The sequence below is a fragment of the Coregonus lavaretus genome (genome assembly GCF_964263955.1).
Source record: "Coregonus lavaretus genome assembly, chromosome: 3".
Taxonomy (NCBI): Eukaryota; Metazoa; Chordata; class Actinopteri; order Salmoniformes; family Salmonidae; genus Coregonus; species Coregonus lavaretus.
The window spans coordinates 69357940-69502118 of record NC_139990.1 but is presented as its reverse complement, the minus strand read 5'-3'; the positions used below and the strand labels follow the sequence as shown (position 1 = coordinate 69502118).

The following is a 144179-nucleotide window of genomic DNA, read 5'->3' as shown; positions in this document are numbered from 1 at the left end:
GTTATCACCATGTTTGTGAGCGGGAGAGATAAACTGTCTTGAAATAGTTCCTAGAGGAACATGGTAGAAAAAGGGTAGTATTCCAGGAAGTAGCAGTCTTACCACAGGAACAGTGATTGGCTGCTTGGCCATCCCTCCATACGTCACCATCGACCCTCCAACTCTGAAAAGGTAGGGGGAGAGAAACTATTTACTTGATCAGATTACAAATCCACTTGAATCTCTGAACATCAAGCTTTTGCAACAAAGAAGGTTCAGTTCAGTCACCGGAATACTCACTGTAAGTGACGGAGGAGTTCTGTTGCACTCTTGCCCCCAACTCCGTTCAATGCCAGCTTAGGCCTTGGACAGGTCTAGAAGGAAATTAAATAGTGAATTTACATCCAAGGAAAGATCATTATCACATTTAGGCCTTCAGAGCAGTGTTGAAATCTACAGACCTTGAAAAGTTCCTTCATTTCATGCCGCCTCAGGGTCTCCTCTTTGATCACATGACTGGCGCCCATGGCCTTCAGCCTATCAGTAAGCTGTGTGAGATCTGGCCTGTGAAAAGGGACACACGAGTACATGCAGTTATTCAATACAGGGGCCTTCTTGAATACGCAACCTTGCTTAATATAGTCACTGATTTCTAAGGAAGTTTCTATAGCAGTCTCTCTCACATCACTTTATTAGGGCAGTAGGCTATATTATGATAGTGTGTTACTTACAACAACCCTGTTCTAGAACAAGACTCAAAGTGCTGTTTTCATTATATCACAGATTCCCAGCCGATAACCCAGTGTTATCATTAGGGCTGGAATCCTCCCCCTAAATTGTTTTACTTCAGCTGCTGAAAGGTCAAATTCTTAATCAGTCACTCATTCACAGATGTTCTCTTTTTGAAATGTAGCTTAGTGCAGTATGCATTGGTTGTATTCATTTGGCACCAAACCGAAGAAGTCAGACTGAAACAGGGAGGGAGTCGAGGGACTACCGCTAATTTTCGTTTTCTGTTGCAAAACATTTTCAGTCACGTGACCTAATGAATACGAAACTGGCAATTGGATGTACCTGTCTCTGACCACATTGATGGTTTGGATCCCCCTTGCAGCAGCGATCTGTATGACAGCCTGACCCACACCACTGTTGGCTGCATTCTGGATCACTGTGTCACCTGGAATGAACTCACATACAAAGAGCAGTGCAATCAACCTATTATACAGTGTAGTGTGATGAAGGAAGGTTAGGTTCTGTATAAAAAGACTGAAGCTCACTTGTACCCTTTTAACACTATTGGGCCAACCTGAACCTACTTTGCTGGCTCTGACATTTTACTTTCACATGTTCCTTTCCAGCAACTTACGTGGATGCATAACAAGGCCAGAATCTTATAGCACTGCTCGGCTTAGCGCAGTAGTGTGAAAAAGGTATTGGAGTGAAAAAGGTATTGGATAAGGGTATAATGGACAAAAATGGGTAACAGCTAGCTTAGATTCTACTTGTTGAAATGGTGAACTTAGCACACCTGGTTTCAGCTCCTCAAAGTCGGAGAGCATCCTAAAGGCAGTGCAGGGGTTAACCCCCAGTGTGGCTGCAGAGAACAGGGGGATGTCATTGGGCAGCGAGATCACATCGTCTTCAGCTAACACCGCTGCTGTCCTCCACGTCCCTGCTCAGACAGAGAGAAAAGGACAGGGTCGTGTTCATTAGGCACCAAATAGAAGAAAACGGACTGAAACAGGGAGGGACCACCTAAACTTGTCCAAGTACCTTTTTTTGTTTTCCGTTGCAAAATGTTTTGCTACGGTGTGCCCCGCCCTAATGAATAAGGCCCTGGGGCCTAATTTATAAACATTGCGTAGGCACAAAATATGTCCCAAAACATAAGTGCGCCTGTTCACGCAAAAGCTGGCATTTATAAAAACTGAACTTCACGTGAGAATATGCTTATCCTCCTGCAAACCTTAGACCATGCGTACGCACAGTTTCTAGTGGTTGAAGTATTGCATTGCAAGAAAGCATAGTAGGCTAGTAGTAGCAGCCTTGTGCAAATGCGTAATATATGATGACACTCTTATTCATAACAAAAAAAACAGGTAGGCCTAGCTAAATATAAAACAAGATGCAGTCATTTGCGGTTAGCGAGAAGAGCGTAAACCAAATGTATCTTTGCATGCTAAAATAAATTAGAAATGGGCATATACTGTATATCCTATTATTTATTTAATTTCCATGATCATTGCAGAATAAATTCCTCACCTACTCTGACTGTGATGGTTTCATAGGCTTCTCGCAAAATAGCCTATAGGCATTCAACAAGTTAGGATAGACTACCATTTGTCCCATCATTTAATTGGACCCACTTCACAGTAGTAAATACTTAAGCTATTTAAAGTAGCCTATTTTGCTCCATGCGATCCAATCCGAAGTGCAGTTTAACGGTAGAACAGACGGTTCACCTTTTCTATTGATGTTTGTAGGCTACGTCTGAGTACTGTAATGCGAGATTTATTGCGTAGACATTATTTCATTTATAAACATAATACATACACTATACACTACCAGTAAAAAGTTTTATAACAGCTACTCATTGAAGTTTTTTTCTTTTGACTATTTTCTACATTTTACATTTACATTTTAGTCATTTAGCAGACGCTCTTATCCAGAGCGACTTACATTGTAGAATAATAGTGAAGATATCAAAACTATGAAATAACACATATGGAATCATGTAGTAACCAAAAATGTGTTAAACAAATCAAAATATATTTTATATTTGAGATTCTTCAAATAGCCACCCTTTGCCTTGATGACAGCTTTGCACACTCTTGGCATTCTCTCAACCAGCTTCATGACCTGGAATGGATTACAATTAACAGTTGTGCCTTCTTAAAAGTTAATTTGTGGAATTTCTTTCCTTCTTAATGCGTTTGAGCCAATCAGTTGTGTTGTGACAAGGTAGAGGGGTATACAGAAGACAGCCCTATTTGGTAAAAGACCAAGTCCATATTATGGCAAGAACAGCTCAGTTAAGCAAAGAGAAACGACAGTCAATCATTACTTGAAGACATGAAGGTCAGTCAATCCGGAAAATGTCAAGAACTTTGAAAGTTTCTATAGTGCAGTCACGAAAACTATCAAGCGCTATGATGAAACTGGTTCTCATGAGGACCGCCACAGGAATGGAAGACCCAGAGTTACCTCTGCTGCAGAGGATAAGTTCATTAGAGTTACCAGCCTCAGAAATTGCAGCCCAAATAAATGCTTCACAGAGTTCAAGTAACAGACACAGCTCAACATCAACTGTTCAGAGGAGACTGTGTGAATCAGGCCTTCATGGTCGAATTGCTGCAAAGAAACCACTACTAAAGGACAACAATACGGAGAAGAGACTTGCCAAGAATACGAGCAATGGACATTACACCGGTGGAAAAGTGTCCTTTGGTCTGGAGTCCAAATTTGAGATTTTTGGTTCCAACCGCCGTGTCTTTGTGAGACGCGATGTGGGTGAACGGATGATCTCCGCATGTGTATTTCCCACCGTAAAGCATGGAGGAGGTGGTGTTATGGTGTGGGGGTGCTTTGCTGGTGACACTGTCTGTGATTTATTTAGAATTCAAAAGGCACCCTTAACCAGCATGGCTACCACAGCATTCTGCAGCGATACACCATCCCATCTGGTTTGGGCTTAGTGGGACTATCATTGGTTTTTCAACAGGACAATGACCCAACACACATCCAGGCTGTGTAAGGGCTATTTTACCAAGAAGGAGTGATGGAGTGCTGCATCAGATTACCTGGCATCCACAATCCCCCGACCTCAAGATGGTTTGGGATGAGTCGGACCGCAGAGTGAAGAAAAAGCAGCCAAGAAGTGCTCAGCATATGTGGGAACTCCTTCAAGACTGTTGGAAAAACATTCCAGGTGAAGCTGGTTGAGAGAATGCCAAGAGTGTGCAAAGCTGTCATCAAGGCAAAGGGTGGCTATTTGAAGAATCTCAAATATAAAATATATTTGGATTTGTTTAACACTTTTTTGGTTACTACATGATTCCATATGTGTTATTTAATAGTTTTGATGTCTTCACTCTTATTCTATAATGTAGAAAATTGTAAAAAAAAAAAGAAAAACCCTTGAATGAGTAGGTGTTCTAAAACTTTTGACCGGTAGTGTATATACAGAAGTATGTGGACACCCCTTCAAATTAGTGGATTCTGCTATTTCAGCGACACCCACTGCTGACAGGTGTATAACATCGAGCACACAGCCATGCACTCTCCATAGACAAACATTGGCAGTAGAATGGCCTTACTGAAGAGCTCAGTGACTTTCAACGTTGCACCGTCATAGGATGTCACCTTTCCAACAAGTCAGTTCATCAAATTTCTGCCCTGCTAGAGCTGCCCCTGTCAACTGTAAATGCTGTTATTGTGAAGTGGAAACACCTAGGAACAACAACGGCTCAGCCGCGAATTGGTAGGCCACACAAGCTCACAGAACGAGACTGCCGAGTGCTGTAGCGCGTAGAAATCATCTGTCCTCGGTTGCAACACTCACTACCAAGTTCCAAACTGCCTCTGGAAGCAACATCAGCACAAGAACTGTTCGTTGGGAGCTTCACGAAATGGGGTTCCATGGCCGAGCAGCCGCACACAAGCCTAAGATCACCATGCAAAATGCCAAGCGTTGGCTGGAGTGGTGTAAAGCTCACTGCCATTGGACTCTGGAGCATTGGAAACACGTTCTCTGGAGTGATGAATCACGCTTCACCATCTGGCAGTCCGACGGACGAATCTGGGTTTGGCGGATGCCAGGAGAAAGCTACCTGCCTAAATGCATAGTGCTAACTGTAAAGTTTGGTGGAGGAGGAATAATGGTCTGGGGCTGTTTTTCATGGTTCGGGCTAGGGCCCTTAGTTCCAGTGAAGAGAAATCTTAACGCTACAGCTTACAATGACATTCTAGACGATTCTGTGCTTCCAACTTTGTGGCAACAGTTTGGGGAAGGCCCTTTCCTGTTTCAGCATGACAATGCCCCGTGCACAAAGCGAGCTCCATACAGAAATGGTATGTCGAGATCGGTGTGAAAGAACTCGACTGGCCTAACTTCAACCCCATCGAACACCTTTGGGATGAATTGGAACGCTGACTGTTATAGCAGCAAAAAGGGGGACCAATTCCATATTAATGCCCATGATTTTGGAATGAGATGTTCGACGAGCAGGTGTCCACATACTTTTGGTCATGTAGCGTATATCATAACCATTGCAGAATAAATTCCTCACCTTTTCTGGCCAGGATGAGTTTATATTCCCATAGTCGCAATACACAAAATTACCATGCACATCTCTCATTTAATTGGGACTATTAGTTAGGCTATTATAATTTAAATGTTTTGCTCTATGCATCCGACAGGGTGCGCAGTTGATAACATACAGTAGAATTTAACAGGTGAACAGACAGTTTATCTTTTGCATTGAAGTGTGTAGGCTACCACTGTAAGTAGGCCTACTGTAGTTTCATTTTTTCCCAAGTAAACAATGTTGTTTCAGAATTCACGGGCAGCGCAGCATATTTAGGTTCGGGAAAAAGTGAATGCAGGTCTACAACAATTTGCAATTGTTTTTGTCTTTCATAAACGGTCAGATACCACAAATGTCACTGCAAAAGAAAACATTCTGCCAACACCTCCAAAGACATTTGATCAAGTTCACCATTGCTATTTCCTTTAGATACTGTCTTGGCCTAATTCCAATACTTCCAAACTATACAGCAAATAAGGGCGTTCTGAGAAGACTGCACAAGTACAAAAATATTGAGATTTAGAAACTTGGCGCACGCCATACATACGCATGTTTCCGTTATAAATCAGACCCATCCTGAAACTGTGCGCGCATGAACGAGCATTAAAACTCTGCCTGAAAAACGCCCATCAGTAACCTTTTATGGTGACAATAATGCCCTTATTTGCTGTATACTTTGGAAGTATTCGAATTAGGCCAATGCATTTTTCTAAAGGAAATAGCAATAGCGAACTTGATCAAATGTCTTTTTAGGTGATGGCAGAATGTTACATTTTGCAGTGACATTTACTGTAGGCCTAGGCTATCTGACAGACAAAAGGTTTATGAAAGACAAAACAATTGCAAATTGCTGTGGACCTGTAAACAGACGTTTGAATTTAATAGAGCTTAATGTTTTGCATTGACTTTCTCTAACCTATGCTGCACTGCCCGAATTCTGAAACATGGTGTGCTTACAGTGGTAGCCATACACAATTTAATGCAAAAGATAAACTGTCCGTTCACCTGTTCAACTCTACTGTACGTTATAAACCAGATTCCTTTCTGATGCATAGAGCAAAATACTTGATTCTAAAAGGCCCAATTGAATGAGAGATGCGCATGATAATGGTGTTGTAGGCTATGGCTACTTCGGGAATATGAACTCATCATGGCCAGAAAAGGTGAAGAATTTATTCTGCAATGGTTATGAAAAATTGATTATGTTTATGAATGCAATATTGTCTACTCAAGAAATGTGAAATTACAGTATTCAGATGTAAGCTGGTGGAACAGACAACTGTCTGTTCCACCGTTCATAAACTGTGCTCCGGATCGGATGGCATAGAGCAAAATAATTAAATTAGCTTATCTATTTTACTACTGTGAAGTGGGTCCAATTAAATTAGAGATTTATCGAATGGTATCCTTGTTGTAGGCCTATGCTACCTCGTAAGTATAAAACCATCACAGAAAAGGTGAGGAATTTATTATGCAATGATCATGGAAATGAAATAAATAATAGCCTTGGAAATAGATGCCTATTTTGAATTATTTTAAAATGCAAAGAAACAAAATAGATTTTCTTCTCTTCTCACTAACAGCAAATGATTGCATCTTGTTATTAACCTGTTTATTGTTATGAATTAGCCTGCTCATCATATCCCCCATTTGCACAAAATTCTTATCTTCTTGCAACGCAATACTTCAACCACTAGAAACTGTGCGTACACATTGTCTAAAGTTTGCAGAAAGGTGAGCACATTTTCATGTCAAGTTCAGGTTATATAAATGGCAACTTTTGCATGAAAACTGGCGCATGCTTTGGGGTCTATTTAGTACATATGCACGGTTTATAAATGAGGCCCCTGGTTTCTAAAGCATGAAGGGCCATTGAAAGGGCTTGAATGTAAACCTAGACAGATATTTCAGCCCAGTAGTATCTCATGAGCATTAACTCACCTAATCCAGCATCTCTTGGGATCACCCAGTCCCCTGGTTTGAGTGCTTTCACCTGGCTGCCCACTTCCAGGACCTGGGCCACCCCCTCGTTTCCTCCTACTGCTGGAAGGTCAGGTAGGATGGCATAGGTACCTGCAGGACCAAATACGGACATTGGCTTTGGATATAAAACAACTATAGTTAGGATAAATTTGAACTCAATCCAGTTCATTCATGAGAGGAACTCAACAATAAATTAAATTGTGTGTGTTGTTTTTTCTTTCTTTCCTTTTTTTTTTTTTTTTACCTTGGATCATGTTTATGTCAGAAGGGTTGACGGGGGCTGCCAGCAATTTTACAAGGACACTCTTCGCACCAACAGAGGGAAGCGCCATGTTCTCCAACCTGTAAAGCACACAAGACACATTTGAAGCCTCTGGATTCTCTCCTCAGATACTTCTGCAACTATGACTGCACGTCACGGCAGCATTGCATTTACATCCAGACTAAATGGGTCGCAGTACTAACATTCTTACTGAACAACTTGAGCAGGGTCCCCGTGGTTTCTGTACAGTAGGGCCGTACAACCATTGATTGAAGATTCAGTTGAATACATACAAATACTACCCCTCGCGCTTGATAGTTGTTGTTGTTGAGTATTGGATCCACTGGTGAAGGTTCTGCATACTGTATGCCTCCTCACCTCGGTTCTTTTGCATAATAACCATGCGATACGTGACACCTTTCTTTTAAAACATAAACACGTAAACCCGGCCATCTTGGATTAAGTAGGGTTTCCACCACTTCCGATTTCGCCAGACGAAGTTCCGCCCCCCATTCATTTTCAACGTGAGCACGCGGAGCAATGCGCAGGGGATTGTGGGAAGGTGAGCGGTGCGAACCCTGCTAGCCGAGTGATAGAAAAAGTTAAGCTCTGCTCTACTTTATGCAAATTGCACGCTGCCACAGCTGCCATTAACCGATCAGGTGAGAAGCAGATGTTTGCTTGAAAATATTCTGTTCATTAAACATAGTTTCGCCTGTTATTAGTTCAGGGCAAGCACAACCAAAAAGGAAAGCAAATCATAGCTGTGTCTGGATTTCCAATTCTATATGATTTTGCTTTGCTTTGCTAGAATACAGAGAGATTTGCACAACAATGTTTGCTTGTCCTGCTAGCTAGTGTCGTAGTAAATATTAAAATGTTATAGCTTGGTCTGACTAAAATCTTGTGCATGACCCATTTTAATGTTAGGAGCTTGTTTTCAATCAATGCTGTTCCTATGCAAGAACAATGGACAGAGCCAATATCTTCTCAAGGACAACTCCCACGCCACAGGCCACAATCTGGTTGCTCCCCACGAGACTTTCCTTTGAGAACATACACACATTCACACACACATCTCCATGCATACGCACACTCATCCTCATGCCTCACGAGTTACGCACACACACACACTGCACTTTTTTCTACTGGTCGGGTGCCTAGGGCAGAGGACTCTGCCGTGCACAAAATGGGGCTTCTACTCTGGACAGAGCAGACCCGCCTCCTACGCCTCCGGAACCAATCAAGGGACTAGAAGAAGGACCCCTTCCTTTGTGTTGCATTGTATAAAGTAATGCTGAAAACTCTGTTTTTGATCCCTTTTCAACTGTCTCGATAAGAGGCAACTGAATGGGTCCATGCATGTAGCTTGAGCAGTACCAGCTATCTCTGTTGTTTAATAAACTGCCTTTTGCTTAAACATATTCCTCTCCGTCTAGCGTCGTTGGTTCTGTACTTCCTCTCCTGTATGGTTTCACCAACACTAGCTATTAACATCAAGCAACCTAAATTGTTACTGCTCTAATTACGTTGGTAACCAGTTTATAATAACAATAAGGCAACTAGGGGGTGCCTTAAGCAATAAGGCAGAAGGGGTGTGGTATATGGCCAATATACCACGACTAAGGGCTGTGTCCTAGCACTCCACGCTGTGTCATGCATAAGAACAGCCCTTAGCCGTGATATATTGGCCATATACCACACCCCCTCGGCCTTATTGCTTAAGGCACCCCCTAGTTTTGTCACACCTGGACTACTGTTCAGTCGTGTGGTCAGGTGCCACAAAAAAGGACTTAGGAAAATTGCAATTGGCTCAGAACAGGGCAGCACGGCTGGCCCTTGGATGTACACAGAGAGCTAATAAATAATATGCATGTCGATCTCTCCTGGCTCAAAGTGGAGGAGAGATTGACTTAATCACTACTTGTGTTTATGAGAGGTGTTGACATGTTGGGTGCACCGAGCTGTCTGTTTGAGCTACTGGCGCACAGCTCGCTCCCCTATGCATACCCCACAAGACATGCCACCAGAGGTTTCTTCACAGTCCCCAAGTCCAGAACAGACTATGGGAGGCGCACAGTACTACATAGAGCCATGACTACATGGAACTCTATTCCACATCAAGTAACTGATGCAAGTAGTAAAATTAGATTTAAAAAACAGATAAAAAAACACCTTATGGAACAGCGGGGACTGTGAAGCAACACAAACATAGGCGCAGACACATGCATACACACACACGATAACATACGCACTATACACACACGTACACATGGATTTTTGTACTGTAGATATGTGGTAGTGGTGGAGTAGGGGCCTGAGGGCACACAGTGTGTTGTGAAATATGTGAATGTATTGTAATGTTTTTAAAATTGTATGAACTGCCTTAATTTTGCTGGACCCCAGGAAGAGTAGCTGCTGCCTTGGCAACAGCTAATGGGGATCCATAATAAATACAAATACAGATATACCACACCCCCTCGGCCTTATTGCTTAAGTAGACTACCCCTGGCAGATGAATGCGGAACTGTTTTCGACCATTCAATGCAAATAATCAGTGGCTAGAAAAAAACCTTTATTGTTAAGAATGTGTAAACAACATATAACATACATATTGTTGCATTGGGAGAAAAAATGACAACAGGAAACACATTGAGTATTGACAGATGTTTATTATTAACTAGTAGGAAATTGTATCTTCACAAATCAGTAAACTGTTAGTCACAGAGTTTTTGGAATGCATGCTTCACACCATTTAACACATTGAGGAAGTGAAAAACAAATCCAACCAATCAACCCAGTACCCTGAGATACCAGAGCATAAGATTATATGGTTCAAGAGCCAAAGGTTTATGGCAGTAAACATTGATACATTCCTCAGTATAATAAATGCACATTATTTGGAAATGACAGGCAACATCCCCCATAGATACCACACCACTTCATCAAATGGCCTATGATCACAAATGATGGAATAGCACAAAAAGCATAAACATGACACAAGGGTCACTTGTTTATGCAGTAGCCTATATGTTTTTCTGTGGTTTCCATGTAACCCTGAGCACATAATAATATACTCAGTCCTTTGCCTTTAAAGATACATCTAACCCATCTAACAACCAACAATCAAATCACAAGTGACAACAACACATCAATGGGGAGTCAAAATAGGTTGAGGTAAAACAGTTTTTCTCAAACACACATGGTTCAAAAACAACTTTTGCTGTGCCATACAAGATACTAATTTAGCTAATATAGTTATTGAGGCACAACATAGCTTTGTTTCCATTCTATCCATTCAGTTTGGCACTTGCATTGCTTAATTCTACTAGTCCAGAACAGTGAAACAGTGTTATGATCAAAGCAATGACCTCATATTGAGTCAGAAATGAGTCATATTATACTTTTCATCAGTTCCCAGTGGAGAATTTGAGAAGTCGAGAGTGATACATTGTGAAACAACTGATGTAATTTAATCATCAGAGGGCTTACTAACCAGAGATGAGCAAAATACACGTGGGTGTTTCTCTTTTTTAATGGGGAGGATATAGGTCATTCATACTGCAACATTTTCTAAACCCAGCAAGTACAAATGTTCATTTAAAAAGCACATAACTTGAATTTATTAGACACAGATGTTCTATGAGCGCTATAGGCCCACATGACTGAATCAATGGACATTTGCTTTCGCCACGTTTCTTTACGTGACAAAATCCTGAGTTAAAACACGTACCACTTACTTAAACTTGTACGACTTGGAAAATAATATATCCCACCACCCAATAACAACAATCTGGGTATGAAGCAACCATGACACATTCTATTAGTCACAAGCATTAATAGTCTGAAATACCATGTTTTAGCCATGTATTGAGACGAGACAACCCCAATGTGTATAATACTACTAGCCCCAATCCCTTAATAAGGTAACAATATTCTCCTAAACACCCCATCAATAACAATTATAAAGGGAAAAATACAATAATAGAGGAATATTATAGGCCTATCATGGCATATAATTATGTAGGGCAAAATAATAGAGAACATCAGCAGATGTGGTATTAGATGTTGACAAAGTATAAGTATATACTTATATATACAATATTGTGTGTAATAACACCTCATATAGTCTCACATGTCAAAACTAGTTTTAAGGACACGCTATGAATTTGTTTTATTCTTCATGATTAACTGGCATTTTAAAGCATTATTGTTCGGATTAGAGAAAATAGAGTTTTTCTGTTATGCCAAGACATTAAAAACTGGTCCTCTACCATGTTATTGTCACGCGCTTTGATTTGGCACCAGAACACTTCCTTGTCTTTCACTGCACACATACAACTGTTACAGACAAACATTGCACCCCAATCCCATCCCTCCCCAACCCTCCTCCAACATTGCACCCCAATCCCATCCCTCCCCAACCCTCCTCCATCGCCCCTTCCAAGCCTTCGCAAAAATCTGAAGTATTCCCTGAGTTTTCAGATTTGTGATTCCTGAGAGACAAGCCTGAGTGGAGGTTATATATACGTTTCGTTCACCACCTACATACAACAGCATCTTGTTAATCAAAATATAAAAATATGGAACACATATTCATAAGATTAAACTGAATAGAATACAATAATGCATCTCATACATGATTAGTGCAGAGTGACGTTTGCATTGGTTTTGGCATAGATAAAAAGTGAAGACACACAACGTTGCCGGAACGCTAATTGTGTGGAGCAGTAAATCATACAAGGCAAAGTAAAGAGAACAAAATAATGAATTAAAGGGTCATTATAAAATTGAAAATTTGTCCGATGTTTTTAGACCACTAAAGTAGTCTTATGTCAAGATGAATCCACATCCTATGCCATCGGTGGTGTAGATCCAGCTATATGCCTCAACCCCAAATGAATGGAAAAGATAAGCACTGCAATTCCATTTTTGATTATGGCATAGCTGGATACAAAACTAGCCTGGGACATGGACTTATCCCCACAGAAGACCCCTTTGAGGTATTTAAACATTTGACAAACTTTGATTTGGGGTATTACATCCCTTTAAACTCAAATAGCATTGAACAAGATAAAGGCAGACATGAGTGGCTAAGAGATCTGATGTCTAGTATGTGATGGGAAACCCATCACAGTTAACCTGGTCCTAGATCTGTTTTTGTTTGCCGTAACAATGACCATAGGAGTTGGCAAGACAGCACAAACAGAGCTGGGACCAGGCTATAATGGAGTGACCTAAACCTGAATATGAGGAGAAGCTGCAATTTAGATACAAATAAATAACAACGACTATTTTAAAAAGGCTTCATAATAATTCTAAATATATATTAATTGGATGTTAGCGGTCTGTCTTTCAGCGTCTCCTGTAAAATGGGAGTAAAAGGCTGATTGGCTTAGCTAGTTCTACATGCACCTCCATGCAGGGCTGGGTCGTATTCATTAGTGCACACCGTAGCAAAAACGATTCGCAACGAACGATAACAACCGTTTCTTATTGGACAAATTCTGGTAGTCCCTCCCTGTTTCAGTCCGTTTGGTGCCTTGTGAATACGACTGTGGTGTTCCTTTATAGCCCTCACAAGAAGCTTGGAGGCAATGTCTTAAATAGGTACCTAGTAATTGACGACACTGATTAAAAAACGCGTTGCTCCCGCTTTTACTCTTGAAAAAAAGGGTTCTCAAAAGGGATCTTTGTAGTGGGATAGGTTTCTACATGAAGCCTTTTTCACTCGAAGAACTCTTATGGTTCTAAGCAGCACCTTTTTTTCTAAGACAGTAGACAACGCCTGATGCTGCTGCTGCTTCGACTGTCAAGTATAAACAGGACATGTATGATTATGTAGATTCCTGAATCAACCTCAATAATCCATTAAAATATTGTATCTGATTTCTATGTAGACATGATCAATTACTTATATTTGATACATTTCACAGGTACTTGGTGTAATTACTGGAGTCAGTGATTAAATTCCAAATACTGATGTATGTAGTCTAAGCAGAGGATGATCAAGTTGATTATACAGATGTAAAATCTTAATTCAAGGCAGTTTGCTACAGCAGGAAAATAATCCTACAGCAACAGGAAATTTGAATTATTATGTGGATTATAATTAATGGCCATTTTTTTATAAGGGTTGATACATTTTTCTTTAGGGCAAATAAAGTCTGACATTTAAAGTGGAAATTACAAACTTTAGAAGCCCTTTTAAACGTTGAATACACTACAAGTTGCATTTTCTGCTGTGCAGGAAAATTCTCAGCAACAGAAGAGTGATCAAATTAAGATTCTACATTTGTAGGGTTCTAGTGTAGGGTTGTAATGTAGCAGCAGATCAGACATGTACCACGAGGGAGACTGAGCACCTAAGAGAGACAGCATTGTGCCCGCCCAACATAAAGAGATGACGCAACAATAAGAACCGGAAGCTGGCCATAGAAGCCATACTTTTTGGTTTGACATTCATTTGTCCCCAGGACATCTGGATGGTCACTTGCAATATTGGCAGCCGCCAATACATTACCTATAGCTATTATCCAATACCCCGTCCCGTTGGTTCGTATGTACCCAGCCATTACCACCCATGAGACTAACATTCATTGCAGAGGTGTAGTGTCACAACTCTGTCTTTGTCGGATATAGTGGGGTGTAACAATCAGGAAAGTCAAGAGGTTGTAAGGCAGAAAAAGTGTTTAGCTATCTACTTGACACTGTGATTTTAAGCTTCCTGGTGAGTTTAGTTTAGTAGCATGCCAGTGTGAGTGGCATGGTTTCTCATGATCTGCTCTGTAAAAAATAAACAACTTTCTATTCTATAAAGACATCAAAATAATATGTGATGTGCCATAACTTATTACAAGTTTAAACCCCTCAATAGCGGTTCCATACATTTTTACAAATATTTCCTGAGTGCTATAATAATACAGCTGTATTTGTGAGTGTTACATCCCAAAAAATTAACTTCAGTAACATTCTTTCTTCATGATCGTTTTGTTTACAAAAACCTGAGGTAGTTCCATAAGCATCTTATACAGTTGAAAGGAAACTTAGCGGCTATCTTTCCAGTAAAGCAGTTTGATTGGTTTCTGTGCTTCCCCCGGCTTCCTTCCTGCGTCTCCTCGTTCAATCGGAGCTCACGGGGGGCTGGAGTGAGTGGCCGTGTTCCTCCTCGTCCCCTTTCAAGGAGGAGGGCTTTCCCTGAGAACCTGGTGAGGACTGCTGTGCTTTGATTGGGCAGTTGGCGACCATGTGGGCAATGCTCTGGCAGAAATGGCACTTCTTGGGCTGGGGCGGCAACTTGCACTCCTTGGCATGGTGGTCCAGGCCGCCGCAGTTGTAGCACCTAAAAAAACAAGACAAAGTGCATGTTTGAGATTGAAGACACTGCACAGAATCACTGATCTACAAATCACCTTGCATCTCAAATAACTACTCATTATGTGATGAAGATTAGCGATTCTGCACCCCCCCTTGCTCAAACTGATCCCCTCAACCACGCTGATAAACGTAGGGGGTGCTGATTTAGGATCAGCTTTGCTTTTCTATTACAATGAATAAGATTGTATGGAGAGTGAGGACCTGATCCTTCAGATGTAGGATCTTAATTTGATCACCCTGTTGCAGGAGAACTTTCCTGCAATGCAAAAAAAACTTTTAGTGTATTTGAGGTTTAAAAAGGCTTCTGAAGTTTGTCATTTCCACTTTGAAATTTCAGACTTTTTTCCCTTAAGAAAAAAGTATATCAACCCCTACAAAAATGTCCAGTATTTGTAATCCACATAATAATTTACATTTCTTATTGCTTGCAGGATTATTTTCCTGCTTTAGCCAACTGGCTCAAATTAAGATCCTACATTTGATAGGAGAGTTGGGCCAGTAACCGAAAGGTTGGTGGATCGAATCCCGAGCCGACAAGGTAAAAATCAGTCTGCCCCTGAGCAAGGCAGTTAACCCCCAACAACAACTGCTCCCCGGGCACCGATGACGTGGATATCGATTAAGGCAGCCCCCCCCCCGGACCTTTCTGATTCAGAGGGGTTGAGTTAAATGCGTTAGACACATTTCAGTTGAATGCATTCAGTTGTACAACTGACTAGGTATCCCCCTTTCCCTTTCGCAACATATGGTCCCTGATCTTGTATTGAGTGAGATGCGCTGTCACCTGCAATCCACAAGAGGGCAGCATATACCAGTTAGAACTCTGGCCAGTTCCATGCAGTGGCCTATGACAATCCTTTTTATGAGAACAGGGTTAAAAGTGGGTTAAAAAGTGCAAATGATCTTTGTTCTACACCATGTGCACATGCAACTTGAACATAACAGCATGCAACTCTTTTCTACAGGATGTACACTATTTATAAAAGCACGTTCTCTCTGTATGTTTCAGTAGGCTATTTGTTACTTTGAATGGCCTCCCATTTACAAATTAACCACCCTTTTCATTCTTTGTCCACAGTACTTTGCTGAAAATAGGTATTTTTTAGCTACATCAATTATATTCCTTCTCCATAGAACGTACACAGAGTATCACAGTCCATGCAGAAGGGTTAGGGTCAATGGTAGCCATAAGAGTAGCCTTCCTTTGATAGCTTTGGTTTAAACAGGACCTATAGAATAGCCACGCGTCCAAGGGCGGCTGACAGATGGGCAGTGGCAGTGGGGCTGTCACCGCTGCTGTGCCACTGAGGAGCTATTGAGGACCCCCTTCCCCCAATGATGCAGATGAGGCTTGGTCAGGGGAGACTCAGGGAGGCTCCAGAGGGGTCAGTTGATTCTTTGTACCACTGGCCGTTGGGTTGGTGTCAAGGTCTACCAGCACAGAAGCTCTGGCCTGGCCCAACTGTCTCAACATCGATCAGGGAGCGCGTGCAGGAAAAGGGAAGTGGTCCTTTGTCTTAAAAGCCGCAGCAATGATCTCCTAACTCTGACCCCTGTGGTCCTCTCTAACCTCCGCAACTCCAACCCCCTACATTTGAGTCATGCACGGTTGCCATGGTTACAGTGACCTCTAACCTCCTCCCGGGCTCCTGCATATGTTATCAATTAAATGGGCAGGTTTTTTTTCCCCCTCCCTGCATCATATATACCTACAAAAGGCGTCAGCATGCTTCAGTTCGGCTGGCAACTAGCCGCAGTCTGCTTGGCGAACCGAACATGTGTGCTCGCATACTCCCTTGAAATACCTCAGCTTAAAAAAAAACAAAAAAAACAGCAATAGTACTGTTAGTCCATTTCGAGACGCTGTAGCCAGTACACTTCCTCATAATAGTCAGAATTAATCTAAGATAAACGCAATATTCTCAATGTAGAAATTTGCATGAAAACGAGTCGTCTCTCGTTGAATGACAACAAAGGCTTTACTGATGAATCCTTACTGTTGACCAATCACCGACGAAGGGGCGTAGACTTCGGGTACAGACTTCGGCTTGCCTCAAGAAAACATTTTGTGTGCCCAAAAAAAACCTTATCGAAGTCCAAAATAAACAAACATTTCACAAAATGTCGTCATAATATATGCACAAACTCTTCCGAACTGTTTTGGCTCGGAAGCATGCGGACGCTTTAAGGTGGTCCAAGAAATGTGGGTTGAGAATCAGAAAAGAAACAGTGGCTGACTATGGCCATATTTTAAGAAATATGGAGAGTCCAGATAACACTGGTGAAAAGAGTGCCAGGGCCCTCTGTTTCTAATCCCATGCAAACACCGCCACCAAATAAAGAATATTGAATATGCCATTGACAAAAATCCTTTATAATCATAAACCTATGTAATGACTAATCTTCAAGACATACTATAAAACACTTTCTCTTATTCTCCATTGAAAATGTTGGAGTTGGCCCCATATGATTCCTCTTACCAGTGAATCGTGCGCCACAGGCCTCCCAGGACTCTTTGAGGCCATAACGATCTCCATTCTCACCCTGACTACACTCTGGGCCTAATCACAACTGACAGGAGGCCGTTGATACCCCTCTCTAACCCATCACAATATCCACAACGGACAAAGGACCCACAATGTTGGCCCTCCTCTCACTTTTACTTTACTTTACGGAGATAAAAAGTGAAGGGATTTGTGCATTTGAAAAGGAATGCATTATGCAAGTAGTGGGGTATGGAACCTTTTTCATGCAAAAGGATTCTTCAGAACCTTCTCAATGGACAAAAGGCTTCTAGTAGGTTCTTTATGGGTAAAAAGGTTCTACCTAGAACCATTAAGGGTTATTTTACAGGGACAAGCCCAAATAACTTATTTTTTTAGATTTGTTATTATAACTAACATGAGTAATATTTCAACATCAAACACACCTAGAATTAAATATTTCACTAGTTCTACATTGTAATGACAGGATAATTATAATCCACATCTAAAGTGATTCAGAAACATTCATGTTACCAGTTCAGGTTACCACCACAAAAACACATTTTGTGGAAGAGGTTTGGAAAAGGTTTTCGAAGAGAGAACCACTGGGTGTGAATCCACAAGGGACGGCCAGAATTAAACAGCTATTGATCCAGGTCACACGCCAAGCCTGCCTGTGTGACCCTAACCACGGCCAGGGGTGGGGGTCAAGGAAAAGACGAAGAGGACAGAACAAAACTGAAACACCATTTTGCATCATATCTAAAATGGATGGACCATTGCAGATGTGAGACCCAACCACAATAAATAAAACGCTTTGGCCCACCATCTTTTGAGTATGCGAGACCCCTACTATGGTATACATAGATGTGGTATGTGTGTGAGATATGTACACTGTTGCTTACAGTGAGGGAAAAAAGTATTTGATCCCTTGCTGATTTTGTACGTTTGCCCACTGACAAATAAATTATCAGTCTATAATTTTAATGGTAGGTTTATTTGAACAGTGAGAGACAGAAAAATGCATGTCAAAAATGTTATAAATTGATTTGCATTTTAATGAGGCAAATAAGTATTTGACCCCCTCTCAATCAGAAAGATTTCTGGCTCCCAGGTGTCTTTTATACAGGTAACGAGCTGAGATTAGAAGCACACTCTTAAAGGGAGTGCTCCTAATCTCAGTTTGTTACCTGTATAAAAGACACATGTCAACAGAAGCAATCAATCAATCAGATTCCAAACTCTCCACCATGGCCAAGACCAAAGAGCACTCCAAGGATGTCAGGGACAAGATTGTAGACCTACACAAGGCTGGAACGGGCTACAAGACCATCACCAAGCAGCTTGGTGACAAGGTGACAACAGTTGGTGCAATTATTCGCAAATGGAAGAAACACCAAATAACTGTCAATCTCCCTCGGCCTGGGGCTCCATGCAAGATCTCACCTCGTGGAGTTGCAATGATCATGAGAACGGTGAGGAATCAGTCCAGAACTACACGGGAGGATCTTGTCATTGACCTCAAGGCAGCTGGGACCATAGTCACCAAGAAAACAATTGGTAACACATTACGCCGTGAAGGACTGAAATCCTGCAGCGCCCGCAAGGTCCCCCTGCTCAAGAAAGCACATATACAGGCCCGTCTGAAGTTTGCCAATGAACATCTGAATGATTCAGAGGAGAACTGGGTGAAAGTGTTGTGGTCAGATGAGACCAAAATCGACCTCTTTGGCATCAACTCAACTCGCCGTGTTTGGAGGAGGAGGAATTCTGCCTATGACCCCAAGAACACCATCCCCACCGTCAAACATGGAGGTGGAAACATTATGCTTTGGGGGTGTTTTTCTGCTAACGGGACAGGACAACTTCACCGCATCAAAGGGACGATGGACGGGACCGTCAAATCTTGGGTGAGAACCTCCTTCCCTCAGCCAGGGCATTGAAAATGGGTTGTGGATGGGTATTCCAGCATGACAATGACCCAAAACACACGGCCAAGGCAACAAAGGAGTGGCTCAAGAAGAAGCACATTAAGGTCCTGGAGTGGCCTAGCCAGTCTCCAGACCTTAATCCCATAGAAAATCTGTGGAGGGAGCTGAAGGTTCGAGTTGCCAAATGTCAACCTCGAAACCTTAATGACTTGGAGAAGATCTGCAAAGAGGAGTGGGACAAAATCCCTCCTGAGATGTGTGTAAACCTGGTGGCCAACTACAAGAAATGTCTGACATCTGTGATTGCCAACAAGGGTTTTGCCACCAAGTACTAAGTCATGTTTTGCAGAGGGGTCAAATACTTATTTCCCTCATTAAAATGCAAATCAATTTATAACATTTCTGACATGCGTTTTTCTGGATTTTGTTGTTGTTATTCTGTCTCTCACTGTTCAAATAAACCTACCATTAAAATTATAGACCGATCATGTCTTTGTCAGTGGGCAAACATACAAAATCAGCAGGGGATCAAATACTTTTTTCCCTCACTGTATCTGATAAGGCATTTTCTGTCCATTTTCATTTTGTGAACGACCTCTTTTTCACTTAACACCAGTGTTCAAATATAGTTTGAAGGGATTTGGAATGTTTGCGGGAATGAGTTTCTGTTTCAGTGTGTACATTTGAGTGTATACGTTGTCCCCATTTGATGTACAAACAGAGAGTGCATGCAAGGCAGGCACTCACCTATCTCCTTTGGAGCGGCGTTTCTGGACGCCCTTGCCTTTGGGTCTCCTCTCACTGCCCACACAATGTGTGCCCTCTGGCCCAGTGACTCTCTGGGACTCCAGGCCTTTGGCTGACTTCTTGAACGTGAACTCGACCGCCTCGCCCTCCTTCAGGCTGCGGAAGCCCTCCATGTGCAGCTTACTCTGGATGGTAGAGAAAGACAGGATAAATAAATATCAGAATACTGTTAGCAGTTTGACCTTCATTCCTGTGCCCCTTTCCAAATTCATCTCAGAGTAGGAGTGCTCATCTAGTATCAGATCCCCCTATCCATATAATCCTTTATTAGCACTCCTACTTTGAGACTCTTGTGAATATAGCCCTGTAACATTTTAAAGGTCATATCAAATATCACATTTTGAACGTAGAGAGGGACTTTCCAAGGGGCTTGGAGGATTGTTCAGTCGTTACACATCCTTACGAACACATCTTAAGAACTCAAGTCTTGCTGCATGATATGCTCCAAATCAATGATGACGCAATCACAAAAACCTTACAACATCAGCTAACAAATCAACTAATAATCAGCCAAGGGAGACGCTGAGCAGTGACCCCTGTGAACACCATGCTATCTTCAAACTTTTCTGACAGAGATAGGAGCTATCTGGCATTTGTCCTAAGTCTCCTGACTGCTGATCATTCTGTCTCACCTCATAAATAAACAACTACAAAGCCTCTTGTTGTCAGACTGACTATTTGTCCTCCCTCCCTAGTCTGCATTGGTCTGTTGCCCAACACTGGCCACAGTGGCCTATGAGTCTCTTGTGTTTGAGTGGTAAACCTGATGTGATAACCTTTACCCATCCCCCTCTGCCAAAGGACCGGCATTCCGCACTACTACGTCCCCTGCCCCCAACCTCTCTTCCCAAACACATCACAAAGAACCACTAACACACTGACCACCACTGCAGGATTCTTGCTTGGAGGGATAGCGTTGGGGGTGGGGTGGGGGGGGGGGGACATTCCTTGGACGGTTGTTTGGCAGAGAGACACGCAGATAAGTTGAGAATGAACACATTCTCACTCCAAATGATAGGTACCTGCATGCTTTGATTTAATAATTGATTGATTGTTTTACTAAAATGTGATACATTTTGTATGGAATCAGTATAAACTCAAAGCCTGAAAGCATTCAACAGCTCAAGAGGCGATCTGTATTGATAGCATTGGTAGGGACACAATCAATACCATGGTCATAAGATTAACACTAAAGACTATGCTAACATCAAACCAGGTTTGTGAAAACAAAAATTAGTGTTTCTTATTGGACAAATCTACATAGTCCCATTCTGTTTAATTGGTGGCAAATGATTACGACCCAGTACTTTAGCTATACTACAGACCCTTTTTCAGATCCCATTCTGCTGCCTTCACCTCAGTTGACCCAGGTAGCGCTGTTCAGCAGAGAGAAGTTCAGCCATGAGATAAAACAGCCTTGGAGAAGGGGAAAAGGAGGGAGGAAGGGATGAAGAAATGGAGGGAGTAAAACAGCCTGGGTAAAACAAGAACCCTCCAAAAGAGCTTTTGGATTGGTGGTATGGTATATCTGCAAACAGGCAGCAGATATCGTTGATTTTGATATGATTAGCAATGGAACCTGATGTTTCCTATCAGAAGTTTCAACTAACCTTTGAGAATTTCACCATTAGAGGGTGATCAATATTGTGCTGTAAACAGAATTCCACAATTCTTTCTCTCATGCTCAGGTCAGTGTCAGGACAAGACTGATGGCTATGCCACCTCATTGAGGTGTTTCCTAGGCACCAAGTGCCATTTGTCTATGTTCCTGGACCCAATTTAGGAGCGGAAAGACATCAGCCATGCTCTCCACAAAGGATTTCCTCTCCAGAACTGTCAATGGCTGCCATTGTCAGGCTGGGACGATCTTATATTATTTGAGTCAATCTTAAGGATATATTTAAAAGACTAGGGGGTGGATTCCCAGACCCAGATTGAGCCTAGTCCTAGATCTAAAACTGCTCAATGGAGAAATTGAAAATGCTTTTTAGTCCAGGACTAGGATTAATCTGTGAATGGGAAACTGCCACTAGCTGATTTATCCTTATTTGACAGCCTTCTCTGCATATTGCTTCAAGTATCAACAACAGCGTGTGTGTAACTGTGCAGTTGCTTCGAGGGGAAGGTTTATACAGTTACAATTAGGCTAGCTGGAAAATACAAGCATAAAAAATGATGTGCCATAGATTGTATTTTAACCAGGACACTAAATCAGATACAAGCTACAAAGAACTGCATCTATTGTGTAATGAAAACTAGCAATGCAATAGCATCTGTAGGAGGAAAATTACAGTAAAGTGAAGCGTTCCTTAATACTCTAATGGTCACTGATGAGCATCTGCTGTGAAGTTACAAGCAGATCTGGGACACACGATAGGTCATCCATAACTCCATTTAGGTGACAGAAGTGGCCCCTTGAAAAGCTGCTCCATTGTGTGTTAGCCCCAGTGACCGTTAACCCACTTCTCACACGTGTGACCTCCCCCGCTGCACAGAAGTGGGTAGGTCCATCCATACCCACCCCCAACACAGAGAACATACCATGTGGAAAGAGAAAGGAGACTCCTAGTATGGCCTTAAACCCTACCAACCTGGTGAAGTGCATTGGAGGGCGATATGAAGCTCTACTTCAGCTTGAAGAAAACAGTGTGGGGTAGATGAATGAAGACATACGAGGAGAGAGAGAAAGAGGACAATGGGAGAGGATTGCTGCTAGGACAAAGAGGGGCTGAGGGGCTCGGTCATGGGCAAGAGGAGCGTGCTTCATTGGGATGCGTGGTCCTATTGTTCACCAGCAGGCCCCGGGAATTCATGTTCTCCCTGACATGCGGCGACTCATTTCGGGGCCAAAGCCCCATTGCCATAATGCACCGTAGTCATAACGCCCATCCGTCCATCATGGATGAATATTGGACACACATGATCTCGTCTTCCTAACAACGGCTAGCAGGGTTGGGGTCACTTCCATTTCAATTCAAGAAGTAAACTGTAATTCCAATTCCGACTTTTTCAAGCATTGAGGGAAATTGGAATTCCAGTTTGCTTCCTGAATTGAAATTAAATGTCATTTACCCGAATCCTGATGGCTAGGGAAGGAAATCAGTGGAGAAGTCACTATTTAAGATGTCAAAGGAGAGGGACAGGGTTCGAGGAATGAGGAGGACATTGTCCCAGTTACATTGTTAACAGATATTGTTCACTTATTCAAACATATGCTTTATAAGGCTTGGAATCTATAGTGGTGGCACTAGAAGAGGGATGTCTACATTCTGGGAAGAATAAAATAAGTATTTAGTCATACAGATTACTTATTGAGAAATAGATTAATATTAAAGAAAGGTTTTCAGGAAGAAATCATTAATTTGGGGCGTAATTGTAGTCCTGGCCATTTCAACAGATCAAAAGTTCAAATAGCTCAAATAAATGGTCTAAAAAGCAGCGGTTCTGAAAATTAGGAAAGAGTTATAATGAAATGTAATGGCTCAGATACACCGATAGCGTTTGCTGGCCGAGAGTACGTGCACTGATTTTACATGTAGAATCAGGTGGAAAATGTTGTCAGTCAAGAGGTCTACAGCTGGTGGTTCCTAAAACACTGCGTGCTAAACGATCGGCAGACAATAGCTAGATTCACATTCGGTGCAATGTGTGCGAGCCTTAAGGGCTCTACACAGTCTAAACAAACAGAACTGACAGAGAAGTGTTTGCGTCGCGTTCCAAAAATGTGGCCGCACAAATGTACATAGAACTACAGTATGTAGAGAGCCACACAAACAGACCTAAGTCGGCTACGTTTGGATAGACTGTGTAGACCCCTTTTAAGGAGTGTTTCATCTTGGCTATCTTAACACATCAAATTAGTTTAAAAAAGCGTATTTCTCTCAAATTTTGTGCACAAAATTGGTAACATCCTTGTTAGTGAGCATTTCTCCTTTCGCCAAGATAATCCATCCACCTGACAGGTGTGGCGTATCAAGAAGCAGATTAAACAGCATGATCATTACACAGGTGTACCTTATGCTGGGGACAATAAAAGGCCACTCTAAAAGGTGCAGTTTTGTCACACAACTCAATACAATGCCACAGATGTCTCAAGTTTTGAGGGAGCGTGCAATTGGCATGCTGACTGCAGGAATGTCCACCAGAGCTGTTGCTAGAGAATTTAATGTTAATTTCTCTACCATAAGCCGCCTCCAATGTCGATTTAGAGAATCTGGCAGTACGTTCAACCCGCCTTCACGTGTAACCACGCCAGCCCAGGACCTCCACATCCGGCTTCTTCACCTGCGGGATTGTCTGAGACCAGCCACCTGGACAGCTGATGAAACTGTGGGATTGCACAACTGAAGAATGTCTGCAGAAAATGTCAGAAATTGTCTCAGGGAAGCTTATCTCCGTGCTCGTCATCCTCACCAGGGTCTTGACCTGACTGCAGTTCGGCGTCATAACTGACTTCAGTGGGCAAATGCTCACCTTCCATGGCCACTGGCACACTGGAGAAGTATGCTCTTCACGGATGAATCCCAGTTTCAACAGCACCGGGCAGATGGCAGACAGCGTGTATGGCGTTGTGTGGGCGAGCGGTTTGCTGATGTCAGCGTTGTGAACAGAGTGCCCCATGAAGGCGGTGGGATTATGGTAAACCTCAAATCGCTCTCCCTCCTTCACCATTAACATAGACTTGGCAGAGAGAAGACAGGAGCATGGAGGCTTTAATCACTTTATTACAGGAACCTGAAGTGAATGAGCAGCTAAAGTGGACTTCTCTCAATGAGATGCTAAACCTTTATCTTCTCAGCCAGTAGTGGAAGGATCTCACTCACGTGGAAGCTAGGAGGGAAAAGGATGCTCCCCCTTCACTATTGGCAAGGATGGGTTAACCTGGGTAGTTTCCCAATTCACTCTTGTGCCCTGGACACCATGAGGATGAAAAGACACTGGTCGTGTTCGAGAGCTTCAAATTTGTGATGCATAGTGGGTAAATTGCGTCTCACTGATCTACAAATAATAATGAGTAGTTATTTATGATGCAAAGTGATTGTTGATTAAACAGTCAGCAGTTGCCTGCAATGTCGAACAAGCCCATTGCCTCATAGGTAGGCCTGTGGTCTTCACTTGGAATGAATTACCATGCGATTAACTTTCAAGTGTCAAGACAAAAATACTGTTACAAGGGAAGTTCAGTATTTTAGATGGCTCCTCACCTTCAAAGTAGCATATGGACCAAGAGAAACTGTAATCTATGGTACGGTTTTCTTTTAAAAAACACAACAAACTTCAGATAACTTCAGCCATCGCTAGCAAAACTTCAATGTAAGGGAATGAGGCAGGCATTACCTGTGTACAAAAGTGGCTAAGTCACCTTTAAAGCTGCACTTTGCAGAAATTGCTCTGCCAATTCCTGGTTGCTAAAATTTGAATAGTTTGCCTAATTTCAGTTTATGTGACAAAACAAACACGTACAGTGCATTCAGAAAGTATTCAGACCCCTTGACTTTTTCCACATTTTGTTACGTTACAGCCTAATTCTAAAATTGATTAAAATGTTTTTTCCCCTCATCAATCTACACACAATACCCCATAATGATAAAGTAAAAACAGGTTTTTATAAATTTTTGCAAATTTATATATATAAAAAAAAACGTTTATATCACATTTACATAAGTATTCAGACCCTTTACTCAGTACTTTATTGAAGCACCTTTGGAAGCGATTACAGCCTCGAGTCTTCTTGGGTATGACACTACAAGCTTGGCACACCTGTATTTGGGGAGTTTCTCCCATTCTTCTCTGCAGATCCTCTCAAGCGCTGTCAGGTTGGATGGGGAACGTCGCTGCAAAGCTATTTTCAGGTCTCTCCAGAGCCGTTTGATCGGGTTCAAGTCCGGGCTCTGGCTGGGCCACTCAAGGACATTCAGAGACTTGTCCCGAAGCCACTCATGCATTGTGTTGGCTGTGTGCTTAGGGTCGTTGTCCTGATGGAAGGTGAAGCTTCGCCCCAGTCTGAGGTCCTGAGCGATTTGGAGCAGGTTTTCATCAAGGATCTCTCTGTACTTTGCTTCGTTCATCTTTCCCTCAATCCTGACTAGTCTCCCAGCCCCTGCCACTGAAAAATATCCCCACAGCATGATGCTGCCACCACCATGCTTCACCGTAGGGATGGTACCAGGTTTCCTCCAGACATGACACTTGAGATTCAGGCCAAAGAGTTCAATCTTGGTTTCATCAGACCAGAAAATCTTGTTTCTCATGATCTGAGTCATTTAGGTGCCTTTTGGCAAACTCCAAGCGGGCTGTCATGTGCCTTTTACTGAGGAGTGGCTTCCGTCTGGCCACTCTACCATAAAGGTCTGATTGGTGGAGTGCTGCAGAGATGGTTGTCCTTCTGGACGGTTCTCCCATCTCCACAAAGGAACTCTGGAGCTCTGTCAGAGTGACCATTGGGTTTTTGGTCACCTACCTGACCAAGACCCTTCTCCCCCGATTGCTCAGTTTGGCTGGGCGGCCAGCTCTAGGAAGAGTCTTGGTGGTTCCAAACTTCTTCCATTTAAGAATGATGGATAATGGAGGCCACTGTGTTATTGGGGACCTTCACTGCTGCATAAATGTTTTGGTACCCTTACCCAGATCTGTGCCTCAACACAATCCTGTCTCGGAGCTCTACAGACAATTATTTCGACCTCATGGCTTGGTTTTTGCTCAGACATGCATGGTCAACTGTGGGACCTTATATAGACAGGTGTGTGTCTTTCCAAATCATGTCCAATCAATTGAATTGACCACAGGTGGACTCCAATCAAGTTGTAGAAACATCTCAAGGATGATCAATGGAAACAGGATACACCTGAGCTCAATTTCGAGTATCATAGCAAAGGGTCTGAATACTTATGTAAATAAGGTATTTCTGTTTTGCAAACATTTCTAAAACCTGTTTTTCGCTTTGTCATTATGGGGTATTGTGTGTAGATTGATGAGGAAAAAGATGATCCATTTTAGAATAAGGCTGTAACGTAACAAAATGTGGAAAAAGTCAAGGGGTCTGAATACTTTCCGAATGCACTGTAGAGTGTAGAGAATCATTGTACCATCTTAACCGCTGTGAAATATATTTTCCATAACCAAAAATATTGTATTTTCAGCTGTTCGAAGCTGGTGTACAAAACTGAACGCAAAAACAAAACTTAAGAACGGGAAGCACAGAAATAGCGCACATAGAACAGATCTACTGCTTCTTAGACTTGCTTTCAATGAGAATGACAGATCTTTAACTCACATTTCTATGTGAATTTGGTCAGGTCACCCAAAAAGTGACATATTGCAGCTTTAAGTAACGTTAAACCCAGCCGTGTAAGGCACTGGTGTGCCCAGGCCCACCCACTGGGGAGCCAGGCACACCAAATCAGATTGACCAAATATCTCTACTTGGCAGTGTTCCAAACGGGACATTATTTGTCTTTTTACCTAAACATGCAAACACCATCAGATTTAGTTCATAGCAAGCAGTGCAGTAGAATGACATTCAGATGAACTAGAATGACATTCACTCTCATGGGTTGGGTGACCAAACATATGTAACTGAAAGCCACACACCCAATAAGCCACAAATATGAACGAATTGAGGCATATGTCACTGTGCTACTATGGCTATATGCACTATGCCACTGCCTACTTCATTTGTTCATTTAGCAAACAAGACAGCTCATAATACAGTGCCATTATATTATTTTCATACTAATACAATTGCTCAGAGAAAGAGTTATATTTTTCTCTCTCAAAAAGGTAGAGGTCAGAATTACCCCTGAATGAATCGTGAATAATGATGAGTGAGAAAGTTACAGAGGGTCAAAGATCATAACATTTACATTTTAGTCATTTAGCAGACGCTCTTATCCAGAGCGACTTACAGGAGCAATTAGGGTTAAGTGCCTTGCTCAAGGGCACATCGACAGATTTTTCACCTAGTCGGCTCGGGGATTAGAACCAGCGACCTTTCGGTTACTGGCACAACGCTCTTAACCACTAAGCTACCTGCCGCCCCATAACCCCAAGACATGCTAACCTCTCACCATTACCAATAACAGGGGAGGTTAGCATGTCTTGGGGGTATGATCTTTGACCCTCAGTAACTTTCACGATTCATTCAGGATTATCCATAAACATTGTAGCATCCACATTAATGTATAAGTGTTTACAAACGTATTATATTCTTGTTTTCAATTTACAATGTAAATGACACAATACATTATTTACCATTTCTTTCTATTGGGCACAAAATAATCTGAAACACAACCAAAACGAACTGCAAATGCAAACAACAAGTTTGTAGAGTCACACGCTTGATGTAGTCATTGAGTGCTAGGGATATGGGACCAAATATTAATATTTTGACTACTTTATTTATGAGAATCTTTAGGGGTGTCAAACCCAAAATGTGTTTACTTGTTAAACAAAATCTATTTCTCTGAGCAATTGTATTAGTATAAAATAATATAATTTCCCTTCTTTTTGCATACAATATAGCTCAGTATTTGAATGATATATTTTATAGAGTCATTATTGCTCATCTTTATCAAGGTTGTCCATGATTTTGGACCCCACTGTACATGACCACGAGGTCACATGGAAAGCCAGCAACACGTGTTCATTTGAGAAGGAAAACTGCCTGAAGATGTTATTCTGTGTCAAGTTGTAGTGGGCCACCATTCACCACATATTTGGTGTGAGAAGTAGACGGTAAGTCAGTTCATTTTAAAACTAAGGCGCCCCTCTTACCTGATGGACGAACACATCGACCGGAGCCTCGAGCGGGACCTCGTCTCGGTTGGTCATGGACAAGAACCCAAAGCCCATGCGCACGTTGAACCATTTACATACGCCGACACCGTGGAAAGATTCAGAGTCCTCCTCGGTACTCGGTACTTCATCCTTTTCGGTCTTGCAGACTCCTGTAATTTCGAACAATATGTTAAACAATGTTCGTTTTACTATTTACCAGAACGCGATGAAAGGAGTGTGCGCATAAAATTGCCATTCAGCTTCGTTCGTTCCTTGTTTTCCCTCACGCATTCATAACCCTTAGGTAGAAAACGCGGGGAAATCGTTGCAAAACCGATCGATATGTTACGATTTGATTTATCAAATCACCCAAACCAATCTGATCAATAACCAATAATATCCATAGCCCTAAATATAGACCTATCTACAAATCCTTTAAATACATAAACAACAATTTTGTATGGGTCCATATTGACAATTATCTATAGTTCTAACTATGGCTAGAATTATTTGTTATTCTTATATTTCAATCTATCATACCTAGGGCCAATATATTTCACACGCATAGAGTATATATTAAATGTACTAGTATGTGAAGAAACAACACAGGCCTAAACGAAACGAATTACGAAACCTAGTATTTCACTAAATTGTTGGCCCATGTTGAACTGAGTTATATGGGCCTCTTGTTAGCTGCGTTTGTGCGACAGAAACAAGTGATGTTGTGAAAATAAAACCATTAATTTGCATTTACAAGACTACATAAGAAAATTCGTATACAAATAGAAAAATATACATTTACATTTATCAAGTGGTTAGCCTTTTGCGAACAACATAAAGCATGTTTTGGTATTGACTAGGCTATTTAAAAAGGTAAATAGTCCATACTGTACACAATTGTAAATTCGTAGGCTGATATTAATTCTGTATCTCTTTAGAGAGAGCGAGAGCCTACACTAAACACAATATATCGTCAGATTTTTACTCAACCTGGGAATTCCTGGTTAGAAACAGAACCCATCTTGCCAATTCACGCCTTGAGTCAAAAGAAGCACCCAAGTTAATGTAGTCTATCGTTTTCCCCTTTCGAGCAGCGAAATGCTCACGGTTTCCCACTTTCATGCCAAATGCGCTGAAAAGCAAAAGCTCAACTTCGTGGGGAAAGTGGGAGGGCGAAATAAACAAAAGGGTCTGGCAACTTATTGCCCCAAACAATGAGGGGTGGGGGTCACAGGGAAGAATTTGTATAAGAATTACCCAAGATCTAAAAGACAATGCAAGGAAACCCAGCCCCCTAAACCTCTTCATCTATGGCCATCAGAGAGACTCCTTGGCTTTAAAACATCAAACCAAATAACCAATCAAAGTGTTTTAGTCCAAATTATTGGCCTACCTTCTGCCATGTTCAGTCCCGCTTGTCTTTAGCCTATATCAGTCCCTTTTCCCCCAGTGTTTTGGCCTGGACGTCTCGGGCCCCGCTCCGCGTTGGTTCACGTCTTTATTCCTCCCCTGGTCAGTTTTCACTCTTGGTCAATATAGAAATGACCAGCGAGCATCTTCTTCCTACCACCAACCAACCCCCCACCCTCTCGGTCATGTCCACGTGATTCCCAATTAGCCTACATGATTAATTGCACGTTCCTGATGGTGGAGGGCCCCAAATATGTCGAGTGACCAATCACAATTCAGAGAGACCACCGCACAGTTGCTTATTCAGAGAGACCACGGCACACCGCACCACTGCTTATCACCACGCTAGCCCGAGCCCCCACCACCTCCATCTCTCTCTGTCCTTAGTGCGTATTTAGTGGCCATCGACCACACACAGCCTAATAAAATACAACGCAAATGGTCAGAGGCAACTGCAAACCCATCAGACAACATTCCATTCGAACATGGCCCATATATGGGAGATGTTGAATTACAAATGTTTAAATCAAATGTGTGCGTAATTTATGTTGAATAAATATCCCGTAAATAATAGAGCATATAATAGGCTATTCTAAACAACTCCATGTTTTAAGTAGGCCTATTTCTCTTTCGAAATTGGGTGACGAAATTAGGTGTAAAGTGATTGGGTTAATATTGATTACTCACTTTGCTGCTGTCGCAATGTTGCTGACGGATGGAAAAAGTTGGTTTGGTGAGGTAAGTAAACCAGTTGTGGTTCGTTTGAGGTGAAGCATGGAAGGGGGAAGGGACTGGATGGCCACTTTGGCCAGGAAGAGGTTTGGCTCGGTCACCATCAAATCACTGCATTTTTATGTAATCAGTGGGTTTTGACTCAATTAATAGCCAAATCTTCAGCAGGAAATTCGAAGAGTAGCCTGAAGAAATAAAACGGCAACGACGCAAACGAAACTATTGTCTTTAGTATACAGCTCTTCTGGAATTGTTGCATGAAAAGACAGGCCTATCTGGTCCAACGAATTCCCAGATCGATGATGATTGATCACATAATGTTAAGTTGTTGTTGACTGTTGTCCTTGTAGAATGATTAATGAAGAAAAAAGAAACCAAATAATATCCCTTATTTAACGCTCCCATAGACCTTGCTCTGAGGTGGTATAGGCCTAGCAGTTATATAATAATATAGTAAAAATGCAATAATACAATCATCATTATTTGTATTACTATTATATATCTGCCCATGATTTAATTAATATACCAATGATATTAACGAAAATGACATAATACTTGACTAAAATGATTAAGTTATGCTGTTAAGATAGCTCACTTTTTTTGCAATCGTGTTAAAATTCTACTGCCAAAGTTTTCCTATGGAGATTGCATGGCTGTGTTCTCGATTTTATTCACCTGTCAGCATCGGGTGTGGCTGAAATAGCCGAATCCACTAATTTGAAGGGGTGTCCACATACAGTGTATCTATAAATAGGACACTGTATGGCATTACATCTACATCAAGAGTATGAAAACATAGTTGCATTATTGTGTATTTTATATATCAACTGAAGTTGAAAAGGTAGTATGCCGATTTGAGTCTCAACCATGCACTTTCCACCAAATAAACATATGCACGTTTTTAGCACATGGACATAGATTGATGAGCAAATCTTAACAAACAGGCTACAACGATTTTGCAGAACCATCAGGCATTTACAAATTTAGTTTGGAATAAATGGGAAAGATTGGTTATTAGAGATGAGTAGGCTACTTTCAGAACCATGGACAGCAGCGTTATTGGGCTAAAGGTAGCCCATAAGCTTTACGGATAAAATATGGTATGGATTCAAATTCGGATTGAATATAGCAAAGATGCATTTCAGCACCACAGACAGCGGTGTTCTTGGGCTCAAGGTATAGGCCAGTTGGTTATTTGAATCACCTGTGTAGTGCTAGGGCAAAAAACAAAACGGGGAACAGGACGGGTTTGGGTAACCCTGGTGTAGGCTACTGACAAAGCCTAACGTACACATATACAGGCCTACCAAGGCATAGTTAAAAAAGAGGAAAAGATCCATTCACATTTCTCCCATTGAAATGCCCCGGTATAAAGGAGAGTGAAGATTTCGTCCTTGAGTTGGTTGAGACTTTTTAGACTTCAGCATACTATGCTGGATGTTCATGCTAATGACGCACAGAGTGAGACAAATATAATCTACCACTAGAGGCCAGTGTAGTTCTTCCACAATACAGATAAGGTTTTCCATCTGGAATTGTTGAAATAATATGGTAATTGCACACAATACACGTTGGTTATACACTAGGCCGCCACCCACCATTAAAACGAAAACAGTGTGTAGGTTGACTTTCCAAAATGATCAGATGCACTGGGAGGGAATACCCTACCATTATGCTTGATGAGATTCAGTCTGGGATGATCAAAACCTGAAGACTGAAATAATGCCATGCAGTTGGTATTACACTCAGTAATCTCAAAACCAAATCAAATCAAATTGTATTGGTCGCATACACATATTTAGCAGATGTTATGGCGGGTGTAGCGAAATGCTTGTGTTCTAATCTGGTCCTTTGTAGCTCAGCTGGTAGAGCACGGCGCTTGTAACGCCAAGGTAGTGGGTTCAATCCCCGGGACCACCCATACACAAACAATTTATGCACGCATGACTGTAAATCGCTTTGGATAAAAGCGTCTGCTAAATGGCATATTATATTATTATTATTATAAGTAAAACGCTCCCACGAGAGATTACACTCTTAGGTGCTATCTAAAACATAAAAGGGTTATTCGGCTGGCCCCATAGGACAACCCTTTGAATAACCTTTTTTGGTTTCAGGTAGAACCCTTTTGGGTTCCATGTAAAAAAAAAAAAAACTTTCCACAGAGGGTTCTACATGGAACCGTAGCTTACTTAATAAACAGTCTTGTAAAAATGTTCTACAGTTGGCTTTATGCAATAGGATACAGTAGTCCTAAATCTGCTTTTTTACAATATGAATACACAAATAGTTCAGGAAAGTCAAGTTGTGATGATGCGTTTGAAGTTTTGCAAAACAACGAACAAAAGCAAACAAACAAGCATCAGTCCCTATGAGTTATGCACAGCTCTTGTTTCCTATGCCTACTATTATGTGCCCTTATTTGACACCTGACGTACTGACGCTGACCGCTGCGCTTCGGTTCACCCGTTGTAGGTAGACTTAACGGCCGCTGATGAGGATGTTGAAACGATGTGACAGACACCCTCGAGCTTTTTCCCTTTCACGAAGGTTAGAAATATGCCAATGAACTAATGAGTTCATACTGTGTGTGTGAGTGAGATCTTATTAAAACCCTAGAGTCTAATTAGCATAATACAAAATCCACATAAAAATTAGTCCGTTTAAAATAGAGATATCCGTTTTTTTGCATTGGATACGTCTCAATCCACCACGTTCGTCAAAGTCGCACTTCCGCATCTGTGGTGAAAGGTGACAGAGCTAGAGCGTTGTTTGTCAGACCATGAGACATCCCGAAAAATTGGTCCTCTCACAAAATCGTCTGTAGCTTCAGAACGGTTTGGTTTACAAACTATGCCCACAGGCCTCACAAGACTGATCTGAAGGTCCCCCCTACCATTTGAAAAAAATGAATGGAAGTATATATGGAGACTGTTTAGTGCCAAAAAATAAAGGGTTAAATACATGTAAAGAAAAAAAAAATGTTTTTCCTGATCTTTCAGATATAGGACAGACACTTCAGAACAAACTTCCTTTAGATTTTTTGGGGCGATTATCTGTCGTTTCATGTAGTGCATCTGTTATTCAATGCTTTTGTATGGGCTAATAGCAGTAAGGCCAAAAACTAATTTTGCATCAAATAATTTTTTGTAGGCCTATATATTTTTTTTCATACTTCAAGGGGTCTTAAAATTCAAAATCAAATAGCTCAATGGTCCTTGGTATGACATTCTTTACAAATTCCATATAGCTTAGTAGACCTGCAACTTTGCAACCCTGGCCTTATGTTGTATGTAACTTACAGTCTATTGTCATCATCAATAAGACTCCAATATCCTACTTTGTATAGGTACATGCATAGCCTATAGTTGCCATCCATCAGTCCCCTTGCACCAAACATAATGGAAAATAAATCTCGGTATAATACCCTGCCTGCAAAAGCTCCGCCTCCATGTAGCAAAACATTGACGGTAAAAAGCAGCCATCGCTGATGGCGAATTGTTACCATGGACAGCGACCACGGAGCGTGCACGTCCAGGATCTTGTTGCATTGAATTTAGAACGTTTTCGTTGGTGTTACTAGGTGGGTTTACTTGCGAGCCTAACGTAAAGCATTGGGTAGGAGATACATTGAGCCAGCAGCGAAAAGCGAAATAGCGTAGCAGCGAAAAGCTAAATAGTGTAACAGGGTGACGACAATTCAGCCATCAGGAGCCGACATCTGACCGTAACCTATAAACGATAGAAAGATATCAGAGAGATTTGATCGCTTGACATGGAGGCTATTCTTAACTCGAAATGTGGATATTTTCTCCAAGAGCTCATATAATCAGATGGTGGTATAGCCTTCATCATTGCAATTGGGGAACACTAATCAAAATGTGCCATGCATTCTTATTTCACATTCTCAAGGTAAAGTGCGCACCTTAAGACAATGATATTCTGTAAACTGATTTAATTGAGCAAGTTAACACCGCATGAGAACCTGACGAAGGAAAACATTATTTCACATCACTGAGATCTAAATGCAATGCCAGATTCCACTGCGTCATGCAACGCGACCATTAGGCTTCATCCGCAATCATGTAGGCTAATAGTTAGGCTATTAATCATAAAGTTATAAATGTTCTGCGTCCCGACAGCGACTGCATTTATGAATAGTCTATATGAATGCCTGCATTGTAGACTTTTCTAGGGTGAAGTAGGTGAACTTGTTAGATAGGCTAACTGTTACAGTATACTGCCAATAGGCTCAACGACTTTTGGAGAAAAGTCTTATGCACACCGCCGGCTCCGTGACTTCAGCCGACCACCCACCCCGGTTCACTCCAGCAGGAATCGCCTCTGCGAGACAATCGTTCCGCAATGGCCAGGCTGCGGAAGAAAGCGTGCATAGCTCTGTTCTTATTTACACTCTTCCTTTTCGGAACCATGATGGGTTTGAGAACTCTGAAGCCCAGCGATGGGTTCTCGGACCTGGCCCCGGGGTTGGGCCTCCTGCCGATGATTGGAGGAAGGATGGACCGGCGCTCGGTGTCCCAAGACGCCGTCTCCTCCCCGGGGCAGGTGCGCGCCAAAGTAGTTTTATCAAACTCTGGACCTGAAGGAACCATATTTTACGACGTCCACATATTTTACAGCGTGTGGTACGGGAACCCGTTGATGGATGGGAAATACATGCACTGGGACCATGTCCTTGTGCCACATTGGGACCCCAAAATCGCCGCCAGTTACCCGAAAGGGAGGCATATGCCGCCGGAGGACATCGGCTCCAGTTTCTATCCTGAGCTCGGTCCTTACAGCTCGAGAGATCCGGATGTATTGGAGTCACACATGGAGCAGATTGGAGCCGCTGCAGCAGGTAGAGTGCAAAGGTGCAGTGGTTATTCTATACTGAAACATACAAACAAGTTTTAACATTCGTATTAGTTTTGCTTCTGCAGTACCTGTCAAGTTAACTTTAACGTTTTAACATTTTGTTCTACTTTGAGCACAGCTGCTTCTATTGCACGTTGCCGGCTTATTTCAGCACCAATGCAGTGGACAGCTCGGCACGCTCACCTAAAACCACCAGCAGCCTTTTCTCACAGTAGTTTTAGAACGGTGTTTGTCTTGACATCCACTTCCAAGCAATCTTGAACGTTAACAATTGAACACTTGAATAATATGTATTTACTGCTTATCTGTATTTCACTTATATCGATCATACAAAGTTGAAAGTCAGAAGTAGGCCTAGCGGGCGAATAGCAAGTCCCCTTTTTACTCTGAAAAGCTATTGAAAATCCTTGGTCAGTAGGAGTCCTTAAGTCTTATCAGTAAGTGGCCATGACTGTCCACTGCAAAGGTCAGCGCTGAAATAAGTAGCCTATGTTTTAAACGAAAAAAGTAAGCTACTTTTATTGACCAAAATGGGAGTGATGATGCCTTAGAGTTGGGTGTGAAAACAAGTGTTGAAAAACTATTGATGAGACAGCCAATCGAGCCATGCTAATGTTGTCTGCCTGCGGCTGAATTGGTTATTGTACACAATCCAGAAAATGATCGTCCCTTCCCCTTTCTTTCGCCTCCCTTCCACCTAAACCGAACGCTGTGACAGATAGAACAAGGAAAGGCCAACTGAATGTGCTTAGTTAAAAAGAGTCCATCTAATTAAAGCCACTGGCACAAAGACCCACCAAAAATTCCAAATAGCATCCTGCTCGCAGTGGTGACTGATACCACTCCGCGAGGAGCCCATTAATAAAATGAATAGTGCGGCCATAACTTTTTAATACACGCAGCCATGGCTTTTTAGAAATTGTAATAAAATATTCCACACAGCTTGTGACCAAAGTGGACGTGACTTGATCAATTAGCTGCATGCATACTGTGTGTGCCAGTGGCCTGCTGTGCTGGCTGCTTGACAGAAACAGTATTTGATATTCCCCTCTATCAGGGTGTGGACAAGAATTCCTCATGCGTGTACTGAAAGATACTCACTCTTACGATTAACCCTCCCGTTGTCCTAGGGTCAAAATGACCCGCCACTGTGTTGAACCAACTTTATTTAATTTTTATATTTTTTGGATCATTTGTGAGAAGGAGGCAGTGAGACTTTCAGTATCACTGCCTCCTTCTCTCACTGCCTCTTTCTGTATCACTGCCTCCTTCTCACAAATGATCCAAAAAATATAAAAATTAAATAAAGTTGGTTCAACACAGTGGCGGGTCATTTTGACCCTAGGACAACGGGAGGGTTAAAACAGAGTGTCTAAAGATTCACTGCATGTAGGAAGGCAAATGCATGTTTCATGAGTCAGATATGAGGCATCACTTATACTGTCTAAAGAGACAGTAGAATGGTTGTCTGTTGGAATAAGGGAGACAGACAGCACGAGCAATGTGCAATGCAAGCAATGTATTCCAAATGAGCCATAGCCCTATACATCTGGCAGAATATATAGCCTATATGCTAAAGTTAGTCATTCAAGTCAGTGGAACTCTTGAGAGATGTTGGCCCATAGAGATCCTATTGTAGGCCTACAACTGGCAGCGATCACATCAATAAGTCCTTCAAGCCAATCTGGAACCCTTAGGCAACAATCACATATATCAGTGTCAACATCACACTGACCAATAAGACTTAAAAGGATGTAACAGAGAGATCATGAGGTTCAGAATTGGGTATCAGAGATGTGTCATTGAAATAGAATGACTAGATTGGACAATCCCATTGAAGTCAATATTCTGTGATAGGTGGACCAGCAGCCATATTGAGTGTATTGTAAAATTGCCATGCTATGAGGGGCTTTTCCCTTTCTAGTCATTTTATTTCCCCATTCTAGTAATTGTATTTCTATGTGTGTGGTATAGCCAACCTGAAAGGTCCTGTGTGGAGACTGAGAGAGACTTCTCCTGTGTGGTCTAGGGGTGCTGGTGCTGTCTTGGTATCCTCCGGGCCTGGCCGATGACAACGGGGAGCCCACAGAGGACCTGGTGCCGGCCGTCCTGGACGCTGCTCACAGACACAACCTCAAGGTAAGGAACAGACAGACAGAGAGACAAACAGACAGACAGACAGACACTTTGCTTTGGGATCAGTGTTTGGGATTCATGAGCTCTGGATAAGAATGTTTGCTTTGGTAAGGAATCTTCCAAAGAACAAAGTTACACAACCAACTGGTAAACAGATCCTAATACTGTACAATAGTATTGTGATACACAACAGTATACCATTACTTCAAAAAAGTTGATAGCCAAGTGTGACATGACTTTGAGCAGGCAGCGGGGAAGGATGAGGACATTTCTAACTAAGAGGACATAACAAAGCTGCCGGCAGGAACTGTTGTTTATGGGACTGGATGAGCAGGGAAACACATCGGGGAACTACATGACCTATTGCCAATTAGGTCGGAAAATGCCATCCCAGAGATAACGACTGCATCGACGTTGACTCGTCGAATCCCCTCTGCCTGCTGTCACGGACTGCATTGAAGCTTATGAAACTTTTAGAGGGCCCCTTCTTCGTAATTCGATACCTGTAACATCAGATGGTAGATGCACATTAGATGCAGAGACGTAGTAGCTATTCAAGATGTTCAAAGGAAAAAAGATACTCCACGTGAGCTGTACTGGCTTGATCCGGCAGCATCTTGGATGACATAACCGATGTATAAAAACAGCCACACAGCCATTTGAGTGGTGTATCCATTCACCATGAGTGGTTAGAAGTCTGTGAGTATGTGTCTAAGACGCTTTAAGGCAGTTTGAGTGGTGTACGTTACGTGTGCTGAATTCCGGCTCCTAGCACTTTGGGTGGTGTATCCAGGGGTGCATTTTTCAAACACCTGAAACAGCATTTTCCTGCGATTTAGAGCAATAATCATTATGCCTAATTCTATGTAAAAATGATGTATATTTTTCTACATGGGTTATCTAAGCATACCTCTTTATGTGTGTGCCCCCTCCGCAAAATACCGCTGACAGATCTTTTTTTAAAATAAATAATTATGATAAAGATAAATACAATTAAATTGAGTAATTCATTTAACGTTAAAAAAATTAAAAACAGGACAAATGTGAGGGGGCACGTGCCCTTGTGGCCCCTATGGGCATGACAACTCTGGGTGTGTATCTGTGTGTCAGTAGACAGCTGTGCAGCAGGATGACTTGCATTTGTGTGTGTGTTTGTTTTAAAGGTCCAATGCAGCCGTTTTTATCTCAATAAAATCAACGTACTGTGATTGTTTTCAATTAAAATGGTCACAAAAAAACAAAAATAGCTTCTTAGCAAAGAGCAATTTCTCAAGCAAGAATATTGCTAGGACTGTCTAGGAGTGGTCTGAGTAGGGAGGGGAAAACCGTAAACTAGCTGTTATTGGCAGAGAGGTTTGGAACTCTTTCTTATTGGTCTATTAACTAATTTACCGCCTGGTGATGTCACCAGGCAGGCCAAAACTCTATTCTACCGCAACAGGCTGAAATTTCAGGGAGTTTTTTCAAACAGGTCTTACACTAAAATGGCATTATCATGATTTTCACAATTTCACAATATTATTCCAACCATATAGTATTGAAATATATATAAAACACAGGAAAATCACGTTTTGACTGCACTGGGCCTTTAAAGACTGCTCGGGGGAATTGCAAGCCTCGTGCCTGTGTGAATGAATGCGGACCTAGTGCAGTGTGACAAGAGAGGCAGGCTTGTGCTAGAGCCCCTTTCTCCAGCTGCGTTGCATCAATAATACACACGCTGTGTTTGCGCAACACATGGTCGCATTAAAGACAATTGAGAGCGGATTAGTTTTTGTGTTTGCATGAGAATTTCTGCTACATAAAAAGCATGCAAATAATGCAGGCCGATATTCAAAATTAATATTTATAGTAGAAAATAAATGTCTGTTGTGAACATTATTCCATAATCCAGTCCGTGTATTTGTACAGAAATATTCCAGTTCCATGTTTTACACGGGACCGATAGTTGTGCTAGGAAGCCTTGTGAATATAATAATAATATGCCATTTAGCAGACGCTTTTATCCAAAGCGACTTACCGTCACGTGTGCATACATTTTTTGTGTGTGGTCCCGGGGATCGAACCCACTACCTTGGCGTTACAAGCGCCGTGCTCTACCAGCTGAGCTACAGAGGACCACATGAATAACCATGTACTGCCAGCGTACTCTAAGTAAAGTTCAGCTAAACTATATCAAATGCCCCGACCTCAGTTCTTATAAACGTAAGTAATCCAACAAAAAGAGGGACGTTACAGAACAGAGGTTATAGTGAATACTGGAGGATTCAGAATTGCCTATATTCTTTCCACAAAAAAATGGCAGTTGTACTGATAAGAGAGAACAGTAAAAAAAAAAGAAAGCCAAAGTAGGGAAAGATAACTTTAACAAACAACAATAAAGTGGTCCCCCGCCACATTTTTGTAAACAGCTAAGGGATGGGGCCTACATACACTATATGTATATATGTATGTGGACACCCCTTCAAATTAGTGGATTTGGCTATTTCAGCCACACCCATTGTTGACAGGTGTATAACATCAAGCACACAACCATGCAATCTCCATTGACAAACATTGGCAGTAGAATGGCCTGTACTGAAGAGCTCAGTGACTTTCAACGTAGCACCATCATAGGATGCCACCTTTCCAATAAATCAGTTAGTCAAATTTCTGCCCTGCTAGAGCTGCCCCGGTCAACTGTAAGTGCTGTTATTGTGAAGTGGAAACAACTAAGAGCAACAAAGGCTCAACCGCGAAGTGGTAGGCCACACAAGCTCACGGAATGGGACCGCCGAGTGCTGAAGCACATAGCGCGTAAAACTAGTCTGTCCTCGGTTGCAACACTCACTACCGAGTTCCAAACTGCCTCTGGAAGCAACCTCACCACAAGAACTGTTCGTCGGGAGCTTCATGAAATGTGTTTCCATGGCCGAGCAGCCGCACACAAGCCTAAGATCACCATGCGCAATGCCATGCGTCGGCTGGAGTGGTGTAAAGCTCACCGCCATTGGACTCTGGAGCAGTGGAAACGAGTTCTCTGGAGTGATGATCACGCTTCACCATCTGGAAGTTCGATGGACAAATCTGGGTTTGGTGGATGCCAGGAGAACGCTACCTGCCCGAATGCATAGCCCGAATGCATAGTGCCAACTGTAAAGTTTGGTGGAGGAGGAATAATGGTCTGGGGCTGTTCTTCATGGTTCGGGCTAGGCCCCTTAGTTCCAGTAAAGGGAAATCTTAACGCTACATACAGCATACATTGACATTCTAGACGATTCTGTGCTTCCAACTTTGTGGCAACAGTTTGGGGAAGGCCCTTTCCTGTTTCATCATGACAATGCCCCCGTGCACAAAGCGAGGTCCATACAGAAATGGTTTGTCGAGATCGGTGTGGAAGAACTTGACTGGCCTGCACAGAGCCCTGACCTCAACCCCATCGAACACCTTTGGGATGAATTGGAATGCCGACTGCGAGCCAGGCCTAATCACCCAACATCAGTGCCCAACCTCACTAATGCTCTTGTGGCTGAAGCAAGTCCCCGCAGCAATGTTCCATCATCTAGTGGAAAGCCTTCCCAGAAGAGTGGAGACTGTTATAGGAGCAAAGGGGTGACGAGCAAGTGTCCACATACTTTTCGTCATGTAGTGTATCATTATTTTAAAAGTCCAAAAAAGGATGTACCAATCCCAGATTGCTCCTTTAATAACCTTGTCATAGAATATGTAGAGTGGTACACTGCAGCAGTATCCTGTTCAAGTGCCCACTTGCTCCTGACCACATTCTCCCACTCCCACTGCACATAAGGACATCTATTGTTGGAGTGCCTTTAGTGCATAATCTTCACAAATTGCTGACCGTAGAAAAATAAGTATTGGGTCTTTAATAATTTTGAGCTATGATGCAAAAAAAAAGAAGTTATAATGCAAACGAGGCCCTCATTACAATCTCCCTGGTATTTTCTGCATAGACAAGGCAAATTAAAGTGTATATTTGTGCCTCCTCTTTCACACCAATATGTAAGACGGGGTATTAGCAGTAGAATGCATTATCGCTCTGGGTTGAATCCTAACATAAGATCCATGGGCATAACTTGTCCCATTGTTATCAATGCATGACGTATGCAAAAGCATGTTAAGCATATGGACTTCGTGTTAGGCCCTTTATTCTCAGTGGCAGCATCCCACCATGCATTTCACTTCATCATGGGGCTCTTTGACATGCATGTACATTATAATGTACTCGTTCTGAGGGATCCTTAGGAGCAAAAGTGAGCAATAATTTATTTGAGGTCCCAATGTGTGGAGACCCTTCAAAGGAAATGTGAATGCAGTACATGAAAGATAAATTATGCTATCTTTCATGGACACAAACAATGTTGTCAAAGAAAGACTAGAAGAGAAAGTATTTAGGGGGCACCAGCGTGAAGTGTCTGTGACTGTTGCAGGTGAACATCTGACATGGTACCTGCTCAGTCAGTCCATCTTTCTGTTTTCCAGTCTTGTTATCCCTGTCCTGTCAGATCTGTCGTGACGGAACTTCTCTTTACAGTCTGAGCTGGGGTGATCACAATGAGTGAAGGCTACAGAGCCTTCATAACTTGCCGCTTGACAGAGCAATCTAAGGAGCTCTGTGTGTGACGTGGTCTGAATAAAAGCAGACAGTCCTGAGACTGACATGCTGAATCTTCACAGTCTGAAAAAGCCTTAGAAACACAGGCCAGAACGGGTCTAGACTAGTCTACCAGGGTTGGGGTCGTTTGTGGTGACGAGGGGTGACGAGGGGTGTTGTACAAAACAATGTAATCAGCGATTGGATTGTCTCAAACCAGAGTATCAAACCCACGTGTGTTCTAGCTCTGGCCCAACCCATCAGTTTCTGGACCAATCAGATGGCCATGAATGTGTTCACATTCAGTGAAGGGTCGAGGAGGTACTAGGATCCAGACTCATTGTGGAAAAGAAACTAACCTCTGTGGCGTGGCGTGGCTTGGCGTAGCGTTTGGCCAGAGCAAGGAGTCTGGGTAGCCAGGCAATACTACTATGGCACTGACTTAGACTCCCATATCTGGGACCTTACACTAGATGACACTGCAGAAAATATATTGTTTTGTTTATATAAGAATAGCATTGGAAAAAGCCCCTAAATCAAGTCTGGGCACCCACACATCTTTTGTATTATGTATGTACAGTTGTAATTTAAGAGCAGAGCCTCTTGTGGTTGAAGGCTCCAGAGCTCCACTGAGTTGAAAAATCCTGGTCACACTCTGCATGCTTGGAGAGTAGCTCAGGCTGAAACTCCCCTTTGGCCCTGGAGGGGCTGTGTGTGGGCTCAGGGGGGAGATCGGGATAGGCTGGGGTGTCGGTCCCATGACTCAGTTTGCCTCCTTGAACAATCCGGGCACCAAGGGGCAGGAAATGTTCCAGTCAGTAAGTAGGGCATGTTGCACAACCGCAGCGCAGAGAGGCCCATGTGTGGGCAGGCCATGCTGTCAGGCACACTTCCCCATCTCCAGATGCCCAACACAGCATGCCACTTCCATCTTCCATCTCACAAGACTTTGGATGTGTCCCAAATGACACCCTATTCCATTCATAGTGCACTAATTATGATGGGCCTTGGTCAAAAGTAGTGCACTACATAGGGACTAGGGTGCCATTTGGGGCGCATAGTTGGTGTGCCTGCAAGATGTTGATGTTGACGAGAAGTTGACAACCTAGCGTGTAGAGCCCTACTGAAATCAAACTAATATAACCGAAAACGTTCTTGGAACTATGAAGCGGCAACATCTCATGATACGTTCAATACTGTATGGTGTTGACTGTTGTGAAATGCTGTCTGGGTAGTTTAACGGATGGTTGAAATAATCTCCTAAGGGCCTGTTACAGTGCATTACGTTGTATTCTACTCAATTCAGCCAATTCTATGCTCTGGTGATGGTGATAGGGCTGGGTCTGTCTGTGTGATATTGAAATGCTCCTGGTTTGCTTTGGTCTCTCATTTATTTCTAAATTGCTGCTGTGTAATGGCCTTATGTGTCTCGGGTGGAAAATGAGTGGGCTATTCCAACGGCGGCAGTCAGCTGCAGTGAGCTGGAGTTGAGATGGTGACAGCTCTTTTTCTCTGGGAGAAATAATTACACGAGCGCTCAAGTAAGTCAGTCAGTGAAACGGCAGGCTTTAAAAACTCGAATGAACATTATTTCGGCCGACTTCAGCTTTTAATCTAACTTATTAGCACAGAAAGAGTTGTAACTTTCCCTCTGAAACCTTGCCTCAAGACGTTAATCAGATTACGGAGAGTTGTTCCTACCCTTATTGTCTTTGACACTGATTTCAGACCAGTGGCCTATACAGCCATAGTGAGCTACCCTGCCACGGGGGCTCCAAATTGAAATATATTTTTATCCGACACTGAAGCACTTGGCTGCCACCATTAGCGACAACAACGATTTTCTCCCCATGTCCACATTTAACTATACAGGACAAGAGTTTAAAACCGCCTCGCCTCCCATCCAATCCCTAGCCAGCATCACTCCAATCCATTAGTGCACTTCTGTCCCAATGTCATGGTGACACTTTGAGCCCTTGGTGTCACCAAGAGTTACATTACCACGGCAACTGGTTAGGAAGGCCCAGTAGCCATTCACTTTCATTTCAATACTGCTTACCCCCCACTCCGACCTATCCCAATCTAATGCACTATACTTGGCTACAGTCCCTCGCCATAATAAGACAATTCCCAAATCATGCATAGCCTAACAACGTGTAAAATGTTTAGCACTTTATTCTCCACAGTGAATGGTATACTAACCCCATAATGACAAGTGTTGCTGCTTCCATTCTGCTTATGGCTCTATCCATCAACTCAGAAAACTATTTTCCTTCATGCTGGGCCCCCGGGGAACCAGTTGTGAGAAAAGTGGTCCACTTTGATCATATATAATTCAAAGTAGTGAAATTCTCCACTCTTACTCTTAAAATGTTCAAGTAAACTTTTTTGTATTTGTTCCGTAGCTGATCCATCGTGTGTTCAGCCACTCTGTTCCTCATTGAGGAATAGTCAGCTGGAATAGAACTATGATTCACTGGGCTTTAGTAGATGACGAATGACCTTGGGATAGATGTGTCAGATTATTTGTCATGGCATAACACCAGTGCTGAAATAGTCATCATCTGAGACATCCTATAACACAGTCTGTAAAGGTTATACAACATATTAACAACGTCACTGTGTGGCTTTTATTCTCTCTTATGGGGACAATTCCCGGCACCCACTTCGTCCACTTCTGTTGGCCGAGAAATATGACTGGAGCAGTTATTCATGCTTGAGAGCTGGGGTTCAAATATCAGCCACAATTTGTAGTTCAACTTTCAACAATAAGTCGAGCGGGGGAGACGGGGGTAGTGTTACTTTCATTCAGATGTAATTAGCTGTGACTGTATATTTTTTTTTTTGGGGGGGTATTTTACTAGGATCCCCAATAGCTGTTGCGAAAGCCGCAGCTACTCTTCCTGGTGTCCACACAGAACATGAAACATGACATACATATCAGTACATACACACAAAATATCTAGCTCAAATAGGGGAGAGGTGTCGTGCCGTGAGGTGTTGTTTTATCTGTTTTTTTTAAAACAGGTTTGCTGTTAATTTGTGCAATATGAGATGGAAGGGAGTTCCATGCAATAATGGCTCAATATAATACTGTACGCTTTATTGAATTTGTTCTGTATTTGGGGACTTTGAAAAGATCCCTGGTGGCATGTCTGGTGGGGTAAGTGTGTGTGTGTCAGAGCTGTGCGTAAGTTGACCATGCAAAAAATGTGGAATTTTCCACACATTGTTTCTTATAAAAAAAAGAGGTGATGCAGTCAGTCTCTCCTCAACTCTTAGCCAAGAGAGACAGGCATGCATAGTATTTATATTAGCCCTCGGATTACAAAGAAGAGCAAGACCTGCCGCTCTGTTCTGGGCCAGCTGCAGCTTAACTAGGTCTTTCTTAGCAGCACTTGACCACATGGCTGGACAATGATCAAGATAAGATTAAACTAGAGCCTGCAGGACTTGCTTTGTGAAGTGTGGTGTCAAAAAAGCAGAACATCTCTTTATTACGGACAGACCTCTCCCCATCTTTACAACCATTGAATCTATATGTTTTGACCATGACAGTTTACAATCTAAGGTAACACCAAGTAATTTAGTCTCTTCAACTTGTTCAACAGCCACAGCATTCATTACCAGATGCAGCTGAGTTCTAGAGCTTAGGGAATGATTTGTACCAAATACAATGCTCTTAGTTTTAGAGATGTTCAGGACCAGTTTATTACTGGCCACGCCTTCCAAAACTGACTGCAACTCCTTGTTAAGGGTTTCAGTGACTTCATTAGCTGTGGTTGCTGACATGTATATGGTTGAATCATCAGCATACATGGACACACAGGCTTTGTTTAATGCCAGTGGCATGTAGGGCTATGGCGGTCATGAAATATTGTCAGCCAGCAATTGTTAAGCAAATAACTGCCGGTCTCACGGTAATTTACCGTTAATTAACATAAACACATTTTGCATCTCCTGGCTTCCACACATAGCCTACAAGCCACTGATGCAGACCTTTGGAACATCTACATTTAAAAAAGTATAATAAATCCATGTAATATAGGCTACAGGATCACAATAAATCCATTATTTATTTTAGACAGGTCTAAAGAAGAACAGGTATATTTCAGAAGAACAGAATAGCATACTGAGAGTTGTCCTTATGGTTGGCCCTGATCTGGCATTGCCATATGGCTGTGGGCTACACTAGTTCATTTAGCAGACAAGATTTTCTTAGAATTCCGTGGCATTATTTTATATTATTTTATAGTATGAAGAATACAATTGAACATAGCTGAATAAAATAGAAAGGATATTTTCTCCAAACGATTTGAGGAAATGCGCACATGCGGCTATTCTGTGTTGAGCGGTTAAGAAAGACACAGGTCCTCCTATCTGCTTAATTTAGAGTTATTTATGTAACTTCAGTTGTGATACAAATGTTGGGCTTTATGTTTTGATTTTGAATACATTCTAAGGCTGCACTGGTTTGAGAAGCTTCCTCTTGAGCGGACAGCTTGATGAAAACCAGTCAATATTCAGGTCCCCAAAAACGTAGACCTCTCTGTTTACATCACATACACGATCAAGCATTTCACACACAGTATTTAGATACTGACTTTTAGCACTTGGTGGCCTATAGCAACACCCCAAAAGGATAGGCTTTAGATGAGGCAGGTGAACCTGCAGCCACAGTACTTACATTTTACATTTAAGTCATTTAGCAGACGCTCTTATCCAGAGCGACTTACAGTTAGTGAGTGCATACATAATTTTTTGATTTTTCATACTGGCCCCCCGTGGGAATCGAACCCGCAACCCAATAACACTTGACATGAGATCTTCTCTAAGCATTACTGGGATATGGCTCTGAATATAATTAGCAACACCTCCCCCATAAGCATTCCTGTCTCTTCTATAGATGTTATATCCTTGTATTGCTGCTACTGCTATATCATCAAAGGAATTATCTAAGTGAGTCTCAGAAATGGCTGATATATGAACGTTATCTGATGTTAGCAAGTTATTGATTTCATTAACCTTGTTTCTAAGGTTACATATATTAATATGGGCTATTTTCAGCCATTTCCTGGATAGCTTCTCAGATATAGACATAATATGGGAAAGAACAAACAAAGCAAGAAAAGAAACATTTAGCAGTCCATTAATCAGTTGGTGTGTGTAAGTGTGTGTGTGTACTTTGCGTTGAAGCTACGAACCCATAGGCTTGGCTCTCTCATCCCTTCCAGGCTTTTGGGAGGGAGGGTGGACAATGAGCCTGTCATATCGGTTGTAAGCAATGTCCCCACGCACTCTGGCAGCTTTCATGGCCTGGATAAGTTATTTTCTCTTCTGGGGCACAGTTTCAGCATAGTCCTCATTGAGGAAGACACAGTTCACTTAAAATCAAATGACATTTTATTGTTTGAATACACATTTAGCAGATGTTATTGCGGGTGTAGCGAAATGCTTGTGTTCCTAGCGCCAACAGTGCAGTAATGTACGTTCCCCTCAAGTTCTTGGCTCTTTCCAGAACGGCTACCTTGGGCCTGTCACCTGGGCTGGTAATGGGTTTTCCAGTCCTGTGGGCGTGCTCCAACTCAATCTTCCTGTGGTCCATCTTCAGTTTCTCCGAGATCATTTCCCTCACTTTGTCCTCAGACTCCGTCCAGGTCATGTGGAGATTCTGCAATTCCGTCTACAACAATGTTGTTCTGCCTTGATTGAGATAATCAGATTTCTCTGTCATTGTTATCATGGATTCACATACAGAACTAATGTCCTCTCTCAATGACTTACAGATGGTTGGCATCTTGCTGTTTTCCTGTTTTAACTCATTGAGCAGACCCTGGGATAACTGCAAACTGTTCTTCAGGTCCTGGACCTCTCTGGTCAGGTCGTCCATTCTTTTATTAGTTGACTCTACCAGTATTTGGACACAACACTTGAAGCTATTTTCTTGTTGCTTTAACAACTGCTTATTATAATGGCTGCATAATAATGGCTGTCTTGCTCCTGCTGTGTCCTTTGAATAGCTCTCAATTAGACCCAAGGGGCAGCTGAACACAGCCCAGCTCCTGTCACCTTTCCAAATGTGAATACTCTCTAGAGTTTGAGTCTATACTAACTGATGTCACCTTATATGGTTGGGTTGGCTGCATAGACGCACTAACAAATATGTGACAACAACGTAATGAATGGAAAGCCGTGGACTAAGATGTTTTTCATTTTCTTCCCAGGTTGCATTTCACCTCCAGCCTTACAGAGGCCGGAGCGACCACAGTGTCCATGACAACATCAAGTATATCATTGACAGGTAGGTGTTGTCTTTGTTTAGAATACCTTCAACCTTGAACTTTCCTGTTGAAAGAATAGTTCAGTCAACATAGACCCTTTTAAAGGACTGACACACAGTTCACTTAAAATCAAATCACATTTTATTGTTCGTATACACGTTTAGCAGATGTTATTGAGGGTGTAGCGAAATGCTTGTGTTCCTAGCGCCAACAGTGCAGTAATATGTAACAATACACACAAATCTAAAAGTTAAAAGAATGGAATTAAGACACACACACACAGTATACAGTGGGGGAAAAAAGTATTTAGTCAGCCACCAATTGTGCAAGTTCTCCCACTTAAAAAGATGAGAGAGGCCTGTAATTTCATCATAGGTACACGTCAACTATGACAGAAAAATTGAGATTTTTTTTTCTCCAGAAAATCACATTGTAGGATTTTTAATGAATTTATTTGCAAATTATGGTGGAAAATAAGTATTTGGTCACCTACAAACAAGCACGATTTCTGGCTCTCACAGACCTGTAACTTCTTCTTTAAGAGGCTCCTCTGTCCTCCACTCGTTACCTGTATTAATGGCACCTGTTTGAACTTGTTATCAGTATAAAAGACACCTGTCCACAACCTCAAACAGTCACACTCCAAACTCCACTATGGCCAAGACCAAAGAGCTGTCAAAGGACACCTGAAACACAATTGTAGACCTGCACCAGGCTGGGAAGACTGAATCTGCAATAGGTAAGCAGCTTGGTTTGAAGAAATCAACTGTGGGAGCAATTATTAGGAAATGGAAGACATACAAGACCACTGATAATCTCCCTCGATCTGGGGCTCCACGCAAGATCTCACCCGTGGGGTCAAAATGATCACAAGAACGGTGAGCAAAAATCCCAGAACCACACGGGGGGACCTAGTGAATGACCTGCAGAGAGCTGGGACCAAAGTAACAAAGCCTACCATCAGTAACACACTACGCCGCCAGGGACTCAAATCCTGCAGTGCCAGACATGTCCCCCTGCTTAAGCCAGTACATGTCCAGGCCCGTCTGAAGTTTGCTAGAGTGCATTTGGATGATCCAGAAGAGGATTGGGAGAATGTCATATGGTCAGATGAAACCAAAATAGAAATTTTTGGTAAAAACTCAACTCGTCGTGTTTGGAGGACAAAGAATGCTGAGTTGCATCCAAAGAACACCATACCTACTGTGAAGCATGGGGGTGGAAACATCATGCTTTGGGGCTGTTTTTCTGCAAAGGGACCAGGACGACTGATCCGTGTAAAGGAAAGAATGAATGGGGCCATGTATTGTGAGATTTTGAGTGAAAACCTCCTTCCATCAGCAAGGGCATTGAAGATGAAACGTGGCTGGGTCTTTCAGCATGACAATGATCCCAAACACAAAGCCCGGGAAACGAAGGAGTGGCTTCGTAAGAAGCATTTCAAGGTCCTGGAGTGGCCTAGCCAGTCTCCAGATCTCAACCCCATAGAAAATCTTTGGAGGGAGTTGAAAGTCCGTGTTGCCCAGCGACAGCCCCAAAACATCACTGCTCTAGAGGAGATCTGAATGGAGGAATGGGCCAAAATACCAGCAACAGTGTGTGAAAACCTTGTGAAGTCTTACAGAAAACGTTTGACCTGTGTCATTGCCAACAAAGTGTATATAACAAAGTATTGAGAAACTTTTGTTATTGACCAAATACTTATTTTCCACCATAATTTGCAAATAAATTCATTAAAATCCTACAATGCGATTTTCTGGATTTTTTTTTTCTCATTTTGTCTGTCGTAGTTGACGTGTACCTATGATGAAAATTACAGGCCTCTCTCATCTTTTTAAGTGGGAGAACTTGCACAATTGGTGGCTGACTAAATACTTTTTCCCCCCACTGTATATATGTGATGGGATGTATAGACATTATGGACAGTATATGGATAGAATATGTAGTATATCTGAAGAATAGAAGGATAGAATAGCAATAGTTGAATAGGATGGACTTGACTAGAATACAGTATGTACATATGAAATGGGTAAAACAGTATGTAAACATTATTAAAGTGACCAGTGTTCCATGTCAATGTACATAGGGCAGTAGCCTCTAAGGTGCAGGGATGAGTAACCGGGTGGTAGCCGGCTAGTGACAGTGACTAAGTTCAGGGCAGGGTACTGGGTGGAGTCCGGCTAGTGATGACTATTTAACAGTCTGATGGCCTTGAGATAGATGCTGTTTTTCAGTCTCTCGGTCCCAGCTTTGATGCACCTGTACTGACCTCGCCTTCTGGATGCTAGCGGGGTGAACAGGCCATGGCTCTGGTTGCTGAAGTCCTTGATGATCTTCTTGAACTTCCTGTGACACCGGGTGCTGTAGATGTCCTGAAGGGCAGGCAGTATGCTCCCGGTGATGCCACCCTCTGGAGAGCCCTGCGGTTGTGGACGGTGCAGTTGCCGTACCTGGCGGTGATACAGCCTGACAGGATGCTCTCAATGGTGCATCTGTAAAAGTTTGTGAGGGTCTTAGGGGCCAAGCCACATTTCTTCAGCCTCCTGAGGTTGAAGAGGTGCTGTTGAGGAACTTGAAGCTTTTCACCTTCTCCACTGCGGCCCCGTCAATGTGGATGGGGGCGTGCTCCCTCTGCTGTCTCCTGAAGGCTAGATTAAATTTAAATAACTCTAGAATGTGCTTCATATCTTATTAGGTTACTTCTAGGTTATTTCTCCTTCCATGCAAATATCAAAATCTGTGGCAATAATCTCCAGTCCATTTATTTGTGTTTGAAGGTACGGGGACCACGGAGCCTTCTACAAGTTCACCTCTAGCACGGGGAATATCCTGCCTCTGTTCTACATTTACGACTCATATCTGACTCCGCCCGAGAACTGGTCCGACCTGCTCCACCCCACGGGCTCCCACAGCCTGCGCGGCACGCCGTACGACAGCGTCTTCATCGCCCTCATCGTGGAGGAGCGCCACAAGCACGACATCCTTGCCGGCGGTTTCGATGGGATGTATACGTACTTCGCCTCCAACGGGTTTTCGTTTGGTTCGTCCCATCAAAACTGGAAGGCAGTCAAGTCGTTCTGCGACGGTAACAACCTGTTATTTATACCTAGCGCCGGGCCGGGCTACATCGACACCGCGGTCAGACCGTGGAACAACCACAACACGCGCAACCGCGTCAACGGCCGCTACTACGAGACAGGCTTGCAGGCGGCACTGAACGTGCGGCCCGAGATCGTCACGATAACGTCGTTCAACGAGTGGCACGAGGGCACGCAGATCGAGAGGGCTGTGCCAAAAAAGACGGTGACCAGGTTGTATTTGGATTACCAGCCGCACCAGCCTGAACACTACCTGGAGCTCACCAGGAGGTGGGCAGAGCAGTTCAACAAGGAGAAGGAGACATGGCTCATGTGAACTGGCGCTGTGTGTGTGAAGGAGAGAGGAAAAGCATGAGTGACTGCAGAGGTTTATGAATGTGTGAGAGACAAGTGTGTAGGGGATTGGACTGGAGAACAAGTATGTATTTGTGTGTGCCAGAAAGAAAAGGAGAACAGGGAGAAATCCTCTTGATTGAACTTTTTTGTTGTTGAGTGAAATGGCATTATGTGGAACATTTGGAATATTCTACAGTTGACACTTTTATGTGCAACAGAAAGCTCCCAGTCCTGCTTGCCATATCTCTGCCCTGGATTTTTCCTCCTGATAACCTCCAGACAACCCCCATCCCCGCTACAAGCATGGATGGACAGACACATCAATAGTCCAATATACTGTATACAGTACACTCTGTCCTACTTTGACAAACCACTGCCCAATGTAACCATGTGTTTGATACAATGGACCCTGGCATGATGTTTCTTTCTTTCTGCACAATCCTTTTAAGTTTTTAAATGATAATACCAATAAAATAGACTGGGTGACATTTCTAGGATTTCACTTTCATCCACAAGACATCTCTTTATTGGAAAGTATGAGAGAATAAAGGACAGGAGAGAGAGGGCTTGTACCATTATATTTTCTCTTCATTAAGTCTAGTCTTTTCTCTTCACTCAAAGCAAGTGTGCTCATTGTCAAATATATGGGTATTTCCTGTGTGGCTTAACAAGGATGTGGAGCCCAAAGATGTAAGGTGAAGTTGCGCCTAGATGCTGATCTGGGTCAATTTTACATTTCCCCCACTAATGGTTAATGTTTGGATTGGGTGAGGGGAAGCTGATCCTAGATCTGTACCTATGGAAACTTCACCCTGGAGCCAAAGCAAAGTGGAAGGGAAAACTGCATGGTTGACCACCAAATGGTTTAATGTCAGTGCACTAGGGAGAGTCTGAGCAGCTCCACAGATGCTGGCGTATCGGAGCATGTGATTGCAACCAGATCAATTCAGCCAAGGGGAAACGCCATGTCCACAGCAATTTCCTTTTATCTGAAGACAGAAAACAAGCACCACCAACAGAGAAACATTCAACAATTTCATATTTTACATCTAGCACAATTTTTATAAATGCAAATATGTTCAAAAGTAGTTACAGTAGGGACATTAAAATAATTTGACATTTTTTTTAAATGAACAGTCTCGTGTGCAGGCAATGTAAATGTATAGCCAGGTCAGGCTGGCTACTGGAATATGAATGATATATGCAGTGTGTATGACCTATTTGTACCTAGGCTTGCTGTCCATTAAAAAAATGAATGACATATTTTAGGAATAAAAGGATGTGCCCTCTAACTTATCATAAAACAAAGACTATCCATTCTGTGAGAAAAAAACTACTTATAGCTGCAGTGTTGTGTGAGCCATTGCGTGTTAACTCAGTCAAATGATCCAGCTTGGAAGTCCACTCAGTCACTGTTAGTAATTCTCTAACAAACTAGCAGAAACTATTAGGGAAGGGAAACGGGGATACCTACTCAGTTGCACAACTAAATGCATTCAACCAAAATGAGTCTTCCGCATTAAACCCAACCCCTCTGAATCAGAGGTGTACCGGGGGGCTTCCTTAATTCACATCCACGTCATTGGCGCCCGGGGAGCAGTTGATGTTGGGGGTTGACTGCCTTGCTCAATGGCAGAACAGCAGATTTCTCCACCTTGCCGGCTCTGGGATTCGAAATAGCGACCTCTCGGTTACTGGCCCAACGCTCTTAACCACTAGGCTACCTCCTTAATGCATATGCTTTGGTGAATACTGACCATCTACATTTCCATTATGTGAGAAGACACTTACCACAAAAAGTCATTGAGAGTGTTCTGTTGACGGGAGCTTCTGCAGTAGTACATCCACCACACTGATATTCACCCAGTACTACGGGCGAGGAGAGAAAACCAACACAAGCCATCATGATCTGCATAATGCATGCCATTTATTCTCAACAACATACTCTCATTGGTCCATTATACAAACCAGTACACCTGATGTTCAGTAATGAGGTACTCACAACTGTCGAGCAATAATACACTAGATCACGACTCATAGGTTGCGTTTACACAGGCAGCCCAATTCTGATATTTTTTCCCCACCAATTAGTCTGACCAATCACATCAGATATTTTTCATAGCTGCTCTGATTGGTCAAAAGACCAATTAGTGAAAACAATATCAGAATTGGGCTGCCTGTGTAAACGCAGCCTTACAGTCCGAAATTGGTTCCAAACAATGTTAAATAAATTCTCCATGAAAATAAAATGTATTTACACAATGTTCACATCCCTGAAACTTCAAGACCAGTTCATAAAACCCACAGGACTTGATTTTGTATTGCATGAAAAGGACATTTGAAATAAATCAATTAAATAGTAGCTTTGCTTAACCTAGCCATAACTCAAAATGACAGTAACAGGGTAGAACTCCAACCTTTACTCTGTGCCAAGCCTCTGTCATTTTGACCCACTAGAGAGGAGGCAAGAGTGGGGTCTTCTGTTGGGTGTAAGCATGCTTGACTAAAACAACCTAGTCTCCACACAAAAAAGTCAATTTGTAAAAGCAAAGACTGAGTTTTAAGTGCCCAGGGTTTTCCCATAGAAACAAGAACGCTTGAACAACTAATAACTCAGAAAGGCTAAACAAATCCCTTACGTTTGACATGAAACCCAGAGCTTTCCACAACAGCCTGCAATGTGCAAAAGGACCGTCCTTCCTTTAGAAAGATGAGTGCTTTCATCACTCGCCTCAGCGTTGCAGGCATTGCCATCATTCAGAGTTGTATTTGGCCAAGGTATGCACAGGTTCTTGCTGGTTGTGGGTTTCAGCATGTGGTATGAATTTGGAGGGGGCAAACCTCACTGATGATCCCCTGTGTCTGACAGTCCGTATTTGTGCTCCAGCACATCAACTGTGGAAGAGAAGGCACTGAAAGAAATAACAAAAAAGCACAGGGGGGTTATCACTTCCACAGGTCATTTTCTCTATACTGTATGTTTAAACTACTACTCACAAAATGTGCTCATGTACTTTTCACTTGGATGAATTAACAAAACGGAATTACCTGAACATAACTAGCTTGATTGAAATGTGTTAACAGTCAGTGGCCTGTACTCTGCTGAGCATGCCAGTATCACTACTCACCAGCCAGGTCTGATGATGCGGTATTTGCCGAGCACCGATAGGTCGACCACGGTTGACCCCAACCGACTCTTGTCTCCTATTGGTCCGCCATCCACCACCACTGCTAACAGAGGCCACAGATCCTGGAACTCCTGTAGAGAAAATCCCTGTATAACTATTATTTTTCCAAAGTAATTTTCAGCATCAGTGAAAAAAATTATGCACTTATAAACCTTGGTTGGTTGTACATGATGCAGTACATTTACATGTTAGTCATTTAGCAGACACTCTTATCCAGAGCGACTTACAGTTAGTGAGTGCATACATTATTATTATTATATATTTTTCTTTTCATACTGCCCCCCCGTGGGAATCGAACCCACAACCCTGGCGTTGCAAACACCATGCTCTACCAACTGAGCTACATCCCTACCGGCCATTCCCTCCCTTACCCTGGACGACGCTGGGCCAATTGTGCGCCTCCCCTCCAGTTCATGGAATAAAAACAGTTCACACACACACGGTGGGTTGTCTCTACATACATGTACAGCCACAGTGCTGGAGTGTGAGCTGATGTTGGCGCTGGTGAGGGCAAGAGGTTCCCCACACATCTGGCAGAGGCGTCTCATGAAGGCATGGTCTGGGATGCGCACTCCTACTAACTGGAAGGAACAGGTAAACACATCAACAACAGCTCAATACAAGCAATAAATAACTTACTAAGTGCCGGACCAAAAGCTAACATGCAGAAAAGCAACACACATTTTCAAATTGAGTGGTTTATGAATTATAGTATAATTTGTCATCTTTTAGGGGCAGCGAATTGTCCGTGTCTGTGTAATGGTCCGTGTCTATGGAAGTCTTACCGGAGTGAAGGGATTGAGGTCAGTGTTGAGTACTTCAGCTCGTTCCAGAACCAGAGTGACAGGGCCAGGCAACAGGTCCCCAAGCAGCTCTTCTTTGACTGACACCTTACAGTACCTGCCACCACAAGGGTAAAAAATATACAATTTAGGCTGATTCACATTATAGGGCTGAAGCAAACCATACTGTGCTGGAACCGATATTTTCATTTTCACTTTGTCCTTTCCAGCAAGGTAGATTTGAGCAACTACGGTGGTTGTGTAACAAGGCCAGGCCAGTCCAGCTTGGCCCTATAGTGTGAGTCAGGCATGTATGCAAGACATTGAGACATTTTGAGCCACAAGAACAATGATATGAACACCATCAATGCACGCCTACTTGTAAATGTCTTGGATTTCTCCCACACAAATGGCTAGTGGTTTCTGACCATTACGTCCTTTGATGTCATACACCTTTTTGATGGCATTGGAATTCTGAGCCAAGCAAGCCAGCCCATATATTGTGTCCGTTGGCACAGCCACAACTTGTCCATCCTTTAGAGCCTTCACTGTTGAATTCAGGATTTCAGCACCATCTACAGTTCAAAAGCAAACCATTAGGAATGAATGGTCTTATGCAAACATCTTACATTGATTGATGTATGATCATGTCATCACGAGTAGACCTTCAACAACAGAACGTGGCTAATGCAAAGCATTTGACAAAAAGCCTAACAATTAGTTACTTTGAGAAATGTTATTGCAGAATACATAACACGTGCACTTGAAACCTTGAGAATGAGATATCTATCTAGCAACTGTTAGCTTCTCATATTTATGTTAATTGTAGAACCTTGCAGTTTGAGTTTGAATGGTGACATATTGAACCTACCTTGCAGTCTTTCCTCACACCGGGCAGATGGTCCATTCATGACCGTCTGCGACTGCGGTGACAAGAGCAGCATTTTAGCTTTCAGTTCTTTGCACATAGCTCTTCCGTCTCGGGTCGCTAAGGCTGAATTATAAACGCGTCTTAATATCATGAAGTAAGAAATAAACTTAAAAAAGGTATTCATAGAAAGTGTGTCTCACTGTTGATGAAGCATGCTATGTCGGCTGATGAAATAACATTGACAGTCTTCCGGGTAACGCCCTCAAAACGATGACACGCATTTCCTTAAAGGGAAAGCACACAGCTTTGCTAAACATTCCAGTTAAATGAGTATAAACAAGGTTAAAATGTGCTTTCTACTTTGGATAACAAGTGGCTGATATTCATCCAAATTAATAACAAAATAGTGCATGCCCATTACATCGAATGAAAAAGGATACGTTCAGTTATTCAACTTCTAGCATGCCTCCAATCAATTACTAATTAGTAAAACTATATCACATGTAACCCACAAATTTACACGCCAGGTGATTTTCCAGAAAGAAGAAATGGCGTCGGTTTCAGGTAACGTTATACTACACAAATGCCAATATATCTGTTCATTTGTGGTTCTTTACTTGTAATGCCATTTCCGTTGTAGATAATATGGTGAAGGCTCCAGCTCCCCAAAATGATGAGACAGACTCTTCAAACACACAGGTCAGCAATGGGACTTTAATGTATTCTTCAAACAGTACCTCTAATTGGCGGTAGTAAACTGAAGGTATTCAGACACTTAATCCAAATAGAATTCATAAATTTAGTTAACAAATAAGGTTATGTGCTTTACTGAATTAAGGTTTTAACTTCTATTGGTTTCTGGTTAGGAGTGTGACTTTTTTTTTTTGGTAATAAAATGAAACGTTAACTCATCCTGGTTTTGGTCAGCACAGCTACTTGAAGATCTCCAAGACCAGTTGGTCTCCCTGAAGGAACAGATGGATCTATGCAACACTGTTCTGAAGGACTTGGTGGACCTGCGGGGTGTTTTAAGGGTATGTTTCTCCATGCTTCAAGCTTTGAATAATGTCTCAACGACCAAAGTATATTCTCTCAACCCCACAGGAGAAGAAACTTAGTGATGGATCACTCCCTGCTCCGAAGTGACTGATTTGACATTTTACTCCTGGTGGAAATGTGGAACATTTTGTATGTCAATAAATAAACTATCAAGGATCATTAAGTTTTTTGCTTGGGCAAAAATGGGAGGAACCCAATGACATGTCAGAAGATTTTATTAGTATTATGTTGCTCTCAATTCAAAAAGGTATTACTTTATCATAATACAATATTACTCTATACAAAACAAGCATAAGCAAACCAATTTCACATACATTCTTTTAAAAATAGAAATACTTTACAACTTCTCACTCTTTGGGTGTTGACGTTCCTTTAGAATTACTAAGTTTCCCCCTCATTTTACCCATTGAGAATGTTCAAATTATCACGTGTTCCTAACTATGAACAGAATTCCAAAATAGAAACTGTGCTGTTTTCAAAGTGGCACTTTCCAAAACTTCCAAACAACTGCCAGTGTTTTGCACCTATGAACTCCAAGCATCTGACCATTGGCTAGAAAAAGTACAAAATCCCCATTATTTGTGCCGTTATTCACCTGACAATTCAACCTAAAGGTAAGCAGTACATATAATGAATCCCATAAAGGCTGAACTTGCCAGGACTCGACCCTTGTTTACACAGCTGTAAACAAGGGTCGTTTAGCAGACACTTATCCAGAGCGACTTACAAGAACAATTAGGGTTAAGTTTCCTTGCTCAAGATTTTTCACCTGGTTGGCTTGGGGATTCGATCCAGCGACTTTTCGGTTACTGGCCCAATGCTCTTAACCACTAGGCTACCTGCCGCCCTGGACACCGTGGAGCCAGCGCGTGATATGGGTTGGAAAATGTACCTCAATGGGATATTCCACTGTATTCAATTTTACCTTTGCACAGAACATCGAGAAGATTGAAGTACTGCTAGTTTTCCTTAAACTATAATTGTTGTGCTCATGCTAGCTAGCAGTATTCACCGCAGCCATTTTGGAATGGCAGTGTCAGCCAATCAGCTTCTTTGTTGTTCAACACGACGTGCCTTGGTCATCACTAGTTGCCACAGTCATAAACCCTGCCCATTTCTCTTCTCAAAATGTGATTTTAAACCTAACCACAATGCTAACCTTAAATTAAGATAAAAGCTTATTTTTCATGAATTGTCATAAACCCCGACTATTTATTCAATTTCGACTCAAATGTGATTTCAAACCTAACCTTAACCACACTGCTAATCTTATGCCTAACCCTATCCTTAAATTAAGATAAAAAAGCTCTTGTTTTCGTGACGTTTTACAATATAGCCAATTTTGACTGTGGCTGTGGTAACTAATGGATACCTGTGCCATTCCATAATGTCTGCTGTCGCTACTGCTAGCTAAAAGGGCAGTTTTTTGGAGTACAGTGGCATATCCCATCCCTGCATTGAGGTGCGTTTTCCCACCCATATCTCGTGCCGGCTCCAGTGTATTAATGTAACCATGATTGAGTTTTGACCCTAGTGCAGCTCAGTGTAAACAAGCGTAACAGTAAGGTCGGTATCTTCTGGCAAAGGTAGAACCAGCACTTTCAATTCTAACAGTTGGTCTAAATAGTTAAATTGGGTTAACAAATCAGGTCCAAATTTGTATTACCCTTACAGATAAACATAGTTAATTGAGATGACTTGAGTAAAAACAGCACATACAGTATGAGACCAAGAAAAATGACTGTTTTTCACCCAAAACTTTTAAGATGCAGTGTACAACATTTGACCCAAATAATTCTTACAACAGAATCATATTGATTTTACAAGTAATTTTTACCCCAAGCAAATCCAGTTAGTTTTTAACTAGGTAACTCACATTGGAGACAACAGGTAAATGTAAAAATAAGACTCATGATTCAATATTCATTGGAAAGCAATGGGAAAAAAAGACGAACATTTCAATGCCCAGGTTCACAGACCCACCTCAAACATGATCAATCACATGTAATATTTTGGACCTTCACATAAAATGGATGATTATGGTGATCAAAATAGGATGCCCAGTTGGTCATACCGCTAAGTTGAATACTGAAAGACTTTTGTGAGCAAAAATGGTTACATACATGGAGCTTCGCAAATGAAAAAGTTGAGCCTTCAAATTTGACACTAGCAAACCTGAATATTGATTTAACAGAATTATTTGGACCAAGACATTGATGTGAAAGGTTGGTCATGATTTTTGTTGCATTTTGTACTTGAAGGAATACTGCAGTCAAATCATAACATAGATATTTTCTTTAAAAAGGTACGCATGGAATTGGAAGTGAACATGTTGAGGGCAGTAAGAGGGTGGGTCAGGGTTCATACTTACAATACATCAAGTTATTGACCAGAATTGTCAGGGGGGATACCTATACTGAACAAAAATATAAACGCAACATGTAAAGTTTTGGTCCCATGTTTCATGAAAATAAATAAAATTAAAGATCCCAGAAATTGTACATGCACTCAAAGCTTCTCTCAAATTTTGTGCACAAATTTGTTTACATCCCTGTTAGTGAGCATTTCTCCTTTGCCAAGATAATCCATACACCTGACAGGTGTGGCATGTCAAGAAGCTGATTAAACAGAATGCTCATTACACAGGTGCACCTTGTGCTGGGGACAATAAAAGGCCACTAAGATGTACAGTTGTCACATAACACAATGCCACAGATGTCTCAAGTTTTGAGGGAGCGTGCAATTGGCATGATGACTGCAGAAATGTCCACCAGAGCTGTTGCCAGAGAATTGAATGTTCATTTCTCTACCATAAGCCACCTCCGTTGTTTTAGAGAATTTGGCAGTAAGTCCAACCGCAGACTACGTGTAACCGCGCCAGCCCAGGACCTCCACATCCGGCTTCTTTACCTGCGGGAACGTCAGAGACCAGCCACACGGACAGCTGATGAAACTGAGGAGTATTTCTGTCTGTAATAAAGCCCTTTTGTTGGGGAAAACTCATTCTGATTGGCTGCGCTCCTGCCCAGTCATGTGAAATCCATAGATTAGGGCCTAATGAATTTATTTCAATTGACTGATTTCTTTATATGAACTGTAACTCAGTAAAATCTGACATTTTTACATTTATATTTTTGTTCAGTAGAAATATCAATAGGAAACAAATGATTTAACATTTGATAATTCACATTTTAAATTCTAGTGGAACCAATTTTAAGTGCTAACTACATAAATTAATATTACAGGTTATCAAGTTTTGGTATCGGTTAATTCTCAAAACAGGAAAAGGGCAAAGCCAATGTTAGTGTTTACACATTTCTCCTATTCAGGTTAGCCAGACAAAGATGTCCTGCATACTGTGTTATCCTATGATACATGACACCTAGGTTGGATCTCAGTCCCTCTTTCCATGCTCAATGGCTAAATAATAAAACATGATAGCTGCTGTCAATCAATGCCTGTGAAGTAGCAATTAAAATGATGTAATTACAATGACTACAACATTGATGTAGTGATCTGTAAAATGCAGTATTAAGTTGTCTACAATATAGTACCACAAAAACAAAAAAGAGAAACAATTTCAGTCTACAGTATTTTTCTGCAGTAGCACATCTTCACATTCACGGAAAAAAAAGTACAAATAAATTGGAGATCATTTTACACGTGATTTGTTGGCACAATTCTGTTAAACCGTCAAACAAAAAATTATGTTTTTCTTTTCAATGTCATTTTGTCCACTTGTAGACAGCTGCTAAAAGGCATTGAACAAGACTAGATGAACAGGAGGAAGTAGTCAAGCAGCATGTCCAATCAAGCTATAGGCAAAGATTGACAAAGCAAGGAGCCAGCTCAGTAAGCCACAGCAAGTGAGATATCCTGTAGTAAGGCAAGGTTGCTCTACACAAGATATTAGGGCATAATGCCTTCTCTCCAATTTAGTCTTTTTTTGTAATCATTGCATTATGTCCCATGTGAAACAATATCGTCTTATACTCTAAGAAAGTTACATACGCTTGCATTTGAAAATAAATACTATGTTGACTGCACAGACACCAATGGCCCTAAAACTAACCATTATAAGGCTTCATTTGAAACTCTTCTGCATAAGATGTGTGAGCATCTGCATGTGGGCAGAATGCAGAGACAAAGGGCAGAGCAGGGGCTATTGTCTTTAGTCTCCAAGGTTCAAGTCTACATATTCAAAATGATATACAAAACAAATACATTCTAAAACAATCTGAAGGAATAAGTGTTCATATATTTAAATGTTCTGTATTTACACCATCATCAACACCCTTCGGAAACCCCTTCTGACAGCAGTGGTATTCAAATAGTGTCATAGTAATAACGCAGATAACTAGTCATATTAGACAGTGCACAAAGAGGGGAGAGTGCAGCCGAAAAAGGGGGCTCCTACAATCGATGTGCATCTGGGCAGTTGACTGCTAAAATGTCTAAATGGATAATCTCTTATCAAATAAAGGAACATCTCAAGATGTATAAATTAGATATGCCATGATGCATCCCTGAGTGGGTCGTAATTAATAGAGGAACACTGTTGTGAGCAATTATTTTCATAATTGATTCATTATTTCATTGTGAAGAGGTTTTGCAGACCAAAAAGACCATTCAGGACCTTTTTTGACAACCTCCATGTACAATTAATTGCAATACGGTGCAAGGTTGAAACAGCTTTCTGAAACTTGGATTGAGAGGGGCTCCATAAAACAAAAATCAGTAACAACAGGAGGGGGACTAAAAAAGAAACCTTGGATGAAAAGTGGAATAAATTAACAATTGCAATGATTACAATGATGATGATTAAGCTGCGACTTGATGACAGTCTAATGGCAGAGATTTAGCATTTTTTCTCCAATAAATATATATATTTCTTTACAAATTAAATATGAATATTAAGTTATGGGCAATTTATTTCTAATGTATTGACTTATAAATTATATTTAAAAGACAAGCAAATTGTGTCACAGGTTTTTTAGTTTTTTTTAAAATTAGTAAATATATCTGTAAAGAAATTGACAAAAACTAACAAACAAAGCGAGACGAAAGACAAAAATAATCTGGACTACACTAGCTAATTTAGGTAAAACACTGGAAATTACTCTTCACATTATGGCATTAGCAGGACATTGCTTTTAAGGGAATGGCAAAACTGCAACGCTAATTCCTTGTAGGAAATATAGTTGATGAAATTCCAATTCACTTCACATGCAGTGCATTCTGGTCAATCACTTACCAACTAATCGTATTAGTTACAGTTAGGAACTATTGTACAGTACATGGATATAGACAACAATGTTTTGTTTTGCTGCTCTCAGGAATCAGCTTCACGCCATATTAGAAGCACACAATAGTTCCTAGGGCCTTTCAAATGATCAGTGCTTAGGATATTGTCTTGTTTGATGGAGAGCCAGCCAATTAAGAACACTTTTATAGACTGGCTTTGCCAAAATAAGCCCCCTCATGAAGTTTCACTTAAAATACTTGAAAGGCGGACACGTAGTGGGTAAATAGGCAAGTGCGGCTGCGTCCTGATTCTACATCCTTCTCCCAAAGTGTGCATTTGCACACTCCCTTTAATGAATTTAACAATGGTAGAAACTCCCTCTGCCCAACGCTTACACCAACTCAATGCTTTTAAATCCATGACTGGGAGTGTGCAAGTGCACACTTAAAGAGAAGGGTGGAGAACAGGGACGAAGCCTGAGTGTCCACTATGGGTTGGTGGTGCTGCTAGCGCCAGCCATAGTGAAGTCGTCACTGCTGGCCACCAGTAGCAGAGCCTCGATGTTGGCTGTGCTCTCGGGGCTCTGCAGGGACAGGAAGTCCGACACGTCCATGGTGGCCAAACCATCCGTGATAGGAGGGGGGTTGGTGGTGGCCTTAGCCACCCCTGGGGGGAACGTCTGTACGGAGGCTGAGGGGGAGAGGCTACCTGGTCCTAGTACCGCTCCTGTTTGGGGACGAGGAGGGGGCTCGTTCACTTCCGAGGTGGGCGGTGGGAGGCAGCACAAGGGGGGAGAGGGCGCCGGGGGGAGTACGGGAGCGGGGGGAGGTGGAGGAGCGGGGGGCTGTTGTTGCGGTGCTGCTGAGGCGTTGCTGCTCTTGTTGGAGCTCTTGTCTTTAGCAGAGTCCCTGCAGGCACACTGGCACTGGCAGGACTCCTCCTGTTTGATGATGATGACGGGCAGGCTGAGGCCGATCTGCTGGACAGAGTTGCCTGTAACACATTACAAACAAAGGGTTGTATTTCATTAGGCACGAAACAGAAGAAAATGGTCCAAAACAGAGTGAACTCTCCAATAAGAAAAGCCTGTTTTCATTTTCTTTTGTGCAACGCTTTGAAACACAACATACCCTAAAGAACACAAACCAGAGCTACAGTATGACTACAGACCAAGACAGCTGTCCAATAATGACATCCAATCCTTTGTAATTCAAATTACAATCAAATGTCACTAGGGGACATCAAATGAAATTGTGCCATGTAAATGCATTCAGATTGGATGAATTTTCTACATGACTGACGAGTTTGTGCTTTTTAAATATCCTGATTCATTCAACATTGGTAGGCTACCCCACATGAAAAAATACTACAGTTTACTATAGAATACTACAGTACTTATTATAGAATTCTATAGTATACTGTAGAATAATATCCTACACCCTGTAGTATCCCTTGACCATGTACAGTACTTACTATAGAATTTTGTAGTGTATGGTAAAACACTATAGTAAACAGTAGTTTGCAAAAACACTAGTCTTTAACTATAGCAAAACTACTGTATGTGCCCGTTCCCCTCCCCCATATCCCAATTTGTGCCACCCATAAGTGAGAAACCTACATATAGTGTTCCCTTCAGGTTTTAGAAAAGAGCAGAAGCTCTGAACTATCTGTTCAGACCCCAGTCCTACCTATCTACAGGTTATGGACAATTTGCTATTTTAGTATTTGTCCAGTAGGTTTCCTCTATGTAAATACTACAGTATACTAGTCATGTCCACAAAAAAAAAGCACTACAATAATAGTATACTGTAGTATTTTTTCATGTGGGTCAGTGCAGCATTATTGCTATCAATAATCACACTGGTAAAAGCAGGGGACAAATCTCACCTGAATTTCCTCCCACTGGTATGGCTGTGGTAAAGAAGACCTTTTCCACTTTTGGACCTCCGTGTGGCTGGAAACAAACAAGATTGACAGCATTGATGTCCACACAAATTCATCACCAGCCAACCAAACTATCAATTAAATGTTAACCGGCATGTCAAACCGGCACTCTTACCGCTTGCTCTGGGTTCTGTTGGCTGTTGGCGGCGGTGTTAAGGATCCACTGCAGGTTCTGGTCGGACATGACGATGCTGGGCTGCAGCAGGCTCTGGGTGTGGCTGTGGCTTGGGGCGATGGTGGGGGCAGAGGCTGGGGGCGCCAGGCCAGGGTTGGTGTTGCTGGCCAAAGGCACGGTGTGAGCGTGAGCCACGGCTGGCAGCGGCACAGTCTCTGTGGCAGCGACTACAGCGCCCAGAGCCGCGTTGGAGAGGGCTGGGCCTGGCACCACTACTGGCGCAGCAGAGGGCACTGTTGGAGCGGTCTGGGCGGGCAGTGCCCCGTAGTGCATGGGTGCGGTGGTGGGGGCTGGAGCCAGGGCAGGCACGTCTGTCGTCCGCAGGGCAGTGGGTAAGGGTACGAAGGTGGCGGGGGGCTGGGCGGAGCTGACTGCAGTAACATTACTAATGGGGGCAGGAGGTGCTGGAGTCTGGGAAGAGGGGGATTGGCTAAGAGGGAGCTGGGAGGAAGCCTCCAGGACAGTGGTGGTGGTGGTGTGGGAGTGAGGGTGAGAGTGTGGGTGGGAGTGGGAACAGGAGGATGAGGAGAAAGGGACGAGGGAGAATGAGAAGGAGATGGGGGTGGATCCATCGCCCATGGTGGACTGGCCAGTCTCCTGGCCAAAGGCTTCAACAAGGCTCTCTGAAAAAATACGAAGAGCAAAAGTTAGCATGAAAAGGCACTGAAATCAACCCGAGTTACAGTTTATGGATTGTGATGGGTACTTGCCGTGAGGATGGGCATCGTCTTGACTAACACTGTTTTCCGGACTCTGGAACATGAGCTCGAAGATCCTCACGGGGGTAACACTGCTCAAGTCCAAGTTCTGAGACTGTAACATAGAGGTAACAAAGCATTAAGATGATAGTACATGTCTGTCTTACAATGCATCTTTATTCTTTATTGATCCTTTATACAGAAACAAAATACATGTGGTAGTTTTTGCTGTCATAGTACCCCACCACAACATAAATGTTCATACATGGACAAAAGCAGAAGGACCTATATAGTCAAATAAGGGCTGATGAAATAAAGCACACTCTCACATTGTGGATGTTTTCTCGGAGCTCCGAGTCAGTCGAGATGAGGCTCAAGTCACTGAGGCACAGTGAATGATTTGCATCCTGTAATTAGAGAGGAATAGGCCCAAATGACATTTTCCTTTCTAGAGCAAAAGCCATCTGAAGTAAAAAAAAAGATGCATAAGGATAGAATGTAATATGTTAGATCATAAAACCAATCAAAACAGACTATACTGATAGCAGGCGTAATGTTCTAGGTACAAATAAATGAGTTTACCCCTGAAAGGAAAACCCTGACCTTCTTAAAATGACTTCACAGGCAAATCCATGTTAATAATACACTCTGTTCAGACACTTTTATCCAACAGTGAGTGCATACTTTTTCTAATTGGTGGCCCCAGCGGGAATCGAACCCACAGCTATGGGTTGCTAGCGCCATGCTCTTACCAAAAATGAGTCACACATGACCTGTCTGAAATAGATGCTTTGATTTATGTATGTCCCACCTCGGACAGGGGGTGGGTGAGGGGGTCCCCATGGCCCCTGACGTGACTCTTCAAACTGTACTGGCTGCTGAATGCTTTCTCACAGCCGTCGCTGGGACAGTTGAAGGGCTTCTCCCCTGAGGGAACGAAGGAAGGATGGATTGGTGGTGGGGGGGGGGAGAGAGAAGGGAGGAAGAGAGAGGGTCACCTTCACTGTATGCCAAAGGAAATTACTATTTGGTCTGCATGACAAACAGTTTCCAATCGAACAGTTATGTTAAATCAAACACTATAATTTCCTAATATAAAATATTGTAAAATGTTAAAATGGAGATATTAAGCACTAGTCTGTGTCTCTGAGGTATGGAATGTGGATGAATGATTGGTTGACTGTCATTCTGAGATTTGACTGACAATGTATTTTCCAAACAGAAGTAGCCTAAGTAAAGCGAACCTGTGTGTGTCCGTACGTGCGTCTTTAGGTGATGGCTGGCAGCAAACGCCTTGCCGCAACCATCATGGTCACACCTAGAGGGAAGATCACACAAATGATCTGTCAATGTAACCAAACAGCAGTAGAGAAAAATGCATAAATTAGAAAAGCTGGTGCATAGAAATTAGAAAGAATTGGTGCACCACAAAGCACAGTCATGCCCCTCACTGTTCTTCCAATACAAACCCCTATATCTCACAAATCGTTCTTCCAATACAAACCCATATATCTCACAAATCAGTACAGATGAACAATATAATCCCCTCAATGTACATTTGTCCCACTCAATTAGGCTACATTTGTTTATATGCATAGAAAATCTAATACCAATAAAAGGGCATCCTCATCCAAACATGAGGAGATAATGTCCTTGCTTTATATCCAAGGCAGCGGTCTTTCTAATAATAATAATAATAATATAATATGCCATTTAGCAGACGCTTTTATCCAAAGCGACTTACAGTCATGCGTGCATACATTTTTTTTGTGTATGGGTGGTCCCGGGGATCGAACCCACTACCCTGGCGTTACAAGCGCCGTGCTCTACCAGCTGAGCTACAGAGGACTGTGGTTTATGTTTCTCCCTTTGTGAAACATAAACCACAGTGGTGCGTGTCGGAGAACTCACCGGAATGGTTTCTCCCCGGTATGAGTGCGAATGTGCTTTCTCAGGTCACTGAGCGTGGTAAAGTACTTTGTGCATCCCTCCGATTCACAGTTGAACGTCTTCCCCGTGTGCAGTCTCTGGTGTGCTTTCAGTCTGCCGAGAGGAGATAATCACATTTCATCAACCAAGGGGAAGATTTAAAGGAGTTACGTGTAACGTTTGGGGGATACATTTGATTTCCTTTTTGAAGAATACGGCTTAGAAATGATTATTACTGCTTTCTAACCATGTCGTAATCCCCCAAAAAGTTGCATGGACGTGAAGTAGTCTACTGTTGTTTATGTTTTCAACCTCAGCGAATGAGAGCCAATCGTGAAGCAGGAAGCAGTGGGCCGGACCGGCTAGTTACAGTATAAAAACAAAAACGTAAGGGTTAAGCAGTGTTTGAAGAATGATGCACTCCTCTCGTGGAATTCTATTCCTTTACTGTAAATATATAGGTAAAAAAATATATATGTGACTACCTCATGAAGCTGGTTGAAAGAATGCCAAGAGTGTGCAAAGCTGTCATAAAGGGAAAGGGTGGCCATTTGAAGATAATATATTTTGATTCATTTAACACTTTTTTGGTTACTACATGATTCCATGTGTTATTTCATAGTTTTGATTTCTTCTCTATTATTCTACAATGTAAAAAAAAATTTAAATAAAGAAAAACCCTTGAATGAGTAGGTGTGTTCAAACTTTCGACTGGTAGTGTGTGTATATATAAACTCAGCAAAAAAAGAAACGTCCCTTTTTCAGGACCCTGTCTTTCAAAGATAATTCGTAAAAATCCAACTAACTTCACAGATCTTCATTGTAAAGGGTTTAAACACTGTTTCACATGCTTGTTCAATGAACCATAAACAATTAATGAACATGCACCTGTGGAACGGTCATTAAGACACTAACAGCTTACAGATGGTAGACAATTAAGGTCACAGTTATGAAAACTTAGGACACTAAAGAGGCCTTTCTACTGACTCTGAAAAACACCAAAGGAAAGATGCCCAGGGTCCCTGCTCATCTGCGTGAACGTGCCTTAGGCATGCTGCAAGGAGGCATGAGGACTACAGATGTGGCCAGGGCAATAAATTGCAATGTCCGTACTGTGAGACGCCTAAGACAGTGCTACAGGGAGACAGGACGGACAGCTGATCGTCCTCGCAGTGGCAGACCCCGTGTAACAACACCTGCACAGGATCGGTACATCCGAACATCACACCTGCGGGACAGGTACAGGATGGCAACAACAACTGCCCGAGTTACACCAGGAACGCACAATCCCTCCATCAGTGCTCAGACTGTCCGCAATAGGCTGAGAGAGGCTGGACTGAGGGCTTGTAGGCCTGTTGGAAGGCAGGTCCTCACCAGACATCACCGGCAACAACGTCGCCTATGGGCACAAACCCACCGTCGCTGGACCAGACAGGACTGGCAAAAAGTGCTCTTCACTGAAGAGTCGCGGTTTTGTCTCACCAGGGGTGATGGTCGGATTCGAGTTTATCGTCGAAGGAATGAGCGTTACACCGAGTCCTGTACTCTGGAGGGGGATCGATTTGGAGGTGGAGGGTCCGTCATGGTCTGGGGCAGTGTATCACAGCATCATTGGACTGAGCTTGTTGTCATTGCAGGCAATCTCAACGCTGTGCGTTACAGGGAAGACATCCTCCTCCCTCATGTGGTACCCTTCCTGCAGGCTCATCCTGACATGACCCTCCAGCATGACAATGCCACCAGCCATACTGCTCGTTCTGTGCGTGATTTCCTGCAAGACAGGAATGTCAACTGTATATATATATATATATAAATAATTGATATTTAATGCTAAGCCTACTTCCTAGTGGACATTTTAATAAGAGCAAAAATATTGAGCTGCTGAAAATGTTCTCACCGTCTTGAATTAAATAAACATTCAAAAAACATTAGCACACATTACAACACAGCAGACTGTTAATGTGCAAACACTTGGGCCTAGAAGATTAGGTAGCACACCAAGAGAAAGAGCCCAAATCGGGAAAGAATTTAACCTAATCTTGCTTTAAACTTTAAGGACACAATCCAGGGTCATGTTGATTAGGGCAAGCAATGGAAAACCAAAATCAGCAATTCTTATTGGACTAGGTAGTCCTTCCCTATTTCAGTCTGTTTTCTTCTGTTTGGTGCCTAATGAACAGGACCTTAGCCTTGATCTAGTAGACATGTAGTGCCACTGTTTCCCTTATAGGAGGGGACAGGGCAGCATGGTTCTGATAAGAGCAAAGTCATGTGATTAGGGTGAAACAACACAGCATGGCATTGGCTTGGCCGTGCTGATAAATGGACCCTGACAGGGGAGTCGATGGTGGCACGCTTCCACCATCTCCCGTCTCTGTGGCCTTCAGTTCAATGTCACAACACTGGAGACACTGGCTGACGAACCTACTACTGGCCTGGCTGAGGGCATCCATAATGCCTTTATTGGGTGCTAAGCCAAATAAGCTAAATGCAGCAGAACTCAACAGTCAAATTAGAAAACAAATTGGGAGATAATCTATAAACAAAGTCCATATCAAATCAGGCTAGATCACCCAACAATGCATAAAAAGGCACTGCTCAGTACTTGGGAGAAAAAACACAACTTCAATACTACCAATATTAGACCACAATGAACTGACAGAATGCTTGGGCCTACAGAGAGTCCGTGCTGTAGATAAGAGAAGCAAGCACATCCTCTTTTTTGATACATCCTTTTTTATGCAGGCTCAGACTGAATGAAGAAACTAGGCCTAGGACTGGCACAATTACCATATAACTGCGTAACTGACGGTTAAGGAAAATGAAATAACTGTCCCAGCTGGGTTTTTTTTTGGAACGAACCGCTGACTGAAGAAGGGAAAAGTTTGGCTATTAGAACAGACATAGATTTAATCTGAACCAATCATAGACGTCTATGTTTGGTTCAGATTTTGTCTGGTCTAGACCAGCCTTGATTTGGCCCAAACATAGACGTCTATAAATGACTTATTTTCTACTTTCATTCAGAACCAAAAACTTGCCTGATTTCAACATCCAGAAAATACATATTTTCAACATCTGTAAAATAAGTATTTTCATCATACTTTAAAACATACGGGAAATACCTTTTCACCTTTCATTCAGAACCTAAATTGACCGCAACTTCAACGTCATTTCGCTTACTGGGACTATGATGAGATGCCCTGGTCTGATACCAAATCATGTGACAGGACTCAAGTGTACCCATTACCACGGTAACCTCCCACCTTTAAAGGGGCAGCTGAACATTTTGTCTCTGATATTTTGGTTAAAAGACTGGTCACAAAATGTTTTTGTTGTTGCAATATACCACATTACTTCTAATACATTTCTTGTTTAAGAAACATAAAAAAGCATGGTCATCTGTTGTTTTGTGTTTTTTTTTTTATGGTAAAAAATTGAGTGGTTGTGGATGGTGGACCAAATAGTTAATTTTAGGCCCTAGGTGTAGGTTAGGTAGTCACTTTACTATTCAACTTTTTTATCTTTGTATCTATTATCTTAGTTATTATCTATTTTATATGTCATCTATTACCCGTTATCTTTCATCTATTATCTATCCACCTTTAGTATAGGCCTACATATACAGGTAACTGTATAATAAAAATTAAGGAAACACTTGAGTAAATGAGGGATACAAAGTATATTGAAAGCAAGTGCTTCCACACGGGTGTGGTTCCTGAGTTAATTAACATCCCATCATGCTTAGGGTCATGTATAAAAATGCCCAGTTGCCCATTATTTTGGCTACCATGACTAGAATAAGAGATCTCAGTAACTTTAAAAGCGGGGTTTCAAAGCAGCATAGGGGGTTTAAAGGGTGTGTGTCTCTGTCACCAGATTTCAACCCAATTGAACACTTATGGGAGATTCTGGAGCGGCGCCTGAGACAGAATTTTCCACCACCATCAACAAAACACCAAATGACGGAATTTCTTGTGGAAGAATGGTGTGATGGAATTTCTTGTTGAAGAATGGTGTGATGGAATTTCTTGTTGTAGAATGGTGTGATGGAATTTCTTGTTGTAGAATGGTGTTGTATCCCTCCGATAGAGTTTGACACTTGTAGAATCTATGCCAACGTACATTGAAGCTGTTATTGTGGCTGGTGGTGGCCCAACGCCCTATTAAGACACTTTATGTTGGTGTTTCCTTTATTTTGTCAGTTACCTGTAGATAGATAGTCATCCGATTAGTCAGCATGTCTGGGAATATTTCGACACGCAGCTAGGAAGTTTTGTGTTAGTCGAGCCTCACCTGTACAGAGTGTTGAAGGCCTTCTCACAGCCCTGCACGTCGCACTCAAAGGGCTTCTCCTTGGTGTGAACGCGCACGTGGATCTTCAGGCTGTAGGAGGTGAGGAAGGCCTTGCCGCAGCCCAACTGGTTGCACACAAACGTGTACTCGCCCCGGTGGGTCTTCTGGTGCGTGCGTAGGTTGCCCGCCGTGCTGTAGGTCCGTGTGCAGCCCTCAAACATGCACTGGTACCTCTTCACCTGAGTGACAGACAAGAAGATAATTACTTTTTCTTAATTAATCTTTCCTTGATTCTTTGTGACCTCTCTCCTCGCCTCTCGAAAGACTTTGGATAATAAGGTCAGAGGGGAGGGACCTTGGACCTTCTCCTCCTCCAATACGGTTGAGAAGGAGGCAATAGGAAAACAAAATGGGGTATGATTGCACAGGCAACAATGACACGGCTAGATGTATATTGCAATATGGAGAAGTGATTCTGTCTCATTTCTGATAATAGGATGTGGAGAAAAAAAATTGAAAATTGACTCAGTCCAGGCTGATTCCTGCTATCTAGAGGCTTAGGTAAAAGCCAGCAATCAAAGTAATGGTCCTTAGATAACTAGCTGTTTAAACAGTATTTTATATGAGAGAGCAGGGAAGATGAATGGCTTAATATAAGGAACCTTTCCCATTCCAATGGTCGCATAGACAACCACCGCACTGACTCACAGTGAACCTGAACCCAGGGCTTGAACCCAGTGACTCAGCCACCCGTCAGCGCATGAGCGGGTAAGCACACATGTCACCAGTGACTCGACCCCCTCATCCATTTCCATCCGACTGATTCTGCTGTGCACTGTGTTTCAACTCAGCAGTCTCCGCATTCAGCGGCCGTGGCAGTCAGTCAGTCTTATGGCTCTGTTCTGTTCTCACACAAAAGGCCCCGGGGAGAGAATAAAGCTGGATCCTCTCCCCTCCTCCGTATACCCATAGAACACACACATTGTCATAACACAAAGCCTTCCCATCCAAGCTTTATTGTCACCCCCCCAACAAAACAAATCTATATTCAGAGCTCGCGTTATATGCCATAACTTAATGCCTTGATCCTCTTGTAGACTGGGGGTAAAAAAAAGTATATACATTTCAAGAGAAAGTCAACCAGCCCTGACCGCGTTCAAATGACACTCTTTTCCCTTAATAAATAGTCAGCAACGGCGTACATCCCCTTATGTAACCCCTGGATGGCCACATTGCACACAGAGGCCTTACTAGACACAACAGCCTGTCCAATCCAAGTTATTTTTAGAGCTAGCGGTCCTCTATTATTTCTCCAAAAGCATGGATTCCAGCCATGACAACTGGTGTCCGCTAGCAGTCTCCGCATGAGACTACAAATTACTGGAACCTAACAGAGACGCAGCGGGAGATAGCCAAGACAACTGTTGGCCTATGTTTAAGGAGGAGATAGAAGGAGAACCCCCAGCCGGAGGTCATATTCATCAGGGACCAAACTGAAGAAAACTGACTGAAATAGGGAGGGACTACCTGAAGTTGTCCGTTGCAAATCGTTATGCTACATTGTGCACTAACGAATACGACCCAGCATAACCCGTCCCTTGGGGATACGAGACTGGTTGTGCTATTCATTCAAATGTCAATGTCATGTGCACAAGTACAGTGAAATGCCTTTCTTGCAAGCTCTAAACCCAACAATGCAGTAATCAATATCAACGTAGTAAAAATAACATAAGATAGAGCAAAAACACACGAGAAATAGAAATAAGAACACGAGAAAGTAAGTAAACTGTATATATTTACAACGTGCAGAGACACTGTAGTGATAGAGGTAGATATGCATAGGGGTAAGGTGACTAGGAATCAGGACATGCAGTGCATTCAGAAATGATTCAGACCCCTTGACTTTTTCCACATTTTGTTACGTTACAGCCTTATTCTAAAATTGATTAAATTATTTATTTTCCTCATCAATCTACACACAATACCACATAATGACAAAGTTAAAACAGGTTTTTAGAAATGTTTGCAAATGTATTACTAATAAAAAACATATCTTTTTTACAAAAGTATTCAGACCCTTTGCTATGAGACTCAAAATTGAGCTCAGGTGCATCCTGTTTCCATTGACCATCCTTGAGATGTTTCTACAAATTGATTGGAGTCCACCTGTGGAAAATTCAATTGATTGGATATGTTTTGGAAAGGCACACACCGGTCTATATAAAGGTCCCACAGTTGACAGTGCATGTCAGAGCAAAAACCAAGCCATGAGGTCGAAGGAATTGTCCGTAGAGCTCTGAGAAAGGATTGTGTCGAGGCACAGATCTGGGGAAGGGTACCAAAAAATGTCTGCAGCATTGAAGATCCCCAAGAACACAGTGGCCTCCATCATTCTTAAATGGAAGAAGTTTGGAACCACCAAGACTCTTCCTTGAGCTGGCCGCCTGGCCAAACTGAACAATCGGGGGAGAAGGGCCTTGGTCAGGGAGGTGACCAAGAACCTAATGGTCACTCTGACAGAGCTCCAGAGTTCCTCTGTGGAGATGGGAGAACTTTCCAGAAGGACAACCATCTCCGCAGCAGTCCACCAATCAGGCCTTTATGTTAGAGCGGCCAGACAGAAGCCACTCCTCAGTCAAATGCACGACAGCCCACTTGGAGTTTGCCAAAAGGCACCTAAAGGATTCCCAGAACATGAGAAACAAGATTCGAGGCTGTAATCCATGCCAAAGGTGCTTCAACAAAGTACTGAGTAAAGGGTCTGAATACTTACGTAAATGTGATATTTCAAAATTATAAAAACCTGTTTTTTCTTTGTCATTGATGAGGGAAAAACACTTATTTAATCAATTTTAGAATAAGGCTGTAAAGTAAAAAAAAAAAAATCAAGAAGTCAAGGGGTCTGAATACTTTTCGAATGCACTGTCTGATAAACAGAGTAGTCAGCGTATATGATGAATGTGTGCGTGTGTGTAGGGTCAGTTTAAATGTGTGTGCATGTTGTGTGTGCATGTTATGTGTGCATGAGCAAATGAAGTGAGTGTGTGAGTGTGTGTGTTGGGGTGTCAGCAGTGGCGGCTCCTGAAAAAATTCTCAGGAGGGGCAATTTTTCTGATGATTTAGGTGACCTACACACATTTAAAAAAAGATATGTCCAGCAACAACATGAAGACAGGGGCAGCATATAAGTCAATACCAGAAGCATTTATTGACTGATCTCAAAAGTGTTGGCTTACCAGGGTTGGTGGAGCCCTCAGTTTCATCTTTGCCTCGCAAAGCTAACTCAAACACTCCGCAAAACTTCACACACTGGATTAGCCGGCTGAGGATGTGGCGGTTCTTGCTAATGTCGTAGTAAATATATTTGTTATAGTGAATATGGAATATGATATGTTGAGTAAAATGTTGTGCTAAGATCTATTTAGGTCAGGAGCTGGTTATAAGTTCTGTTCCTATCCAATAACAATGGACAAAAGGGTCCTATCTTGTCAGCCTTGTCAGCAGGTGGCCAAGGACAACACCCACGCCATAGGCCTCTCAGTTCTTCCAACTCACGAGTTCTTGCTCTGAGGACACACACACACACAAACACACACACACACACATCATCACTGTTAAACACACACACACACACATCATCACTGTTAAACACACACACACACACAAAAATCCCCTCTCTTAGGCTGAACATTTGAAGACAGAGAACCCGACTCAGAGCCAATGCAACAGTGACAGTAGCCTGGAGGTGACCTCGCCCAACTCATCAGGACCAATCAGAAGATCAGAACTACTAGATTGAACCTACTTCATTTATGCATAAAATGTCTGCACACAATGTTTCGGGGCTCTCTTCAGATAATAATAATAATAATAATAATATGCCATTTAGCAGACGCTTTTATCCAAAGCGACTTACAGTCATGCGTGCATACATTTTTGTGTATGGGTGGTCCCGGGGATCGAACCCACTACCTTGGCGTTACAAGCACCATGCTCTACCAGCTGAGCTACAGAAAGTGGATACTCATGGATGCGCATTGCAATTGTAAAATGTCAACACAATTGGAGACACCACGTCATTTTTGGAGACATGTTATTGACAGTAAACTATTGTAGATGCGACTGCTAACTAACTAAAACATTTTAGCTGGCTAGCTAATCATCTTAGCTAAATGTGGGGCAAACAATTCAGTTATTTACCGTTAATTTGAGGGATTGGGGTGAAAGAAATCGAGTTACATAGTGATACTTTACGATATACTGTATTGACAATATCGCAATATTTTAGCGCTAGTTGGCTGTACCTGCACCAAAACACCATTATTGTTCCTTCATAGCTTGTTCTCAATCTTTTCACATTGGGAGCCAATTTGTTTTCAGCACTTTTATTTCCATGACTGATCAAAACTCGTTCTCATGGCTTTCTGATCCCTCTGCAACAGACATATGGTGCGCAATAAAATCACAGTATCGAATCGCAATACGTATAGAATCATGAGACTCGCAATGCTGATGCATATATCTTATCGTGAGGTTCCTGGCAATTCCCAGCCCAAGTTCATTTTTAAGAGTTTGACGAACGGGTCCGTGAACGCGATTCCAGATATATTTACCTCTGAATAAACTGCCTTTATTACACCATATCCACATCCAGTAAACTTGTGATTATCAACACTAACCTCATCGTTGTGGCGGCGGACAGCTAGCCTGTATCCCTCGTCATCCAGTTGAGTGAGTGGCAATGTCTTTTTTCGTTCGTACCAATTTTTGGAAAATCCTCGGGTGTAGGACTTTCCGCCTTTAGTAGAAACCTGTTGAATTATTAAATTTGGTCTGGGAGGTCCTAATTGTTTCGTTGCCAATTTATCTTCATTTGTTCGCCGACAAAAAGGAAATTCTTTCAAAGACACAACCGAGTTGCACTGAAGCCTAGCCATGTTGATAGTAGTAGTGAATTGATTGACGCTGCTACCCTCTCTTTTCTTAGTTACGTTCATGTGACGAAAGCGCGTAAGTGCAAGCCCACAGACACCCATTGAGATTGTATTGAAGGCTCTGAAATTTGAAAAAAATAGATTTTACATGGGAGTCTATGACAGAAGTTCTGGGCGATTTTCAATCTGACTGAAATCGCCCCAAAAGGGGGTGGAGCCATTTGAAGCACGACTTTAGCCTGATTCGACATTTAGTGGCAGTGTGGCACTGTGGCAGATCAGACGTATAGATTACAACACTGATAAGTACTGTTGCCGTGATATAATTGATTAGAAAAAAAATCCCTTCCTTTTCCCGTTTGGCAGTGCGTCGCCCATATCGCCCTATTGAACAGGCCGTCCCTGGGTGTCAGTGTGCGTGAGTGTGTAGGGTCCTGTGAATGTGCATAAAGAAGGCGCAAAAAATTAAAATCCTTTCTAACTGGAGAGAGGTGGAAAGGAAGTAAAGAGATGAATGAACATGAACGCAGTGAGGAGCCTGGCTGCAGTGCTGCTACAGTGGATTAGCTGTACTGTGTTGTTATTCAACTCCCACAGCTTCACGACTGACTCCCCCATTTCTACAGCATCACTTCCATCACAGAGGGTAACTAGATTGGCATGCCATCGCCTCCCACATGCACAACGGGGAAAGAGCACTCCAGTTGTAGGCTACATAGAGAATGTCTAATGCAACTAGATGCTGCTAAGCGTACCAAAATAGTATGTAAGAATGTGGCAAAGCCTACTGAAATGCAATGCTATGGACTGCTTTGTGTTGCAGAGACATTTAGAACACCTAGGCTAGAGAAACATTGAAATTAACATCTGCAATGTTTGACAAAAGTCAAAAGGAAAGAAGGAGGAAACATTGTGGAGAAGCACCATGAACGGATGCCAAATGAGTTGGGAGAGGAACAATCATTTGGGGTGATTGCATCTTTGGCTCAGAGTCTGTAGATGAGATTTCATAAATCCAATTGTAAGTAAAATGCATTTTCTCTCCCTCAATGACATCATGCAAGTAGCTAGGCTAGGAGGGGGAGGAGTGGACTGGATGGGCTCCAGCAGAGCACTTTACCACAAAGACGGCACAAGGACCCTAGTGGCACTGGCCAAGTGGCCAACATGGTGACAAAGGAACACTGGTAACAAACAGGAACTTTGTTGCATTGAGGGTGCAATATTTGGCCGGGCCTCACCATGATTGGCTAGGAGTAGTGTTGAATGGAACACTGGTGTGACCCTGAGCTAGCCTGTTGTTACGGTGCTGCTTTGCATTTTAGGAAGAAATAGCCTAGAGGTGCAACCCTCCAACAAGCTCCATTGTACAGTGCTCTTTTGCAGACCAGCGTGCCTTACACAATTTTTTAATATTTTTTTTATTTCACCTTTATTTAACCAGGTAAGCCAGTTGAGAACAGGTTCTCATTTACAACTGCGACCTGGCCAAGATAAAGCAAAGTAGTGCAATATAAACAACACAGAGTTACATATGGGGTAAAAAACATAAAGTCAGAAATACAACAGAAAATATATATACAGTGTGTGCAAATGTAGCAAGTTATGGAGGTAAGGCAATAAATAGGCTATAGTGCAGAATAATTACAATAGTATTAACACTGGAATGCTAGATGTGCAAGAGATTATGTGCAAATAGAGATACTGGGGTGCAAAAGAGCAAAATAAATAACAATATAGGGATGAGGTAGTTGGGTGGGCTAATTTCAGATGGGTTGTGTACAGGTGCAGTGATCGGTAAGGTGCTCTGACAACTGATGCTTAAAGTTATTGAGGGAGATAAGAGTCTCCAGCTTCAGAGATTTTTGCAATTCGTTCCAGTCATTGGCAGCAGAGAACTGGAAGGAATGGCGGCCAAAGGAGGTGTTGGCTTTGGGAATGACCAGTGAGATATACCTGCTGGAGCGCAGACTACGGGTGGGTGCTGCTATGGTGACCAATGAGCTAAGATAAGGCGGGGATTTGCCTAGCAGTGATTTATAGATGGCCTGGAGCCAGTGGGTTTGACGACGAACATGTAGTGAGGACCAGCCAACAAGAGCGTACAGGTCACAGTGGTGGGTAGTGTATGGGGCTTTGGAGACAAAACGGATGGCACTGTGATAGACTACATCCAATTTGCTGAGTAGAGTGTTGGAGGCTATTTTGTAAATGACATCGCCAAAGTCAAGGATCGGTAGGATAGTCAGTTTTACAAGGGCATGTTTGGCAGCATGAGTGAAGGAGGCTTTGTTGCGAAATAGGAAGCCGATTCTAGATTTAACTTTGGATTGAAGATTCTTTATGTGAGTCTGGAAGTTGAGTTTACAGTCTAACCAGACACCTAGGTATTTGTAGTTGTCCACATACTCTAGGTCAGACCCGTCGAGAGTGGTGATTCTAGTCGGGTGGGCGGGTGCCAGCAGCGTTCGATTGAAAAGCATGCATTTAGTTTTACTAGTGTTTAAGAGCAGTTGAAGGCTACTGAAGGATTGTTGTATGGCATTGAAGCTCGTTTGGAGGTTTGTTAACACAGTGTCCAATGAAGGGCCAGATGTATACAAAATGGTGTCGTCTGCGTAGAGGTGGATCTGAGAGTCACCAGCAGCAAGAGCGACATCATTGATATACACGGAGAAAAGTGTCGGCCCAAGAATTGAACCCTGTGGCACCCCCATAGAGACTGCCATAGGTCCAGACAACAGGCCCTCCGATTTGACACACTGAACTCTATCTGAGAAGTAGTTGGTGAACCAGGCGAGGCAGTCATTTGAGAAACCAAGGCTATTTAGTCTGCCAATAAGAATGCGGTGGTTGACAGAGTCGAAAGCCTTGGCCAGGTCGATGAAGACGGCTGCACAGTACTGTCTATTATCAATCGCGGTTATAATATCGTTTAGGACCTTGAGCGTGGCTGAAGTGCACCCGTGACCAGCTCGGAAACCGGATTGCATAGCGGAGAAGGTACGGTGGTATTCGAAATGGTCGATGATCTGTTTGTTAACTTGGCTTTCGAATACTTTCGAAAGGCAGGGCAGGATGGATATAGGTCTGTAGCAGTTTGGATCTAGAGTGTCACCCCCTTTGAAGAGGGGGATGACCGCGGCAGCTTTCCAATCTCTGGGGATCTCAGACGTTATGAAAGAGAGGTTGAACAGACTAGTAATAGGGGTTGCGACAATTTCTGCGGCTAGTTTTAGAAAGAAAGGGTCCAGATTGTCTAGCCCAGCTGATTTGTAGGGGTCCAGATTTTGCAGCGCTTTCAAAACATCAGCTGTCTGAATTTGTGTGAAGGAGAAGCGGGGGGGGCATGGGCAAGTTGCAGCAGAGGGTGCAGAGTTGGTGGCCGGGTTAGTGGTAGCCAGATGGAAAGCATGGCCAGCTGTAGCAAAATGCTTGTTGAAATTCTCGATTATTGTAGATTTATCGGTGGTGATAGTGTTTCCTAGCCTCAGTGCAGTGGGCAGCTGGGAGGAAGTGCTCTTATTCTCCATGGACTTTACAGTGTCCCAAAACTTTTTGGAGTTAGTGCTACAGGATGCAAATTTCTGTTTGAAAAAGTTAGCCTTTGCTTTCCTGACTGCTTGTGTATATTGGTTCCTAACTTCCCTGAAAAGTTGCATATCGCGGGGGCTATTTGATGCTAATGCTGTACGCCACAGGATGTTTTTGTGCTGGTCAAGGGCAGTCAAGTCTGAGGAGAACCAGGGGCTATATCGGTTCTTAGTTCTGTATTTTTTGAATGGGGCATGTTTATTTAAGATTGAGAGGAAATTACTTTTAAGGAACAACCAGGCATCCTCTACTGACGGAATGAGATCTATATCCATCCAGGATACCTGGGCCAGGTCAATTAGGAAGGCCTCCTCGCTAAAGTGTTTTAGGGAGCGTTTGACAGTGATGAGGGGTGGTCGTTTGACCGCGGACCCGTTACGGACGCAGGCAATAAGGCAGTGATCGCTGAGATCCTGGTTGAAGACAGCTGAGGTGTATTTAGAGGGTATGTTAGTCAGGATGATATCTATGAGGGTACCCATGTTTACGGATTTAGGGTTGTACCTGGTAGGTTCGTTGATAATTTGCGTGAGGTTGAGGGCATCTAGCTTGGATTGTAGGATGGCTGGGGTATTAAGCATATCCCAATTTAGGTCACCAAGCAGTACAAACTCTGAGGATAAATGGGGGGCAATCAATTCACATATGGTGTCCAGGGCACAGCTGGGGGCTGAGGGGGGTCTGTAGCAAGCGGCAACAGTGAGAGACTTATTTCTGGAAAGGTGGATTTTTAGAAGTAGAAGCTCAAACTGTTTGGGCACAGACCTGGATAGTATGATAGAGCTCTGCAGGCTATCTCTACAGTAGATTGCAACTCCACCCCCTTTGGCAGTTCTATCTAGACGGAAAATGTTATAGTTGGGGATGGAAATTTCAGAATTTTTGGTGGCCTTCCTGAGCCAGGATTCAGACACTGCTAGAACATCAGGGTTGGCAGAGTGTGCTAACGCAGTGAATAACTCAAACTTAGGAAGTAGACTTCTGATATTTATGTGCAAGAAACCAAGACTTTTGCGATTACAGAAGTCATCAAATGATAGCGCCTGGGGAGTAGGAGTGATACTGAGGGCTGCAGGGCCTGGGTTAGCCTCTACATCACCAGAGGAACAGAGGAGGACTAGAATAAGGATACGGCTAAAGGCTTTAAGAACTGGTCTTCTAGTGCGTTGGGTACATAGAATAAAGGGGGCAGATTTCCGGGTGTTATAGAAAAGATTCAGGGCATTATGTACAGACAAGGATATGGAAGGATATGAGTAAAGTGGAGGTAAACCTAAGCGTTGGGTAACAATGAAAGAGATAGCATCGCTGGAGGCATCAATTGAGTCGGTCTCCGCGTGTATAGGGGGAGGGGCAAAGGAGCTATCTAAGGCAGGTTTAGCTAGGCTGGGGGGTCTACAGTGATATAGTACAATTAGAAATAACCGAAACAACAATAAACTAACCATGTTTCGGCTGAGGCTAAACATAAACAGGATGTAGTACCGTAAAAAGGAACAGTCCAGCAGATATCAGCTGTATAGCTGAGTTATCATAAGGTCCGGTGGTGAAGCACTAGTGAGTAAGAGGCCACGGCTAGCGTGTGCTAGCGGGCCAGGGCTAGCAGATGGATGGAATCTTCGTGGTTAACAATGATTAAGAGCTAGGCGTAAAGTCTGCAGCCACTAGACCTGCCATCATAAAGTACAACACAAACAATGACACTGCACAAGCTGAGTCATTTACTATGTGTGCTGTGCTGTACACAGGGAAGGAGGGGTTAAACATTTATCATATAAAACCATGTGAAAGCAGAAAGGCCTTGCGGAGAACCTAGCTCGCTAGGCAAATCAAAGCATTTCATTCATCCGGGAAAAAATTATCTCCCTGCTCATGCCTCACGTTGCTCCCTTTCAACACGGGTTCTCTATTATTTTTACTTACCACAACACACTAGGCTAATTGCGTGTTGAGATCAAGTACATTTAAGTCAGGCGGCGCAAAATCCCTGATCTACAAACCACCATGCATTCCAAATGACTACTCATTCTGCGCCTCGCCTTGCTCAAACGGATCCCCTCAAACACGCTGTATGACCTCCATACAGTGTCACATAATGCATTATAGTGGTGAGGGGGCATGTAAGCAAACATACCTCTCTTTGCTTGGTCTCCGGACACTCCGAGTGCAGGGTGAGGGTGGCCCCCTCGATGTTGCGCGGCATGGCCATGGACCCCGGGTTGATGATGAACTGGATCTGGTCGGGCGAGATGGTGTGATGCACGTATCCCTGCGACATGCCATCCTGGTCGCCCATGAAGGTCATAGAGCCCTCCTCCTCATCCTCCTCGTCTAGGTCCCCGTCGACCAGGAAGGCGCCCCCGTCGTCATCCCCCACGCAGTGTCTATGGTCCTCCTCTCCCTCCTCATCCAGCCGGATTGGGTCCTGCTCGATGAGCACCGTAGTGCGGTCGTAGACACGGGAGCCCGAGGGTGGCGACATCAGGTCGTCGTCGTAGTGCGCCATCTTGTCTTCATCGTTGTCCTCTTTGTCATCGCGCTCGAGGCGGTCCACCTCCACCTGGAAAAACATGGAGGCCTCCGTGCGAGGGCCACGCTCGCTCATAGTCCCGGCTGGGCTGGCCGCCTCTGGCTGGTGAGTGTGCGCAGAGGACGGCGTGCTCACTTGTTCCTGCACAGAGGAGGATAGACAGGAAAGTGTGAGGGTGGTGGCTTTGAGGAGTCGTGCTGTGCCCCTTCAAAGTCAAAGTGTTCATTTCAAAGTGTTCATTGAATTTCAAAACAATTCTGTTTACATAAACAATCTATCTGCTTGCTACATCTAGAGCCATTGAAGTAAACAATATAACAAATTATGATTCCTTGAAATTAAAGTAGCTAGGGCCTAGCTTCAGTCAGTGACCTGGGCTAACCCTGTAGCTATTCGGCCTAAAGGGAAAGGCCTACGTGACTCCCAAGCAAATACTGTAAACAGTAAATTTGAGGGGGGAAACAAAAAACAAAAAGGCTTTGACACTTGAGGCTAATATTTCCACATACCAAGAGCAGAATATAGATACTTGGAAAGTTATTTGGTGGAGTATTGCAAAGGTAGGTAAGTGGGACAATGCAGAGCAGCTATTTTTAAGCCAATGACAAGCGTGGAACACTTGTTCTAGAAGCAAACACCTGGCTATATTGAGGATGCAGCTAGAGAGGATAACTGAACAGTTCTCTGGCAGTGCCAGTTAAAAACCACCAAATCTATAGCCTAAAGTGGTATAGTGTAGGCTACTCGTCATCTTCAAACATGCCATGCATAGCGCCATAACAACCATTCATCTAAAAGGTGGACAGTTATACCTATTCCCTAACGCTGGAGTTAATTGATAAAACCCATCTATTCTCTACGATGCATTGGCATAAGGTCTAGATGTAGCTATAAATGGACTTAGGCTAATTCAGACAAATTCCATGAGTATGACAGTTACATGGGTAGATTTGAGCCCTTTCCTTTAAGCAGCCAGCTCAACTGCAGAAGGCTACTCACTCGATGGAGAAAAATGTGTCAGAGTGGCTTACAAATAGCAAATAAATCCAATAACACCCGAATGGACCTCTATACCTGGACCTCTATACCAGGCGGTGTCAGAGGAAGGCCCTAAAAATTGTCAAAGACTCCAGCCACCCAGGTCATAGACTGTTCTCTCTCCTACAGCATGGGAAGCTGTACCGATGCACAAAGTCTGTAACCAACAGGACCCTGAACAGCTTCTACCCCCAAGCCATAAGACTGCTAAATACTGTAGTTAGTCTGGTTAACTATTTAACTATCTGCATTGACCCTTTTTACACTAACTTTGACTCATAACATACGTTGCTGATACAGTTTATGATCTATCATGTTGCCTAGTCACTTTATCCCTACCTATATGTACATATCTTCCTCAATTACCTCGCACATCGACTCGGTACTCGTAACCCGTGTATATAGCCAAGTTATCGTTACTCATTGTGTATTTATTCCTCGTGTTATTATTTTTCTATTCTTTCTTTTTTTCCCCTTCTTCTCTGCATTGTTGGGAAGGATCGTAAATAAGCATTTCACCGTTAGTCTACCTGTTGTTTACAAAGCATGTGACAAATAACATTTGATTTGGTTTGATTTGAATGGTGTAGAATGGTCTGCATCTCGCTGAATGTTCCTAGGCACTAACCATCTGGCCAGCACAGTGGTGCCAGCCAAAGTTGACTTATTATGGAAAATAAGCATTACCTTAGCTAGGATTACAAAGATATTTACAAACACTTTCAGGAGACAAGTTAAAAGATGGCATGTCACACTCATCTGTGATTTCGCCTTTTGACTAAAGGCTCCATACAGCGCCACCACATCACTAGTAGCTAGCTAGCTCGGGCATTTGTGAATAGTTGTAATTATCTGGCTGGGTAGCTAGGTCGGTGGGCAGCTAACTTTAGCGTTGCAAGGACAACCAACTTCCAACCTATAACGTTCGTAATAACTAGGTAACGTTAGCTAAATAAAACAGCCAGCTAGTAATAGTTAGCTAGGTTAGTTGACTTCGATCGACATGACAGTTTAAATAACAGCAACTAGCTAGCTAATATGCAAACGGAAATGTCTCGCTAGTTAAACACTTTTACATAGCATGTTAGCTAGAAGGAAAACATGACAGCTAGTTTTGACAATGCAACGCGATTTCGCTAACGTAACGTAATGTCTACCTAGCTAACATTAATCAACAACGTTTCAGACTAGCTATAATACAAATGAACAAGTTCATGATAAGCAGCTTTACCAAGCATGCAGCGTAAAACAACAAGCGGGGTATTTTATGCTTAGATATAACGTTACTAGCTAACTAGTTAGGCAACGACAACGTTAGTTAACGCTAGCAAAAAATCTGGGAACTAACGTAGTGCTAGCTAGCCAGCTAACGTTAGCTTGACTGGCTGTCTGTCAAAAAATCTCTCGTCGAAGCAGAACTTTTACTTGGTCAATTTACAGGGCTCCGCTAGAAACATATATAGAAAACATTTACCGGTGCAGAGAAATTGCAGACTTGGTTTATGTTTCGGGTTGCTTAGCACTTTCTTCCCATCGCCTCCCTAGTGGTACCATGATTAAATATAAACGTCATATTTCAGCCTCCCCCTTGTGTTGTATTCTGGGAAATATACCCCTCCCATGTACACTAGTACCCCTATAAATGAAATCGAAACCACTGAAATGAAATATACAATTTAGAATAATGCTACTAAAGCAATTATTTGATCTGTAATTCCCAATCAGTACTAACAGCCAAATGACCACATCGGATAGCCCAAAGACAAATGTGACAGTGGGTTTATTAAATTCCAAACAAACATTTTCCATTTGCTTGCTAAATGGGAAAGAAATATGAAATAATAGCCAAACCACAACTGTTTGAAATACTTTCATATATAAAAGAACAAACCACTGTTTTGCCTTCACAAAACACCACAACAAATTATTTTTTCTTTAAATAAACTGGTAAATATACATATATTAAAAACAGTCAGTTTACTACAGCTGCTCAGTGATATAATAAAAGCTGTGCATCAACAGCTTACAGGTTAAACATTGAAAAACATAGTTGATTTTAAATCAAAGGAGAGTAGGCCTTATCAATTTGACTGACTGTGTGCCTATACAAAGAACCATCTATATGAATAGGAACATATTACATGTTTTACAAATACTGAGTTGTACATTTAAACTACAATAGTGTCTAAAATAGTTTGCAGCATGTAGGACATGGCAGGAGCACCCTCTTCTATTCAGGAGAGGTCCTGGACCAGGAAATGCTCAAAGAACTCTCGGGTCTTCCTCTTCTCTGCAAGGTCCTGCTTCGTGGGTGACCTCAGTAGCAAGGCAGCAAAAATGGTGGCTGTGAGGGATGACACAGGGCACAATGTCAACAACATAATAATTACTAACTGGCACTTGATGTAAGATGAAATAGTTTTGCTTTTTTATTTTGTATCATAAAATATTAAATTAAAAAGGAGAATACACTGAAAAAGGAACCAAATCCAGAATCTGACCCAGCATTATTACAGCTAATATCGTAGCTATAGCTAGTATTGCATTACTAGGCTATAGTTTTAACTAAGTAAATAAATGATAACTGATTGCCCTAAGGTGAAAAAGGAAAAAACATATGCACAGTATCACAGTACAGAAAGACTACTATGGCCTTTTTGGAATATAAAATCCAAACAAGCTAGCATAACCATTTGCATGCAGTGGAATAATCAGGCATTTCATCGCAACAGTTTTTTTATTGTTTCATTGCATATTGTGACACATATGGAAACCAACAAATATGAAACCTTGTTATGGCTTCTGATCTTAAACTTGCACTGCTCGACTTTGTAAACATTGAACCTCTTGGGTACTGGTCAAGAAGATCATGAAGTTTCATTTTAACTCTTTCAAAACACAAATTCACTCAATTGTTTGTGTGTTTGATAAGAATGCTAAATGTGTTACACAATTTTTCCATTTCACCTTACCTAAAATGTTGACATCCAGGCTATTGTGTGTAGAATGCTTCAACAACTCGCGGAGAAAAGCCGCTATATAGTTAAACACGTTTTTATGGCACTGAGGTAACGAGGATACAACCTGAGGATAAAGAAAAACAATAGCAATCAACACCATAGACAAGTTCAAACACCCCAACATGAGAGCAAGTCACTGCCAATTTCCCACAACTGGGTTGGGTTCATTAGGGCACGCAACAGAAAACGTTTTTTTCTTTTATTTAAGCATTATTGGACAAGGCCAGGTAGTCCCTCCCTGTTTCAGTCCGTTTGAAGCCTAATGAACACGACCTAGTAGACAATCACTACATACAGAATATCCTACTATAGGGGCACTGAGAAAAGTCATGTTGGCTACTTTAAAGAGTGAGTTGAATTGGTACTGACCTTTTTACACTGACTGGTGTTGGAGCAGCACTCCAGGCACTGCTGGTACAGGGAGAAGGGGACCACAGGCTCAGGGAGGGCATCGAGGAAGAGGAGCAGTGCTTCTGCCACAGAGTGGTTACTGCCAGCTAGGGGACAACACGGGTCAAGGGGAATCAACCACTTAAAATATACAGAGTAGACACTTTAAGACTTAATTTAACCAGGGTTGTGTCCATTAAGGCCCAAAATGGAAAACGTTCTGCAACAGAAAATGAAATGAGCGTTTCTTATTGGACATGTCCAGGTAGTCCCTCCCTGTTTCAGGCCATTTTCTTCCATTTAATGCCTAATGAACACAATCCAGGTGTATATCAGTTGTTAAGGATACGGAGCGAGTCTGGCATGCCAGTGTCAAGGCAATCCCTTATCTGCACAAATTCACTGCGGAGCCCAGGTTGTTGAAAGAGTTCCCCCTAGAAATAGAGACAAATGGTTATAGAGTTGTACTGTAAACACATAACTTCAAAGCACACAGAAAGGTAGCCGGCAAAAAGAGCAGCATTTCAACTGATCAGGATCAGATCACCTAAACAGTATAAATGCTGTGCCACAATTCATAACAAATCCAGCCCAGTACAGCTCAGGGCCCCTTTTCCCGATGCAACTTAGGCTTATGAGTGTGTTAAAGATGCATTGTTCCTACAACGGCCGAAGATGTAACATGCGTTTCCCAAAACACCACGCAGAAAGAACTTTCACCAAGTGCGCCGTTGGAGCATGCATCGATACTGATAGGATCGAAAGAAAGGCAGCGCTGCTCTCTGATCAGCTTTCTCCATTCAAATCCTACCTTAACATTACAATTATTCCACAATGCTGACAACAGATCAGCTCCTAGAGAGATATCACCTTACGGCTGCAAATATTGAGGCGGCTTATTCTAATCCTTACCCTACAATAATTCACTAAATCACAGATTCATTTGGCACATCATTGAGCACGTTCCAAATCATGAAATATATTGAGGCAAAATTGACAGAGTGCAGCCTACAAATAGAACTCAATTGACTGAACATGAAATTGATTTCAATATGTTTGAAATGTAAAGGCCTATGTAGCCTATAGGTCTACTGCATGCCTATTTATTTTTTTATGCAGTCATCTCAGTTCTTTTGAAGCATCTTTTTATCCTTTGCTTGTTCAATTGTAAAGACATTGGCAACTTTGTATTTGTTGTCAACTTCGTTCCGAAGTTATCGGTGGTCGCAGAGAGACAGATAAACAGCTTGATTCTATGTTTAGCGGAGATCTTCTGTGTATAAAGTGAGGGTCAAAAAAAGCATCCAACGATGCACCTAGCTGTTCTACGATGGTCTGATGCAGTCGGTAGATAACGAGCGTTTTCAAGAGCAACTTTACTAAACAATGGTTTTAGGAAACAACTCGGAGATTTAACAATGGTTCTAACGAACTTAACCTTAAGGTCGCTTTTGGGAAACCTGGCCCAGCTTGGTTTGGCTCAGTAGTGCAAAAATTGTAAAAGATTTGTGTGAGTCCTGACCTGTTTAGTAGCATTACGGTATAGGTGGTCCACCATCTGCCATATCTCTTTAGGGATATCCAGGGGCTTATCGATGATTAAGGTGCTGGTCTCATCGCCTGACAACGTCTTTAGAAAGAAGACAAGAAAAATAGACAATTTAGTGAAATGGGTTCAAATCCTGGACCTAACCTTTCTTTAACAACATATCCTGAGAGGACATGTGCTGTAGCTATTTCTGCTGCCTGTATGAATAACTAGCGAGCCATAGATAGATAATTAAATTAAATAAAAATATAAAAAGGGTGAGACTTGTATTAAACTTGACATCTTTGGGCTTCTTTATTCTCAGAATCTATCATATTTTCATCTAGTCAGTTTTAGTATAACACTGACTGAAGATCAAACACAAATGCAGAGGCTACTGGAGTGGGTTTCTCAATCGTACATGACAGCCATGCTGTTTTGCAACGCTAATGACCCTGTGGATATTCTCTCCTGGCAACAGTGTGTTCTGGGCCAATGGGTGATTTGATTCCCTGCTTAGAAACCCACTTCAGACACAAAATCTCCTATTTGGTTCACACAGTGCCAAAAACAATACAAACAGTTTCTGTTTTTACATAAGAATTAGGCTTAGTAAGACAAAAAGGAAATGGGGGGCTATAACTAAAAGCTTACAAACAGAATTTCCCTGTAGTCTCTCTCTTTAGTGCAAATGTCTCTAGTCTCAATGAATTGGGGGACTATAGACTGCAGGAGGTTCAACATTCACACTTCCTGGTCATTTTTAGATAACTGTGCATTTACATAGAAAACAAAATTATGCAAAAATTATCAGCAGGACAGAATCCCCCCAGAGCACTTTCACTTTTAATTGTTTTTTATTCTGGGCAAGGCCTTTCCTGACAATAGTGTCATATAAAACAGCCCTGAAGAGGGGGACATTTCCTGGCCACGGTCAGGTGTTGTGATTCCTGACTCTCCACCCTTCTACCGACATGTGCACTAGCATACTCCATATTTCACAATGGTGGAAACTCCCTTCAGCCAATGCTTAGGTTACACCAATCTAATGCTTTTAAATCCAAGATGGGGAATGTACCAGACCACTGCACACTTTTGGAGAAGTGGGAAGAATGGGAAAGCAGACTGCACCTGGTTCGTATTCACTCGGAACCATGAATTTGTCCAATAACAAACGCACATTTTTGCTTTCCATTGCAAAATATATATACAATAATGAACACACTCCTTGCTGGCTATACTGAACTCACCAGCTCCCGGACGGTCTCCAGGGGAATTTCCTGGATGGGGTCCCTCAGCTGGCATAGGGTCTGGATGGACGAGCCGAAGCAGCTGGGCAGGTAGTTGCCCGACACAGAGAGGAAGTAGTCCTTGCCCCGCTCCAGGTGGAGCACCAGGATGTCCTCGATTTCCTGGCGGCCGGCGTTGAGCTCCGTGGCGGTAGAGCGGTTCACAAACACCTCCAGGTCGATGTCCATGTTGCCGCCTTGGTGAACAGCGCAAGGACAGGAATCAGGTATATTTCAATGATTTATCAATGGAGGATAATGTCAGAAAAGCAGTAATTCCTGATGATCAATTCCCTGAGACACAGATGAACAGGGACTACTTGGACATGTCCAATAAGAAACACAAAATGTTCTGTATCAAAACGTTTTAAAATGTTTTCCGTTGCGTGACCTAATGAACATGGCCCTGCTCTATGAACATGTGCTGCGTGGAAACTTGCTGACAAGTGGTGTTGACTAACCACAAGCAAAGGTTGTACTGTACACTAAGCATTACTAACTGTACATGAATGTGTGAAGGGAACCCCATCATCTACAGCTGCATCACTACATCAACAACTTCAGAACTAAATGAGACAAACTGTAAAATAGACTGTATCAGCAAGACCCAGAGAGGCAAAGAGCACTGAGGCACATCCACCACTCCTTCCATCCTAAGCCTTGAGATCTCTCCATTATTTACAAGTCTCTCGTGCTAGACAGATCTGAAATTGTTTCCCTGCCAACACTGAGTTGAAAGAATGCCTCTAACAATTCCAGTCACCGGGAAAACTCAAACCTATCATTTATTCAGAACAGCTTCTTATGTCATAGAGCTCCTGACATTAAGTTAAACATAGCAGGAAGGCCAGGTGCTTATATAAATTGATATCCATTCCTGAATGTAAGTCTTAGGCCCTGTTCTAAAACTTCAGAAATGCCTTCCGACCTTCCTTGAAGTCCTCACAGATCTGAATTAGTTAGGTTGATGAAAGTAATGGGGTGGCAACCTTGCTTTCACCCAGCCAAACTCTAGATCTGGGGCTGTATGTATCAGACGTCTCAGAGTAGGAGTGCTAATGTAGGATCAGTTTTACATTTGAGATCACAATGAATTGGATTACATGGACAGGGGGGGGGACCTGATCCTAGATCAGCACTTCTACGCTGACACACCTTGATACATGTGCTTACCTCAAGAAAACATGGAAGAAAAAATAGAGCCATAGTCCTGCTACACTCACCCTGAGCAATGAAGCCCTTGGCTGGGTTGGCGGTGAGCCAGGGCTTGCAGTAGGTGGGCTCATCCAGCTTCTCGATGAACTCAAACTGGCACGGGACCTGCCCGTCGTTGTGGAGGGTCAGCGTCTCTGCCTGGTGCTGCATGAATTTCACGTCTTTGAAGCGGAACTGGGGAGGGAGGGAGAGTGATTTGGATTAGGTTTCACAGGTAGGGAGTAGGGGTGTGAAAAAATCACAGCGCTGATTACAGAAATGATTGCAGTTGATATGCAGCCAATGTCAATGGTAGAGGATGTCTGCTTCAATACCCTAATGGCATGTCTAGAACCAGACTACAAGATGACATGTCGAAAAGCCGTGACGGGCCTGATGGAGAAATTGTACAATAATTGCTCTGCAAGTGCAAGTACAAAGCGCTCTCAAACACCCCATATGTGGTATTAACAACAGATTGTTGGACGTCTATGAACACACTGTCATACATCACTGCAACGAGCAGTGGGACATGAACTACATACTGACAACGTCGAGGAGAGGCACAACAGAGAACTTAAAACGACATTAATACCATTGTCAGTGGGGGACAGCAGTAAGGTGAGCGCCGTCTGGTAGGGTTTCCTCTAGTTATCACAGCCACAAAGTCAAAATTGGCTATATCGTACAAATTCATGAAAACTTAATGTAAGGTTAGGATTAGTCTAAGGTTAGCAGTGTGGTTAAGGTTTAAAATCCCATTTTAAGAAGATAAATTGTAGAAATAGGCTGGCTTTATGACTTTGTGGCTGTGGTAACTAGTGACGACCGGTATGTAGGTATCCAGGACTGTGGTAGATTGAACTACATTGACCCCTAGCGGTCATATACAGAACAACATCTGAATTGTGAATTCAGGTAATTAGAATATTACTGTTATTTTTATGTTTAAATGACAAAAAAAGTTTAAATGTTAAGAGAAATTGTACATGTAGCACATAGACATTTTCCCTACATTTTACTCCTGTTCATAAAGAGCAGAGCTCAATTCATAAGCGTTGTTCACAAGGTCCTGCTGCTGTCAATGTTCACTGATAATGTTGTCTTGTGTATTATAAAAGACCAGAGTAATGTTAACATATTCTTCATCTATAACAATTCGCAATATAATCACTTAACTCTTGACCACTCACCTCTCGCCTGGACAGGGTTACGGACGGAATGCACTCGTTCTCCATCTTGTCCAGCGAGCGCACAATTTCCTCAAATTTCTTTTTGTATGACTCTTCGTTCACCAGCTTGATCTGAGGAAGCAGCAGAGAAGGGAGGTTAGAACACAGATGAATAGGGGAAACTAGAGGCATATCATTATTTACAATGTTTAAACAACGCCATGCAACAGAATATCTAGAATTAGAATCCAAATACTTGTCATGAATGGATAAATGAAATGCTCAAAAGCATCCATTCTAAAAGTTGTCTGAACTCTCTAAGTATATGGCTCTGGGGGAAACTCAGACTAGTCAAAAGGATTTTAAAAAACTCACTTCCGCTAGGTAATTCCCATATTTGGTAAAGATAAGAGGTCTAGTGGCAAGGCATTGGGAGAGGATGGAGCAAGATGACACTCTGCCTACCTCCTTGCTTGCTCTGCCCCATAGCGTGACTAAGATTGTAAAAAGGCCCATCTGAACAATCTTGGGTTAGCGATATGAGTCTTCGGTTATGACCCCCCTTAGGGTAAACCAACCAAAATCTCATGGTCATCGGGCAGCAGGTAGCTTAGTGGGTAAGAGCGTTGTGCCAGTAACCGAAAGGTCGCTGGTTCTAATCCCCGAGCCGACTAGGTGAAAAATCTGTCGATGTGCCCTTAAGCAAGGCACTTAACCCTAATTGCTCCTGTAAGTCGCTCTGGATAAGAGCGTCTGCTAAATGACTAAAATGTAAATGTGATGTCTCTAAGAGGTCAAAGGACAGATGGAGAAAACTAATTCTCACCCCTATCTCCAGCAGGGAGCTGACTGGCTTGTGGTCGCTGGTCTTCAGGGTCATGTGACTCTGGTAGTGCAGCTGCCGTACATTCTTGCCTCGCCACAGGATCCGATCGCACCATGCCGGCACGCGACACTTTTCACTGAGGGCGTGAAACATGAAACTAAGACATTTCGGAGACGAATTCCACGCAATAAGATATTTAAGGAGTTTTGTAACACTTTATTCTGCAGCTATATTGCTTTAAAACATATTATAAGAATGCATGAGCCTTTGTAATGCATTATAATAAGGCTTATATGTTCTGTCTCCCATAATAAGGCTTATATGTTCTGTCTCCCTATGTATCAATATTCAAACTCAAAACGCCATATTCAGGCTCATTATGCGACAACCATAAGACATTATAAGGGGTTCATACATGTTCTTATGATGCATTATAAACGGCATTATAATGCAATATATCTGCAGGCTTTTAGTCAAGTGTTATTGTTTTCTCCATTGCCTTTATAGATAATACTAGACATTTAGTGAGGAAAAGTTACCTTGTGTCCCATTGGTCGGAGCCGGTGTCGTATTTGTAAGTGGGCAGGAAGCCGATTTCTCCCTCCACAAAGCCCACGAAAACAGCCTCCTCATCGATCTGCCTCTTCAGCTGAGGACCACAGAGCCACAACAAGACAGCGTGACAACTCCCACACTCATCAGGGTATAATGTGACTGGCACTGAACACAGAGATTAGCAGGGTCTTATTCATTAGGGCATAATGTAGCAAAACATTTTGCAATGGAAAATTAGTGTTTCTGATTGGACAATTTCAGGTAGTACCTCCCTGTTTCAGATCAGTTTTCTTCCTTTTGGTGCCTAATGAATATGACCCTGGGAACAATGTTGCGGAACGTTCAGATATTACGTAGAAGAAACATGCCTGTCTGACATATAGAGTAAGGAATCATGTCAGCTCTGTTCATGACATTTCTATCTGCAACGTTCCACAACATTTGCCTACTGAACGCACGCCAGAAGTAGACTTTTAAATGGCTTGAAGTTAAGCGGCTTGAGATGACCTACCTGGTCATAACTGTGCAGCGTTTCAAAATCCTTCTTGGCGATTAAGTCCTTCACACGGTCGATGTCAAGGTCACTTAGCCTGTAGTTGAGATCTCCCAGCCATAGGACCACACTGTAAGCAAGGATTATATGATGCATTGAGAATATGGAAAATAATAGAAATATAACTACTCCTCTATAATTCTATTTCAATATGGAAAATGGTGACAGTGGCATTGCATGTGGTTCTAGAACTCATTCCATTCTACGACTGCATCAAAACACTGCATTAATTTCAAGCATTCATGTAAGTCATTATAACGTTATGTGAAATTGACAAGGTGCACTGGTCTTGTGATCAAAGGTTTACATAATAAATTCCCTATTTTGTGCCCATCAGCAAATGGCACCATGCCGGAATAAATACAAAGGATGATGTACCACCACAACTACCAAATCCAGGGTCCTGTTCATTAGGCACCAAATAACAAAACTGAACTCTTCCAATAAGAAACTCATTTTTGTTTTCCTTTGCGAAATATTATCAATGTTTGCCATAATAAATACGACCCAAAACATATCCAATAAGAAACGCTTATTTGAATGTTTTGGTTCCAAAACATTTTAAAACGTTCATGCCCTAATGAACACAACCCTGAAAAGTGGAAATACTGCTTTGTACTAAAGACTTGTTCATACTTGTGCTTCATGATGGTGAGTGGGGCCAGGGCGGGGTCGTTCTGGTGGAACAGCAGCCTGCTGCAGATGTCCTTGTAGTCCTGGTTGCGCCTCTCGTACTCCTCGATGTGGGCGGCCAAGTGGGAGTTGACCACGCAGATGTCAGAGTTGTGGAAGCGGAAGCGGATGGCCACGGCACCTTTGTTTCCCTGAGGAGAGGTTTGTAAAACATTTTACATTGTGTGCCCTAATATAACCATTTCCCTTCTGCATCATGAAAAGTTGCACAAGCAGTACTGTTTCAGAAAAAGCTTTGTTTACCTAGCAGTGGATACGATCACATGCAACTTCAAATGCAGCTTGTGCAAGTTAACAAACACGGAATCAGATGGTTATCGTCTACAACATCACAGATGTCATCAGAGGATTCATTACCTAGCAAGCTAGCAAGCCTGCGAGGCAAGGTAGAATATCACAACTAGATAAATAAACCTGTTGAACATAGCTATAGCCATCAGTCTTGTGTGTTTTCAGGGTCATCACTCACTCACTGTTAAGTTTGTCAATGTCCCGACTTTAGCGTTAGCTATCCTGCTACAGCTTTTGGTATACAAATAATTGCACTATGAACAATAGGAAATCCAATGTTTTACTATTGTACCACATCAGGAGGTGTACATGTGTTTTGCAAGCATACCTGGGTTCCAAGTCTGGTGTATTTGGGGCTATAATGTGAGAAAACTGGTTTTCTAAACCCTGGTAGAAGTAAAGTTTGTTGGTAGAAGGGGTTGTAGTGCAATATAACTCCTTATCCAACTGCAAAATGAAAGCTAAATGAAACTAGCGGACGCCAGCGAACCTCCTGCCCTAAACTGCCAAGACTGCTAAGAAATTGATTACAGCCCGCTTAGTGGCCAAGGATATCTACTCCTACTACACCCTCACTGGACACATACACACACACCACCTACCATTCTACCCATTATGCCTGTGCCCACGGACTCTGCCTCCATGTCAGAGATGTGCTTGGCGTGCTCATTCTTCACGTAGAACAGCAGCATGATGCCCACCAGACGAACCAGTTTCACCTGTAGGGTTACACAGGGGTCATAGGTCACAGAGAGAACAATACACTGGTCAAGCATTAGCCAGATCCTAGATGTGTTTGGGCTGTATAGGAAACACCTATGGTTGTTCAGGTAGTGTTAGCGGAAGGGGTAAACAATAGAGATCTGGTCAGGACAGCAGTGAAGTGACATACAAGACGATGCAATATTGTTTATGTCAATACTGCAGGAGCAAAAATGCTAAATTGCTAACAGTCAGATTGTTCCACATTCAATCCTGTCAAGGCTATAAACCTAAGTAACACAACATTTCCATATGAATGTGAAACCAGCCATTTCACAGACTCTTTCCCTATGCTATGTCAATTATGAAGCAACCAAGTGTGCTAAATTCACACCAGCGACAGAGGACTGACATATGACATAATAATAATAATAATAATAATAATATGTAGTCCTGGTTGTGACATGTCATCATACTGGGTGGTTGAGGGAGAAAATCTTTACGAGCCGTTAAAAGAGGAAGAAGCAGTTTGGCTTGAGTCTGCAATTTATAAAAAGGGGAAATAGGCCTAGATAAAAAGAAGATCAGAATAAGAAAGAAGCTCATGTACAAGCTTTCACCAGGTTTACAAAACCACACTTTAAAAGGGAAGCAAATACGTCATTACAATATCATACCACTTTGTTTTGGAAACATCTGTAGTACAGCGATGCTCAATTGTACCAACTGTGACTACATGCATCCTTCCTTCCTCACTGACTTGAGGTAATCACTGCCATGCACGTGCACGGATAAGTGAAAGAAAAATTTGCACCCAACTCTTTTACCAATCCAACCCTCTCACATCTGTGATTATTTTATTTTAAGGAAGGAAGGAGGGATGCGTTTTTGGAGTATTCAAACAGGGCCTTAGTTGTAAAAAAAACAAAAACCATGCATGTAACTTTCCCCACAGACCCATTAGGGTGATTTCTCCCCTTCTCAGCAGTTTATCACAGCCTCTTGGTTTCAGCCAATCAGTGTGCCCAAATGGACATTTGGATCCGAATGGACCCCTCCCACTCTAGCTCAGAGTGGTTATCATCTTCAGCCGATATGGAAGCAAAGTTTGGCTGGGGACCAAGTTTTCAGTGTGCTGTCTAGAAGTGTTTGCGCGTGCATCCGCAATGAAAGTTGGGCCCTTATATTGTCGGGGGATTGTTTATGATGATTAATGCATGCTACTGAAACCTTGCTAGAGTCGGTTATCTTGTTACTTATGTACATTTGTTCTGTCGCCGGCTGGTAGCATTGTTTACCTCATGCATGTTGTCCTATTACAGAACTGCCAGCCACTGTAACTATTGTATGTTTGTAGCTATTATCACGAGTATTAAGTGCATGTTTCAACTACTGCAAGAGAGTGTGTTATATTCAAGCTAAAATAAGTTGTGGAAGATTCTAGAAAGCCTGGTGCACTCGAGCATGTGCACTTGATTTATGGCCTTGGCCTAGTAAGTAAGCAAATCTTATCTGATTTTAGGAGGGGCCCCGTGTAGCTAAGTTGGTAGAGCATGGCGCTTGCAACGCCAGGGTTGTGGGTTCGATTCCCACGGGGGGCCAGTACGAAAATGTATGCACTCACTAACTGTAAGTCGCTCTGGATAATAGCGTCTGCTAAATGACTAAAATCTAAATGTAAATAAGATCTCTAGCTGGTTGGAGAGACAGCCCCACAAATCCTGACTGTCAGCTAGCCTCATCAGTGATTAGCCCCTCTCTCCACTGATATGTATCTGTAGTAGGCCTACTGTGTTACTATGTGTGTAATGCTATGTTATCTATGCTATGTACAGACCTGATTGTATAGCTGCATTACCAGTTGTTAATTTCCTTTCTTTCATAGAACCACAAGATAATTTGTGTGTGGTAGTGAACTAAAGAATACAACTCTGGATATGGACACATCTGCCTGGTTCTTGCCGGACCGCCTGTAGTGGGTCAGACTAAAGTAGAGTCAGCATTAAGTCACTAGTGGGTGAGGGGATCTTCAGCCGGCTCCAGCTAGCCATTTTTACATTAGTATTAGGACACACAACCTTGTGGCAGTAGTGGGACTGGGCATAACAAGTGGTCAGTGGTTAACTGAAGGAGAAGGAGGTTCTTACTAAGGCGTACTTGGCGTCTGGATGCAGCCCCTCAGACACAGCCTTCATCCACTCGGTCTCCTTAGGCGTGTCGTTGAAGAAGAAGGCCTCCTTGCTCAGGTCGAGCTCCTGGAACCTGCAACACAGGGTCATGTTCAGTAGGCACGGAACGGAAGAAAAGGGGGAGGTACTAGCCGAAGGTAACCAATTGAATGCCTATTTTTGTTTTCCGTTGCAAAACGTTTTGAGACAGTGTGCCCTGATAAACATGACCCAGGAGAGCATAACTCCTCTCTTCTCAACTGACTTGTCTCTTCTACGGGTGAAAACCTTGTGTTAAAGTTCCTAATTCGCAGATTAGAGATAAAAAAATAATAATCTGCACCACCACAAGACTAGTCGTGCACAGAGGTTTGGCTGAATTGGCTCTGTTGCTCCTGTAGCAACTAGGACAGTCCTACCACTCAACACACAATCTATGACTTAATTCATCCTCTTGTAGTGGGGTCTCAGACGGTACAGTCAGTGTCTTTGTGGGCTATGGATTTAGAGGGGAATTGATTTGTAATGCCTGGGTGGATGGGACTTACCCCACGCAGTACACGTCAGGGGGAGTGGATGTGGAGCCCAGCCAGGGACGGAGGCTTTCTTTGGGGGTTTGGCCGTTCACATTGTAAGTGCCTAGGAAGAAACTGAGAGATGGGGAGAGAGAGCGACAGAGAGATGGGGAGAGAGAGCGACAGAGAGAGAGAGAGAGAGTGGTAAGTACCAAGTCAGAGAGTGGGAGGAAAGCCTAACACTGCCTAATATAGGCGTAACTGGTGAACTGTGAGGGTGTCTGGCAAAGACATGACCTTAGCAAGCCCCTTCAGATGGTGCGATGGGCAGCAAGAACTTTAACACTTCACTGAGCTGTTTGTGTCCACCACCAGAGGGCAGTGTAGTATATGAATCACTTGGCATCATGACACGGTCCATGTTCTGTACTTGTTATCGTGGCATCTGTACAAACATCCTGCGTACCAATAATCCTTCCTCCTGAAATGTGTACTTGTTCACTACTCCCCACAAATGTAAAAGCATTGGATTGGTGTAGACATGGGCTAGAAGGAGTTTCCATATACCAGTCATTTACTTTCAAGTTCATGAAGGGAATTGTACAAGTGCACACTTTGGGTGGAGAGATTATTGGGACAGACCCAAAGCTTGTTATCGCCATGACATTTGCAAAACCTTTTTGCTTAAAACCTGCATTAGAAATGAATTACTATGAGTTTGGATAGTAGTAATTCAAGAGCAACCATTTCCTTCAACATTACATGGAAATGGACAATTCTTTACATTGTCAGTTCTAGTTATGAGATGCGTTTTCACAACTCTACAATGACATCCTGTTTCCTGCAAAATGTGTCAACCCTGTAGCTTGCGGTGTGACTGTTGATCTTGATAATTGTGATGAGTCATCGATGTTGGTTTGCATAGTAGAAGTTGGATAGCTACAAATACAAACTGGGTGGTTCGAGCCCTGAATGTTGATTGGCTGACAGTCGTGATATATCAGACCGTATACGACAGGTATGACAAAACATTTATTTTTACTGCTCTAATTAAGTTGGTAACCAGTTTATAAAAGCAATAAGCCACTATTGTGCCAACCCAGGCAAACTGTGGTAGCTGGGATATTTATTTTAACATTTTCCTTTCCAGAAACTGGATTTGTAACCAGACCAGCGTAGTACAGGTTGGCTTGGCCTTAGTGTGAATCAGGCAATAGAGTAGCGGGCTAGTCACTGTTCCAGTAATGGTGGACGCCTAACCAGTCCAGCACAGTATAGGTCAGCACAGTTTGGCAACATGAAAAGGGTATAAGAATACATGCTACAGTGACTTTGATATGGACAGAGGCAGGGGGTTACCTAAAATTCTCCAGGTAGGTGTAGATGTCCTCGTTCTTGAGCAGCTCACAGCGGATGAGGTTGTCGCGCAGGCCAAACTGCGGCATCGCCAGCATTGTGGCTTTGTTGGAAGCTGTGTGGCTGGAGTGGCGTACCAGGTCATGCCTGCCCTCACGCTTCAACTCATTCCAGCCCTCACGCTTCACTTTCCCTTGGCTGCAGTGCCCACAAGATGGAAGGTTTTACTTGCAATGATTGTGCTATGTGGAGGTTTTAGCTACCTTAGTTGAATGCACTGATGGTAGGTCACGCTAGATAAGAACGTCTGCTAAATGACAAAATGTCAATATAAGACGGTCGGGGCGGAGGGACAGGAGTGTCAGACTCAGACCAAAAATAGAAATTTAGTTACACTCCTTTACTACTGTATTAGTATGACATCTACTACCACTACATACAGTGGGGAGAACAAGTATTTGATACACTGCCGATTTTGCAGGTTTTCCTACTTACAAAGCATGTAGAGGTCTGTAATTTTTATCATAGGTACACTTCAACTGTGAGATACGGAATCTAAAACAAAAATCCAGAAAATCACATTGTATGATTTTTAAGTAATTAATTTGCATTTTATTGCATGACATAAGTATTTGATACATCAGAAAAGCAGAACTTAATATTTGGTACAGAAACCTTTTTGCAATTACAGAGATCATACGTTTCCTGTAGGTCTTGACCAGGTTTGCACACACTGCAGCAGGGATTTTGGCCCACTCCTCCATACAGACAGTCTCCAGATCCTTCAGGTTTCGGGGCTGTCGCTGGGCAATACGGACTTTCAGCTCCCTCCAAAGATTTTCTATTGGGTTCAGGTCTGGAGACTGGCTAGGCCACTCCAGGACCTTGAGATGCTTCTTACGGAGCCACTCCTTAGTTGCCCTGGCTGTGTGTTTCTGGTCGTTGTCATGCTGGAAGACCCAGCCACGACCCATCTTCAATGCTCTTACTGAGGGAAGGTTGTTGTTGGCCAAGATCTCGCGATACATGGCCCCATCTATCCTCCCCTCAATACGGTGCAGTGGTCCTGTCCCCTTTGCAGAAAAGCATCCCCAAAGAATGATGTTTCCACCTCCATGCTTCACGGTTGGGATGGTGTTCTTGGGGTTGTAATCATCCTTCTTCTTCCTCCAAACACGGCGAGTGGAGTTTAGACCAAAAAGCTCAATTTTTGTCTCATCAGATCACATTACCTTCTCCCATTCCTCCTCTGGATCATCCAGATGGTCATTGGCAAACTTCAGACGGGCCTGGACATGCGCTGGCTTGAGCAGGGGGACCTTGCGTGCGCTGCAGGATTTTAATCCATGATGGCGTAGTGTGTTACTAATGGTTCTTTGAGACAGTGGTCCCAGCTCTCTTCAGGTCATTGACCAGGTCCTGCCGTGTAGTTCTGGGCTGATCCCTCACCTTCCTCATGATCATTGATGCCCCACGAGGTGAGATCTTGCATGGAGCCCCAGACCGAGGATGATTGACCGTCATCTTGAACTTCCATTTTCTAATAATTGCGCCAACAGTTGTTGCCTTCTCACCAAGCTGCTTGCCTATAGTCCTGTAGCCCATCCCAGCCTTGTGCAGGTCTACAATTTTATCCCTTATGTCCTTACACAGCTCTCTGGTCTTGGCCATTGTGGAGAGGTTGGAGTCTGTTTGATTGAGTGTGTGGACAGGTGTCTTTTATACAGGTAACGAGTTCAAACAGGTGCATTTAATACAGGTAATGAGTGGAGAACAGGAGGGCTTCTTAAAGAAAAACTAACAGGTCTGTGAGAGCCGGAATTCTTACTGGTGATCAAATACTTATGTCATGCAATAAAATGCAAATGAATTACTTAAAAATCATACAATGTGATTTTCTGGATTTTTGTTTTAGATTCCGTATCTCACAGTTGAAGTGTACCTATGATAAAAATTACAGACCTCTACATGCTTTGTAAGTAGGAAAACCTGCAAAATCGACAGTGTATCAAATACTTATTCTCCCCACTGTATCTCGTTTCAGACTAAACCGACCAAAGGAATCACAAGAGTGTGTTTGCACTTGGCACCAAGTTCTTTCTTATCCAGAGCTACAATTAGGCTATCATTATTTAATGTCAAAGATCAATTGTGTTGTGGGTGTTTTTTTGTCTTAAGTCATGATGTTCATTAGCCTGGCTGGAAGCTAATGTTGTGAGAGACATTATACAGGGATTTAGTAATAGAGTCAAAGGGGGGCCTAATGTATAGGCATAGTGGTAACAGACTCTGTAGCTATGCAGTGTGGCTACATTTCAATGTCCTCAATACAGGACAGGGGTTAGGGGAGAAATCCAATATGGCACACTGGTCCTTTTCCCATTCTTCAAGTACCAAGCTATTTGCATACCACTGTCAGAGAGAGGAGAGTGGTGTTCAGTTCTTACCTCTCTGGGCCGGACTCCACTCTGGGTTGCTCCACCCTCTTGTCCCCTTCGACTGGGGATCTGCTCACTGCGTTCAATGAGTTCCCTGTTTGGGGGGGGGGAGCGAGAGAGAGGAGTTCAAAGATTGAAAGAGAGTTGAAAGAGGGAGAAAGTTTAAAGAGATACAAAAGAGAAAGAAAGGCAACAAAAGCAAGCGAGAGAAAGAGAGCGAACAAGATAACGGGAGAGAGAGCGGCAGTTGTAAACCAAGTCATTCAGATAAGGTAAATACACTGCCATGTGTCAACGCTAATCATATAAGGCCCCTGGAGCTAGCATTGCAAACGCTTCGCCTGTGAAGAATCAATCAGCTCATGCCTGAAATAGACCCCAAACAAGTCAATAGTGAAGTCGATTTGGTCCTTGCTTACTCGGATGTATGGAAAATGGACTGAGGTAGTCTTCAAAAGCATTGCATTAGATATAGCATTTTATTATATTCTATACTGAACAAAAATATAAACGCAACATGTAAAGTGTTGGTCCCATGTTTCATGAACTGAAATAAAAGATCCCAGAAATGTTCCATACGCACAAAAAGTTTATTTCCTTGCAAATGTTTTGTACAAACTTGTTTACATCCCTGTTAGTGAGCATTTCTCCTTTGCCAAGATAATTCACCCACCTGACAGGTGTGGCACATCAAGAAGCTGATTAAACGGCATGATCATTACACAGGTGCACCTTATGCTGGGGACATTAAAAGGCCACTAAAATGTGCAGTTGTTACAAAAACACCATGCCACAGATGTCTCAAGTCGAGTGAACGTGCAATTAGCATGCTGACTGCAGGAATGTCCACCAGAGATTTGAATGTTCATTTCTCTACCATAAGCCGCCTCCAATGTCATTTTAGAGAATTTGGCAGTACGTCCAACCGGCCTCACAACCGCAGACCCGTGTAACCACGCCAGCCCAGGACCTCCACATCCGGCTTCTTCACCTACGGGATCTTCTGAGACCAGCCACCCGGACAGCTGATGAAACTGTGGGTTTGCACAACTGAAGAATTTCTGCACAAACTGTCAGAAACCGTCTCCGGGAAGTTCATCTGCATGCTCGTCGTCCTCACCAGGGTCTTGACCTGACTGCAGTTCGGCATCGTAACTGACTTCAGTGGGCAAACGCTTACCTTTGATGGCCACTGGTACGCTGGAAAAGTGTGCTCTTCACGGATTAATCCTTGTTCCAACTGTACCGGGCAGATAGCAGACTAAATGTATGGCATTGTGTGGGCGAGCGGTTTGCTAATGTCAATGTTGTGAACAGAGTGCCCCATGGTGGCGGTGGGGTTATGGTATGGGGAGGCATAAGCTACGGAAAACGAACACAATTGCATTTTATCAATGGCAATTTAAACGCACAGAGATACCATGATGAGATTCTGTGGCCCATTGTCATGCCGTTCATCCGCCGCCATCACCTCATGTTTCATGATAATGCAAGGCCCCATGTCTCAAGGATCTGTACACAAATCCTGGAAGCTGAAAATGTCCCAGTTCTTCCATGGCCTGCATACTCAGACATGTTCCAGTTCCCGCCAATATCCAGCAACTTCACACAGCCATTGAAGAGGAGTGGGACAACATTCTACAGGCCACAATCAACAGCCTGATCAACGCTATGCGAAGGAGCTGTGTCGCGCTGCATGAGGCAAATGGTCGTCACACCAGATACTGACTGGTTTTCTGATCCACAGCCCTACCTTTTTTTCTTTTTAGGTACAGTGCCTTTGGAAAGTATTAAGACCCCTTGACTTTTTCCACATTTTGTTACATTACAGCCTTATTCTAAAATGGATTAAATAAATACAAATCCTCTGCAATCTACATACAATACCCCATAATGACAAAGCGAAAACAAATTTAGACATTTTTGCTAATTTATAAAAAATAAAAAACAGAAATACATTATTTACATAAGTATTCAGACCCTATGAGACTCGAAATTGAGCTCAGGTGCATCCTGTTTACATTGATCAACCTTGAGATGTTTCTACAACTTGATTGGAGTCCACCTGTGGTAAATTCAATTGATTGGAAATGATTTGGAAAGGCACACACCTGTCTATATAAGGTCTCACAGTTGACAGTGTATGTCAGAGCAAAAACCAAGCCATGCGGTCGAAAATAATTGTCCGTAGAGCTCCGAGACAGGATTATATCGTGGCACAGATCTGGGGAAGGGTACCAAAACATTTCTGCAGCATTGAAGGTCCCAAAGAACACAGTGGCCGCCATCATTTTTAAATGGAAGAAGTTTGGAACCACCAATAATCTTCCTAGACCTGGCCGCCCAGCCAAACTGAGCAATCAGGGGAGAAGACGGGGAGGTCAGGGAGGTGACCAAGAACCCGATGGTCACTCTAACAGAGCTATAGAGTTCCTCTGTAGAGATGGGAGAACCTTCCAGAAGGACAACCATCTCTGCAGCACTCCACTAAATCAGGCATTTATGGTAGAGTGGCCAGAAGGAATGTGCCACTCCTCAGTAAAAAGGCACATGACAGCCCACTTGGAGTTTGCCAAAAGGCACCTAAAAACTCACACCATGAGAAACAAGATTCTCTGGTCTGATGAAACCAAGATTGAAATCTTTGGCCTGAATGCCAAGCGTCACATCTGGAGGAAACCTGGCACCATCCCTACGGTGAAGCATGGTGGTGGCAGCATCATGCTGTTGGGATATTTTCTGCGGCAGGGACTGGGAAACTAGTCAGGATCGAGGGAAAGATGAACAGAGCAAAGTACAGAGAGCTCCTTGATGAAAACCTGCTCCAGAGTGCTCAGGACCTCAGACTGGGGTGAAGGTTCGCCTTCCAACAGAACAACGACCCTAAGCACACAGCCAAGACAGCGCAGGACTGGCTTCGTGACAAGTCTCTGAATGTCCTTGAATGGCCCAGCCAGAGCCCGGACTTGAACCCGATCTAACGGCTCTGGAGAGACCTGAAAATAGCTGTGCAGCAACGCTCCCCATCCAACCTGACAGAGCTTGAGACGATCTGAGAGAAGAATGGGAGAAACTCCTCAAATACAGGTGTGCCAAGCTTGTAGCGATATACCCAATTTCATGACTCTCCTGGGTGAGGATCAAAGGCCTCAGATCAGCTTGGCAAATGGCTGACAACAACCAGACCCTCTCACCCACAGAAGAGTTGACACCTTAACACACTGCCATAAATTAGAGAGGAGGAGAATCTCTCTCTTGCCCTCTAGTATGGTGAAAGGAATGTGCTTTGTCTCCAGAAGACTTTTGCCGCCAAAACTTTTACGTCCAAAAAAGTAAACAATACTCCTAACGTCCGAATGTTTGGAATAGTCAGTGGGGATCTAAAGACTAATCATGTCATATTGTTTATTATTTTGTGATGTCATTAAAAATCTTAACGAAAATACTGTAATTTGGAAACTATACACACTATCTGTCAAGTTTACATCCAATATGTTGTGTATATAATATGGAGAATTACGAGAGTATTTTTGTTAAGATAGCAATGTGATTTTAGTTTTCTAATGAGATCATAGGTTTTCATATAAGCTATGCAAGGTGACTAGACACGCCCCAAGTGAGCTCAGAGACCGTGTCAGCAAGTAGGAACGTCCCTTTTACCAGTGTGCATAAAAAGCCTTGGTAATGAAATTTACACTAGACCAGAAAGTGTGGAGCTGTGGCTACACAGCTTTAAATGGTTAGACCAGAAAGCATGGAGACGGTAGTCCTCACGTTTCAAATGGACTACCGTCTCCACGCTTTCTGGTAGTATTATGATTACTGAGGGTAGCTTCCAAATGTATCAACGATAAGTTTGACTCTCTCTTTGTCTCTCCCTCTCTTCCTTACCCCACCCTCTTTTGATAACCAAGCAGTCATGCTGTTAGTCCACTAGGGACTTTTTCTCATGTATTAAGTATGTATGTATTCTGTGTTATTATTTAGTTAGCTAGTAAATAAAGAATTAAGCCAATTTGTGTAGTGCTGAATCATAAGTAAAGCTGGGGTTCTTGCGGATCCAAAAATTCTGCGACCGTTCAGAATGACGACTGATAAGAGGTAATGATTGATACGTTGACTGTTCTATACATTTTGATAGGTAAAGACCTTTTAGAGTTTAATTCGGGAGATGTTAACTCTATAAATAACTTCTTCCGTGGTGCCTCAAATCCTAATGAGTTAATTGTTACATTATTAATTTAATTGAGTAACAATTAAACATAGTTTGTTGATTCGATAAATAACAGTCATCATATTAATGAAAGTCACGTCACCAAGATGACTTGAGGCTGTAATCACTGCCAAAGGTGCTTCAACAAAGTACTAAGTAAATGGTCTGAATACTTATGTAAATGAGATATTTTAGTTTTTATTTTGAATAAATTAGCAATAATTTCTAAACCTGTTTTTGCTTTGTCATTATGGGGTATTGTGTGTAGATTGATGAGGGAAAAAAGCAATTTAATCAATTTTAGAATAAGGCTGTAACCTAACAAAATGTGTAAAAAGTCAACGGGTCTGAATACTTTCCAAAGGCACTGTATATGTGGCCAAACAGATGCATATCTGTATTCCCAGTCATGTGAAATCCATAGATTAGGGCCTAATGCCTAATGAATTTATTTCAATTGACTGATTTCCTTATATGAACTGTAACTCAGTAAAATCTTTCAAATTGTTGCATGTTGCGTTTATATTTTTGTTCAGGCCTAACCTTTATCCAGGTTAATCTGATTGACATAAAATCTCTATTGCAAGATACCCTAGACAAGACATAGCATTTTAAGTTGTTTAAATCAATGGAAGAGTCAAAGCCTCAGTCTAAGACAATATGGCCATCGTCTCCTACTGCTTGGCAGAAGAAACTATGAACACGGCAAGTGCATTAAAGAGGAAATTGCTTTAGAGGAAGTATCGTTATTTCGTTTAACTACCAACCGTCTTATATAGCTGTATCTCATTGTGAGAGTTCATCATTTATTGCCTTCTGTTTTAGAGTGAAATTTTTATTTTTTTATCTGCTGCCCAAGGAATCAACTCAATACAAGCTGCTGAGCAAGAAAATAGCCAACATGTTTTCATGCAATAGGCCTACAAGCTTTTGAGATTTGTTGTCCAAGATAGCAAAAACTGATCTGGGACCAGTCTATCTTCATGTCAACTCCTTGTCACACTCATTGGCATGAACTGGAGTTGAAATGATAGCACAAACAGATCATAAGATAATGCAACGTAAACGTAGGCTCATCCTTTAGCAAAGCCTACTTCTAAATCACATCACACACAAGTTCTTACCATCTCGGGGTAATTCCTTGCATACTATACACTCTCACAAGACCTTCAAGGTAAATGTTAGCTGTATCTATTGTTTATGGAAAGTGATTGCAAAACAATACCAGAGTAAGAACTCAATGTTCTGTAGTGCAATGACGTACAATGAAATCGTATATAAATCAGAGGCTACAGCTACCAAAAAAAATGTATAATAGTTCACCACAGATACAATTCCTGATAAAGCCTGCATAAAGAATGGAATATATTGTTTTAAAGGCTAACCAAGATTGAGAGGGTGAAGTCTAGGCTATTGTATGCTGTCTTTAGGCATACAGGTGTACAAAACAGGGGCATTGGGAGGACCAGTGTGCTATTTTGAGTAAACAAAATGGCAGTATCATTACAGTGTAGTGGGGCTGCGGCACAAATTTCCATTGGATTCTGATGGGAGTACGATTGTGTGTGTTTGTGTGTGTGTGTGTGCGCGCGTGCTATTGGAACACAGGAAATGGAAACAAACTGGGCCCTGTGAGATCAGATGGAAACTCCCAGAGAGCTGTGAGAGGCGAATGTGGAGGAGGAGGAGTAAGCCCCAACGCAGAAGATCCCTAGTTCCCAACTCCCTAGGGAGCTTCCCTGTCCCCAAGCCAGGCTCATGTTGAAAGTCAACATGTAGACCTAGGACTACATTGGATCTCAGCTATTTCCGAAGGATTACTTACTGCATTTCAAGTCCTAAATAATACACCACAAGATCCCAACTCCCAAGGGAGCTTCCCAGTCCCTGACCTAACCTAATTTTGAAAGTAAACATCTAGGCCTACATTGGCCTATTTCAGAACAATGATTTACTGCATTTTACCCTCCTTCTGTCCACAGAGAAGGGAAGGTGGGCTAGCCTATAAAGTGTCTTATTAGCAGCACTTATGGTAATGCGCTACATGTTTTACATTCCTGCGATCATGGTATGGCTCTTTAAACCTGTTAAATACTACACCAACAAACAATCCACTGTAATTACAAAGTTACAGTGCATGTACTCAGTAACTGTAAGTCGCTCTGGATAAGAGCATCTGCTAAATGACTAAAATGTAAAATGTAATGATCAAACCCTATGAGAATTGAATGGATAGCTTTCAGACTTCTGCATACATATACCACACATGAATCATGATACAAAAATGTAAGTGGAGAGACCAATCCAATGGTTGGAACTATTGACAGCATGCCTCCACTATCCATTCTGTACAGCAAGCTCCTCTTTCAAAACAAACCAAATTGTATTTGTCACATACACATGTTATAGCGGGTGTAGTGAAATGCTTGTGCAACAGTGCAGAAACATCTAACAAGTAATATCTAACAATTTCACAACATATACCTAATACACACAAAACTAGTAAGGAATGGAATTTAAGAAAATATACATATATGGACAAGCAATGACAGAGCGGCATGGACTAAGATACAGTAGAATATTATAGAATAAAATGCAATATATACATATGAGATGAGTCGTGCAAGAAATGCAAACATTATTAAACACCATTCAGTCTTGCGAACATCACTAATTGCAGTCTAAAAATACAGAAACATGAAAGGCTGCCCTGTCTTGGTTCAATACGGAAAAGTGTGAGTCAACCAAAGTGTGAGTCAGCTGTAGCATACTACAGTGTGGGTGCACAAGTCAGTTCTCATCACAAAGTTCAGCATTGCATGAAATAACCCTTTGTATTTAGGAGTAATAAAATGGGCAGAGACATATACGTTCTTATCTGCAGTCTACTAGTATGGACACTCTCCAAGATACAAAAATAAAGAGAACCCAAGACAATCAAACTACAGTGTCCATCCATTTCTAATGGAAAATGCCAAGTGGCTACTAATTGCCTGTATAGCTTTCCACGTTCAGTTGACAGATACTGAGATAGCTAAGACACCTAGCTAGCTATGAGTGAAAATCCCAAACCTGCTGAACTTTGGGTTTGCATGGTGCATTACCAGACCCAAATCAGGACACAATGACAGATGAACTGTCGCAAACCTACAGCATATGGCCTAGCTAAATTAGCTTACAAATATAGATGGCGAACCTTTACAAAGCCATAATATTGACATGATAAACATGGCTAACTAGCTAATTACCTAGCTAGCGCGCTCGTTCCAAACCACAACTCTGCTCAAAACATGCAATAAAGTATATCGTTACTTCAACTAATAAGCTGGCTAGATAGCTAGCTACATGTCATTTTGTCAACGTTTTAGCTTGAATCAAGGAAGGACAAGTAAATTGTCTATATTTAGCTAGCAAGCAGAAAGTAGAGCTAGTAACAAAAGCTGGCAGAAGTTAGCTTCTTAGCTAAGCTAGCTAACGTGAACAAATACTGCTGCATAGAAAAAAGTTACTTATGTTTCAGACTGCCCTAGCAAATAGACCATCTAAATACAACAGAAAATCATAAACATTTCCACATACCAGTGTCTTTAATCACTCTAGACATCTCCCAGTAGTGCTTCCACGCATTATGTGCAGTGCAACGTCCAAGGACCTTGTTCGTGCAAGGAATGTTGAGAATACATTTTTTCACGCGCACGTCCCGCAAGTGACGACAGTGCCACAGACCAAACTAATCAACCATGAAAACATTGGACGGTCTCTGGTAAATGGCAAATTAAATAAAGCTTCAGTAAAAAGGTTCACACAACTATAAAGCGTTTATGTCGGCCAAATGTAGTCTTACAATTATTCCCATGTAAACTTTATTTTATTTTAACTAATGTGAAATTAGTTACATGCATAAAGAAATTGCATATGGATAGGCCTTGCATGAAATAATGAAAATGATATTTCAGTGGCAGAAGAAAATCTAACGAGATACAACAACAACAACAACAATAACAACAACAACAACGAAATAAACATTGCAAATAGCATCTAGATGTACAGGTTTGGGCACTTTGCGTATCAATGGGAGTGCCAGAGCAAATAGCTTCCTTTGACACTGACAGACACACCAGTGAGATAGTTTACTCACAGTATGAAGATAGATCCATTGTGAAAAAGTCTTCTAGACTTAAAGCCAACATGGAAGATAATGTTGTCACTCTCCCCAAAGTTTAATAAGACCAACTAACATCAACAACAGACATGTCACACAACCATAAGGAATGACAGAGCTTTGTGATGTTACTTTGGAGGGCACATCAGATACAGTTATCATGATCCAAGAATCATGGTTAATTATCAATCATGTGCTTTCTTAGTGTTGCCTGCAATTTCATTCAGCTGTCAGCAACACAAACGTGCTAGATATTACCACACAAAGGGCTCTGTGTGATAAGGGTATAAGTTCATGGGGGGGTACTGACTGACAGGGACACGAAGAGGACTGCTGGCTTACTTGTTTTCTTATGCTGGCTGATCTTGGTGTGTGTCGTTCCCAAGGGTGCAAGGGTCTGTTTGACGCCACCTTGACCTTTGGAGGCTTTGCGGTACTTGTGGAGCCACTCAAACTTTGGCGCTTCCTTGGGAGACTTGCAAACATCTGAAGGTGGATAAAGGGAACCATGAAAAAGGCACTTACACAAATCCCAAAATATGCCATTTCATTTGTAGGCGATAAACACACTTTGTTATTCAAATGGTTTACATTTGTTGCTCCATTGCTCCACAGAAGTGGAGAAACTAGAAGAGCATCAATGATAAGGAAACAATTCCAAGAAATCCTCAGCAGTGATTCACAGAACACACACTGAGGATAATTATCAATAATACAGTCAACTGAAAATGACCCACAACATTTGCTTCGTTCAAATAGGTACTCAAAGTAGAAAGTGATTCAGGGGCAGGTTACTTCACGTTCTCACGAGTTGGTTGCCTTACAATTGTATGTTGAATCAAAATATTTTGTTGCTGTGTGGCTGAAAAAGGTATTCAGTTATGTTCCCTGTTTCATGTGGTTCACACACACAAACACACACACACACACTTCCTCTTACACGTACATTTGAGCTACCCTGAGAATATTACCACACCAAAATCACTCATGCTGCTATTGTACTTTCAATAAGACCACACACTTGTACAAAGATGTAACTTTTCTGCTCACCTTGTGAGTTTCTCACATTCTTCCTGTTCACAACAATTGCTGCCAGGTTAGCAAAACTTTCCATCACTGTTTCCTCTCACAGAGTAAAAGTGAGTGTGGCCCTTTTTAAAACAACGCTTTAGTCCTCTATCTTAGATGTAAGAGCTCCATTGTGTAAAGTAGTGAGCTAATGCCAAAAATGACTCATCCATAGCAAAGTAGACTCTGTCCCGATTGAGATGAGCAGGAAAAAAAACACGTAAAAGCCGAATTCAAATATATAATTCAATGGGAAGGAAATATTATATTTATTCTACACTCACATAGTTACAAATGCTTAGTGAAGCAACAGACATATACTACTCAGGAAGAGCACATGACACTAAAACTCTGTCCCTCCCCAGTCTCTTTTCCTTCTTTCACTCTCTCGCTCTTTCTCTGATGCCATCTCTCTCTCTCTCTCTCTCTCTCTCTCTCTCTCTCTCTCTCTCTCTCTCTCTCTCTCTCTCTCTCTCTCTCTCTCTCTCTCAATTCAATTTAAGGGCTTTATTGGCATGGGAAACGTTTGTTAACATTGCCAAAGCAAGTGAAGTAGATAGTAAACAAAAGTGAATTAAACAATAAAAATTAACAGTAAACATTACACTCAGAAGTTCCAAAAGATAAAGACATTTCAAATGTCATATTATGTCTATATACAGTGTTGTAACAATGTGCAAATAGTTAAAGTGCAAATGGGAAAATAAATAAACATAAATATGGGTCGTATTTACATTGTTTGTTCTTCACTGGTTGTTCTTCTTCTCTTGAGAGCCAGGTCTGCCTATGGCGGCCTTTCTCAATAGCAAAGCTATGCTTACTGAGTCTGTACATAGTCAAAGCTTTCCTAAAGTTTGGGTCAGTCACAGTGGTTAGGTATTCTGCCACTGTGTACTCTATGTTTAGGGCCAAATAGCATTCTAGCTTGCTCTGTTTTTTTGTTAATTCTTTCCAATGTGTCAAGTAATTCTCTTTTTGTTTTCTTATGATTTGGTTGGGTCTAATTGTGTTGTTGTCCTGGGGCTCTGTGGGGTCTGTTTGTGTTTGTGAACAGAGCCCCAGGACCAGCTTGCTTAGGGGACTCTTCTCTCAATTATTTATCCTTCCTTCCAAAGTGTGCACTTGTTCACTTCCCCTCACTGATGTGAAAGGAAATTACTGGTTTAAGAAATATTGTGGAAACTCCTTCTTACCTATGCCTCCACCGATCCAATGCTTATAGATTTGTGGTAAGTAGTGACCAGGTGTACACTTTAGGAGAAATAATTGGGATGCAACACTTGTGATACATTTATGGAGAAGTAGGCCAAGTCTTACCACTCCAGGCTCTGTTGACCTCACTGAGGAAAAGGCGAGAGTGGGAGCCAAAGGGGAGCCTCACCTCCAGCTCCCCATCCGGGAAGTTCAGCCTCACTCTAGTGTCTGCACCTATAGAAATATCATGTAATAGACATTTAATAACTTGGCCCTATGAACATACCAGGAGGAAATTGACCCAGGGAAAAAAGAAAACTCACCCACAAAAGAAACTTCATCTGCCGAGGACACTGAGGAAAGAATAACATATCATTACAATGCATCATAAGGCCCATGCCTCCATCTCCATTGTGCATATTATAATAATCAAGTTCAAACCAATCAATTAACTATTGACCAAAACCACTTAATAAAATTAATATTGTGAAGCATAGATATAGGTAGCCTAAGTTAAACATGATTTTGCATACCTTCCACAACAGCAAAGTCGTTAGAGATGGGGAAAATGTCATCCAATGTGACATCTTCACCAGTTATCGCCATTCTTCTATGGGTAAAAACAAACAGCCTATAGGAAACAAAGGTGGAACATTACTATGGGCAGGTGTAATGCATTTTTCAGAGCATTTATATTTCATAAGTCTAGTGGAATAGCATCAAATTCAACTCACGCATGTTCCTTGGTGCGCTCCACCAAACCCAATAGTCTGCTTTCAGTGACATTGTCCACAAAGACAAGACATTGAACAGCATGTTTACAACAAACTGGTTAAGGGAATTGCATCGATTTTTGCACAGTGTCACATTTGAAAATAGGCCTACATATTGGTAGGCTTACTATGCTATTTTGCTAATCTTGATATCTAAATTAAATGCTTTTGTATTGGGAAAAACGTTATGCACCAAGTACCTTCAAAGAGCAGAGGCCTAGTCATTGCTATAAAAAATCAACTGTCTGGGAAATATGTAGGCCTACAGTACGCTACAGAAGCTTGTATAAGTTTGCCACCCAGTGGAGGATCTATCATATTGCAACAATTGGACAGTAGCCTCTACATGTCACACCCATTTCCATACAGGATTTCCCCCATTGTTTTACCTAAAAGGATCAAACTTTTCTGTTCCCATCTATGAGGCCCCGCACCCGTGTCTCATTGGTCATGGCTCCAGCCGACCTGCTCTAACTTGGGGCCAAAGCCAGGCCACTGGTACTTACATAACAATGGCTAACTGTGAACGTTAACACCTCCTTATGCAGAAGTTGTTGATTCTGCTCTTCACAAGGCCTCACTGCCAGCACTAGCTATGCAAACACAATGTCTCTAGTATAACATACATTTACATTTTAGTCATTTAGCAGACGCTCTTATCCAGAGCGACTTACAGGAGCAATTAGGGTTAAGTGCCTTGCTCAAGGGCACATCGACAGATTTTTCACCTAGTCGAAAGGGATTAGAACCAGCGACCTTTCGATTACTGGCACAACGATCTTAACCACTAAGCTACATGCCGCCCCATAACATATGGGCGAATGCTAGTGTGACACTGGTGTTACAGTCGAAAAGCACCACCAATATCCTAATTGAGCAACTTGCATTCTGCTTTTTACACTCAAAGCCTATCAAATCCAATTAATTATACTATTGAATTAAATATATAAAATATCACTACATTCAGATACACACACGTCTAGACTTTTAGGCCTTGACAAACAAACTCCACGGCCTCGCCTTGGATGAACTGCCCGTAGGCTACGTCGTAATGAAACATTGTGTTCTTCTTCCAAAAAAAGTAAAACATCAGCCTTTAGATAATGCATTGGTAACATCCGAGTGATACAAAAAAACATTTAGTGCACGCTATAAAGGATACTATGACGCAATTTTCGTATTGTGCCAAAGTCTCTTGAATTGCGACAGATTGATCCATTACTTTAAACCGTTACTTTCTTTCAAACTCTCTCACTCCCACAAAATACAAATTGAAGCGAGAATAGACACACGCCAATCGTTTCTCTTTTACAAAGTTGGGCTAGACCACCTACAAATCGAGAACACGAAACAACAAATCCGACTAAATTTTTGCTTTCACAGTGCGTAAAGTTGTATTGCCGTGTTCAGACATTATTCCGTATTCTTCTAGAGGTTCTTATTCCTTTTCCATTAGCTGTTTGTAGACCTGCCACGCAGAGATTTCAGCAACTAAGAGTGACGTCATGTTTTGGCTGTCATTTGAGGAAATCTTAATCGGATTACTCACTGTTTAATCGGACAGATGCAGGTGTAAAACTAAATTGTAGATGTGCTGTCTACTTCATACACACCAGGGTTTGATAGGTTACTTTCTAAATGTAGTCCGTTAAGTTACCTACTAATTTAGTTGCCTGTCCAAAATCAGTAATGTAATTTTTGGATGAACCAAATTCACTAATGTAATTGTATTACTTTCAGTTACTGTTGGATTAATTTCCCTTTAAGAGACATTAGAAAAATACTAAAAGGATGGTCAAACACATTTGGTGTGTCATCATAGCAGTGGTCTCTGACTTGTGGTTAGACCGGCTAAGGTGGAACAAACTCAAAGTTGTGCCTTTTTTCAATGCTAAATTTAAGGTCATTGAGAAAAAATAAAGGTGTTATAATCTATTTGTTCGCAAACATCCTTTCTGAATTTAAAAGAACTAATAATTGTAATATGATTACAATATTTTTTGCTGGTAACGTAACTGATTACTGGTAATAAAAAATACAATAAAAATGTGGATTACATGTAATCAGTTACTCCCCAATCCTGATATACACACATATCAAACCCTTATTCATCAGGCAAAATAAATATACATTATTACATAATTTGGACAGTATTACAGTTGAAGTCGGAGGTTTACATACATCTTAGCCAAATACATTTAAACTCAGTTTTTCACAATTCCCTGTTTTAGGTCAGTTAGGATCACCACTTTATTTTAAGAATGTGAAATGTCAGAATAATCAAATCAAATCAAATCAAATCAAATTTTATTGGTCACATGCGCCGAATACAACAGGTGCAGACATTACAGTGAAATGCTTACTTACAGCCCTTAACCAACAGTGCATTTATTTTAAACAAAAAAAGTACGAATAAAACAACAACAAAAAAGAGTGTTGAGAAAAAAAAGAGCAGAAGTAAAATAAAGTGACAGTAGGGAGGCTATATATACAGGGGGGTACCGTTGCAGAGTCAATGTGCGGGGGCACCGGCTAGTTGAGGTAGTTGAGGTAATATGTACATGTGGGTAGAGTTAAAGTGACTATGCATAAATACTTAACAGAGTAGCAGCAGCGTAAAAAGGATGGGGTGGGGGGGCAGTGCAAATAGTCAGGGTAGCCATGATTAGCTGTTCAGGAGTCTTATGGCTTGGGGGTAGAAGCTGTTGAGAAGTCTTTTGGACCTAGGCTTGGCACTCCGGTACCGCTTGCCGTGCGGTAGCAGAGAGAACAGTCTATGACTAGGGTGGCTGGAGTCTTTGACAATTTTGAGGGCCTTCCTCTGACACCGCCTGGTATAGAGGTCCTGGATGGCAGGAAGCTTTGCCCCAGTGATGTACTGGGCCGTACGCACTACCCTCTGTAGTGCCTTGCGGTCGGAGGCCAAGCAGTTGCCATACCAGGCGGTGATGCAACCAGTCAGGATGCTCTCGATGGTGCAGCTGTAGAATTTTTGAGGATCTGAGGACCCATGCCAAATCTTTTTAGTCTCCTGAGGAGGAATAGGCTTTGTCGTGCCCTCTTCACAACTGTCTTGGTGTGTTTGGACCATGATAGTTCGTTGGTGATGTGGACACCAAGGAACTTGAAGCTCTCAACCTGTTCCACTACAGCCCCGTCGATGAGAATGGGGGCGTGCTCAGTCCTATTTTTTTTCCTGTAGTCCACAATCATCTCCTTTGTCTTGGTCACGTTGAGGGAGAGGTTGTTGTCCTGGCACCACACGGCCAGATCTCTGACCTCCTCCCTATAGGCTGTCTCATCGTTGTCGGTGATCAGGCCTACCACTGTTGTGTCGTCGGCAAACTTAATGATGATGTTGGAGTCGTGCCTGGCCATGCAGTCATGGGTGAACAGAGAGTACAGGAGGGGACTGAGCACGCACCCCTGAGGGGCCCCCGTGTTGAGGATCAGTGTGGCAGATGTGTTGTTACCTACCCTTACCACCTGGGGGCGGCCCGTCAGGAAGTCCAGGATCCAGTTGCAGAGGGAGGTGTTTAGTCCCAGGATCCTTAGCTTAGTGATGAGCTTAGAGGGCACTATGGTGTTGAATGCTGAGCTGTAGTCAATGAATAGCATTCTCACGTAGGTGTTCCTCTTGTCCAGGTGGGAAAGGGCAGTGTGGAGTGCGATAGAGATTGCATCATCTGTGGATCTGTTGGGGCGGTATGCAAATTGGAGTGGGTCTAGGGTTTCTGGGATAATGCTGTTGATGTGAGCCATGACCAGCCTTTCAAAGCACTTCATGGCTACAGACGTCAGTGCTACGGGTCGGTAGTCATTTAGGCAGGTTATCTTAGAGTCCTTGGGCACGGGGACTATGGTGGTCTGCTTGAAACATGTTGGTATTACAGACTCAGTCAGGGACATGTTGAAAATGTCAGTGAAGACACTTGCCAGTTGGTCAGCACATGCTCGGAGTACACGTCCTGGTAATCCGTCTGGCCCTGCGGCCTTGTGAATGTTGACCTGCTTAAAAGTCTTACTCACATCGGCTACGGAGAGCGTGATCACATAGTCATCCGGAACAGCTGGTGCTCTCATGCATGCTTCAATGTTGCTTGCCTCGAAGCGAGCATAGAAGTGGTTTAGCTCGTCTGGTAGGCTTGTGTCACTGGGCAGCTCGCGGCTGTGCTTCCCTTTGTACTCTGTAATAGTTTTCAAGCCCTGCCACATCCGACGAGCGTCAGAGCCAGTGTAGTATGATTCAATCTTAGACCTGTATTGACTCTTTGCCTGTTTGATGGTTCGTCGGAGGTCATAGCGGGATTTCTTATAAGCGTCCGGGTTAGAGTCCCGTTCCTTGAAAGCGGCAGCTCTACCCTTTAGCTCAGTGCGGATGTTTCCTGTAATCCATGGCTTCTGGTTGGGGTATGTACGTACGGTCACTGTGGGGACGACATCATCGATGCACTTATTGATGAAGCCAGTGACTGATGTGGTGTACTCCTCAATGCTGTCTGAAGAATCCCGGAACATGTTCCAGTCTGTGCTAGCAAAACAGTCCTGTAGCTTAGCATCTGCGTCATCTGACCACTTTTTTATTAACCGAGTCACTGGTGCTTCCTGCTTTAGTTTTTGCTTATAAGCAGGAATCAGGAGGATAGAGTTATGGTCAGATTTGCCAAATGGAGGGCGAGGGAGAGCTTTGTATGCGTCTCTGTGTGTGGAGTAAAGGTGGTCTAGAGTTTTTTTCCCTCTGGTTGCACATTTAACATGCTGGTAGAAATTAGGTAGAACGGATTTAAGTTTCCCTGCATTAAAGTCCCCGGCCACTAGGAGCGCTGCATCTGGATGAGCGTTTTCCTGTTGATTAATGGCCTTGTACAACTCATTCAGTGCAATCTTAATGCCAACATTGGTTTGTGGTGGTAAATAGACAGCTATGAAAAATATAGATGAAAACTCTCTTGGTAAATAGTGTGGTCTACAGCTTATCATAAGATACTCTACCTCAGGCGAGCAAAACCTCGAGACTTCCTTAGTATTTGATTTTGTGCACCAGCTGTTGTTTACAAATATACACAGACCGCCACCCCTTGTCTTACCGGAGTCGGCCGTTCTGTCCTGCCGATGTAGTGTATAGCCCGCTAGTTGAATGTTATCATTGTTGTCGTTCAGCCACGACTCCGTGAAACATAAGATATTACAGTTTTTAATGTAGAGAGAATGATTTATTTCAGCTTTTATTTAATTAATCACATTCCCAGTGGGTCAGAAGTTTGCATACACTCAATTAGTATTTGGTAGCATTGCCTTTAAATTGTTTAACTTGGGTCAAACGTTTTGAACAGCCTTCACAAGCTTCCCACAATAAGTTGGGTGAATTTTGTCCCATTCCTCCTGACAGAGCTGGTGTAACTGAGTCAGGTTTGTAGGCCTCCTTGTTCGCACACGCTTTTTCAGTTCTGCCCACACATTTTCTATAGAATTGAGGTCAGGGCTTTGTGATGGCCACTCCAATACCTTGACTTTGTTGTCCTTAAGCCATTTCGACACAACTTTGGAAGTATGCTTGGGGTCATTGTCCATTTGGAAGACCCATTTGCGACCAAGCTTTAACTTCCTGACTGATGTCTTGAGATGTTGTTTCAATATATCCACATCATTTTCCTTCCTCATGATGCCATCTATTTTGTGAAGTGCACCAGTCCCTCCTGCAGCAAAGCACCCCCACAGCATGATGCTGCCACCCCCGTGCGTCACGGTTGGGATGGTTTTCTTCGGCTTGCAAGCAATCCCCTTTTTCCTCCAAACATAACGATGGTCATTATGGCCAAACAGTTCTATTTTTGTTTCATCAGACCAGAGGACATTTCTCCCAAAAGTACGATCTTTGTTCCCATGTGCAGTTGCAAACCGTAGTCTGGCTTTTTTATGGTGGTTTTGGAGCAGTGGCTTCTTCCTTGCTGAGCGGCCTTTCAGGTTATGTCGATATAGGACTCGTTTTACTGTGGATATACATACTTTTGTACCTGTTTCCTCCAGCATCTTCACAGGGTCCTTTGCTGTTGTTCTGGGATTGATTTGCACTTTTCGCACCACAGTATGTTAATCTCTAGGAGACAGAACGCGTCTCCTTCCTGAGCGGTATGACGGCTGCGTGGTCCCATGATGTTTATACTTGCGTACTATTGTTTGTACAGATGAACGTGGTACCTTCAGGCATTTGGAAATTGCTCCCAAGGATGAACCAGACTTGTGGAGGTCTGCCATTTTTTTTCTGAGGTCTTGGCTGATTTCTTTAGATTTTCCCATGATGTCAAGCAAACAGGCACTGAGTTTGAAGGTAGGCCTTGAAATACATCCACAGGTACACCTCCAATTGACTCAAATGATGTCAATTAGCCTATCAGAAGCTTCTAAAGCCATGAATTTTCCAAGCTGTTTAAAGGCACAGTCAACTTAGTGTATGTAAACTTCTGACCCACTGGAATTGTGATACAGTGAATTATAAGTTAAATAATTTGTCTGTAAACAATTGTTGGAAAAATTACTTGTGTCATGCACAAAGTAGATGTCCTAACTGACTTGCCAAAACTATAGTTTGTTAACAAGACATTTGTGGAGTGGTTGAAAAACGAGTTTTAATGACTCCAACCTAAGTGTATGTAGACTTCCGACTTCAATTGTATGTGTAGCCTAAATGGAAAAAGCATAGGCCCTGGGCCTTTTTATTAGGCTAATCCTGCATTGGATTGAAGTGTTGTAGTTATTGTATTGGATGGCATTTCTCAGGAAGAAATCTGAGGAACAAAATGTCACAATATTTTATTATGAATGTCTTGTTGTACTGTGGCCCAGCTCTATTCTGGTACCAATTTTCTGTTCTATTAATGTGCCTCATGGCCCCATGCCTTGCCTACCCAGGAAGTAAGTGCTTATGAGAATTGTAATTAAATATGGTGTTAATAATGCTATTATTTTACATTTACATTTTTTAAAAAATAAATACTGTATTAACATATAAAAAGTATTCCAAATGGGAAATATCTAAACTATTGAGCTGCCAGAGCAAGAGATAAAGTGAAAATGTGGCAACTTCCTCAACAGAGAAAAGCATTAGCCAGAATAGGAAAGAAACAACAATTTTTATTTAACTAGGCAAGTTAGTTAAGAACAAATTCTTATTTACAATGATGGCTTACTCCGGCCAAACCCAGACGACGCTGGGCCAATTGTGTGCCGCCCCGGGACTCCCAATCACGGCCGGATTGTAATACAGCCTGGAATCAAACCAGGGTCTGTAGTGACGCCTCTAGCACTGAGATGCAGTGCCTTAGACTACTGCACCACTTGGGAGCTTCAGATGGGCAAAGTCAGTAATGTGTTTTTAAAGCCTGCTTTTAATGGCAAAAAACAAAGCACTTCAAATATATTAATTGTCTTTGTTTTAAAACTAAGAGTGTGAAGAAGAGCATGCTCAATTCTATCCATCTATGAGGCCTGAGAGCCAATTGGAGATATTAATTCCAGGCTCTCTTGCTGGCAGGGCAGTCCTCTGCGTCCCACCCCAGGCAGTGGCACCTCTTCCTATTGTTAGACTGAGACTCAATCCTCAGTCCTCTTGTAGGAATGCAGAGATCTCAACTGGAGAGCCCGTCTGAAGTCCTGGGCTGAAGATCAAGAGGGACAAAGTGTTAGATGATGAAAATGAAGAAACCAGTATACAAATGTAAGGATCTGTAAACAAAGTACTATATGTTAATGTACAGTACGTAGCCTATTGTATGAATGTATGATTTTATTTTACTACTGCAGAGTCTTATAAGCACATGTGGGCTGAGCATCCTGAAAATGCAAGACACTATAATAATACATGAAATCATACTATACTACACCCTAAGAGCCCTTACATGTATCTGAGATCCACATATTCCATAGTTCCTCCTTAGTAATAGTAAAGCATACATTTGAGGTGGGTGTCTCAGAGTGCTTGCTGTGGGTGGAGCCAGAGCATCGGGAAATATCCTGGGAGTCTAGGACGGATATGGTGGTTGTTCTAATGTACATAACCTCTTCATCTTCATCATGAGTCACAGAGCGGCGGGGAATATCCTGGGACTCCAGGAAGGACCTGGTGGTTGTTCCCATGTACACCACATCATCTGCAGGAGCTAAAAAGCAACGGGGACTGTCCTAGGGAGTCCAAGCCCTCTGGTTAAGAGACTCCCAGGGGCTGTTGGGCTGCTCAGGGCTCCCTGCTCCGCTGGAGTCAGGAGTCCAGACACAGGGTGGCTCTGTGGATCAACAGGGACAACGTGACAGATGGTAAAGAGGTTGAAACAACACTCAAACAAACCAATCCAATGCAAAATCAAGCAAATTAGACAAATTAGACAAACTACCACACGAGACAGAGGAAGAACTCATAACTGACAGGTAGCCAGGGTTGTCATAGTGATCATAGCCAGACTGGAACGATTGGTTCCAGGCATTCAAATGAGGCAAGCCCCAATCTATAGATCAAGAGGGAACATTTTTTGCTCGTAAAGAGAGTGGATTGAGCAACTTACCAGAAAAATTAATTGACCAATAATCAAAGTTTAGCAGACTAAGCAGCATGGTAGAGTAAGATCTTATCCGAGAGGTGGTTTGAGATACTACGGAGCTCTTCGTTCTACTAGGGGAGTAGGCATCAGTGGTCTCAGACCAACAGGACTGGGTCAACCCAGAGCGGTGAGGACGTTCCTGGGGAGTCAAAGCCCTCTGGTCAGGAGACTCGCTGGGTCTCCCGAAACATGGTGGGTCTGTGGATCAACAGGGACAAAGTGTCAGATGTTAAGGAGAGTGGAACAACACACTCAAACAAACTAATCCAATACCAAATTAAGCAAATTAGATCAACTACAGTACCACACTAGACAGAGATGGAACTCATACCTGATAGGTAGTCAAGGTCTTCTGACTGAGAGGACTGGTCTCTACTGAGACAGGAAGGAGGTTGGCCCATAACTCTCCCAATCAGATGACTACATAATTGTCATCCTCATCAACAATTGATTATGCAACAAACTGAACCAAATCTTCAGGGGTACTCTGATTACTTGAGCCTGAAAATTAAAAGGATGATTGACCTGTAAAATGTCATTCTATAAACAAACACAATGTTATAAATCAAAATAAAATGGAGTAACCTACCAGAAAAAATAATTTACCAATATTCAAAGATTAGCAAAGATCTCTATCTATGGTAGAGTTATTTAGATTTGTTTTTTAGATTTTTCTTAGCTCTTACCTAAGAAGTGGTTCACAAAGTTGGTTGAATGGATCACATCATTGTCATCCTCATGAACACCAGAGTTGGTGGGAATGGAGTAATCTATGAACTTCACAAGATCTCCAGGGGTCCTATTGGGACCCAAGCCTGGTGTTGAAAAGGATGGGTGATCATTTGCATTCATAGTTGCATCCATAGTCACACATCTGCACTGTATGAACAAGATGTCTGTTCTGAATTCATTGTGTTAAATTGTGTCTTTTGGTGATAATGTTTGATTATGACATCATTGCTATCATCATGACATCATTGATGCTGGTAAGATGATGCAACCTTTACAATTGTAATGATATTTCAACAATATTGCTTTAGCCATAGACAATATACCAATAGTGTTCTATATCTATGGTTTTAGCCACAGCTACAAAAATGTGATAATTTTTATGTGGTTTTAACAGCCATCTCCATGGTAATCCAATTCTAATGCATGGTGCATAGAAGCACGGAATCCATAAGAATGTTTTGTCATAATTTAAATGTTTTAATCAGAACTTTGAATCTATGTATGAATTCTGAATGGCCAATACGTTATAAGGTACAATTACTAAATAAGAGCAAGTCTACAAGATAATCAGTGGTGTTTCTTTTGATGCAGTATTGGGTATATAAGTCAAGTTGATTCAAATACAGTTACATCAATCTCATAACAGGGGAGCTTTGCAGACAATTTCAAAGAAAATATTGATATTTTGTTTTGGTCAAACATTTATTGAATTTATATTTATATGACTTTAAAAGCAGTTGTTACAGTTTGTACAATATACACAATGTATAAAGTATCCAACATGACACATTTATTTGAGTAACTTTTCTCCAAATATTAGATATGACATATCAGGTGTTGTATGTCAACTTTCCATGAAACTACTGCAAAAATATACACTTTGACAGTTTTATAACCCATATAAATCAATTTCCACATTGTTATGATGGTGAATTATAAATAAGAATACAGCTTAATAATAAAAGGAGTAAAATACACATTACAGTTGTACAGTGTATGACAGTGTGTGGTCCTCTGTAGCTCAGCTGGTAGAGCACGGCGCTTGTAACGCCAGGGTAGTGGTTTCGATCCCCGGGACCACCCATATGTAAAAATGTATGCACACATGACTGTAAGTCACTTTGGATAAAAGCGTCTGCTAAATGGCATATTATTATTATTATGACTACATTCACAGGTATGACTTACACCTTCTATAGCCCAGTAGATATGTTTTTTAAAATAAGTGCATAAATCGTCAAGCTTTCCTTCACAATATGCTAGCTAGGACTAGGTAATAACTGAGTTATTATGCAATATCTGTAAAGAACAGGTGTTTGCTTTTGTATTGGAGAAAGTATTTAGCCTGAGTGTCAGTCTGTTTGTGCTATCATGCCAACTCCTTGTCCTAGGCATGTTTGGTTTGTCAATGAGCAATTGAGTTAGCAAGAGCACAACCAGATCTGAGACCAAGCTAGGTCTTTGCAAGTGCAAAATCAAAGAAACCATACAAGTCATCATGCAAACCACTGGCGAAAGAAAATAACAGTGTGCCTAAAAAAATTGGACATTTATGAAAATGTCATAATTGTAAACTTCATCTTACATAAATCTCAACCTAAATCTCTCAAAAGCACATATACAGTATCTCAATACATCTCATACACAAACAAACAAACAAACAAAAACTGAGTAGGCTAGACCTACAACCAGTATAGTATTCATGTGGAATGGAAACCAGGTTTTGCTGTGCTAACTACTACCGCTGTTTAATATTCAAGCAATGGCTCAGTGGGTCGACACATCAGGGTTGTGTTCATTAGGTCACACAACGGGAAACGTTTTAAACCATTTTTGCAATGGACAAGTCAAGGTATTTGTTTAAACCAGAGAACCAATGCTGAGCAGACAAGCCAGCAGAGCAGCAGTGACCAATGCTAAAGGGAAGTGAGGACCTCTAGTGGCAGAAGAAGGAACGTTCAGAGTACCATCCAGCTTGAGGCAGGAGGTTATGGAGGTGTTGCAGCACTCTTGGTGGCATGTTTCTGCTGTGGTCGTACACCAGGTGTTTCTTGTGCAGTTGGCATTGCAGCCTCCAATCCACATTGTTATTGAACCATCTGTCTTCTTTTTCAGCTGAAAAGAGAAACGTGGATTGGGAATGGATGGAGTTTGATGAGTTTAAGGATGTACGAGATTGGCGAAAGGAAATTATCTCTTGTCTGAGTGATGTTATTGAGATGATAACAGATAATCATTCTTGTAGTGGCCAAATGTATTTTCCTTCTTTCGTTATCAAATACTTAAAGTGTACATTTGTCGCCTACAGCATTTACAGTTCAATGAAGCCTGTCTAGTTTGTCTAGTATGGGTATAGAATGATGAATAGGGTAGAGTGGGGGTGCACTATTAAGCCTACCTCACAGTAGGGCTGGTTGAGGGGACAAGGCATTGGATCTTTGGTTATCCAAGTCTTGTAACAGTTCTGCTCTGTGCACTGAAACATCTGGCACTTCTTAAGATTCTGTAAATAGATGGATGATGTTAATAAATGCTGTTAAATTCACAGACATGGAGTCGTTTGCACACACACACACATACTAGGGCTGGCACAATTACCGTATAATCGTGTAACTGACGATTATGAATGAAGACAGTCATGAAAATAAAATAACCTTCATAACCGTTTAAAAAAACAAAGTATTCACACCCCTTCACTTTTTCCACATTTTGTTGTGTTACAAAGTGGGATAAAAATGTGTCAACGATCTACACAAAATACGGTGTAATGTCAAAGTGAAAGAAAAATTATAACATTTGTAAAGAATCTATGAAAAATAAAACACTAATATACATTACCTTGATTAGATAAGTATTCAACCCCCATAACATGATGCAGTCACCACTATGCTTGAAAATATGGAGAGTGGTACTCAGTAATGTGTTGTATTGGATTTGCCCCAAACATAACACTTTGTATTCAGGACACTAAAGTATTACTTTAGTGCCTTGTTGCAAACAAGATGCATGTTTTGGAATATTTTTTACAGGCTTCCTTCTTTTCACTCTGTCAATTAGGTTAATATTGTGGAGTAACTACAATTATACTCATGGTGAAATCCCTGAGCGGTTTCATTCCTCTCCGGCAACTGCGTTAGGTAAGATGCCTATAGTCCATTAAAAAAACTGGAGGCCTCTTACACTTCAATGTTGTGATGCGAAAATCCTGGCGAAATGCATAGCACATAGAATAAAAAAGGTTTAACCAGATATTGTTCATCCTGATCAGACAGGTTTTGTACATGGACGATATATTAGAGATAATATTCAACAATTACTTGAAACAATTGAACATTATGAAACATCAAAGATACCAGGCCTGGTCTTCATAGAAGATTTTGAAAAGGAGTTTGATAAAGTACGACTAGAATTTATATATAAATGTCTGGATTACTTTAATTTCGGTGAATCTCTTATACAATGAGTTATAGTTATGTACAGCAACCCCAAATGTAAAATAGTAAATAATGGTTACTTCTCAGAAAGTATTGAGCTTTTAAGAGGAGTAAAACAAGGCTGTCTGTTGTCTCCATATCTATTTGTTATGCCCATTGAAATGCTAGCTATTAAAATCAGATCCAAGAAGAACATCAATGGGTTAGAAATCCAGGGAATAAAAACAAAAGTGTCAATGTATGCCGATGACTCAAGTCCGCAATCTGGATCCCTGCACAGTCTCAATCTGGATCCCTGCACAGTCTCAATCTGGATCCCTGCACAGTCTCAATCTGGATCCCTGCACAGTCTCACTGAAGATCTGGATCACTTTTCTGGCCTCTCTGGACTAAAACCTAATTATGACAAGTGTACCATATTACGCATTGGATCGTTAAAAAGACACAGTGTTTACACTACCTTGTAGTTTACCAATAAAATGGGCGGATGGTGAGGTAGACATACTTGTTATTCACATCTTTAAAAATATAAATGAACTTACCACAATCAATTTCAATAGAAAGTTTGCAAAAATAGATAAGATTCTGCAACCATGGAGAGGTAAACATTTGTCTATTCATGGAAAAATCACATTGATTAACTGTTTGGTCCTATCACAGTTAACTTACTTACTAATGGCACTGCCTACTCCAGACGACAAAAAATATTTCGTTTTATTTGGAATGCTAAGCCTGACAAAATTAAACGTGCCTATTTACGTAATTAATATGAGTTTGGGGGGCTAAAATGATTAAATATTAAAGCTTTAAACCTCTCACTAAAAGCTTCACTCATACATAAGTTATACTTAAACCCAAAATGGGTTATTAAGAAAGGCTCATCCGTTGTTCAAAACTTGCCTTTTTGCCTTTATACAGATTACAACTTCTCATTTCCGACTAATTGAAAATGAGATTTTGTTAAAGTATCGCCCTTTCTTAAACAAGCCATACAAAGCTGGTTACAATTTCAGTTTTATCCTCCAGAAATGATATAACAAATATTATAACAAATGTTATGGTTAAACTCAAATATAATGATAAATAAAAAAACATTATTTATGGTAAAAATGTTTAAAATGTTTATTATATTTATTAATGATATTATGAATAAAAACAGAGGAGGTATGTCACATATGCAGCTATCGAAAATATATGGGAATCTGCTCAATCCACACTTACAAACAACTGATTGCAGCATTACTACAAAAATGGAGGAGGCAAGTGTTTATTTTGCTAATTTGCACCCCAGTATCTCTATTTGCACATCATCTCTTGCCTCCTCCATTATCATTCCAGTGTTAATACTAATTGTAATTATTTTGCACTATGGCCTATTTATTGCCTTACCTCCATAACTTGCTACATTTGCACACACTGTATATATATTTTCTGTTGTATTTTGACTTTATGTTTTGTTTTACCCCATATGTAACTCTGTGTTGTTGTTTTTATCGCACTGCTTTGCTTTATCTTGGCCAGGTCGCAGTTGTAAATGAGAACTTGTTCTCAACTGGCCTACCTGGTTAAATAAAGGTTAAATTACATAAATTTAAAAGAAAGTGGAAAAGGGAGGTAGGGAACTTGTTTACCTGCCATATATTAAAGAAAGGAATTGGCATAAATAGAAAAATATACCAGTTTCATTTAAGGACAAAAATGTTGACAGCTGAGATTTTCAATGTACCGATTGCATGGCACATGGCTTATGAACTGGTACAAAAAAGAACACTTGATTCAACACTTAAGAGTTTTTCAATTTAAATTCTTATACAAAATTCTTGCCACCAACAGAATGCTATATATATGGGACATACAACAGTCTCAGCTCTGTATATTTTGCTGTGAAGAGACAGAATCACAATATAATTTATTCTGATATTGCCCCTATGTAGCTTGTTTCTGGTCACAGGTTCAGGAATGGTTAAAAAATCACAATATTCACTTAAAATTAACCTTACAAATAGCAGTGTTGGGCGATTTGGAAAGCCATAGTCAGTCAATAAACAATATAATAATACTCGTAGGAAAGGTTTTCATCTTAAGTTCACAATCTGTGGACACTATACCATTAGAAAGGTTGAAAATGTATGTAAAACATCACAGCACAATTGGAAAATATATGGCACATGGAAACCAAACGAGGAAGGTCTATGGTGATAGGTGGGATGGGCTGAGAGTTGCTGAGGGGTGGGATTGAAGAGTTTATGCTTGGTAATGTATTATTGTTATGTGACTGCTTTATATAAAAGTAGCATGTATGTAAAATGTGTATGCAAAATGTGTATGTAAAATGTATATGTAGCAGAAAAGCTGTAAAAAAAAATAATATATTTGTGCTCCGAACAGGAATGGGTTAATAATTATAAAAATAAAAATAAAAAGATGCCTATGTCTTTGTAGTGACTGAGTGTATTGATACACCATCCAAAGTGAAATTAATAACTTCACCATGCTCAAAGGGATATTCTATGTCTGCTTTTTTATATTTTTACCGATCAACCAATAGGTGCCTTTCTTTGCGAAACATTGGAAAACCTCCCTGGTCTTTGTGGTTGAATCTGTGTTTGAAATTCACTACTTGATTGAGGAACCTTACAGCTAATTCTATGTGTGGGGTACAGAGATGAGGTAGTCATTCAAAAATCATGTTAAACACTATTATTGCACACAGGGTCAGTCCATTTAACTTATGTGACTTGTTAAGCACATTTTTACTCCTGAACTTATTTAGGTTTGCCATAACAAAGGGGTTGAATACATATTGACTCAAGACACTTCAGCTTTTCATTTTATATTAATTTGTAAAAATGACAAAAAAAAGGCCAGTGACAAAAAACTAAATTCAAGCCATTTTAAATTCAGGCTGTAACAACAAAATGTGAAAAAGGTCAAGGGGTGTGAATAATTTTGTTACGTTACAGCCTTATTCTAAAATGGATTAAATTCTTTTTTTTCCTCATCAATCTACACAGAATACCCTATAATGACAAAATGAAAACATGTTTTTATATTTTAAAAAATATATAAAAAATACCTTATTTACATCAGTATTCAGACCTTTTGCTATGAGACTCGAAATTGAGCATCCTGTTTCCATGAATCATCCTTGAGATGTTTCTACAACTTGATTCGAGTCCACCTGTGGTAAATTCAATTGATTGGACATGATTTGGAAAGGCACACACCTGTCTATATTAGGTCTCACGGTTGACAGTGTATGTCAGAGCAAAAACCAAGACATGAGGTCGATGGAATTGTCCGAAGAGCTCAAGACATTGGATTGTGTCGAGGCACAGATCTGGGGAAGGGCACCAAAAAAATTCTGCAACATTGAAGATCCCCAAGAACACAGTGGCCCCCATTATTCTTAAATGGAAGATGTTTGGAACCACCAAGACTCTTCCTAGAGCTGGCCGCCTGGCCAAACTGAGCAATCGGGGCTGAAGGGCCTTGGTCAGGGAGGTGACCAAGAACCCGATGGTCACTCTGACAGAGTTCCAGAGTTCCTCTGTGGAGATTGGAGAACCTTCCAGAAGGACAACCATCTCTGCAGCACTCCACCAATCAGGCATTTATGGTAGGGTGGCCAGACGGAAGCCATTCCTCAGTAAAAGACACATGACAGCCCGCTTGAAGTTTGTCAAAAGGCACTTAAAGTCTCTCAGACAATGAGAAACAAGATTATGTGGTCTGATGAAACCAAGATTGAAATCTTTGGCGTGAATGCCAAGCGTCACGTCTGGAGGAAACCTGGTACCATCCCTACTGTGAAGCATGGTGGTGGCAGCATCATGCTGTGGGGATGTTTTTCAGCGGCAGGGACTGGGAGACTAGTCAGGATTGAGGAAAAGATGAACGGAGCAAAGTACAGAGAGACCCTTGATGAAAACCTGCTGGAGAGCGCTCAGGACCTCAGACCGTGGCGAACGTATACCTTCCGACAGGACAACGACCCTAAGCACACAGCCAAGACAACGCAGGAGTGGCTTCGGGACAAGTCTCTGAATGTCCTTGAGTGGCCCAGCCAGAGCCTGGACTTGAACCCGATCAAACATCTCTGGAGAGACCTGAAAATAGCTGTGCAGCAATGCTCCCCATCCAACCTGACAGAGCTTGAGAGGATCTGCAGAGAAGAATGGGAGAAACTCCCCAAATACAGGTGTGCCAAGCTTGCAGAGTCATACCCAAGAAGACTCGAGGCTGTAATCGCTGCCAAAGGTGCTTCAACAAAGTACTGAGTAAAGGGTCTGAATACTTATGTACATTTAATGTTTCCGTTTTCTTTTTTTAATAAATGTGCAAAGATTTCTAAAAACCTGTTTTTGCTTTGTTATTATGGGGTATTGTGTGTAGATTAATGAGGGGGAAAAACTATTGAATCCATTTTAGAATAAGGCTGTAACGTAACAAAATGTGGAAAAAGTCAAGGGGTCTGAATACTTTCCGAAGGTACTGTATATACAGTACCAGTCAAAAGTTTGGACACACCTACTCATTCAAGGGTTTTTCTTTATTTTTACTATTTTCTACATTGTAGAATAATAGTGAAGACATCAAAACTATGAAATAACACATATGGAATCATCCAGTAACCAAAAGAGTGTTAAACAAATCAAAATATATTTTATATTTGAGATTCTTCAAATAGCCACCCTTTGCCTTGATGATAGCTTTGCACACTCTTGGCATTCTCTCAACCAGCTTCATGAGGTAGTCACCTGGAATGCATTTCAATTAACAGGTGTTAAGTTAATTTGTGGAATTTCTTTCCTTCTTAATGCGTTTGAGCCAATCAGTTGTGTTGTGACAAGGTAGGGGGGGGGGGGGGGGGTATACAGAAGATAGCCCTATTTGGTAAAAGACCAAGTCCATATTATGTCAAGAACAGCTCAAATAAGCAAAGAGAAATGACAGTCCATCATTACTTTAAGACATGAAGGTCAGTCAATACAGAATATTTCGACTTTGAACGTTTCTTCAAAATCCACCAAGCGCTATGATGAAACTGGCTCTCATGAGGACTGCCACAAGAATGGAAGACCCAGAGTTACCTCTGCTGCAGAGGATAAGATCATTAGAGTTACCAGCCTCAGAAATTGCAGCCCACATAAATGCTTCACAGAGTTCAAGTAACAGACACATCTCAACATCAACTGTTCAGAGGAGACTGTGTGAATCAGGCCTTCATGGTCAAATTGCTGCAAAGAAACAACTGCTAAAGGACACCAATAATAAGAAGAGACTTGCTTGGGCCAATAAACATGAGCAATGAACATTAGACCGGTGGAAATGTGTCCTTTGGTCTGGAGTCCAAATTTGAGATTTTTGGTTTCAACCGCTGTGTCATTGTGAGATGCGTTGTGGGTGAACAGATGATCTCTGCATGTGTATTTCCCACCGTAAAGCATGGAGGAGGAGGTGTTATGGTGTGGGGGTGCTTTGCTGGTGACACTGTCTGTGATTTATTTAGAATTCAAGGCACACTTAACCAGCATGGCTACCACAGCATTCTGCAGCGATACGCCATCCCATCTGGTTTGGGCTTAGTGGGACTATCACTTGTTTTTCAACAGGACAATGACCCAACACACCTCTAGGCTGTGTAAGGGCTATTTTACCAAGAAGGAGAGTGATGCATCAGATGACCTGGCCTCCACAATCCCCCGACCTCAACCAAATTGAGATGGTTTGGGATGAGTCGGACCGCAGAGTGAAGGAAAAGCAGCCAACAAGTGCTCAGTATATGCGAGAACTCCTTCAAGACTGTTGGAAAAGCAGTCCTGGTGAAGCTGGTTGAGAGAATGCCAAGAGTGTCCAAAGCTGTCATCAAGGCAAAGGGTGGCTATTTGAAGAATCTCAAATATAAAATATATTTTGATTTGTTTAACACTTTTTTGGTAACTATATGATTCTATATGTGTTATTTTATAGTTTTGATGTCTTCACTATTATTCTACAATGTAGAAAATAGTAAAAATAAAGAAAAATCCTTGAATGAGTAGGTGTGTCCAAACTTTTGACTGGTAGTGTACGTGATAGGCCTATCTGGCTTATATGATTATGATGGTCATAATGCTTCATGACAGTATCATAATGTGTATTTTCTACAAGTTATTGAAAATATGATGAAATAAACATGACTGTAAAGAATTCATTACAACAACAACAAATTATTTAAGAAACAACCTTTCAAACAAGAACAAACTTCTTGGCAGGGAAATAACTAATTTGAATAAATGTGGGTTTTGACACTTTTATGTAGGTGTCATAACCAGCCATAAATTAACACTATATATGGAACGAACAACTGACTGAAGTCGGGACGGCCAGGCATTCATGCGGTTAAGTCCGTTTCCAAGGTAACATGGACTCTACAAAGTGATTAAACTGAAACAAGCAAGGTGTCTTTAGTTGCCTAGACAATGCCCCCTCCATACAACAGCAACACTTAGTCAGGAGCGGAGGAGAGCAGAAAATGTGCGTCTTTAAAACTATTATAATGGTGACCGCGGTCACTTGGCTGACCAATGACTGTCATCCAAAATTACATGACCGTCACAACCCTAACACGCACGCACGCACGCACACACACACACACACACACACACACACACACACACACACACACACACACACACACACACACACACACACACACACACACACACACACACACACACACACACACACACACACACACACACACACACACACACACAGACAGACAGACGAGTCCCAGATTGCCCCTTTAATGTGTATAGAAATGTACCCTAGCATATTGTGAAATTTACTGTAGTAGGCCTGCATCAACCTGAGAACTTCAAGTTGCTGCCCAAAAGCGACTTCTTACATTGGTTGGTTCAGCAGTTGTAGTGGTGGCTGCTGCTTTTGTTGTGGTGGTGGTCATCATCACTGTAGTCACTGGAGGAACAATTAACATAAGTCTCTTTGAGATGACTCATGCATCAATACTGTACATTCATGCTCATATAATGCAATTCAGATTTATTCAAAGTAAATAGCATGTTTTACAGATGTGTTGAAATTAAAGAATAGTGATAAGATACCATGCATTGTCAGAAAACTAATAGTTCAACAGACCAACAGACATAGCTCAGCTTCATACAGTAACAGCCTCCCAATTGATGTGGTGGTGATACATGTAAGATTGAATCCCTCACATTAAAAGACAGGGTTTTTACGGTATCCATATTAGGACAGGCTCAACAACTTTAACACTAAGGACACCAGTCTTGCTCACAGTTTACAAGGAAACTGAAGAAATGCAGAATAGCATAGAAAACAGTCATAATACAGGGCACTTATATATCAAATTCAGGACATTTTTATTTTTTTATGGAGTGGGGTAGTCCCACTCCTTTGGTATTTTTGTGTGTTTATTAGACAGGATGGATAGAAAGGAAAGTAAGGAGGAGAGAGGGTGCTTGAGCAGTGGGTCGGATTTGAACCCATGCTCGCAGTGGTACACAGTATATGTGATCCAGAGGCAGTGGTTTAAAACAGTGGTCAACTGCAGACAACAGAACATTGATTTTCTTGCTTGGAAAACCATTTCTTTATTGCAAAAAAAATGGATAGGAAAAAATAAAAAAGGTTTACCTGTTGTCGTGTTTGTGAGATCCATGGAGGCCAGGGTAGAGCTAAGACAGCCAGTGGAGTTGCAGCATCCCATGGTACAGTTGGTCTGAGTGTTGTTGACACAGACATTACTGCAGGAGGCAGTGCAGCCACTGGTGTAAGTCATGTTTTCCTGTCTCCTCAGCTGAGAAGGTGTCACACACATTTTATTAGCACACTCTTAAAAACAAATACATGTTTTGTTATTGTTAAACAAGGGAATATAAGATTAAACCACATTCCCGGTATATTTGTTGTAAATAACTTTTAATAGTGGGGCTTATATTATATCTATAAAAAAGGTGTGACATGAATTAATGACAAAAATAACTCAAGTTGTGTAAGAAATGTGAGAATCTGTATTATTCAAATTCTACAATGCGACAATACACGTCTAGAGTATACTGTACCTCACAGAAGGTGATATTAGCATCACATGAAAAAGCAGTAATATTCTTGTACACACTGTAGCAGTCTGAGTAGTTACAGGAGAACTGGCGACAGGATATCTATTTCAGAGAGAGAGCGAGAAAGAGAGAGTCAGACACTGAGCACCGCATCTATCTATGCTTTCTCTAAACAATCTAAAAACAGTAATATCATTCCCACTTTGAATTAAGTACAACTTAGAAAGTCTTTATACAGCATACATAAAGTCTGCATTACACAGATCAGCTGTACATTTATATCAAAAATTGATACAGTATGACCTGTCTCTCTGCTTGACAAAATTAATCAGGTTACAGTGTATCAATGAAATTCAGATAATGAGTGGAATATATTGTTATATATGAATGGTTTATTGTTTCTTTGGTTCGTTTAATCTTGTAGGCTACACATTTGCAGCTAAAAGCTGAATTGCAGTATAGGTCAAATGATAAAAAGGAAAAATTAAAGTAATAATAACAATTAGGTAAATTAACAAAACAAAGAAATTGATGTTGATGGTGATGAAGCCAGCTCTGAGAGTTCCTTCACAACAGAGTGTACCCGCTTATGACAGAGACTGGTGTTTCTGAAACCCCCCTGGAGTTAGGCTAGATGATCTGATGATGGTGATACCAGATGATCGATGACAGATGAGGCAGTTGGCTTGCTGGCCCTGATGTCGTCCTCAGCTCAACCTCTCTGTAGCCTGGGCTCAGTACTCCTCCACAACTAACGAGTAGCACTCACTTGGGTGATGCCTCTGCAGCTGCTATGGCACAAAAAAGCTCACCACACCTCAGTCCAGATCTAGTCATCCCCATTTCCAAAATGCAGTCAGGTCTCATTCGTCAAGAAGCTTAGTGAGATCTTTCAAATGAAAACATTCGCCGGCAGCTAGCTAGCTATAGTCAAACCACACAAGTAGACGTGCCATCAGTCCTTCAACTCCATGGGTGAAAACAACCAGATATACCCAATCAACACTTAGCAAAAACAAAAAACTCTTAAAATTGTCAAAAATATGTACAAAATATACAGAGCTCTTTGTTTAGGCTACCTTACGCACCGTAAGGTCCACAGAACACATTATATTGATCGGTTAAATGACAACATCACGGAAATGATGCACACGCTTCAATGAGGCAGAAGGTGCATACCAGCAAATGAATCTAAATTATTTTCTAAGACAATTTGTTTCAATAATTCCAAGGACTATTTACGTAGTGGCCTCCTTATGAATGATGTTGAATAAATGTGTAATGAATGTTGTTATAAATGATACTGCAACATTCACAAAGGTGTCACGATTGTTTTCATAAAGGTGTTATAAATGCTTTATGTATACCCCCTTCAAATAAAGTGTTAAGGTAATATCATATCATACATTAAATCTACTAGACTACTAAACTAGTAGACTCACCATGGTCATGCCACTGGTGCCCCAAGAAGTCGTATTGTCCGTGCTCGTGGTTCCACTACCTGTGTTAGCAAGGACAACATTTAGTGTGAGAGTAAGGTGGCAAAAAAATATACCTACTGTACATCCTGAATGTGAATTCATAAAACAATCAGTATTTTGTATTACCCGCCATTGTATTCCCTGAGTTGCCAATGGTTACACTGCTTGAAGTGGAGGTCATGGCTGTTGTCATTGAACCTATATTGGACGAATTGGAGGTGGAGGTAGCCTTATTAGCAGCAGCTTGAACCGTGGTAGCTGCCATCATAGTTGCTGAGCCTGATGCCATTGTAGTACTCATAGAAGAAATGCCAGACGACATTGTAACATTCATAGAAGAAATGCCAGACGACATTGTAACATTCGTAGAAGAAATGCCAGACGACTTTGTAACATTCATAGAAGAAATGCCAGACGACATTGTAACATTCGTAGAAGAAATGCCAGACGACATTGTAACATTCGTAGAAGAAATGCCAGACGACATTGTAACATTCGTAGAAGAAATGCCAGACGACATTGTAACATTCGTAGAAGAAATGCCAGACGACTTTGTAACATTCGTGGAAGAAATGCCAGACGACATTGTAACATTCGTAGAAGAAATGCCAGACGACATTGTAACATTCGTAGAAGAAATGCCAGACGACATTGTAACATTCGTAGAAGAAATGCCAGACGTCATTGTAGCTTGAGCTGTGGTAGCTGTCACGATAGTTGCTGCAGAGACAGTACTCATTGCAGTTGACATCACAGTTGCTGTTGCAGCGACCGTGGTTGCAGCATCGGTGGTTGAATAGGAACTTAAGGTTGTGTTTTGTCCTGAAACAAATGACGATGGCTGCAGTCCCAGTAGTAAGAAGAACAGGAGGCCTGTTCAGAGAGAAGAGAGAGGCACACAGCTGTCATCATTTAGCAGGTCCTGTATATTAAACATAACAAGCTCTTAACCATGTGTGTGTTAATGTCATATTCATGTGGGCAGTATGCCTCTGTTTTGTTTGGCTAGAGGAGTCATTCCATTACGAAAAAAGATTGCAGTCAGAGTGCAGTATAACTGCAGTACACTGCAGTATAACTGCAGTTAGAGTGCAGTATAACTGCAGTATGCTGAAAATAATGCGTCCAAAATAACACTGTTTTTTTAACGTCAGTAATTTTGCAGTGTAACTGCAGTTGAAGATACAATCTGGGATCTTAAAGGTACAATCTGTCCATTTCAATGATTGATATTTACCCATTGATTCTTGCATAGTAAAACTTATATAACTTTGATTAATGTTATATAACTTATATTCAAAGTTATATTCTTCAACAATCAATAGGTAACATATAACTTTGATTAAAGTTATATAAGTTATATTATTCAAGAATCAATCAGTATGTGTCTATGCAAATTTTTTTAGGCAATGGACATATTTAGAAAGTAAACCTGTGCCTTTAAAAGAAGCAGTTGAGGCCATAGTCTTCTGGAAGCAGTAGGAGCCCTTAGTCCAGTCTAGAAAGGGAAAGAGAAGTGATGATGAGTTAATTTTGACCCAGTATATTAAAAGGACACTTCAATATGTTTTAACATGATATTCATTATCTCCAGCTCCGTACCAGTATCTACAGTACATGCAGTATGTGAGAATGGTGTTTTTGTACAAACGATAAGAAGAAAAGTTCTTAAGAAAATGACCCCCTATAATCTTCAAAAAATATAAAGAATGATTGTGTCCCTTTAACGATTAACACTGCTACATTAGGACTTAGGCACAGAATATCTTACATTTAGAAATGAACTGAGACAGTACTCATTGCAGTTGAAATGTGACACCCTGAACATTGTGATATAAAGGTTCCTTATTGTCTTGTAGGATCGTGGTTACCTGACTATATAATAATGCTACCTGGAGCATGAAGAGGAGAAAAGTAATACCACCAACCAAATAAGTAAAGACCCAAATCCATAGGTCTATTATGCCTTTGCTGTTGACACACAACCTATGTCAGATTCGGTAGAGCGTTCAGACTGTTTACACATGGCCATTTATTATGTCACACCTGGACTTATCCTTTGATCTTATGCCATCATCTATCTGAGGGCGCCTCCGCAAACACTTCCCTAGTTGTTCTATGGGGAAAGTGATCTGATGATGGTTTGTAGTGGTCGCAGCGCCCGATTTTGGAAGTCAAAATAATGGTAAATACCATTTTCCATACAGTATTTAGCTATAACTTGGCGGCAAAGTTTGCAGCAAACCAATTGTTTTAATCAGTTGCAGTATCCTTATACAGTACATAAGTAAAATAAATGATCAGATATAGGGGTAGAATGTATTGAAAAGCAGTAGCCTACAGTAAAAAGGTATTTGTGTAGCACTGTGTGTGAATGTCCATTTCTGCCCCATGCAACTTTGTACAAGATCACCTTTTCTATGTGACTTGTCAACTGATACAGTATGACCTGTCTCTCTGCTTGACAAAATTAGTCAGGTTACAGTGTATCAATGAAATTCAGATAATGAGTGGAATATATTGTTATATATGGGTTTATTGTTTCATTGGTAAAGAAAATAATGTTGAACGGTAAAACAACCATCCACTCACAACCACATTGTGGCTGGTAAATTACAATATTGACCATTGCCAAAATCATCAGACAAATACGTGTGGCATCAAAGGATATGATTTTGTTCTGTAGTGTCGGTTGGCAGCCGTTCAGCCATGAACACAATTAAAATGTGTTTGTTCCTCGTGATGTCCCCGTGGAAATAGCACTAAGCACAGCATGTTTTTCATCTCTCCCTAGGAACCAACCACACAGTCTCCTTTGGGCTCACCACCCTGGATACTGAGGACCAAACAGTGACCAATAGCCCCGTTTAGAAAAAGTAGGCCTAGTTATATGTGTGTGTGTGTGTAAAAGAGAAAGTTAATATTACTTAAAGTATATCAAATGTCACATATTGTGTATTCAAGGTTGTGTAGTCAGGTGCCACATCCTCATGCAGTACCTCACACGGCTAATTATCACATTGAGTCAGCATTAGCTGCTGACTTAGATGATGCCATGTAAGTCACTACACTGTACTGTAAGTGTGGGAAACTGTCAAGAGATAGAATATGTTAAATAGAGAATAGAAATAGATAATGTTAAATTATATTAAATCACTGCATCTATGGTGCATCTTCTCTACAGTTGGCAAATAATTAATTTTAACAACAAATTAAGTAAGCATTTCACTGTAATGTCTGCACCTGTTTTATTCGGCGCATGTGGCCAATAAAATTTGATTTGATTTGATTTGAAATTCCAAATGCAAGCTAAATCAGTAAATTATCAATTTTGACATTACATTTACATTTTAGTCATTTAGCAGACGCTCTTATCCAGAGCGACTTACAGAAGCAATTAGGGTTAAGTGCCTTGCTCAAGGGCACAGATTTATTTACAGGTCTTAGTGATCCAATGGTGAAATATACAAGTAGATTGTTCAAATATACACGGGCAATAGCATCAGTATCAGGCTTAACCTGGCCTTTCACCTAGTCGGCTCGGGGATTAGAACCAGCGACCTTTCGGTTACTGGCACAACGCTCTTACCCACTAAGCTACCTGCCTCCCATACCAAAAGACCAGTAGGCTTATGCTAGCAATTGTTGCTTGATGCCCAATTGCTGGTGAGCTTGCAAAGTAAACAGTTAATATTATTGATCACCAAACAATTTTTGCAGGTGCATATTTATTTATTATGGCAATCCTCTCTTCCTACAATTTGACGTTTGCGCAGCACCAGATCATATGGCAGTACAGCAAATCAGCAATCTGTTCGCTAGCTCAGCCGACCTGTGTTGATTGACAGTTTGCTGGTCCAATCAGAGGCCCGAGTGTGCGTATCACTAGCTAATCTGTTGCACGTTTTTCTGCAAGGGAGATGCTGCAGCTACTGTCTCTGGCTGTGTGGAGAGTAATCCATAGAGACTCTGTGCCACAAAATGAGTGACAAAACGTTACAAAACCTGGCCAGATCATTTCAAGTCATCAGTCTCAAGTCAAAGTTAAGTATCAAGTCTTAAAGCTCCAAGTCAAGTCTCAAGTTATTTAATTTTCTATCAAGTCAAGTCTCAAATGTGTGTCTCATGTCAGACTCCAGTCCAAGTCATGTGACTCGAGTCCACAACTCTGCTACTTAGTGATGTGTTGGACTTGCCAAAATCATAAGGCTTTGTATCTAGGACAAAAAGTTAATTTCTTTGCCACACTTTTTGCAGTTTTACTTTAGTGCCTTATTGCAAACAGGATGCATGTTTTGGAATATTTTTATTCTGTAAGCTTCCTTCTTTTCACTCTGTCAATTAGGTTAGTATTGTGGAGTAACTACAATGTTGTTGATCCATCCTCAGTTTTCTCCTATCACAACCATTAAACTGTAACTGTTTTAAAGACACCATGTTGAAATCCCTGAGTGGTTTCCCTGAGTTAGGAAGGACGCCTGTATCTTTGTAGTGACTGGTTGTATTGATTCATCATCCAAAGTGTAATTAAATACTTCACCGTGCTCAAAGGGATATTCAATGTCTGCTTGTTTTACCCATCTACCAATAGCTGCCCTTCTTTGCGAGGCATTGGAAAACCTCCCTGGTCTTTGTGGTTCAATCTGTGTTTGAAATTCACTGCTCGACTGTATGCGTGAGGTACAGAGATGAGGTAGTCATCCAAAAATCAGGTTAAACACTATTATCGCACACAGAGTCCATGCAACTTATTATGTGACTTGTTAAGCACATTTTTACTCCTGAACTTATTTAAGATTGCCATAAAAAACGGGTTGAAAACTTATTGACTCAAGACATTTTAGCTTTTCATTTTTAATTAATTTGTAAAAATTTCAAAAATACAAATTCCACTTTGACATTATGGGGTATTGTGTGTAGGCCAGGGACAAAATAATCTCAGTTTAATACTTTCAGAAGGCACTGTACTATGTCAAAATATGAAAGCATTCGATGCCAGTAACCTTATATTTATTGTTGTGAAGTAAATCTAAGCAACATTATTCTCTACTCTATCATCTTTAAGCAACCATGGCAACCCTCCTTGTTGAACTTAATCAGCCTGAGATGAGCAGCTAATGGCACAAAATAACACTAACAAATGTTTAACAATGTTTTCCATAAAAACAACAACAAACGCTTACCCGTGTGTAGCTTTGAGCAAAAGTCTGAGGATGAAACTGGCTGCATCAGCTGTGGATGAAGTGTAGAGCCTCTCTCTCTCCCTCTCTCCCGCTCTCCTTTTCTCCCAGTGTCACTACCGTCCCTAGTGACAGCACAGGAGAGGCAACCTATTAAGTGGAAACTCTTACCTGCACACCCACTCAAATACTAGTCACAACTAGCAGAGAGTAGGAGACTACAGGCAGAGAGCTGGGTGGTTGGGTCTAAATTACCATACAAGGGCCCAGAGACCAAATTAGGGTAAACTTCCAGCCCGCTAACTCAATACACACCTATAATCTCGGGAACCAGGACCAAATCTCAAGTGCGCTGGCCAGTTAACAGATGGTCATGAGAGACTAATTAATACAATGATGTAATCAGACACATTTATGAAAAAATGTCAAATAAATTAAATGGAGCAAAGTGATACAATAGTCATATGATATCATTAACATCTGCCACCCAAAATAATCTTATAAAAATCATACATCTCCTCTCTTTATTTATCTTCTACAACTTAACAGAAACCTCCAATTACATAACACAGTGTTAACTTCAATCTCGGTGTTCCAAGGCAAATCACCAGCTCATATTACAGTACCAACCGAAGGAGTGTTAAGGCCTTTCAAAATCCCTTCAAAGCACTCATCTACTGTATAAAATGACATATTAAAGATGTTTGTCAGAAAATAAAAGCACTTACAGGATTGTTGTGAAGTCCTTGCTGGCTCATGGGTTTCTTGTGAGATAATTCCCATACTGGTGAGGTGATTTTGGGGAACCTTCTGGTCTCTGTTCAACACAATGTGAAATCAACCCCCCTGTCAGGAATAAACCCCCTTGACAACAATTACCTCTTTGTGGCATTGTGGCTCTTGGAATGTGGAATACCTAACCTGGGCACCACACAAAGGCACCTGGGCCACTCCGGTGACAAAGAAATCCCTCCTAATAAACCTGAACATTTTATGAGAAGAACCCCTGAAAGAAAATACACACATAGGCTGGTATAGCTTTTAGTTCCCTCATGGAATTGTACACACTCCAACCATGTACAATTCTCTGCACAAATTCATTCCATGTTAGTTTTCATGGTCGAAACTATAGATGGCACAAAGCCATTACTCATGGAAGTGTCTATCGTAGTGAAATTGTACGAATTTAAAATATTTGGTTAGCTACTGTATTTGTATTTCAAATACATTATTTCATAATAGTTTAAACTTATTGTGTAAATGAAAAAGGTTAAGAAAACGTTTTTGTGTGTGTGGAAATCCCCACACCAACCTATTGAAATCACAAGGATATGTGATATAAACATGCTTTACATTTGATTCCAACACACCCTATGTGTTGTTTCCTTTACATTTGCTATGTTTGTTATATATGTTTCATTTTCATTTGTTATATGATTGTTTTTTATGTTTCCTTTACATTTTGTCTCAGTCTGCATTTTCATCTGTTATCACCAAGTATCATCATGCAAAATGTTGCCTCGGTGTAAAAGACAACAACAATAACAGCGTCACCAACAAGCCAATAGTCAAATGAGGTAGGCATACACTGTGCATGACTGAGCTGTGATGATAACTCTCTGATACAGATTACGCTTACTTCACCCTGCTTGTCTGTGTTTCATAATAGTGAGAGGGGTCAACTCTATCAGGCAATAGGGTTTCCAAAATGTTGCACCACCGAGCGAACACTGTACAAACTCTTTAAAAACCAGACATTCTGGTGGAAAATGTATCATCTGGCAACCCTACAAGGGCAAGAGAAGCCTCACATTTTCACTTGAAACAGGGAAAAGTAAGTCATAGTTACTGTAATAATAATGGCTAATGATGCTATACCATTAAAGAGATGATTCACAAGTGAATAGAGTAAATACTTTATTGTCC

The 144179-nt window shown here is 41.8% G+C and overlaps 6 protein-coding genes across 12 annotated transcripts in view; 1 reads left to right on the top strand and 5 right to left on the bottom strand.

Annotated features, from left to right (window-relative positions):
- mecr (mitochondrial trans-2-enoyl-CoA reductase) overlaps window positions 1–7991 on the bottom strand; it is a 9216-nt gene extending 1225 nt beyond the window's left edge. For 2 of the 4 annotated variants that reach the window (XR_014610945.1, XM_084156100.1), the window contains exons 1-8: window positions 7734–7991; window positions 7513–7610; window positions 7227–7358; window positions 1508–1651; window positions 1054–1156; window positions 441–543; window positions 280–353; window positions 103–163 (exon numbers count right to left, since the gene is read on the bottom strand). Coding sequence is in view for 2 of the 4 variants with exons in the window: in XM_084156100.1 (XP_084012226.1) it covers window positions 103–163; window positions 280–353; window positions 441–543; window positions 1054–1156; window positions 1508–1651; window positions 7227–7358; window positions 7513–7610; window positions 7734–7735 (717 nt within the window). In the remaining 2 variants the exon portion in view is untranslated. The remainder of the gene's footprint in view (window positions 1–102; window positions 164–279; window positions 354–440; window positions 544–1053; window positions 1157–1507; window positions 1652–7226; window positions 7359–7512; window positions 7611–7733) is intronic. The other 2 variants (XR_014610946.1, XM_084156099.1) reach the window with 1 other exon arrangement.
- Window positions 7992–14652: 6661 nt separating this feature from the next.
- Window positions 14653–29924, bottom strand: LOC311109064 (protein lin-28 homolog A-like; the record flags this gene model as incomplete). Its single annotated transcript, XM_084151850.1, has 4 exons — window positions 14653–14872; window positions 20069–20253; window positions 28901–29073; window positions 29894–29924. The coding sequence occupies 4 exons, from the start codon at window positions 29922–29924 to the stop codon at window positions 14653–14655; spliced, it is 609 nt and encodes a 202-aa protein (XP_084007976.1).
- Window positions 29925–37991: 8067 nt separating this feature from the next.
- LOC311123833 (glycoprotein endo-alpha-1,2-mannosidase-like protein) lies at window positions 37992–52431 on the top strand (the record flags this gene model as incomplete). Its single annotated transcript, XM_084158223.1, has 2 exons — window positions 37992–38062; window positions 51709–52431. The coding sequence occupies 2 exons, from the start codon at window positions 37992–37994 to the stop codon at window positions 52343–52345; spliced, it is 708 nt and encodes a 235-aa protein (XP_084014349.1). The 3' UTR covers window positions 52346–52431.
- Window positions 52432–54267: 1836 nt separating this feature from the next.
- On the bottom strand, window positions 54268–57454 carry LOC311116894 (threonylcarbamoyl-AMP synthase-like). Of its 2 annotated transcripts, XR_014611522.1 has the most exons (7): window positions 57207–57449; window positions 56715–56910; window positions 56339–56453; window positions 56015–56134; window positions 55494–55624; window positions 54563–55277; window positions 54268–54431 (listed from the first exon to the last, which is right to left on the bottom strand). XR_014611522.1 is itself a non-coding variant. In XM_084157463.1 (6 exons), the coding sequence occupies exons 1-6, from the start codon at window positions 57388–57390 to the stop codon at window positions 55208–55210; spliced, it is 816 nt and encodes a 271-aa protein (XP_084013589.1). In that variant the 5' UTR covers window positions 57391–57454; the 3' UTR covers window positions 54268–55207. The 2 variants fall into 2 exon arrangements, 1 of the variants encoding a protein (XP_084013589.1); XM_084157463.1 differs by having other exon boundaries at window positions 54268–55277; window positions 57207–57454.
- A 2625-nt stretch (window positions 57455–60079) lies between these two features.
- LOC311126639 (metal regulatory transcription factor 1-like) lies at window positions 60080–86245 on the bottom strand. The gene is made up of 11 exons (XM_084158543.1): window positions 86123–86245; window positions 83215–83751; window positions 72553–72791; window positions 68239–68370; window positions 67572–67645; window positions 67139–67254; window positions 66657–66734; window positions 66336–66442; window positions 65570–66248; window positions 65398–65464; window positions 60080–64503 (listed from the first exon to the last, which is right to left on the bottom strand). Exons 2-11 carry the CDS (start codon window positions 83683–83685, stop codon window positions 63998–64000), a joined length of 2469 nt encoding a protein of 822 aa, XP_084014669.1. The 5' UTR covers window positions 83686–83751; window positions 86123–86245; the 3' UTR covers window positions 60080–63997.
- A 165-nt stretch (window positions 86246–86410) lies between these two features.
- On the bottom strand, window positions 86411–114783 carry LOC311126003 (type II inositol 1,4,5-trisphosphate 5-phosphatase-like). Of its 3 annotated transcripts, XM_084158465.1 has the most exons (22): window positions 114710–114783; window positions 114509–114606; window positions 114299–114328; window positions 114099–114209; window positions 112056–112199; window positions 103348–103432; window positions 100904–101098; window positions 99578–99679; window positions 99009–99123; window positions 96762–96878; window positions 95812–95999; window positions 95134–95245; window positions 94607–94716; window positions 94068–94203; window positions 93263–93373; window positions 92099–92264; window positions 90837–91072; window positions 89581–89688; window positions 88408–88492; window positions 88038–88165; window positions 87621–87732; window positions 86411–86992 (listed from the first exon to the last, which is right to left on the bottom strand). In XM_084158465.1, the coding sequence occupies exons 2-22, from the start codon at window positions 114579–114581 to the stop codon at window positions 86883–86885; spliced, it is 2574 nt and encodes an 857-aa protein (XP_084014591.1). In that variant the 5' UTR covers window positions 114582–114606; window positions 114710–114783; the 3' UTR covers window positions 86411–86882. The 3 variants fall into 3 exon arrangements, with proteins under 3 accessions (XP_084014591.1, XP_084014592.1, XP_084014593.1); XM_084158466.1 differs by lacking the exons at window positions 114099–114209; window positions 114299–114328; window positions 114509–114606; window positions 114710–114783 and adding an exon at window positions 112764–112897; XM_084158467.1 differs by lacking the exons at window positions 112056–112199; window positions 114099–114209; window positions 114299–114328; window positions 114509–114606; window positions 114710–114783 and adding an exon at window positions 111131–111236.
- Between the last annotated feature and the right edge of the window lie 29396 nt (window positions 114784–144179).

Bases quoted from the DNA above. Each gene is read 5' to 3' on its own strand.
- LOC311116894 (XM_084157463.1), bottom strand. From the start codon at position 57,390: ATGAATACCTTTTTTAAGTTTATTTCTTACTTCATGATATTAAGACGC. The intron at 56,454-56,714 runs GTAGGCGTGCAT...TTGTGGTGGCAG, and splicing joins GAAATCCAAGACATTTACAA to GTACTGTAAGGTGTCAGTCA. The intron at 55,278-55,493 runs GTGAGTAGTGAT...TATTTCTTTCAG, and splicing joins CGCATCATCAGACCTGGCTG to TGCCTTCTCTTCCACAGTTG.
- LOC311126639 (XM_084158543.1), bottom strand. From the start codon at position 83,685: ATGAGCGAGCGTGGCCCTCGCACGGAGGCCTCCATGTTTTTCCAGGTG. The intron at 67,646-68,238 runs GTGAGTTCTCCG...TCTTCCCTCTAG, and splicing joins ACCGGGGAGAAACCATTCCG to GTGTGACCATGATGGTTGCG. The intron at 66,249-66,335 runs GTACCCATCACA...TTTTTCAGAGAG, and splicing joins GATGCCCATCCTCACGGCAA to CCTTGTTGAAGCCTTTGGCC.
- LOC311126003 (XM_084158465.1), bottom strand. From the start codon at position 114,581: ATGGCGATAACTGGTGAAGATGTCACATTGGATGACATTTTCCCCATC. The intron at 112,200-114,098 runs GTAAGACTTGGC...ATCCACCTTCAG, and splicing joins GGTCAACAGAGCCTGGAGTG to ATGTTTGCAAGTCTCCCAAG. The intron at 91,073-92,098 runs GTGAGTGTAGCA...CTGTTCACCAAG, and splicing joins CAAGGGCTTCATTGCTCAGG to GCGGCAACATGGACATCGAC.